The sequence below is a fragment of the Elgaria multicarinata genome, chromosome 13 (assembly GCF_023053635.1).
Source record: "Elgaria multicarinata webbii isolate HBS135686 ecotype San Diego chromosome 13, rElgMul1.1.pri, whole genome shotgun sequence".
Classification (NCBI taxonomy): domain Eukaryota; kingdom Metazoa; phylum Chordata; class Lepidosauria; order Squamata; family Anguidae; genus Elgaria; species Elgaria multicarinata.
Window position 1 is genome coordinate 30,693,429 of NC_086183.1, and position 118,355 is coordinate 30,811,783.

At 48.6% G+C, this 118,355-nt stretch overlaps 3 protein-coding genes across 3 annotated transcripts; 2 read left to right on the forward strand and 1 right to left on the reverse strand.

Annotated features, from left to right (window-relative positions):
• Positions 1-10,118: 10,118 nt before the first annotated feature.
• Positions 10,119-60,260, reverse strand: CATSPERG (cation channel sperm associated auxiliary subunit gamma). Its single transcript, XM_063139753.1, has 29 exons — positions 60,045-60,260; positions 56,754-56,807; positions 56,316-56,460; positions 52,470-52,593; positions 50,180-50,249; positions 49,305-49,460; positions 45,805-45,976; positions 44,460-44,597; positions 42,904-42,969; positions 41,775-41,885; positions 39,689-39,736; positions 38,075-38,204; positions 36,041-36,152; positions 33,156-33,320; positions 31,461-31,579; positions 29,759-29,972; positions 28,626-28,688; positions 27,449-27,632; positions 25,239-25,366; positions 23,097-23,177; positions 22,811-22,867; positions 21,817-21,973; positions 19,833-19,896; positions 17,615-17,713; positions 15,649-15,741; positions 14,585-14,677; positions 14,100-14,199; positions 10,644-10,770; positions 10,119-10,231 (listed from the first exon to the last, which is right to left on the reverse strand). Exons 1-29 carry the CDS (start codon positions 60,258-60,260, stop codon positions 10,119-10,121), a joined length of 3,399 nt encoding a protein of 1,132 aa, XP_062995823.1.
• A 3,042-nt stretch (positions 60,261-63,302) lies between these two features.
• Positions 63,303-76,811, forward strand: PSMD8 (proteasome 26S subunit, non-ATPase 8). Its single transcript, XM_063140164.1, has 7 exons — positions 63,303-63,516; positions 66,276-66,348; positions 68,724-68,826; positions 70,731-70,896; positions 71,646-71,746; positions 74,498-74,606; positions 76,133-76,811. The coding sequence occupies exons 1-7, from the start codon at positions 63,343-63,345 to the stop codon at positions 76,268-76,270; spliced, it is 864 nt and encodes a 287-aa protein (XP_062996234.1). The 5' UTR covers positions 63,303-63,342; the 3' UTR covers positions 76,271-76,811.
• A 14,235-nt stretch (positions 76,812-91,046) lies between these two features.
• On the forward strand, positions 91,047-111,320 carry SPRED3 (sprouty related EVH1 domain containing 3). The gene is made up of 6 exons (XM_063140046.1): positions 91,047-91,110; positions 104,751-104,922; positions 105,790-105,958; positions 108,064-108,140; positions 109,023-109,181; positions 110,616-111,320. The coding sequence occupies exons 2-6, from the start codon at positions 104,755-104,757 to the stop codon at positions 111,318-111,320; spliced, it is 1,278 nt and encodes a 425-aa protein (XP_062996116.1). The 5' UTR covers positions 91,047-91,110; positions 104,751-104,754.
• The last annotated feature ends 7,035 nt before the right edge of the window (positions 111,321-118,355 follow it).

A 118,355-nucleotide genomic window follows, 5' to 3' on the forward strand; every position in this document is an offset into this window, starting at 1 on the left:
CTTGGGATGATTTGGATGAGAAATTAACGGGCTGGTGTTGCCTTCTGCAAAATTTAAATAAATCCTAGCCATTATTTCTGAAATTGTGCATATAGATATAAATCAACATATGCAGAGATTTGCCTCCTCTGAGCCTGGGCCCCAAACTCTTTTTGAGCCCATAGCTCAGCCAACCCACAAGCTTCATACTGCCTGCCAATCACAGGAAACAATGTTGCATATCTAGTGGAGGCTGGTGCCTCCCATGTCAGTGGGATGGTGAATCTGCTCCGGGTTTCAGTCCAAACTCTAAAGGAGCTCTCCAAAGTGCGGATAGCTCCTTTAGAGTTCGGACTGGTTCGGACTGAAACCCGGAGCGGATTACCTGTCCCACTGACATCGAAGTCACGAGCCCCCACTGTGGTTCTCTCTGTTCCCTTCTGTGCCTCAGGAAGGACCATGGCCTTAGATTTCTCCAGCCTCTTCTGAACCTCAGACCATGACGGTTTCTACTTCAAGAATCAGATGCCTCCATCACCACCCACCCCAAACAAGACACCATCTAGGTCCCTGGTCAGCATCTTGCTCTCCAGAGAGCCATTTTACGACAAGGCCGGGCTGCAGGCACCGGGCTGCTCTCTTGCCGATGTACCAAGGCTACAAGTTTCCCAATCAGGACGGATCCAAGATTTTAAGCCGCTTTACTCCAGTTTTACGATTCTGTTTTCCATAAAAATGGGGGGAGCGACGACTTTCAATGGACCTCTTTTGGAATTCCTCTTTTGGACAAGTTTGGGCAAAGCTGCCTCTGCGCTGTCTCTGTGGGATTTCCAAATGGAATCCACGGTTTGCTAGAGACCTCCAGTGGCTCAGCTGAGAAACAGCTGTTGGCTGCAGAGACCCCCCGCTCTTAGTAGACCTGACTTGCTCAAAAGTGTGATTTCTTCTATAAAGAGTGGATGGCCAGGTTTCCATGACGAAGGGGGAGACGTTTCAAGGTGGATGGATGCATGGATGGATGGATGGCCGTGATGTTTGACGGGGTGCAGGAGATGTGCCCACAAAGGACTGCTCCAATGTCACTCCAAAGTGGCCTCTTCTTGCGGCTCTTAACCTCCCGAAGAACATCAGAAGATCCCTGCTGGGTCAGACCAAGGGTCCATCAGGTCCAGCACTCTGTTCACACAGGGGCCCACCAGCTGCCCATGGAAACCCACAAGCACGGCACGAGTAAAGTAGCACCTTCCCCGGTGCTTCTGTTGGCTCCTCTGCCTCTTTCAATTCCTGAGGCCTCTGCTTTGCTAGGGTGACCCTATGAAAAGGAGGACCGGGCTCCTGTATCTTTAACAGTTGCCTAGAAAAGGGAATTTCAGCAGGGGTCATTTGTATATATGGAGAACCTGGTGGAATTCCGTCTTCATCACAGCAGTTAAAGCTGCAGGAGCTATACTAGAGTGACCAGATTTAAAAGAGGGCAGCTTTAACTGTTGCGATGAAGAAGGAATTTCACCAGGTTCCCCATATATACAAATGACACTTGCTGAAATTCCCTTTTCAATACAACGGTTAAAGATACAGGAGCCCTGTCCTCCTTTTCATAGGGTCACCCTAGCTTTGCCCTTTCGTCTGCCTCTCAAAGTTCTGCAGTCCTCTAAACGCTTCTCCTCGGTCTGCCTGCCCAAGGTGACCGGATTGGAGCGTCTTCTTTGGAACATTTTCATTCATTCATTCATTCATTCATTCATTCATTCATTCCCGTTCCTCACTCTCACAAGCGGTAGGGAATCCCGAAGGCATCTTGGCACTCCTTTATAAGGTATTGTTGTCGACTCTGCTAATCTACAGCCCTACAGGATGAGCAAGCGAGAACCAGGTAGCGAGCCCTGAAGCAGCATTAGCAAAACAAAACAAAAACTTCCTCGAAGCAACAGCATCCACTGTTGCCAGTCTGCTTGCCAGCCAACTCCCAAAGGATCAAAATGGTTTCTCCCTGCTCAAATCCAACCCGCCCCAACCTGCAGGAAGGCTCAACCTCAGGTAAGGATGTCAGAGAAAAGCACAACGCAATCAAACGAATTCTTAGAATCATAGAATAGCAGAGTTGGAAGGGGCCTACAAGGCCATCGAGTCCAACCCCCTGCTCTATGCAGGAATCCACCCTAAAGCATCCCTGACAGATGCTTGTCCAGCTGCCTCTTGAAGGCCTCTAGTGTGGGAGAGCCCACAACCTCCCTAGGTAACTGATTCCATTGTCGTACTGCTCTAACAGTCAGGAAGTTTTTCCTGATGTCCAGCTGGAATCTGGCTTTATCTTGAGCCCATTATTCCGTGTCCTGCACTCTGGGGATGGTCAAGAAGAGATCCTGGCCCTCCTCTGTGTGACAACCTTTTAAGTATTTGAAGAGTGCGATCATGTCTCCCCTCAATTTTCTCTTCTCCAGGCTAAACATGCCCAGTTCTTTCAGTCTCTCTTCGTAGGGCTTTGTTTCCAGACCCCTGATCATCCTGGTTGCCCTCCTCTGAACACGCTCCAGCTTGTCTGCGTCCTTCTTGAATTGTGGAGCCCAGAACTACAATATGATAACAGAAATACAATATGATAACATAATATAAAACGACAATGTCCAAAAATATAAAAACAAATTTAAATCATCAACAATCAAAATCCCAGGACACATTAAAAATATTATATGCTGTGAAATGTCTGGGAATAAAGTTGAAACCTCCAGCACAACCAAAAACTCACTGGGGGACCTTGGGCCTGTCTCTCTTTCTCTTTCTTTCTCTCTCGTTCTCTCTCGGCTTAACCTACCTCACAGGGTTGTTGTGAGAATAAAGTGGTTGCAAAAGAAAACCCATGAATGTCACTCTGTTCCTTGTAGGAAAGGCAGAAAATAACAATAACACAACAAGTCCTTTGTACATGGCCCAAGCTCACTGGCCGGTTACCCCATTATGAGTACGGAAGAGCTGATTAAACCATGTTATGAGGTAGTTAATCTGCAATTTGTTGAGATTAGCTGAGATTCTCCTGAGTTTATGAGATGATGCCCCAGAGTCTTGAACGCTAAGCGTGTCTTCGTCTGGCAAACGCAGAAACACATTCACCAACGCCTTGGGTACGGTTATGGGATGGAAGATGATGAACTTGCATCAACACTCAAAGATTGTTCTTGCTTTTTGTTTTAATTTTCTGTTGGGGTTTTGCTTGGAAATCACCCCCCAAGGTCTCTTTCTCGAGCAAATCAAGACCATCTCCAATTAGTCTGGGTTCTTTTTCTCGAGGCAGGAAAGTTTTTTTCCTCCCACTTTGAACCCCTTCAAAGCTGAAACAGGTCTCCATCTCTGCTAATTCCGTTTGACACCCGTGGCCAAAAACCTACCTCCAAAATAGACGATTTCTCCTGCTTTAATTGGGGACACTTCTTCCTTAATTCTCTTTAATTAGACAAATTGGCCGCGGCCTCCAGCGATGGCAGAGAGGCCCTAACGGTGGGAGGCGGGAGGTTAATAGCAGCTAAAAATAGCTTGCCGGTAAGGACCTGGTATAGGGAACGCGGAGCAAAGTACAATCTTCCTTAATTCATAGTGGGGTAGAGGTGGACAGGAATGCCTTTGGAGGGCCGGCGGGGTTTGCGGAGGGCACCGTCTCCCTGAACTCAGCACACACTTATTTTGTTTATCGTCAAGTGAGTGGATCCTCTCCAGGAACGCTTAGCGAACGCCGTATGCACCAAACACAGAGAGCTCCACTTAGGGCTGTCAGAGAATTCTGCAACCGATCCAAATGGATTCTGATTTATTTATTTATTTATTTATTTATTTATTTATTTATTTATTTAGCATATTTATATACCGCTCCCCATTGAAAAATTTCGGAGCCGTGTACAAGGTAAAATGAAAATAAAACCAGAATAAAACTGTTAAAACAAAATTTAAAAAGAAGCAAAAACAGAAATCCAAGGCTGCATGTTAAAGAAAGGCTTCTTGGAATAATGATGTTTTCAGGAGGCGCCAAAAGGAGTTTAAAGTCGGAGCCTGCCTGACCTTCAGAGGCAGGGAGTTCCACAGGAGGGGGGCCACCACGCTGAAGGCTCTTCCCCTGGTGGATTCCAATCGGAGGATGGATCTAGGTGGAACCACCAGGAGCAGGCCCTCGGATGACCTCAGGGACCGGGCAGGTTGGTAGGGGAGAAGGCGCTCTCTCTCTCTCTCAGGTATCCTGGTCCCAAGTTGTTTAGGGCTTTGTGCACAAGTACAAGAACCTTAAACCTGGCCCGGTAGCGAATAGGCAGCCAGTGCAGTTCCCTCAGCAGAGGAGTTACAAGCTGGAAAGGGGCAGCTCCAGACAACAGCCGAGCTGCAGCGTTCTGCACTAGCACCAGCTTCCGGAGCAGCTTCAAGGGCAGCCCCACATAGAGCGCATTGCAGTAATCCAATCTTGAGGTTACCAATGCCTGTACCACCGTGGTCAAGCTATCCCTGTCCAGGAGAGGATTTCTATGAATCCCATCTGCGGATTCTTCAGTGTACAGTCTTTTTCTGAGCCGTAAGGATTCAGCAGACTTATGGACTGTTGTTGTTTTCTACACTGGGGTGTCCGTGTGTGCATGAATTCACATTTGCACACTAGCCCTAATACGAATCTGCTCTGGGTTTCAGTCAAAACCAGTCAGATTTAGTTGATGGTCTCTGGACCGTGGAGAGCTCCTTTAGAGTTCTGATGGACTCCGACTGAAACCCGGGGCGGTTTCGCTGGCCCACTGACGTCGGAGCCACCAGCCTCCCCTGCTTTTAACCCATTTCTGGACTAATTTTAAATACATTTTGCTTATTATCGAACACTCGGTATAAGCGCCTCCTTGGAAATTCTGAAGGAAGCATGAGATACCTTGCAATTTATTATACGAAAGCTGTTGGTTGGAAGGTCTGTTAAGCTGTCTGTTAACGTTTCCTTTGTTGATCCATATTTACAGCAGAACGAGAAACAGTGTTAATGAATAGAGAGGTGGGTTCTTAACTCTAATTAATTGGGAGTTAGTGATTAACGAACTAACCCTCTAGCCTGTTGGTCTTGAGCAGGGAAGAGCTCCTGTGGGCAAGAGGAAAAGAGCGGGTCATAGAATCATAGAATCATAGAATAGCAGAGTTGGGAGGGGCCTACAAGGCCATCTAGTCCAACCCCCTGCTCAATGCAGGAATCCACCCTAAAGCATCCCTGACAGATGGCTGTCCAGCTGCCTCTTGAAGGCCTCTAGTGTGGGAGAGCCCACAACCTCCCTAGGTAACTGATTCCACCGTCGCACTGCTCTAACAGTCAGGAAGTTTTTCCTGATGTCCAGCTGGAATCTGGCTTCCTTTAACTTGAGCCCGTTATTCCGTGTCCTGCACTCTGGGAGGATCGAGAAGAGATCCTGGCCCTCCTCTGTGTGACAACCTTTTAAGTATTTGAAGACTGCTATCATGTCTCCCCTCAATCTCGATTATGAACGAGCCCCAGCTCTGGAAATTCTCCCAACTCTTCCCTGATCTCTTTTTCCAAAGAAGCCCAGCAGCAATGTAAGCAATTCAAACCTAGCTCGAAGCCTTGATATGGCGGACACAGGCCCTAGCGGAGTGGAAAGGGAAAACATGCAATGCGGACGGGATGTTCTTTATCTTTGCTTCCTCTCGCTCTTTCTCCTCCTTCTTCGGGGAGTTCAGACCTTCGTAATTCTCTCTGAAAGGGAGACCAGAAAGGAGCACTCGTAGGAATGGCGAAAAGGCCCTTCCCAGACCCTTTATCTTCCAAAGAACTACTGTGGATTAATACATGGCAGCCAGTGATGAAAAGGAGCTAACCCTTGAAAGAGTTTACTGAATGGCAAAAACGCTCTTGCACTCGCGCCGGGTCCCTGGGGTGGGCCACGTCGCTATCTGCCAGCTAAGATGTGACGCTGCTGCCGACAGATAAAAACCGAGCCCTGCAGAGCAGGAGCGAGTTCTGAGAGATCTTGTCACCGAGTTCCAGGCTTGTTGTTGGATAAAAGAAATAGAAAAACAGCGAGAAGGGTGGACTCAACACCTAGAGGCCTTTATGCTTGGAATGGATCTAAAGTAACGTCGGGCTCTGCACTGGTGCTGAAGTGGTTAGATCTCCTGTACCAGTCTGGATGAGGCCCACACACTGGTGCTGAGCCAGACTTGGGAGCGATGGATCATGAGTCGTATGTGTAGGCAGCAAGCAGAAGACCGCAAGAAATTAAGCAGCCTGAGACACGCAGCAGATATTTCAGGACCCTGGAGAGCTCCCACAGGTCACAGACGTTGTTGCAATGAAAGTCAGAATTCTTAAGCAGCAACGGCTTGTGCTCCAGCTTTGGTGGGTGAACTTCTCTCAACGCAGGGCTTAGAGGAGAATGAGGGATGGTGGGTGAGTGATATTCTAGCAGAGTGGAAGCTTTGGCGTCCTCAATGAGAAGATCCAAGTCGCTGGCCTCAAGGTCAGATTGAAGCATCATGTTTTTAGGCCGGCCTGTGGATAGCTTGCGTTTGCATTTAGCCTCGGGCAGGCCTGAGGAATGCTGGATCTCCATGGCAGGATCTTCCTGACCAAGGTACATCTAAGCCCCTCTTCCTTAGAATCTGAGGTGCTGAATGACTGATTCAGGATATAAGTCAGCTCAATTTCGAACCCAGGAAGGTGGCTGGAAGAAAAGTCGACCCGGGTATCAATTTAAGGCTTAGGTCCATGTCCCAGGGCATGTTGGTCTGTCTTTTTGTTTGTTTTAAGTATTTCTAGACAGGTTTTCTGGAAGTAACCAAGGCGGTGTACAAAACATTCCAAAAGGAAAACAATAATAAAATAAAAGCATGATAAAATAATAAAAAGGGGTTGTAGAGGAGTTGCCTTCCAGAGTCTGGGAGCATCACAGGAGAAAGCTCTTTCTCATTCTTGGTTTCTCCCCAAGTTATTTTTCAGCAAACTCATTTAAGGAGGGGCATGTGAAAGCTTTTTAGTTGTTGCTATTGTTAGACAATTCAGAGTCAGAGCCTTTCTGCATGAGGCTTTTATTATGCACTCGTGATTGCTCACTCACGGCAGTTTGCGGGTCCTTTCCATGACGTTGTCATTCTCCAGGGCCTCTCCCATGCTTTGCAACCATTATTGCAGTTTTTTTTTAGATCAACGAAAGTGCCGTATTTTAAGAAGGCATTATATTTATAGTGTGTCATTGTGCATTTTGCTATACCACAATGGCATCTAGTGGCTATATAATGAAACATATAAAAAGCAGATAAAGGAGAAAAAAACCTGGGGGAAAGTGCAAGGGAGCTGATCTTAATTCCGCAAAGAATCTAGAAGCAGAAGCCCCAGTAAAGGTGCAGGATAAAACCCTCATGTAGAAATACTCTCAGAACCTTTTGCTTATCTATTACAAATCACCAGAGTTCTACTAGAAGATCACAATCTACCTCTGGGGTCTCTCTCCACTGACACCTCCATTGGTGCCAGGCTACCTGCCCCTCCTGGTTATTTTATTTCTTAAGATTTTTAATAACAATTAATTTTTATTTGGGCAACTGGAATACTGTCAAGTGAAATTATGCTTTCCAGCACCATCTTTGGGTTTAAAAGAGTGGTTTTGTTCTGGTATTCAGCCTCTGCCTCTACCTCTACCTCTACCTCATACTTCGGTTCTGGGATGTTACTTTTCTTTCAGGCTCACCAGATTGCCTTCTGGGAAATGAGTATTCTGTGGCGCCATTTTATGAACGGGCAAGCCCTGCACGGCAGCCATTTTCTGGGTGTGCCCACCCACCCAAAATGGTGAGGGACACACACCTGAACCTTCTGCCTACTCTGCCTTAAACTCCTCAGTGATGCCTCACCCACAACTTATGCACATTGTGCATAAACAAACAAGAAATGTTTGACAATAAGCCCAGAAGTTTCCTCTCCAGACCACGAGAGAAAGTACCCCGGTATTTTCTTACCTTTAGGTTTGGAGCAGGGAGTGAGTTGCTTAAACCTTTTCCAGGCCCCAGCGGACCCTGTTCAACCGTGTTGGCAAATTACCCACCCCCAGAGGAGGCTGTCCGTTGCACCTCTCCATGAGTCATGACTCTAGACTTGTCACCTTCTAATCACTCATGCTCTCTCACACGAAGGCCACAATCTTAAGCATTCTAACTTGGGAGGAAAGCCCCTCAAATTCAGCGGTGACTAATTGCCAAGTGTACTGGTTTAAACTTGATTAATGGTTTAATTCGTTTTTAGCTGTGTATATTTATTGTTTTATATTGTATGATTTTACCTGTACGCCACCCTGAGATCCTAGTGATATAGGGCAGGATATAAATGTTTTAAGTAAATAAATAAATAAATAAATAAATGAAGTATTCCTGCACAGACTTGGGCTCTGGAGCTGTTATGTACACACTCACACAGGAGTCTGTTCCTCTGAAATCCGGTGTGTGTTTGTGTGTTCCTGTGAGAATACATACAAAGAACTGGACTTCTGCAGGTGTGTGAATGCAGCATGCTCCCAATTTTAATTCAGGGTGGGTGTGGGATGGGTCTATCAGCTATGAGAAGTTTGGGCAAAGCAATCAGATGCATTTTATCCCCATCACTTTAAGGGAAACTCCTTTACTTTCTGGAACTCCTAGGAGGCATTTCCTATTCTACAGCAGCCTAGGCTGGCATCAAGGGGTTGGGTTCAGCGATGGGTATGTGCTGCCCTCTTGTGGGATACTGCAGTAGCACAAGCCAAAAAGAAATGGAAAACTTGGCTCAAAGGGCTGAGGGGCTGCATTCGGATTTTATCCATTCATACCCTTCTTGTCTAACATATTCACAAAACCAACCCAAATGTCACAAAACAGGGAGCAAAGCTTTCAAGCTCTCCAGAACTCTTCCTCAGGCCCTAATATGGTCCTAATAAAGGCACTGGCCAGCTGTGGATTTCAAATTTGAAATTCCGAAAGGACTTGGGTCAGAACAGAAGCTCATCAGAAGGGGAAAAGCTCTCGGTCTTGGTCTGCTAGCAATGGGATTATCAATAGCTACTCCTAGGTCACATTCGTGCCCGGGGGGCGGTGGGGAGAGAGGACGATTTCCCAGCTCTGCATCCTACAGTTATTAGACGGCAACAGACAGCCCTTATGGCATTAAATTGCACAGTCAATATGTTTAAGGAACAATGCCGTGTTCTGGAACGACTGATAAAAACTAATAACAAAACTAAGAGGGAAGAAGTAAGAGGGAGAAGAAAACTGGGGGAGAAATAACATCCTCCTTATGAAGTACGTTCCAGAAATAAGACGCAAAAGCTTTCCACTATTCACAAACTGCCAATAAGACAGGCATTTGTTAAATCACAACCAGGTGAGGGGGTAGTACATACAGGATCGGAGAGTTGTCCCTTCTGCTTTATAACTGCTCTTTCTTTTTTAACCGTTACCCTTTCAACACTGCTTGGTTTAGTTCTGCAACAGTTTACACAGCATCAGGGGGGTAGAGAGTAACTGGGAAAGGGTCAGAGCAAGGGAATACAATTCACAGACTGTTAAGAGAAGGACACGCATTGCCTTGGGGTGACTGGAAGTGTGTGTGTGGGGGGGGACAGAAAATTAACACATGAAAACAAGGAGGCAGATTTTCATCAGAGTCCTCCTGGTGGGTGGTGAAAAAGACTCGCTTCCACTACATTTTATAAGCTAGCTGCTAGGGTGAGAGAGTTCCAGGATATCTCCTACCAACTGGTCTTAGTCGTTTTACAGGCAACGGGTGGCTTCCGGAACGTTTCTCGTGGCTTATTCACGTGAGTGGGCCAATCAAACAGCCTGCTCATAGATCATTTCAACAAACGCAAACGTATCTGTGGGCGCCTTCCCTGGCAGCATCAACAAGCACGTTGTGTGGTTGGGTCCCCGAGTTCAGGCCGCTTGATCCAGAAGTCATTCGGTGGCTACGAACGGTGATGCCCAAGCTGGCTGCTTCTTAGTGGATTCCGGGGACCTTCTGGGTGTGAAAATGGCAAGCAAAGGGGGAGGCGTGGCTTGACGGGGAGGGCAGAGCCACAGGAGGACGGTGCGTCCAGGTCGAGGACGTGGCTCACAGCGGAAGAGCCTGCAAGGCGAGGAGGGTGCTGCTGTTACTGTGCTCCTCTGGCAGCAACCTGTTGCATGCTGCTGTGGCTGGTTTCAGAGGGCAAATGCTGCAGGGATCCTTGACTGGTGAATGAAGATGAGAAGGTGAGACTGGATTCTACTAAGAAAAAGAGAGAGGGAGGGAGAAGGGGGTAGTCAAAGGGCTCCTGGAAATAGCAGGTTCAAGATGCAACTTTTATTAAAAGGAGAGGTCCAGGGTGTTGGCTGCTGTGAAATATACATCATCCCAGCTTTGGGACCAGCAATCCAGAAAAGTAATGCTTCCCCACCTTGGAGAGCAATTTTGAAGTTCTGCACTGGTTCTGACTGAAACCCGGAGCGGATTCACCGCCCCGCTGGCTCCGGAGCCACCAGGCCCTGCTGCAGGACCCTTCGAAGACTCCATTGCCAACCGGAAGCCGCCCCCCCCCCCCCCCCCCCGAACACCTTGCTCTTCATGCCAGCGAGGTGCTAAGTAGTCTGGGAAGCCCCAAGTCCGTTTTCGCCTCCTCTGCTGGTTGCCAACTCACCAACCCGAAGAGCAAAAGCCTCCTCTAATCTCCGGAACGTTCTGTTGCAGAAGAGCTGGACTTTGGGGCCCATGATGTAAACCGATATGTATAGACAGAGCAAGCCAAATACCACGGCGACTGAAATCTTGGTGCGGGAGGAGAGAGAGAGAGAGAGAGAGAAATGGGAGAGGCCTCATTCCCTGATCATAATTTCCAGCGGATAAGGTTAGTCTGATGTCGGAGAAACAATGAGAGAGATCTGGGGCAAATCTACACAGCGTACTGAAGGCGCTTGCATGCGCCCCCAGTGCGCCCCCGAAGCGATTGTGTAGATCTTGCCCTGGAAGAGACGGAGGAAGAGGCGGAGGAGGAGGCGGCTGGGGAATCCGGCCGCGTCCTTGCCGCCGCCACCCACCTCCCCGCCGGCCGGGTCGGAGAGCTCAGCGGAAGAAGGCGGGGCAGAGAGCGGAAGAAGCTCTCCGACCCGGCTGGCTCTTTCGCAGGCAGCAGGAGGCTAGCGGGGAGGTGGGCGGCGGCGGCGGCAAGGACGCGGCCGGATTCCCCAGCCGCCTCCTCCTCCGCCTCTTCCTCCGTCTCTTCCAGGGCAAGATCTACACAATCGCTTTGGGGGCGCATGCAAGCGCCTTCAGTACGCTGTGTAGATTTACCCCTGGTTTGGACAGCAACGTGTTGTTGTCGTCGTCGTTGAGAGAAGCAGGAGAAAGCGAAGGAGTGACCAGGTTATTGCTGCCCGATCGCTCCCACTGTGGCCGGGTGGAGCTGAACGACTCCGGGACGCCCTGTCTCTGAGCCCAAACTCAGGACTCTGGGTTGTTGGGGGGCAGAGAACCCAGAGTCTTAGCCCAAGCACAAACTCTGGGTCACAACTCTGGGTTGTATCTCCCCAAACAACCCAGAGATCCACATCTGAACATGACGCTGAGCAACCCAGGGTCTGAGATGGAGCTTTTCCCAGCCCTGCCGCTAGAGGCCAGGTGGAGCATGTGCCGTACCTCTGAATCACAGCCCTTCCCGTAGCGTTTGCCCATTGGAATTTAAGAGCAGTCAGAGTGCTTCACAAGCATTACCATGATCATCCACGCAACAACCCTGTTAGGTAGGTTAATATTATTATCCCCAAACTTCAGATTGGGAAGCAAGTGGGGCAAAAAGAACAGGGGCTGAATGCCTAGGCCACCTGGTGAATTGGTGGCTGAGCCAGGATTTGGGCCTTCGGGTTTATTCTGAGCCGCTACAGCGGACTTAGGGTTGCCATATTCGGAATCCACAAAACTGGGACAATTTTATTTGGGGGGGGGGAGTTAGGATTTTTTGAAAAAACTGAACAATATGCCAAGGTCTAGGGAAAGAAAGAACGCTATCTAAGCTTTAGTTATCTAACACTGCAATCCTATGTGTGTCTACCCAGAACAAATCCTATTAAGTTAAATAGGGCTTATTCCCAGGTAAATATGCATAGGATTGCAGCCTAAAGTACTTAAGTCCCTGCAAATAAATAATAGGCAAAGAACAGTTTAAGCAAACAAACAGGAAAAAATGACACTAAATTACATTTCTCCACTAGTTCTCAAAAGGTAGAGGAGACTTCAATACAGAGACTTATACTCCACTGAGCAGGCACAAGGCACCATTTTGGAGGTTGGAATTTCTCCGGACGGCTGGAACAGGCATCCGGGATTCTTGACTGACTGGCCGGGACATTTTGGAAATGCTTGGAAACCGGGACATCCCTGGTTTTCCAGGACGTATGGCAACCCTAACACACTGGCAGGACTCATGAAGACGGGCTGATAGACTCAGTGGTTACATTTCTATACGGCAGCCAAAGATTGAGGGATGGAATGTGATCCTGCTTTAGGGCTTAAGGCAGCCTTCCTCAACCTGGGGTGCTCCAGATGTGTTGGACTACAACTCCCAGAATGCCCCAGCCAGCTGGGAAATGCAGTCCAACACATCTGGAGCGCCCCAGGTTGAGGAAGGCTGGCTTAAGGAAAGAGGCAGCAGCCTGTGTAACCACCCAGAGAGCTTCAGCTATGGGGTGGTATACAAATGTAATGAATAAATTCATCACCCTACTGACATTGGAGCCATCAGCCCCCACTGCTTTGCTCTTCAGTCACCAAAGGCTCCCAAAGCAGGTTACAAAGATCAGGAATGAGCGCTTGCTAGGATGGTTTTCCTGGGCAGCAGGCAGGGAGAACAGTGTCCCGGTGGCCCACCCACCGTCCCCTGGCCCAACGGCAGAAGCCACAACGTACTTCCCTTCCCTTCTGCAGTTTCAAGACTGAGTCTTCCCTCTATTTGATATTGGTTTAAGGGCAATTTTTTTCAAGCTGACATGGGATCTTCTTCTAACCCAAAAGGCGGCTGTGGCGTTACCCACATTTCTATTCCCTTAGGTATGTCTGCGTGAGTATATGTCTAGAAAGTACGGAATGTTGGGCTGAGTGGGTGTGGCTGGTGACGCGGTGGAAAGGGGGGAGGAGTCTATATATGGGGGAGCCGAGTGGTCTGAGGGGTTCAGTTGGTGGTTGGGTTTGGAGGATAGATGTGTTTAGCTGTCTGTGTTCTTGTCAGGAGTTGTGTGAGAAGCGAGTGGAAATAAGATCGTAGGGACGAAGGATTGTTATTATTAGAATTGTTATTACTAGAATTGTTATTACTAGAATTCTTAAGAATAGGCAGGATTTGAATAAAATTTGAAGGAACTATGAACTGTAAACAGCAATATTTTGCTACCGCAAAACCACGTGTCGATTTGGCTGTGTCTCCTGCTCTATTGGTTCAGAAATAAACACATTACATTAAACCTTCAGCCTGCTATATTCACAGAAAAAGCCTTGTCCAAACCTCCTTAGCTTTTCCCTCTGCTATAAGGGAAAGGTTATTATTTTCCTTTTTACCCCTTCCTCAGGAATTTCCGAGAGAGGCTGGGAGTGTGGCAACGAGGGACAGGGCCTTTTCGGTGGTGGCCCCCAGACTGTGGAACGATCTCCCTGACGAGGCTCGCCTGGCACCAACGCTGCTGTCTTTCCGGCGCCAGGGTAAGACTTTCCTCTTTGCCCAGGCACATGGCGGCACATCTTAACCACCCACATGTTTAGTTTTTTTAACGGTTTTTAATGCTTTATGTATGTTCTGCGTTTTAGAGTTTTAAATTTCGTATACTTGTTTTTATCTTAATTTTAGAATTTCTGTAAACCGCCCAGAGAGCCCCGGCTATGGGAGTGGTATATAAGTGCAATAAATAAATAAATAAATAAAGTGGTGGCGCTTAGCCTGAGGGAGGGGTGCACGTCAAAGCCTGGTGAGTGAGTTGGCGTTGTCACAGCAGCAGATAAATGTTTTAAACAAAAGCAAGCGAACAGCTGGTGAGGCGGCTGAGCTGGTGGGGCCGTGCCCAGCCTTAGAGAAGGAGCGAGGGCGAGGACCGAGACACACAGCCACTGTTACCTTCAAAAGGAAGAGGGAGCGCGTGGCGCTGAGGCGTAGGCCATGGACGTGAATGATGAATTCCAAGGCATAGTCGCAGTAAGTGGTTTGATCTACACCCCTGTGGGAACAGAAATCGAAGGATGCCGATAGACTACTGGAGCAGAGCATTTTGCCGTTAAATTTTTCTCTTGCCATCGTGAAGATTCATTCTTTACCCAAGCCCCTTCTGGTTTTCTACATCATTAATCAAGCTCTTAATCCATTGCTGGCTGGGGGATTCTGGGAATTGTAGGCCATCACATCTGGGGGGCACCAGGTTGGGGAAAGCTGATCAGCAGCCCTAAATTTAATTGCTTTCATCGTGAATTGTTTAAAACTTGCGTTCACTGCGAAACAACTTGGGAGTCCTTACACTGAAAGGTCCGCTATAAATATAATTAAGTTATACATTCACTCAATTCATGTTAACATTCAGGAATTTAAAAATTAAAAGTCAAAGTTACCTATTTGATACCTTCACCACGAAGTAGTAATGAGGAGCACTCATGTCTCTGGGAACGATGTCGTAACATGGAGAATTATACTGGCAAACCCACCTAAGGGGGAGGAAGGAGATTTCATCTCAGGCTGGGTCCTGTGACGGTTTGTTTCATGTTTCTGGGTAGGAACCAATAGAACCTTTGAGCAACGCTTTGGATGGCGGCGCCAATGGAATAGAGAATAAGCCACTCCCCACTGAAGGGAAATGAAGCAGAACGTTGAATGTAGGCCTTCAAGGCACCTGGTATTGGGGAGCATTTGGAGATTTGAAGTCAGGAATGGAAAGGGGGGGACTTGCCATGACATTTCAGCCCAGGCTGGTGTGAAGGAGGCATCAGAGTACCTCCGGGTGCCTACTCCGAGAGAGGCTCGGAGTGTGGCAACGAGGGATAGGGCCTTTTTGGTGGTGGCCCCCAGACTGTGGAATGATCTCCCTGATGAGGCTCGCCTGGCGCCAACGCTGCTATCTTTCCGGCGCCAGGTTAAGACTTTCCTCTTTGCCCAGGCATATGGCGGCACATCCTAATTACCCACATGTTTAGTTTTTAATCGGTTTTTAATGCTTTATGTGTGTATGTTCTGTGTTTTAGAGTTTTAAATTTTGTATACTTGTTTTTACCTCAATTTTAGAATTTCTGTAAACCGCCCAGAGAGCCCTGGCTATGGGAGCGGTATATACGTGAAATAAATAAATAAATAAATAAGAGTGGGTTATGTGCCTCTCCCCCCATGGACAAGGAAGGCAGGGATCATGTGACCAAGGTCTTCTGCCTTGGTCATGGTCTCAGTAGTTCCTCCCTTCTAGTTCAATCCCTGCCTTTGCCCAGAACAGACTTTGTGGACCATCCTCTTTCACACACCTCTTCCAGGCCTCTCATACCTTTGTCTTCTTTGATTCTCCTTAGTCCTATGGGGTGGGGGGTGGAGACAGGAATATGACTCCTCTGTTGCCTCCTCACACCAAACAGGGAACTGGCATGCCCACCCAAGGACACAGTGTGTGTTTCCTTCCAGTGTTAAGACTTACACAATTCCAGAGTGGGCTTGAGAGAGGACCTGAAAACCTTCATCGTTCGTTTTGTTTTCCTCAGCTCTCAGCCAGATCAGACTTGATGTTGCACTAGGAAGAGGAAACCAAGCACAGATGAGGGCAGTTGAGCGTCACAAATGAGTCCGCAAGGGACTCGTCCACTAAAATCCTTAGTAGCCCGACCCTCAAAATGCACATGCCTAAGTTAGTCAGTTATGATTCATAAATGGCTTCATTAATGGGAAGAGCAAGAATCAAAGCTCTTCCAGTTTAGAACGGTTTCTCAACTTGATCACCTAGAAGCAGCTCCTACTCGTCACAGGAGATCAGACACGTGAGGACATTCCCAAGTCAGAGCTTGAGGGGCAACCGTTCAGGAGTTGGAGCACCTGCCTTGTATTCAGAAAGTTCCAGGTTCAAGGCCTGGCACCTCCAGCTAAAATAGAACAGGCAGAAGGGCTAGGAGAGGCCCCTGCATGAAACCCTGGAGAGACACTGTTTCACAGAATCATAGAATCATAGAATAGTAGAGTTGGAAGGGGCCTCTAAGGCCATCGAGTCCAACCCCCTGCTCAATGCAGGAATCCACCCTAAAGCATCCCTGACGGATGGCTGTCCAGCTGCCTCTTGAATGTCTCTAGGGTGGGAGAGCCCACAACCTCCCTAGGTAACAGATTCCATTGTCGTACTGCTCTAACAGTCAGGAAGTTTTTCCTGATGTCCAGCCGGAATCTGGCTTCCTGTAACTTCAGCCCGTTATTCTGAGCAGAAACCCTCAGGGTACATTGTATGTACCAGCATTGTAAGCCCAGCATCTGTATTAGGGCTTTCTACATGAGGCTTTTAACCTGCGCATTTACCGAGGCTTCTGCTTCTGGATTCTTTTCGGGATTAAGCTTGGCTCCTTTACACATGCTTTTTCCAGGGGGTTTCTATCTCTGCTTTCTTTATATTTCATCACACAACCACTAGGCGGCACTGTGGTATAGTGGAATTGTGCAATTACAGGAGTCTCATTCTGCCAATTCTGAGTAATAGCACACTTCCCTCAAGCTGAAGAAAAGCTGGGGAAATTGTTGCAAAGAGCAGGAGAGGCCCTGGAGGAGGATGTCGTCATGTAAAAGACCCCACAAAGTACCGTAAGTGAGCTTTTATTATGCACAATAAAAGCCTCATGCAGAAAGGCTGTTAGTGCTGCACTGAATACCCAGGAGGATAAAGCTGGAACCGATCTTCTCCCTGCACCCCCTCTAGTTCATCCACCCAGCTTTGGGTGACTTACAGCAGGGCCTTTGAGCACTGCTAAGGCGTTGCTTTTCCCCTGTCAGCTGGAAACAGAATTAAAACGGATGGCGCCATGGGGCACTTAATAAAAAGGGGGGAAAGTACAAAATGAAAATAGTAATTTAAGTTATTGTAGAGTTGGAAAAGGTGCCAATAAGGACTATCAAAATAATTGCGGGATGGGAGCATTTCCCTAGAACGAAAGGCGAAAGCCTCTGGGCCTTTTTATTTTAGAACAATGACACCTAAAAGTGGGTGGGTGGGAATACATTCAATTCTGCGTGGCATAGCATGCTACGAAGTGAGCATTTCTGACACGTCTCAGCATTGGGAGGATTCAATGATTCAGTCATAGCTGTTAAAGACACAGGATTCCTCAGCCTCATTGACTACCGAGTCAAACGAGGCAGGGCCAGAGCAGTGACTCATGCAGGAATACAGCAGACCACCTCCTCTGAGGCTGGGTACTTTGGGGCTCACAGTAGCCTTTGATGATCTGTTTCATCTCCAGCTCACTACGGACCAGCAACTTTTCTCACACAGCCATGGCCAGCGTGAGGTTTTGGAGTAACTGGCCTCACGTCCTCATCTTTTAAATATTGCATCTGAGTAAGCCGTATTTGCTATAGAGTTGACATCACTCTGCCAGGCATTCTGGGAGCCCGAGCATTGTGGTCACCTGCCATTCACAGTGTTGTAGCGCAAGATCTCCTCTGGGGTGAAATATTTGATGTTCTGTACTGAAAACGGTCCCCCGCCAATGATTGAGAAGATGTAGCTGCCAACAGAACAAGGAAGATGAAGGTGAGTTCACGCAGGCTTTAGCACTCCCACCTCCCCACCAAAAAAACACCCCATACCACCCCTCCATATACAATTCCAAAACCCCAGGGCAAAAGCTCTGCTTCTTTTTCCGTTTTCCTCCACCCCCATACAGCACATGGCAAGGATACTGATATAGGTCAGAGCGCAAAATGAGAAGATGAACACTGCTCAAGGCCACAGATGAAGCCTGTGGGAGAGGAACATGGGACTGATCATGAATGTCTGCCCTCTTGCTTCGTGGGCTGCTTACCCACCAAAGCCGGTTTTGGGAAAAAGCGGAGGAAAAACTGGAAACGCTTCTCTATGCGTTTCCAGGAAGGCTGGCCCCAGGAATCCAGGAAATCTAACAAATCCTGAACGTCTGCTAAAAACGAAAATAGAAGATGAGATACGCGACAGCCCTCTTAGAGCCTGCTGTCTCTAGTGCCTTCTCCTAGGAAAGAGCAGTCAGATCAGATGCTCTACTTCTCCATGCTCCCATGCAGAAGTCTGGCAGGGTTCATAGGAGCCTATGAGATGACCAAGGGTCACCTCTGCGCTTCCCCGGCTCTGCATTTTTGCTAGATGGGTGTTTTTGTCCATCTAGCTGGGGTTCTGTGGAGGGGGTGTGAAAGAGGCTGGGCTGGCTCATATCCCCACTTAGGATCATAGAATAGTAGAGTTGGAAGGGGCCTCTGAGGCCATCGAGTCCAACCCCCTGCTCAATGCAGGAATCCATCCTAATGCATCCCTGACAGATGGTTGTCCAGCTGCCTCTTGAAGGCCTCTAGTGTGGGAGAACCCACCACCTCCCTAAGTCACTGGTTCCATTGTCATACTGCTCTAACAGTCAGGAAATTCTTCCTGATGTCCAGCCAGAATCTGGCTTCCTGTCACTTGAGCCCGTTATTCCGTGTCCTGCACTCTGGGAGGATCGAGAAGAGATCCTGGCCCTCCTCTGTGTGACCACCTTTTAAGTATTTGAAGAGTGCTATCATGTCTCCCCTCCATCTTCTCTTCTCCAGGCTAAACATGGCCAGTTCTTTCACTCTCTCTTCATAGGGCTTTGTTTCCGGACCCCTGCCCTCCTCTGAACCCGCTCCAGCTTGTCTGCATCCTTCTTGAAGTGTAGTGCCCAGAACTGGACGCAATACTCAAGATGAGGCCTAACCAGGGCCGAATAGAGGGGAACCAGCACCTCATGCAATGTGGAAGCTACACTTCTATTAACCCCCACTTCCCCTGTCCTCTCCGTCCACAGAAACACCCCGTTTTCATCATTCTCTCAGAGACTGCTTTTGCGAGCTCAGAGAGGCGGCCGGTGTAGTTCTCTCCAAGCTGGCTGAGGGGGTGGGAGGGTCAGGGAGCTCAGACTCTTGGGTCTGAGAGCTTTCTATGTCCTCCCGAACGCCGTCTATGGGGGCCACAGGGTTTCTCTCTCACTCAGTATTTCTATACCACCTGTCAGGTAAAATATATCCAAGTAGTGTATAGCAATAAAACCATGCTAGAAATATAAATACAAAATGGAACTAAACCACAGCCAGTGGCAATCGTAAAAGAAACCGGGGGAGGGGGGGAATAAAAATGACGGGCATCACAAATAACGTGATGTGGGAAATACCTCTTGCAGGGTTTGTGTGTGTGTGTATGTATATATATGTAGATAGATAGATAGATAGATAGATAGATAGCAGCTGCGGGAAGGGGCAAACACATTGAAACACTAGCATTTGGGCCAAGGGAATTCCTTTTTCTTCCTCTCTGTCAGAGAGCCAAGGAAAATCACCCAGAGAAGCTCTTAGCCCCAGGTGGCCTCTGGGTGTTTTGCCCTGAAGGAGAACTAGCAGTGTGTGTTGTGTATCGGGGTGGGGATTATCTTTGCCAGGATTAAACCATGATCCTGATCCAAAGTCCAGTCCCGACCACTTCCATGGCGGCTAGGACTTTTCCAGATTTTTTTTTTTTAATGCGGGATGTCACATTCATAGATCTCCGCCGGTGTCCTATCTGGCAGAGGTGCCAGTTTTGCTCTGCCCACATCAGATACTGACGTCTGAGGAACCCTATTAGATCCACTCAGCCGTTCTTACCTTCCGTTGAAGCGTCCTGAGTGTCCCGTCACCATGTCTTGGATCAAAAAGAAGGGATAAAAGACTGCGAACGAAGCAAAGCATAGCCGGCCTCAGCCTGGTTTCAAGTTACAAATAACAGGTTCATGAATTGGCAAGACATTGCTGAACGAGAGAGGACTTACTGGACTCCGGATTTTACACCTGGTTTCGCCAGATTTTACACCTGCTTCGCGGCAAAACCAGGTGTAAAATCCAGAGCTTTATCACACCAGCATTATACTGTGCAATCACTGTGAATTGCATGCAAAGGACTCAGAAGTTTTCCACCTTATAATCTGCTTTGATTGTGAAGTACACCCATGCATCCGGCCTTTGTTTGCTGTTTATTCGTTCAGTCGCTTCCGACTCTTCGTGACTTCATGGACCAGCCCACGCCAGAGCTTTCTGTCGGCCGTCGCCACCCCTAGCTCCCCCAAAGTCAAGTCTGTCACCTCCAGAATATCCTCCCTCCATCTTGCCCTTGGTCGGCCCCTCTTCCTTTTGCCTTCCGCTTTCCCTAGCATCAGCCTCTTCTCCAGGGTATCCTGTCTTCTCATTGTGTGGCCAAAGTACTTCAGTTTTGCCTTTAATACCATTCCCTCAAGTGAGCAGTCTGGCTTGATTTCCTGGAGTATGGACTGGTTTGATCTTCTTGCAGTCCAAGGCACTCTCAGAATTTTCCTCCAACACCACAGTTCAAAAGCATCTATCTTCCTTCGCTCAGCTTTCCTTATGGTCCAGCTCTCGCAGCCATAGGTTACTACGGGGAATACCATTGCTTTAGCTATGCGGACCTTTGTTGTCAGTGTGGTGTCTCTGCTCTTAACTATTTTATCGAGATTTGTCATTGCTCTCCTCCCAAGAAGTAAACGTCTTCTGATTTCCTGGCTGCAGTCAGCGTCTGCAGTAATCTTTGCGCCCAGAAATACAAAGTCTGTCACTGCCTCCACGTTTTCTCCCTCTATTTGCCAGTGATCAATCAAGCTGGTTGCCATAATCTTGGTGTTGTTTTTTTGAGGTCTAACTGCAACCCGGCTTTTGCACTTTCTTCTTTCACCTTTTTCATAAGGCTCTTCAGCTCCTCCTCGCTTTCAGCCATCAAAGTGGTGTCATCTGCATATCTGAGATTGTTAATGTTTCTTCCTGCAATTTTGTGCAATACAGCAAAAAGATTTGCTCTATTTAGCCCCTACTTTTTGAGTGTCTCTTCCGAGTGGCCACTGGGGCACAGGAGCAGGATTTTAAAGAAACGCTTACATCTGCATTAGCTTTAAAGATAAAGACACCAAAATTGGCACAGTAATAGATATTAGGGAGAGCTTTAAGCATACCAAATTTGAATTGAATTGGGTCATCCATTGATTTTTTATGATTTTTTACATTTCCCCCCCACACCTTAAACTCGCTTCCTGGTATGCAAAGTATCGCTGTCATGTCGCCAGGTAGCAAAAACAACAACTGCGAAAGCTTAGTGCTACAGGGTTAATCGGAGGGAAGCAGGTACGTGGGATGAAGCTTCCAGAGTCCTGTTAAGTCTTGTCTCGCTCAGCAATTCATTGCCTACTCAGGAACCTGTTTTTTGTAACTTCGCTCTGTTTGGTATACATGTACACTGACGTTGTAGCGATACGACGTTGCGTGTCTCAATTCTGTTACGATTTCTTTCAAATTATCAGTTCTTTTACCCCCACCATCTTGGCTGCCTTCCAGATTGTTGCGCGCTTGTGTGCTGTTTAGCCTTGTTCTGCTGGGATCGTAACTATGACAAAGGCTTGCTGCCTGACGGCTGCCTTTCCTAGCCCTGCGCGCGGGTTTTTATCCCCCTCCTCTGTCAAAAATGGCCCCTGAAGCAGCTTATAATAAACCAGCCAAAAATGCGCTAGGAGGATTCCGCCGTGACGGATGGCTCCAGTCCTCCTGCCCCACAGGGAAATCAAGGGGTCCCTCCCCACCTCAGTCCTACCGTCACTGAAGTAGAAGCACGGCATCTCGGGGTCCGGTACGACGCAGTCAAAGTAGTGCTTGTTCTTCTCAGTGGTATAATTCTTCGTGAAAGTGATGTCAAAAGCCAGCCGCTTGCCCGGGGGGCATCCGATACGAACCTCCACCACAGCGCTACCCTGTGGGGCAGATGAAGAGGGAAACAGAAGCTGCTTTTCGCTTCAGAGCAGCAGCTTTCAAGCTCCCTCTCTCATCAGGGGGGACCCCCCTCCTTTCCGCTCCCCTGCTGTGGAACCCCTGTACAATGCAAAGGACCTTTCGGCCGTGTTCTGGGAGGCCCCCTCAGCGGACGCTGGGCAACGGAGAGGCCTGCAAAACGTGGCCTCGGCCCTGTGTCAGGAGCAAGGAGACCCTTTCAGCTCTTGGGGCCCGCATTCCAGTGGTGGGTGGAGTCAAAGGCAAAAAGGGGCAGGGCCAGAAATAATTTTGAAAATCAGCAAATTTTAGCTTAAAGCCCTTCCTGCCAGGGACTCCGCCTTCAGAGAAGCATTTCAGTGTTTTAGAACCGGGGGGGGGGGGGGAACAAACAACACAAAAGCTGAGAACTATGGGTTATTGGGGGGAAGGGGCGTGGCCACGTGGCAAACCCTGGAGGGCCAGGCTGGGATGCCAGGGATGGGTGGATTTGGCCCCCCAGGGCTGAGGTTGCCCACCCGTGCCCTGGGAGAAGTCCCCTTGGAACGCACTCAAACTGGATTTGCTACTTTTCTGTACCGGCTGCCTCCAAAAAGCAAGAGTTATCAGGAGTTTTGATGAGCAGTTAAATTTCCCGGGCATGGAGGCGATGCGGAAGGGAAATACCGCTGGCTTCATCGCCTCGCGGCAGCCTCCCAATCAACGCTCAGGAGCAGGGCCAGTCAAGCTGGCAACCGTACACCAGAACCTTGCCTGGAGCTGCAGATTGCAAAGGAGGACAGGGCGAGCTCCCCATCAAGGAATCAAAGGCATGCCGTTACCCTCATCCGCGGTCCGCTGCCTGTGTATTCGTAGCAACTCACTCCCGAATGAGCAACCTGGGGAAAGCAAATGCAACCTGAACATCTCTCAAGGAAAAGGCCACGTTCTAGTCGCTTGTACCACAGCAGTGCAACTCGGTGGCCAGGGGCATAAAGCAGGAAGGCCCCGGATGCCAGATTTGGCACGCGCCTGTGTCACAAGATAGCCCCTCCTAGCTCAGGAAGGAACAATGATTTTACTGTGGGAAAGCTGCAGAGTTGGAGGTAACCGAGACGCCTTTCTTACCTTAAAAATAATGGAGCTCTTCAGGAGGTCCTTTCCACTGAGCTGTTGTATCGGATAAATGCCGTTGTCACTGATTTTCACCTGTGTTTTTTTGCAGGGTTTGGGGTTGCAGAGATGGGGTGAGAAAAAGAAATAAGATTGGAAGCAAATGCTGTTTGCTCGCCTGCACATTCTTCTGGCTCGTGAGCCGTTCAAGGCTTCAGAATGGATGGTCCAAAACACTCAGATCCCGTCCGCTCCCATTTTCCAGCACGGTATCAGCCCCGCAAATAATGAATTTGGCTTGCCTCCACTTCCTTCCACAGCAGAACCTGGGGCGGATCTACACAGCGCACTGAAGGCGCACGCATGCGCCTGCAGTGCGCCCCGAAAGCGACTGTGTAGATCCTGCCCTGGAAGAGGCGGAGGAAGAGGCGGAGGAGGAGGAGGCGGCTGGGGAATCCGGCCGCGTCCTTGCCGCCGCCGCCACCCACCTCCCCGCCGGCCTCCTGCTGCCGGCGAAAGAGCCACTCGGTGGAAGAAGGCGGGGCGGAGAGCGCCAGCCGCCTCCTCCTCCGCCTCTTCCTCCGCCTCTTCCAGGGCAGGATCTACACAGTCGCCTTCGGGGCACTGTGTAGATCCGCCCCTGGTGGCAGGTGTATCATCTGCCACTCTAAAGGGCTTCAAATATGGTCGCCAACTAGCCAGAATTTTCTCGGCTGGTTGCCAGCATTGCAAGAAACAGAGCCAGGAAACCAAATCCAGCTGAGCCATCCTGGCACACACATCCTTGTTGTCATCATGCACAACTGCGCACTATGAGATCACTGGCAGGAGAGGGCAGGGGGTGTGGGGGGGGGGGGGGAAGAAGATGGTTGCTTTCTCCTTTAGGGTTGGAAGTTATCCAAGACTGAGTTACTCCTCCCACTCGCTTAGAAGGCAGGGCTGTTCAAATGACTTTGTGCTTCAGTGGAAGAAGAGCCTTCCCCAGGGGCTGTCTATACATTTGAAAAGCCCCGCGGTGGCTGTAGGGTGACGCTGTGTCGGTTATACGACGCAGCTGCTGATTCGCAGCCACCGCGGGGCTTTCCCGCAAAGCTGCGTATTTAAAAAGTCGGGGACTTAACCCAACTTTTTATGCTGGAGCGAGGTCAACTCTTCCACCATCTGACCTCGCTCCGGTGTTTGGATGGGGGCATTCCCAGGACGATGGAGACCCGATTGGTCACCGGAAGCCCAGGCAGGGAGCAGGGGCCGAATGGCCGCTGGGAAGCCCGCGCTGTCTCCTGGGTCAGGATTACCCACTGCCACCCCACAGCAGCGAAAGGGTGGGTTTTCCTGAAAGGGGCAGCAACCCGATGCCATGAAGGCAGCCCCCAAGTTCCAATCTTGATTGCTTTGAAGGAGCAGAGCTTTCACAGAGCTGCGTCCCTGCAAACTTTTGTTCTTCTTCTGCTAGCAGGCAGCCAGATTCAACACTGGTGTGAGAGTTTACCTGAGCCTGACAAGGACAGATAAATGCCTGACATCGCAGCCCAGGCACAGCACTGTCCAAGGAACCACTGCCAACTTAGGCACGTCGGCTTAAGGCCAAATTACAGGTGACATACAGAGGCATGTATGAAAAGCAGCTTCCCATGGGGAGCGGGGGTTGTTGTTTGAAGGGAGAAGCAGGGGGGGATTACCCCTTTCCTAGTTCACCGCTTTCCCACACTGCAACTCCCCACACCACTTCCCTGGTGAAAAATCTCACCCACCTGAAGCAGCTTTTCTCAGGAAAAAACAACAACAGCTATTAGGCCTGAATTACACATATCCGCACGTCAGTGACCTACTTTGCTTGGCAGTAAGGGTGATTCCCGCAGGAAAGGCTACATTTCCTTCAGGGGAAAAGCATTTTACATGTGCCCACAGGCCCTTTCAGTGAGCATTCTTCCCACTTGCAGAAAGGCACTCTGTACATGCTCAGAGGCACTCTGCTCTAGGTTCCAGAAAATGCACGTAAGTAAAGCTTGGCAAACGTAGCTCCAAATGTAACTCAATATAAGGACGGGGCTCAGGATCTTTACATTTCAGACTCCTCATCAGAGCAGGGCTGCATTTCTGACTGTTAACCCATGACCGTCACCTCCTTCCACCTGTTGGCAACAGAGAGGTCCTTACCTGATACAGCACGGAGCCTCTGCTGATGAATTCGTCCCTCTGCAGACTTACATAAACATATTCAGGATGGGATAATATGGTGGTGAGCCAAATGTAATTGAGGGAATTTTCATCCGCTGTCTCCCCCACTGCAGGCAAAAGAGAAGGAACATCAGCCCGTATCTATTTATCAATCTATGGTATGTCCACATTTGTGCACTTCTGGACACCTCATTTCAGAAAGCGGATCCCATGTTTAGGAAAGGGTGGTCAAAATGAATGAGGGACACTTTCTCTTCAGGCGAGGAGTCAACGTCTGTGTACCTAACGCCATCCCAGATTTGGAAGGGATGAGGCAGTTTCAGCAATTGCAAATGTGTGTATGTGCGAGCGTTACAAAAACGACAAGCTATGTCAACGAACCATTTCCTAAAATAACAGAACTATTCAACGATACACAACAAATGATGGGTTGTATGCAACGTTAGTCCTCCACAGAAAAGACCCAATGAAATTAATTTATTTATTTCAGTGGGTCTACTTTAGAAAGGGTTAACATCGGATACTACCCTCTAGCTCACTAAAATATAGCCTAAAGTGCTGCCTTGGTAGCTTAAAGATTCTATTTACAAGGAAAATAACATGTTTTAATTGGCAAAACCATTCCTTTGTACCAACCAATTAGGCTTTGATTAGAAACCAGGTGAACTTAATCAAAATATTTAACACTACTTCACATTTATGTGGCACTTTTGGGGAGTGTTCAGAGCGCATCGTCTGCATTGTCTTAGTGATGCCAGCCTTGTAAAGCAGGACAGGATTATTATTTTTATCCATATTGTTATTTTAGGCTGAGAAATACTGGAATGCCCAAGGCCACCTAAAGAGTTTGCAAGTGAGGCAACATTTGAAATGGGGATTTCCACCCCACCCCCGGACACACAACATAGACCGATTAATCACAAAAACAATATGTAATTATATATTGTGAGATATTTATTTCTAATTACAAATAAATGAAATTTTGTCTTGAAGTATGGTGTAGCATGGGTAACACTCTTAATATAACAACAGTAAACTACATGGCTACATTTTGCGACAGTATGCGTAAAAAGCCAACGTCAGTGCAACGTCTGTCATATACACCTGTATTTGTACAGGGTGTATGTGATAGGGTTGGCGTGATGATGTCATCACGCCGGGCACTCGTATGTGGCCGTATCTGCATGTGGGCGGACCCTCCTGGAGACGGAGAGAGGAGCGGTGTCTCGGTTCCTAAGACCATCGGAAATATGTGTTTTCCGATGGTCTTAGGCGACCCCTGTGAAAGGGTCGTTCGACCCCCAAAGGGGTCGCGACCCACAGGTTGAGAACCGCTGCTTTAGGCAGTACACAGTTTCAGTCTCCTTGCTTGGTGATTTAAACTGTTATTTAAATAGGGGGTTTTCCCCCCTTTATGTCACTCCACAGTTGCTGCCAGTAGCTAAAATGACTCTCCAAACACCAGACGCGGGACTTGTTGGCTCCTGGCTTTTGCAGATTTGCAAGGAGAAAACTCCCATAATAAACACAGACGGCCCCCATCCCCTCTGCTGCCACCATTACCACTTCCACACACAGAGTTTTGTTTTAAGTGACGGACCCAATAACAGCCAGTACCTTGGTTCGCACGATCACCATGGGTTAAATAATCCACACTGGGTTGCGGCATGTGCTGGGTGGCTTCTGTGTTCAAGCCACAGCTGCGTCTTGTCGTGTGTTGTCCAAACCCGGCAGGAGTTAAACAACCCTTGCAAAATCCTAAAACAGGCCGTGGGTTGTATGAAAGCCATTCAACCCTCGCAGAACCCACCCCTGCCAGGTTCAGATGACTTGACAAGCCACCGTTGGGGTTTCAATATTCAAAATGGCTGCCAGCACATGCCATGGTGGGCTGTTTGACTACGCGGATTGATCCAGTGTGGTGTCGTGGTTAGAATGTTGGACTGGGAGTCAGGAGATCCGGGTTCTAGTCCCCACTCGGCCATGGAAGCCCACTTTGGGCCAGTCACAGACTCTCAGTCTAACCTACTTCACAGGGTTGCTGCGAGGATCAAACGGAGAGGATTGTGCAAGCTGCTCTGGGTTTCTTGCAAGAGAGGGGAAAGCGCCATATAAATGTAATTAATAAAATAAATATCCATCCCTTCTTCTTCCTCATTACAGCGGCTCTTGGGATCCCCACTGCTTACTGCTCTGTTTGGTTGTCCTGATACTCAGGTACACGCTGAAGGAGAATTCTGCCTTCTTGTCCAGGTAGATCGTGTCCAGCAGTTTATTGTCAGGTTTCAGGTTGTAGACCTTGACGTAGTTGGCCATGTCAACGTTGATGCCTCCCAAGGATTTCCAGTTACTTGCCACGTAGAAGTAGTATTCCTGGGGTGAGTAGGTGGGTGGGGGGTTGTGAATGTAACCAATTTAGGCTTATAACCCACCCTATCCCATTTTCTCCCCCTCAGGGAATTTCATTTTATTTTGGATTAAGGTTAACAAAATAAAGGCAACAAAAAGAAGAATGTCCGTAACGATTAATCGCAATCACTAAAGAAACAAAGGAATCCGCTAATCTTAGTCTACACAGCTTATTTGCCCCGCGGTGGCTGCATGGTGGCGCTGTGTCGGTTATACGTGGCAGCCGCCAACTCACAGCCACAGTGGGCCTTTTCCCCAAAGCTCCGCATTTACGCAAACAGGGATTTACCCTGACTTTTCCCCTTGAGGCGAGGTCACCATGGTCCTTCCACTGTGTGACCTGGCTTTAGCGTCAAGCAGGGGGACATTCCCGGGCAGATGGTGACCGCTGACAGGCTGCCAGAAGCCGGGCAGGAGGAGGGCCCGACAAGCTCAAGGGCCGCTCAAAAGCCCGCGCTCCCTCCTGCCGTGGAGATTTCCTGCCCCCACCCCGCAGCAGCGAAACCGCGGGGTTTTCTCTAAAGGAGCAGCAAAGCGGCGCCAGAGCGGGGCTGCGAAAGAAACCTCCTGATTGGCCGCTGTGTGAACGGAGTGCTGGACTAGATGGACGCTTGATCTGATCCATCATGGCTGTCCTTAGGGTTAATGAAGGAAAGCTGCACAACGCCTTCTGGCTGTTGACCCTAAGACAAGGCCCCTCTGTCTCGAGGCCCCCTGGCTGTCAGTGGTTACTGGTAAGCAATCAAGCCCTATGAATGATGGTTGCGCCTTCAGCTGACGCGGCACAACACTGTCCCCACCTCCACGTAGTGTGGGGTCACGGCTAACGTCCTCTTTCTTTACTGTTCTTTTACCAAAGAAAGCAACCAAGCGTAAGCCAAGGCTACAATTCATCTTGGGGTGGGGTGGGGGAGCGTTTCTCTCCGAGGACGACGCTTCAAGGCCTTTGATGCTTACCGCGTCTTGTTTCTTGTTCTTCCACCAGCGCCATGTGGGGTCATGGACAGGGTCAGCATAAGACTAGGGAGGCAGAAAGACTGGTTAAGGTCTTTGGAAACACAGAGAGAGAAACGAGACTCGGCGGCTTTCGAAACCTGCCTAAAACGCAGCGAGGAATCGCAATTGAGTTTCGCACGAAGCTCAATAGGTGCTCGAACCCCAGAGAGCCAAGCAAAGCGGGGATAACGATCCAGAGGGAGGGGCGGGGGCGGCAGGCAGCGGCTCTTGCGATCCAGAGGGAGGGGCGGGGGTGGCAGGCAGCGGCTCTTGCGATCCAGAGGGAGGGGCGGGGGCGGCAGGCAGCGGCTCTTGCGATCCAGAGGGAGGGGCGGGGGCGGCAGGCAGCGGCTCTTGCGATCCGGCTCCTCGGAAGCCTCGCCTTTTACATTTCGCAGAAGAAACGAGGGCAAGGAGCATCTTCTATTTTCAAACTGAAAATCGAGGTGCTCGGCGTTCAAATGGGTGTCACAAACTATGAGCCAGAAGAAGCAGGCTGAACCGGGAAGAGACGAGAGGCAGAGCAGGGCCACTCTACCAACCCTTCTGAAAGGATATTTCCCCCCCCTCTTTTCCTCTTCCCCCCACCCTCCAATTCCCTTTTCCTTGTGTGCCGTGACTTTTCAGGCTGTAAGCCTGTGGGCAGGGACTCTCTCGTTTCATTGATTACATGTAAGTCTCTGGGAGGCTTTTTGGCGAAGAAGCAGCGTAAAGATACTACTACTGCTAAGCAGATTGTGGCAGCATTGAGGCTACCCACTTTTCATACACCCCTTGCGTTCCCTTTGGGGGCCTGCAAGCCAGCAGTGGGCAAGGCTGAAGCAAGCAGCGGGTGGGCTCAGAAACCCAAAGTGGGCAGGGTCTTCCCTTCGCTCTCTGCCTTTTCCCGCCACCCCCTTCTCTCTCATTCACCCTCTTTCCCCTCACCCAATGGGCTGCTGGGGGGGGGGGGCAGGGGCAAAGAGAGATCACTCTCGCCAGAGGTACGAACCGAGGGCTTGCAGAGGGCCTTTGAAATTAGACCGAGGGCCGGACGCACCCCGAGGGCCGCAAGTTGCCGACGCCCGACCCGGAGGAGCAAAAGGTGTTCTCACTCGGTGGTAAGATGAATGTAACTGGAGCAGCTGGTAGACCAGTCCCTGGTACACAGTCAGTGACTTTTTGTCATGGAAGCCCGTTTTCTCCATGATGTCGGGCGGCTTGGCACGGTAATGCTCCATCCGGTTGAAGCGCTGGGGTAACGGCAGGTTCACCAGGCGTATGACGGCAAACGGGCAACGGTGGGTGAACCGGATGTAGTTTAATCCGCTAGGAACAAAGGAGCAAACCAATAACTCAGTCCACAAGGCCAATGGGTCCTGCTCAGCAGGAATCTCACCTAGACCCGGACCGGAGCACCACGCCTGTTACGTTTCCCAAGGGAAGAAAGAAGGGTTACATTTTCCAAGCCGGCTGGTAAAAAAATGCTCGCGCAATGTGCACCATTGCCAAACACTGTCTAGCAGAGTTGCGTGTTTAATGTCGGAGCGCTTCGGGGAAAGCACCGTCCCCCATCAGTTTGTGGCAAGAGGACAGCCGGGGCAGCTCCGCTCACCGTTTCCTTTACCTGCCTCCTTTTCCGGCCAGTGCCACAGCGCGTGAGGGCCAGTCTGTCAGTGCGGAAAAACCACACAGTTCTTGGACTAAATCAGGCTAGGGGGAAGGGAGCCGTGATTGAATGTTCTTCCATCGCAAAGGAAAGTCTCCCTGACATGCAAACCGGGCTACCGAGACGCGTCGCGACGCTTATTATCGGCCTCCCTTAAACTTCCTTGTATGCTTGGACGAGGAACCTCCAGATTCATTCTGGGTCTTGGGCCGGATCTACACTACTGCTTTAAAGTGCTTTATAACTGTTTTATAGCGCTTTAAAGCAGTTAAAGCGCTATATAACTGTTATAAAGTGCTTTAAAGCAGTAGTGTAGATCCTGCCTTGCTTTCAATGAGGGTGTCGAACCCCAGGCCCTCTGGGATTTACCAGGTGGCCACGCCCCTTCCCGTGGCTCCACCCCCTTCCCCAGCCAACAATTGTTCAGTGGCTTCCTGCCTTCCCTGCGGTTTCCTCGGAGTCTGGAAGTTTGAAATGCCACCGCTACGGCTTCCTTGCTGGCAGCAGGAACTTTACGCTACATAGGCCGGCCTCTTTTGTCTTTGGCCCCTCCAACTACTGAAAAGCGCCCCACCAGAGCTTCCTTCCCCCACCCTCTTGTTCTTCCTTTTCCCTCCTTCAACCGGACACTCTGGTATGAGAGGGAGGGAACCGTTTCGGTTGGAACTCTGTGCTCTTTCTCTCTACGCAGGGAGTTGAGGCAAGGGGTTCTTTTCCTTTGAGGTAGCTTGTAACCGGCTTAAAGCTGAAGTGGTACCTCAGGGAAAAGGTTTATCACTTGATCCTGCTGCATGTGTATACATTGGCTCTTGCGGCAACTATATGAAGCGACAGGCCACCAGAGGGGGTTTAGCACAATCCAAGGAAAGGCCCCACGCGTGGCCAGCTCTCAAGCGACGTGGGAGCAGCCCACTGTCTGCTGTTGCCAAAAACAGAAAGGATAGACGTGAGATTCAAAAGACGGAGGAAGCCAAGAACCGCGCAAAGGTAAGGGTGCGAAGTCCAAGGCTCTGGAGAGACACTTCCAGTCAGGGCGATCGATAGAGGGCAGCCGATGCTGGCAACAGCTAGGAAAACAAACTCTGCCCTGCCAGGTGTTTGAGACAAGTTCAGAATCTATGACGCCACACTTTGTGTCTTCTACTTACTAGAAGGTCATATCTTTGACAGGGGTGTTGATAATCTCTTTGTAGGTCATGACATAATCCAGAGGAAACGGTCTTTTGACTAACTTTCCGTCGCCTCCTGGTTCCTCTATATAAACCAGCTGAAAGACAAGGAGCCCAAATCAACAGACCTAAGCTGGAGCACCCAGGCAGTGTCGGCTTCAAGTTTTGGAAGCCCCCCGAGCAACACCCCCTCAATGGGGCCCTCTCCTTCGAGGAGCCCCCCTTCTCGCCAGCGCTGTCACCAGCTGCTCCTCCTCCTCTTTCTCATCATCGCTACCGCTTGCTCGCTTGCTGAGCAGAAAGCCAGGGAGCGAGTCAGCAGCGACATCTGCTGTTGTTGCTCCTCCTCCTCCCCACCTTGGCTGACTGGGCCGGAGCGAGAAGTGGCCGAACGTGCAGGTTGCAATGAGGAAGAAGAGACGCAACTCCAGGGGGCCCTTGCCGGCGGCCCTGTGCCGGGGTGGGGGCCCTCGGCAGGAGCCCGACCGGAAAGCTGGCTTTGAAATCAGGTGCCCGAAACACGGGTCTCAATCTCGCCCTCTGTAACGTTCACTCTGGCCGGCGAGATCACATCACGCCAGTCCTTTTACAACTTCATTGGCTGCCAGTCCAGGTCCGGGCCCAATTCAAAGTGCTGGTATTGACATTTAAAGCCCTAAACGGTTTGGGGCCAGGTGATTTGAAGGAACGCCTCCTCCCATATGTACCTGCCCGGACCTTAAGATCATCTACAGGGGCCCTTCTCCGTGAGCCCCTGCCAAAGGAAGTGAGGCAGGTGGCTACTAGGAGCAGGGCCTTCTCCGCTGTGGCACCCCGGTTGTGGAATGAGCTCTCCAGAGCAGTCCGCTTGGCGCCTACACTGTACTCCTTTTGTCGCCAGCTGAAGACCTTTTTATTCTCTCAGTATTTTAACACTTAACTATAACTTAAATTTAAATTTTACTGTTCTGACTCTGTATTTTAATCTTATATCAATTTTGCTGCGTGGTTTTATCCTGGTTGTGCTTTTTATGCTGTATTTTGTATTTGTGCTTTTAACCTGTTGGTTGTTTTATGATGGTTTTAATTTTTGTGAATCACCCAGAGAGCTTCGGCTATTGGGCGGTATAAAAAATGTAATAAATAAATAAATACATACATACATACACACACTTGGGGACATTTACTTACGCTTCAACTAGGCCTTCAACCTTTTCCGACCCAGGGCTCACTTCTAACTGCAACCAGCACTATTTATTTATGTATGGAACCCACGTCTAACAGGTCTAACCTTCACTCTCTTCTTCTACTAAAAGTAAAGCGGCTTGCAACGTTTAAAGCGAGAAACGCTTACAGCTTGCAGAAAAATACAATCCGGATAGCAGGGATGGCAACAGATTCCGAGCACCAGGGGCCCAAAGCACAAAGGCCTCCCCACGCATTCTGCTCAGTTCCTAGGTCTGGGCGACTCTTTTAGCTTGACAGCTCCCACCCATGCCGCCGACATGTGCCCGGACCTGCCAGAAAGCTCCTCTGCCTTGCAAACCAGATGGGAATCTAAGCAACCCTGCAAGAACAGGGCAATGTTTCCGGCAGTGTGCAAGTTCCGGCTTTATTTTCAAGTAAAGTAACAGGCTGTTGGTCTCCCTTTCTCACTAGCCACCTCCTGGTAGGACCCCCGCCGGAGGCACCCACCTCTTGCAACCCATCGCCGTCAAAGAAAATGGAGACGATGGCCCGTTTCAAGTCCAGGCCATAATTCGGGGTGCCTTCCATCTCCTGCAGGGCATTGTACATATTCCAGGCTTTAGATGGATACACTCTTTTGATTTCGGTGCTACCCTCTTTGGTAACCCAGACCTAGAATGAGAAGGATAAAAAAGAGTAAAGCTCAAAAAGAATCTTTATTAGACACAGACGCACACGCGCACGTAGAAAGCACTGGGACTTTCTTTTGAATGATTTCCTAGGAATGGGCGAACTTCTCCACATGCTGTTCACGTTATGCTCGCTGGACTCCCACCATGCAGGACGAACCGCCAGATGGTCCGCAGACACCTGGCGAGATCGTGCTTTTTCTTTTATTCTTTTTCTTTTTTGTCCGTGAGCCATTACTTGTGCAAAATTGCAGCTGGGAATATTTATAGAAATCAGGATTTGCACAAAATTGCAGCTGTAAACAGCACAGTTTGTGTAAAATTGCAGGCGTAAAGGACCACTTATACTTGCCGTTTTGTGCAAATTATGCTATTTACAGCTGCGGTTTTGCACAAATCTCAATTCCCATAAATATTCCCAGCCCTGCTTTTGCACAAATCCCAATTTGCAGACACACACACACACACACAAAAGGGAAACAGCGAGCTTGCCCAACTTGGTCCATGCCGAGTTGAGCCAGCTCACGGATCTGCGAGCTGGTGTCCGTCAAGCTTGCAAAAACTCGCCAAGCTCAATCCTCAAACGGGATTCCATCGAGATTCCTACATCGTCCTGTGGTTCAGTGGCCCTAGACAGAAACAAGGTTCTTTCAACACACGTGAAATGTCCTTGCTTAAATGCTTTAAAAGGTTCCTTCTGACAGAACGAGCCTCGTGTGGCACAGAGCGGTAAAGCAGCAGTTTCTGCAGCTGAAACTCTTCCCCACGGCCTGAGTTCGATCCCAGCGGAAGCTGGTTTCAGGCAGCCAGCTCAGGTCGACTCAGCCTTCCATCCTCCCGAGGTCGGTAAAATGAGGACCCAGTTAGCTGGGGGAAAGGTAATCACGGCCGGGGAAGGCAACGGCAAACCACCCCGCTATAAGGCCTGCCAAGAAAACGTCAGCGAAAGCTGGCGTCCCTCCAAGAGTCAGTAATGACTCAGTGCTTGCACGAGAGGTTCCTTTCCTTTCCTTTTTCTGACAGAACACGGACAGGGTCAGAGTACGTACTAGGATGCACCCAATTCCTATCTCACCTCTAATATATGTTGTATGAAGGGCCATTGAGCCCCAGGGGGGCGTGGGAGAAATTGGGGGCCACATAGAATAATGGATTATATTAATTAACTGCCTCATATTTATTAATTGCATTATAAATGCCACTAATAAAAAAATAAATACAGCCATAGCGGGTAGGTAATGTTGAGTTGTTACCATCTGAAGCTCTGGTTGCTTGGGTTGGGATCCACTGACAAACTGGAGCACTATTCTAACCAAAGCAGGAGGCACACAAAGACACAGGGAATATTTCCACTGGAGCTGGAAAGGTGGGTGTGGGCAGGCCAGATGTTGCTGGAGCACCACCCAACAGCTGTGCCCGACTGGCCGCTCTCCTCATTGGTCCTATCCTTGGGAAAGTCGGTGGGGTGGGGTGGGCCTTTTCTTGGGGAGGCGCTACGTAGAAATGGCAAGGGGCTAGATTAAATTGGGCAGGTGGGGTGGAGGGGGCCTGCAAGTATTATTATTATTATTATTATTATTATTATTATTATTATTATTATTATTATTTACAATATTTATATACTGTTTAATTATCTAACACAGATTCCAGAGCAGTGAACATAGTAAAAGAAAGAAGATTTAAAAAGAAAAGTAAAATTTTTAAAAGAGGCAGCCGGACAGCCATCTGTCAGGGATGCTTTAGGGTGGATTCCTGCATTGAGCAGGGGGTTGGACTCGGCGGCCTTGTAGGCCCCTTCCAACTCTGCTATTCTATGATTCTATGATTCTATGTTCAAATTAAAAACAAAGGAACCAGGAAAAAAAGTGGCTAGTCAGTTGAGGAAGGCTTCTCAAAACAGAGTGGTTTTCAGGAGGCGCCGGAAGCAGCCTAGTCCTCCAGGGGCAGGGAGTTCCGCAGAGAAGGGGCCACGACACTAAAGGCTCTTCTCCTGGTGGATTCCAATCAGGCCAAAGGTCCACGTGGAACCACCAGGAAGAGCATGCCCTCCAACAACCTCAGTGATTGGGTAGGGTGGTAAAGGAGGAGGCGCTCTCTCAGGTCTCTCAGGTCCTGAGTTGTTTAGGTAGGGTGACCCTATGAAAAGGAGGACAGGGCTCCTGTATCTTTAACAGTTGTATCGAAAAGGGAATTTCAGCAGCTGTCATTTGTATATATGGGGAACCTGGCGAAATTCCCTCTTCATCACAACAGTTAAAGCTGCAGGTGCCCTGCCCTCTTTTGTATCTGGTCACTCTAGTATAGCTCCTGCAGCTTTAATGTTGTGATGAAGAGGGGATTTGGAGCCCTGTCCTCCTTTTCATGTGGTCACCCTAGTTTAGGGCTTTATACACTAGTACCAAAACCTTAAAACTAGCCTGGCAGCCAATAGGCGGCCCGTGCAATTCCCTTAGCAAAAAGGCGCCTGAAAAGAGGCAGCTCCTGACACCAGCCAAGCTGCTGTGTTCTGCATCAGCTCCAGCTTCTAGAGCAGTCTAAAGGGCAGCCCCACAGAGAGCGCATTGCAGTAATCCAGCCGTGAGGTTATTAATGCCCATACCATTGTGTCCCTCCACAATACCCCCCCCCTTCCCGCAGCACTATTAACCTCCATTCTCTAAAACAACCAACTACTGGATCCATAAGGAAGATAAGCAGACATACCTCCTCTACATCCGTCACAAAGGCGATCTGCCCAGTAAATGATAGAACAAAATATTTGATGGAGGAAACACCCGGGAATTCGGAGAGGTATATGTAATTCACCATGTCGTTGCTGTCAAGACAAGCAATAGGGAGAAAGTTTGGCAGGGTGGGGTGCACAGCTTCGGTGAACAATTTCATCCATCAGTGAAATCTAAAAAGCAAGGTTTTTTCCCCCGTGCATGATTTACAGATTCTGTGCTGTGTTTTTTCCAGTGATGCTCCCCAAGGTTATTTCAATACATTATGGATCTTTTTCAGTCCGTTTGAGCCCTCCGGTACCCTAATTGGACAAAACGTGTCAAACTTATAGCCTCAAACAAACATTATGTATTATTTTGGGCTATTTTTGATTCAACAAAGGTGGGGGGGGGGTGTTTCAGTGAAAGCTAACGATGGCATTAACGATGGCAATTATGGTTAATAATTTTACAAGTGTGGTAGGCTATCAAAAACAGGCTACCTCGTTCATTCACCACCCTTTCTGGCCCAAGTTCAACTTTTTTTTTAGGGTTTTAATTTTTGTGAACAGCCCAGAGTGTTTTGGCTATTGAGCGATACAGAAAGGTAGTAAATACATACATATACAATTGAGATAGTGTATTGAAGAGCACTTCCAAACAGGCCCCGCTCCTCTACAGGCATCATGTCTGACTTCATTCTAGCTAAGGTTCTGGAGGAGGTCCTCAACCATTGTACAGGGCTGAAAACGGAGGTGAGGAGCCGGCCAGCCCTCCTACTCACAGATTCTAAGAGCATCTCTAAGCCAGTGATCTATGGCACCTCATGACTGGCCACTCACGGAAGTTTCCGGTAGGGCTGTGAACCCCCTCCCAGAACCGCTACAGATCCTGATCCAGTTTGGGTCGATTTGGACCTCCCCGATCCACTCCAGGACTGGATCCAGAGCGAGATCCGGAGGTCCGGATCGATATTCGGCCCCCATTTTGCCCCTCCTTCCCCACTTACTTGTTTTCACGGCAGGCAGCAGAGGCAGGTAAGTGGGGACAAAATGTGGGCCGAATAAGTCCCCCTCCCCCCTTACCTGTCTCCGCTGTCGCACGGACCGCAGCGACAGCGGGCTGTGGAGCCAGGTAAGCCCCCCTCCCCCACTTACCTGCCGCTGCCATATGGACTGCGGCGGTGGCACCAGGTAAGCCCCCCTCCCCCCCACTTACCTGGGTCCACAGCTTCAGAACAATCCGAATCATTTCAGATTGTTCCAAACTGCTTCAATCCGATCCGGACCTCCCCTGATCCGTTCCGGAACCGGGCTTCGGAAGTACGGATCAGACCGCTCCGCTTCGGATCTGGGATCCGTAATGGAGCGGAGCACACCCCTAGTTTCCAGGTCCTTTAGATGACATCGTCAATTTCCTGCGTGTCTCCCATGCCTTCCCTGGGTTATCCTGCTTTTTAAAAAACCCTGGATATCCCAGTTCTTCTGAAATATTGCAGGATTTCTTAATGTGTGCAGCTGAAGTTGCACGATGCAGCACCCACTAAAGGGCACTGTTCCATACAAGTATATGAGCATCGAGAAAAGGAGAAGTTTTAAATTACAGGCCACACAGTCAGCGATTCAAACCATGTGGTTGCTCCTCTCTGACCATGCATTGCAGCCCATTACAATCGCGCAAAAGAAGCAGGAAGCACAAAGCCCTGGTAAGGCAAAGCAATTTCCCTTAACACAGAGACGCAGGACCACTATAAAAATAAAGAATAAAAAATTAAGAAGTGGGTCCCCAGATATAGGTTTGGCCACACAAGTCGAAGACCCTGACCTATAGGCCGTTTGCTATCCCCCATTCCAAGCATTACAGAAACAACGCAAGGAGAAAACTGAAGATAAAGGATAAGAGAACACAAACGCAATACATCACAGGAGAGCTCACCACCACTAGTGTGCAGGCACAAGCTTGCAGACTTTGCTTTCTGGACAGCAGAGTTTTTAACTTCTAAAGACGAACACAGGTTTTTGGTAGGGGGTCTTACCTTTGCAAGATAGCATTCCCCCAGACGTAGAACATCCTACTGGCAGGGCTGAATGATAAACCCCTTGGGATGAGAGTTGTATTGGTATACTCCTCTAGACCCAGCAGCATCACAAACCCCTTATCAGAGGCTGCAAAGGGAAAAAGAAGGGGAGGGAAGAGAATCACCAAATAGGGGTAGGAACTCCCCCCAAAAGGGGATCCGTTGGAAGGAACCCTCTCTCGACCCCCACCTCCTCCCTCTTTTTAGGTTTTATGACTCCGAGCCCAATTTTATGTTTCCGAGCCCAATTCAAGGTGCTGGTTTTGACCTATAAAGCCTTACACAGCTTGGGACCACAATACCTGACGGAACGCCTCTCCCGACGTGAACATACCCGGTCACTACCTTCAACATCTAAAGTCCTCCTCCAGGTGCCTACTCCGAGAGAGGCTCAGAGTGTGGCAACGAGGGACAGGGCCTTTTCGGTGGTGGCCCCCAGACTATGGAACAATCTCCCTGACGAGGCTCGCCTGGCGCCAACGCTGCTATCTTTCCGGCGCCAGGTTAAGACTTTCCTCTTTGCCCAGGCATATGGCAGCACATCTTAATCACCCACATGTTTAGTGTTTTTTTTAACGGTTTTTAATGCTTTATGTGTGTATGTTCTATGTTCTAAAAATTTAAATTTTGTATACTCATTTTTATCTTAATTTTAGAATTTCTGTAAACCGCCCAGAGAGCTCTGGCTATGATAAACCCCTTGGGATGAGGGTTGTATTGGTATACTCCTCTAGACCCAGCAGCATCACAAACCCCTTGAACACTTCCTGCTTAAGGGACAAACCGCACATGCTTGTAAATGCGTGTCAGGATTTAAAATGGGTGATTCCCCCCACCCCTTTTTCAGTATCTGTCCTGGCCATCCTATGCACACTCCTGTTCCAAAAACTCAGATGTAGGGGGGATCTACACATCGTCGTGAAGGCGCTTGCGTGCGCCTGCAGTGCGCCCCGAAACTCATCGTGTAGATCCTGCTATCCTGGCCAGAAGAGGAGGAGGAGGAGGCGGGGCAACAGCTTCTTTTGCCGAGCTCTCCGCACATTACAAGCATGTGCGGTTTGTTCCTTAAGCGGGAAGATTTCAAGTCCCCTGCCAAACACCCTTCCCGGGATGTTTTGTGAAGAGCAATGACAGACTGATATTAAACTGTATTGATTTGCAGTGTAGACATACCCCCATGCGTCCATGAATTTCCATATACCAAGTCTGAATACGCTGTAATGCAGAACTTTGGCGTTTTCGCAAAGAAAACCAAGCAGCATACCCGTTCAAGGTCTCTTCAAATTGATTGCTGTTTAACTATCTTCATTTACCCACCATTTACTCATTTATTTCTAATACAATTCTATGCTGCCTTCCTGCCATGGGGTGATTTCAAAGTGGTTTCAAGAGTTGTGATTTTTCTCCACTCTTTTAATGCATGCAAATGGGTGAAGGGGCAGCGGTGACGTGCATTAGCAGGTCCAGACTCCTGGGGTCTAATTTTTTCTGGCTTCGTAAATGAAGAGGGCACAGGTGGGGTCTTCTGAACGCAGCGACAAATTCTGCCGTCAGAGATGCTGGGGTTCTTACCAACGGGTAGGAATTGAGGGATGTCATAAACCATCTCAAAATACTCTTCTGCTGCAGATTGAGCAGAGAAAACAGCCAAATGTTAAAATGTGAAATAAAGGACAAATCATTCACACGAATAAATGCGAAGCTCATCATTCAACCAGCTGCTTCTTACGGTAATCGGCTCCTACACCCAACCGCATGTCTTCAGCCTATTATTTGAAAGCCTCTGATCTGGTTCGCACAATCAATCTAAGCCATGGTGGCTTGCAGCACATGCCAGGCATTTGTGGGCACCCGTCCCATAACCCAGCCCCTGCACATGGGTTGTTGTGTCCTCCAAACCCAATGAAGACAGGATGTTGGCTCTTTAACAAACCAACCACAACCCTAAAACATCCCATGGGTGCTTGGTGGTTTGTTAACGATGCCAACAATCCACCCTTGCCAGGTTTGGACAACACTATACCACTGGTCTTGATGGCAATGTGCTACCTCCAGTATTAGAGACAGTGTGCCTGTGTACATCGGTTACTGTGGAACATGGGCGGGAGGGTGCGCTTGTGTCCTGTTTGTAGGTTTCCCGTGGGTAGCTGGCTGTGAGAACAGAATGCTGGACTAGAGGGACCCTTGGTCTGATCCAGCAGGGCCCTTCTGATGTTCTTGTCACGATAACCTATGATCAGAGGCTGGGTTACAGAACGGACACCCACACTAGAGGCCTTCAAGAGGCAGCTGGACAACCCTCTGTCAGGGATGCTTTAGGGTGGATTCCTGCATTGAGCAGGGGGTTGGACCCGATGGCCTCATAGGCCCCTTCCAACTCTGCTATTCTATGATTCTATGATTCTATAAGCACCCAGCATATGCCGCAAGCCAGCATGGCTCATTTAAGTCACCTTGGGCCTTGCTAGACCTACCTGATAATCCGTGTAGGAGGAGGGGCCAGGCCGCGCTAGAAGTAGCACGGCCTGTAGGCCCCGTCCACACATAAGACGCGACGGGGCCGAGGGAAGCCCCGTCGCGTCCTCCATTTTTTTTCCTTAAAGGGCCATGTGCGCAGGAGCGCACCAACAGAACAGTAAGTGTTTTTGTTTTAAAAAATAAAGGGTTCCACGCTCCCCCTGCCCGCTCGCTCGTCCTCCCCCCACTCGCCATGCCCGTCCCCCGTCCGCCATGCCCATCTCCTGTCCCCGCTCGCCATGCCCGTCCCCCGTCCGCCATGTCTGATGCCCCCCCTGCCCACTCGCCATGCCCACCCGATCACCCACCTGCCATGTCCGATGCACCCCCCCCCCCCGTCCGTGATCTCCCCACCCTGGCTCCGCTCTTCCCCCCCCCATCTCTCCTGCCGGGTCCGCTCTTCCCCCGGCCCCCATCTCCTCCCCCCGTGATTTCCCCTCCCCCGGCCCGATGGGCAGAGCGCTCCTATGGAATGCTATGCCCAGTGCGTGGCTTCTCGCGGTTACTCGCGAGTAAGCGAGCAGCCGGGAAAAGCCACAGAAGTCGCTAGACCTTCCGCAGCCCCGGCCTCAGCCCGGGGTTGCGGAAAAGCCGGGCCATAAGCGGATCCGCTTATCCCGGGTCAAGGGAGGACTTAGCCCGGCCTGACCCCGGGATCCCCTGTGCGTCATCTGGATGCACAGCAGGGAACCTGGGCCTCACACCGGGCTAACTCCTCGTCTAGCAACGGCCCTTGTCTCATTTGATTATGCACACCCAGGCATGGAGTACTTCTGATAATCAACCCCAAGCTCCCCTTCAGTGACCTGGTTTGCATGATCATGGCTTCTCGTGAACCACAGCACGTGCCAAACCACAGCTTGTTGTGTCGTCCAAACCCAGGCAGTGTGGCTTGCTGGAGGGTTAAATAACCCCTTAAATAACCCATGGTGGCTTGTTTTGATTGTGCAAACCGGCCTAATCACTCCGATTCGCCATTCCTTGAATAAGACGCAGAGCAAGTGACCTGGCTGGTAAAATGAAATGCCACATTAATCAGCCCCCACATATGAAGCTGCCTTATACTATGGGCTTTTCTACATGAGGCTTTTAAATCACACCTACAACAACAGCAGCAAATTTTTAAGGGTGTCAGACTAACCTCGGTAGTAGGCCACAATATAGTAATAGTTTTCGTCCAGGTCGGTCACCAGCAAATAGAATTTGTTCTCATTCATAGAGAAGAGGACCCACTCAATAGTGCACTTTGCAACTGGAGGGGAGAAAATGTCACTCAAGATTGCAGTGAGAGTGGAAAGAGGAGCTGTCTGTGTGCACATCCAGAAAATTTATGTATTGTGTATTTAATCACATTTCACCCACTGAGGGAACCTCATTGCCTTGCAAATGTTGTGGCTCTCTTCAAACCAAAATATTGGCTTTATAACCACTTTACTTTCTTGGCTCCCCCCCCCCAAACAATCTTGGGGATTATAGAAGTTTTCACTTTGAGGTTTCATGAGTGGTGTCTCCAAGGAATTATAATGCCTAGGGTTCCCCTGGGAGGAGGGAATGGCTGTGAAAAACAGCTCAACCAACTTCCGGATATGCCAAGGATGGTTTAAAATAGTGATTCAACACCTAGGGCTTCGTCCACACGGGCGCTTTGCCCCTGGATTGCTTCGGAGTAGTGGCAGGTGATCTACATGACGCAGCCACCACTCCGAATCAATCCAGGGGCAAAGCCCCGAAGCTCCGCACTAAAAAAGTCGGGGACTTACCCCGACGTTTTTAGATTGGAGGAAAGCTCCATGCCTCTGTGGAGCCTTGTTAAGGGGGGAAAAAATTAAAAGGGGTGGTGGTGGAAATCCCTCCACGGAGGGAGCACACCATTCCTCCCCCCTTAGCTGTAAATGCGATCCTTTGCATTGACAGGTAAACAAAATAAAAACAACACGTCAGCCCCATTTTCCCATTAAAAACCCCACTTACCAGAGCAGAGGGGGCGCGGATGCTCACAGGCGCCTCGCGAGTGCTCAGATGGGTGGGTGGGCGGGAGCAGAGGTGGGAAACCCTTTACTGCGCTCCTTCCCATGTAGACGCTGGGAAGGGGCGTCAATGTGACTGCACCATGGCTCGCACCGCCGGGTGCAACATTAACGAACTCTTATACACGAGGGCCAAGGCTGCAGTGGCTTTCATCACCCCTCACCGAAACTCATCAGAGTAGCATGGAAGCTACGTGAGAGCGGGGGTGGGGGAGGCGGATTTCGAAAACAAAAAGGACCTACTTCTCATAAAGCCGCACACCGTCTTCTTCTCGGACCTCAGTGAGCCAGAGACCTTCACAATTCCATCTGTAAAGCAAATTGATGGGGTTACACAGCTGGGTTGGAAGAAGGAACAAAGGCCTCAGCTAGACCAGGGTTTTTTATAGCAACAATCTTGCAATTTCATAATCGCGAGATTGTCGCCCTGGTCTACACGCGGTGCGCAACATCGCGCCCGCCATTCTGGGTTTTTTTTTTTGTTGTTGTTAAAGCAGATGGAGCGCACGAGCACTCGTGGGAAAAATGGTGAGTGGTGAGGTTTTTTTTAAAAAAAATACTTTCCCCGCTCCACCCACGCCACCTCCGATGGGCACAGAACTCCTGAGGAGCTCTGCGCCCCATGCACGGTTCCCGGCTCCTTGCGGTTACTTACGAGGAGCCGGGACAAACCATGACGCCCGCCCACACATTCTGCGGTCTCAAGATCAGTCCGAGACTGCAGAAAAAGCGGCCTAGAAGTGTAGGGCGAGATCCCGGGGAAAGGGAGGGATCATTCCTCCCTGCTCCCAGGATCCCCTGTGCACGGGGATGATCCTGGGGCGATCCCCGGGATATCGCTCCGTCTAGCTATGGCCAAAGCCTCCAGTTGCCAGCAGGTTTGTACCCTGGGGGCATGCTCTGCCACATCCTGACCAGCTGCATCGGTTTATTTATTTATTTATTACATTTTTATACTGTCCAATAGCTGAAGCTCTCTGGACAGTCCACAAAAATTAAAATCATGAAGAGCATGGAAACAGCCAACAATCTAAAAACACAAATACAAAATACAATATAAAAAGCACAACCAGGATAAAACCACGCAGCAGAAATGGATATAGGTTAAAATATGGAATTAAAACAGCAAAATTTAAAATTTAAGTTAATAGGTGTTAAAATACTGAGAAAATAAAAAGGTCTTCAGCTGACGACGGAAGGAATACAGTGTAGGCGCCAGGTGGGCCTCTCTGGGGAGCTCGTTCCACAGCCGGGGTGCCACAGCAGAGAAGGCCCTCCTCCTAGTAGCCACCTTCCTCACTTCCTTCAGCAGGGGCTCACGGAGAAGGACCCCTGTGGATGATCTTAAGGTCCGGGCAGGCACATATGGGAGGAGGCGTTCCTTCCAATTTATATATAAATTGCCTATTAAGAAAAATTATCCTTGCGATATACAAGTAATGGAAACACAGTTACAGGAAGACAACTATGAACTGATTAGTCACTTCACTAATAGTACCCAAGGAGAGGCATAATATAAAAAAAATAAAACTACAATCGCACTTAAAACAGTGAAAGTCATCAAAAGTATCATCAAGCCTAGGGCCACGCTCAAGGATATCCTGGTCTCCACCCGTAGAAACAACGGCTACCTGCTGATTGGTGCCAGGTTATTCCTCATCCATCTGAACCCTGTCAAAGCCTTCCTTTGCACCCCATAAGCTTCCCCCCCCCAAGCTCATGGGGCAGGAGAGAAACGCTTGCTGAGCTGGGCCCCGTCCATTCTGCCCCACAGTCTGCATGGCAGAAGAGAAAAATACCTTTGACAGTAATAAGAAAGAATTCTCCTTGCTGCCAGCCGCCACCAACAGCGACCACGTATTCGGTGTCGTTTTTAGAGAAGAACACTGGATTTAACTTCTTCACGCAGACGTTGTTCAAGATGCGGGTCCACAGTTCTAAAGGGGGCAACAGAAAAGAGGGAGAGAGATTGTGGAGGGACATGGTAGCCATAGCTGGCTGCTAAACGCAGTCGATCCACGGAGCAGGTGTTTTTTTTTAAAGAGTCTTCTGCCTTTACGGGTAAGCGTGCCACCCCCAAAAATTTTGTAACTTCTCCTGCCCCCTGAAAACAAGCTGATTTTCTTCTTCAACTTTAGCCCACCCCCAATGACTGAATTTGGCAAACAAGTTTCAAATAAAGGCTTTAGAGCAGCTCTATCATCGTCGTCGTCATCATCTCTCTTTTCTTGCATGTGGCAGTCCTTCTAGATCAGCCTTCCTCAACCTGGGGCGCTCCAGATGTGTTGGACTGCAACTCCCAGAATGCCCCAGCCAGCTGGCTGGGGCATTCTGGGAGATGCAGTTCAACACATCTGGAGCGCCCCAGGTTGAGGAAGGCTGTTCTAGATGAACATGATGGGCTTTGCCCAGTCATGCCGTCTTTTACTGATTCAGGGTTAGGATTAGGGTTAGGAAGAAGGCGGGAAGAACGCGGAAGAAGGCGGAGCGGCGGCTTCTTCCGCCGAGCTCTCTGACCCGGGTGGCTCTTTCGCCGGCAGCAGGAGGCCGGCGGAGAGGTGGGGGCCAGCGGCGGCAAGGACTCCCCAGCGAAGCCGCCGAGCCCGGGAACTTTTCGCCCCGTCCCCGTGAGGGGCGATACAGGGCCGCCGCCACCGCCGCCTCCTCCTCCGCTTCTTCTGGCCAGGTAGGCAGGATCTACACGATGAGTTTCGGGGCGCACTGGAGGCGCACGCAAGCGCCTTCAGGACGCTGTGTAGATCCACCCCCAATAAAGACTAAAAGCTCCATCACACCGGGGGCTAACCCACGTTTTCGTTCCTCGGTTACTTCCTCTTTTCAAGAGAGGAAATACAGAACAAGCACGAGGCCCATTGAGTCGGCTGCTCTAATGGTGCTGCTTTTCCTGCACCCCGGAGGAAAGAGCAGCGATTCTCAGTTTAAAAAAACATTGGACTTCACGAGGGGTTTTTTTTGTCGCGCAAGGAAGGCCAGAAGGGGCGGAAGGCACGCGGGAGGCAGACGACGTCATGAGAGGGACCGGAGCAAACTCTGTGAGCGCCCAGGAACGAGCGTGCAATAAAACGCTTGTCGGGTGGAGCTTCTATAGCGTAGAAACGCTCTCAGCTTTTCAGGCTCACATACCGGAACCGGAGGTGTTCAGGTGCAAGATCGGGTAATGTCCTGTGAAGAAATAGACCAGCTGGTTCTGTCGGATGAAGAGGGTGCTCTCGGTAGCGATGGCGTCAACAATGGTGGAGGAGAACGTAGCCTGCGGGCATGAGATGGAGCCAATCCAGCAGCTGTCGATACCCAACTAGAGCAGAAAAGGAGACGGAAAGAGACAAGCCTCAAGCACGGACAAGGCCGGTGCCAGACTATTTTGTGCCCTAGGCAAGGTGAGCTACTTTCACCCCGCCCCGCCCCCCCCCAAAAAATGCCAACTTTGATTTTTAAGAACAGATGTTTCCTGGGAAAAATAAGAAGCACAAAACTTGAAACTGCTAAATTTATTTTAAAGTGCAAGAAAGACATCATGCCAATTATAGCAAACAAATTGGAAAGGAACGTCTATGGGTCTAAAATGCATTATTTAATAGGAATATCACCTCCAAATCATCCCCAACTCACACAAACACGCACACACACACACTCAGCATCACTCACTCCAAACAAACACACGCATGAACACATGCATTCACTCAAAGACACCCTGCACCCCATGCACCCATACATTCTCTCTCTCTCTCTCTCTCTCTCTTCCGGGAGCGTTCCGGAAGTCCGAATGTGGAGCCGCCCCACCCCCACCCCAGCGTCCCTGGCTTCGCTTCAGCTGGGCAGGCGTGGGGCGCCATCTAGCCCGCCCAGGTCCAGGTGAATCCTCAGACCGGGCCGGCTCACAGCCAATGCGCGTGAGTGCTGCGCTGTGCCCGGCGCCCCTCTTAGCTTGGCGCTCTAGGCGGCCGCCTGAGTGGCCTCTATGGTAGCACCGGCCCTGAGCACGGAGAGACGCGAGCAGCTCCTAATGGGCTAAGAGCGGCAGGGGAGGGTCTTCGGGGTGTCGCTTTGCCACTCCTTCAGAGTAAAACCCCGTGGTATCGCTGCTGCGGTGTGGAGGGCGGGAAATCCCCACAGCGGCAGCAGCCACTCTGCCCTCCGCCCCTCTTCTGGTGACCTATCAGCGGTCACCATCCACCCCGGAACACCCCTGACTTGACACCGAAGCAAGATCATATGGTGGAAGGACACGGGTGACCTCACTTGGGAGGAAAAAGGTCAGTATAACCGATGCAGCACCACGGTGCAGCCATCGCGGGGCAAATAAGTTGTATAGACAGCCCCAGGGAAAACTGAATTCCACCCTGACTGTTGGCCATGTTGGTTGGGGCCGATGGGAGATGGAGTTCAACGACGTCCACAGAGCCACAGAATCCCCGCTCTTGCTCTATGATTAAAGGTCGTAACAGCCATCGGAGACCCTGGGAATAGTCGCTTAGCAGGGGGCTGCATATTCTCTACCAGCCCTACTCACAGGACTAGAGTTCCCAGTTCTCCTTGGAAACAGACAGACAGAGAGAGAGAGAGAGAACATTTCCAGTCCTATGCCCTGGCCCTCTTTAAGAGAGAATATTTTTAAAAATATATACATGGCCATAGACTCTGCGCCACATGAAAAGGCTCAGGGGCAGGAGGGGCATGTGTGTGTTTCCTCTCAATACATGAGGATGATGTGCTTCACACCAGAGAGCACATGATGTGCTTCACATGTGCTCTCCACCGCTGTTGAGGACAGCTTGAAAAACTATGAGCGCTGCTTCCTAAGATCTAACCTACAGACAAAAGGGCCCGATCCAATCAGTTACCTCGTGCAACTGCCCTGAAATTAACAAAACAAAGAACTTACACACACACACAGAGGAAATTCTGTCCATCCACTAAGTTTCTAAATGGAATACGTGAACATAATAAGCTATCCTATGCTGAGGCAGGCCTGGGGTTTACCTAGTATTCTGTGGCCCTTTCTACACCTAAGGGTTATCCCAGGAAAAATGAGGGGTCGTCCCTGCCTGCTCCCGGGATCCCGTGTGTCATTTGGATGCACAGGAACGATCCAGGGACGATCCAGGGGGAAAAGGCAGGTGTAGAAATGGCCCATGAGTAAATTGGGGGTTTCTGTCTGGCCTCGGATCACCACCTGTCCTTTGGCTACTTCCGCCTAGGCCTCCCCCTGCACCATGTGAACAAAGGCTTTGTATTTTTAGACTGTTGGGAAGGGGCCTGTCTAAACTCTGTAAGGTACTATGTACACTGACGGGATTGGCTAGATTATAAATAACTATAATATCATGGCTCTCCCTCTGCATTCTTAAGACAATTCAGCTGCCAATTGCTGCATATGAGCCATGACCCGGGCAAATTGGAATGAGAAGCTGAGGTCATAATAAGGGGACGGTTCTGCGGAGGCCTCTGATGGCACGGAACCCTCTGCCTACGGCTCAGGAGTGACTTAACGGGCAAGCTCAAGCCCTGCAGCAAGCCTTCTGTTGAAACACGCCCCTGTGTCCAAGAGTCCGTTGGCAAGCCGGTATATCCATGCTGACTGGCAAAGGTCTCTCCTACCTCCTTTTAGCCAGAGAGGCTGGGCTCTTGGCCTAGGACTTCTGGCATGCAAAGCATGGGCTCTGCCCAAGTACTGGCCCACCGCCCTCACCCTGCTTTGTAGCTTCATCCCACCTGCTACATGGCCTGCTGTACGAAAGACTCCCATGACGGCCACTGTATAGTCTGCTATAGAGATGAAGGACTCGAACGACGTCGCCCATGTCCTGCCCTGATTGCACTTTTTCCAGCCAAAGGAGCGCCCCCAGAAGAACCACCTAAAGTCCGGTTCTCTGGGGACTCCAAGCGGCCACTGGGGGCGCAGGGCTTTCAGAGCCGGCAGAGGCGCGCCCCGCGAGGCAAGGACTGACAGGCTCTGGCTCACATTGTAAGCCCTCCCCCCCCCCCAGTGACGCAAGGACTGACAAGCTCCAGCTTGGCCCCTCCACGGCAGAGCGCTCCACCTCGGCAGCACACAAGCCCGCCCCTCGCGAAGCTGAAGAGGAAGCGGGGGTGGGAGAGCGCGAGTGGGCGCGCTCCTCCTGCAGCCGCTTCTGCCATCTCTCGGTTTAACCGGCCCGAGCGGCTCTGGCGGCAGTGGCGGGGGGGGGGGGTTGGAAGTTTGGCTGGCAGCTCTGACTCTCCTCAGGCAGCCCGCGAGAATCGCTGCCGCCTGGACCCCCGTCTGAGGAGGTGAGCAGCTGCCATGGACGTGAGAGGGCGGCTGCTGTGGGCACTCCAAGAACCGACTCAGGGAGCTCGACACATTTGTTTTCTATCTAGTGCGGTCCCGGCCTCCGACGACAACAACAACAACAACAACAGTTTTCATACGCTAAAGGAACGAAATGGGATAATTCGAGGGGAAATGGATAGGTGTGATGAGGGCTTTAATCAGACCTAGCGCTGGCAGTTTCGTGTACCATCACCAGGCTTGCATGAGCCACTGAGGAAGCCCCTGATGCGGGCGGCTAACAGAGACACCGTTGTCAGAGACGCGTCATGTCGGAGATTCTTACCCCCCACCCCCACCCCCACCCCCTTACCTCTATCGGATAGGAATATTCAAATTCTGAGTCCGACAATAAGACAATCTTCTTTTGGGTGACTCCACCGAGGATGCTCACGGGGGTCTGTTGGTATGAATTCCACAAGGGGCGCGATGGATCGCTCAGAGAGAGGACGTGCTTCAAACTGGTCAACTGTACTTGGCCAGAAGGGAACAGAGAGGGAAAAGGCGAGGACATGGTTTGGGAGGTGCATATTTCAACGCGGCACCGTGACAAAGCTCCGCGCACAAAGAAGAGCAGCACGGCAAGGAGAAAGCTAGGCTGAACCTTTGTCCCTGACATGCTACCTTTCTACTTGGCAAGGAGTGCTTTTTTTGGTATGGCAGCATTCAGTTATGCCAGCCTCCAACTGGAAAGCTTTGCCACTGGGCACAGCTATGTGTATCAACCGGGCCTGAGATGACAGAAGGGGCAGGGAGATTCCCTTAGGCTTGGCAGTCCTAAAGGCTCAGCCAGCAGCAAGGACTTGTCCCTTCACTCGCTCTAGGCCCACCTGCCCCACACCTCCCCATGTTTGTGAATTTGACATATTGCAGACGTGCTTGAATTCAACATCCACACACCCACCCGCCCCAAACCAGAGAACAAGTCCTTAGGTCTCCATGGGGGAGAGGTGGGTCGTGCCCCAAGGAACCACAATTGAGAAGTACCTGCTGCAGGCTCGCTAACCTCTGTGGGAGCACATCGCAGCCCTCAACATGTTTACTCAGAAGTCCCATCGATTTCAACAGGATCTGTCTCCTAGCTGCTATGCAATCTGCACACTTTAAGACCGCAGACGGACCCTATCAGCACCGTACGGCCACACGGGGAAACACCCCACCCCCCCACACACAACCCCAGTGTTTCACCTTCTTTCCAATCTTGAACACAATTCCATTCGGAACTTTTTCCACGTAGCCATTGATATTGATGGAGAACCTAGGAATAAGGCAAAAGAACGCGTGTATGTGTGCATGAACGTCTCTGTCTATTTCCTACGTTGATTTGCCACTTGGACCTCAAAGCCATCACACTGCTTTACATTTCAAAACGACGGCTTGGAGTCTGAGGACACGATACAAAAGGCAAAGGCAACGGGAGGGAAGAGGGGCAGGTGAGCAAGTTCAAATCACCAACACTTGCATGCTATGACAGAAAAGTTGCATTATGGCCAGGTCACTGGAAGAGGCAGTTCTGAGCCAAGTGGCAATGAGTCCCAGCTAAACAGACAGAGAAAGCTTCATGGGATGACCCCAAAATACTAGGACCCAATGGGAACATCCCATGAAGCTGATGTGTGGGAGATTCAGGACAAATAAAAGGAAGGACTTCTTCACACAGCGTATAATTAAACTATGGGATTCGCTAACACAGGGGGGCATGTCTACATGACTTGTTATCCCGGGGATCGCCCAGGGGTCATCCCTGTGCGTCCACATGATGCACAGGGGATCCCGGAGGGCAGGGAAGGATGCTCGCTCCCTTTCCCCGGGACAACCATGCCGGCTTTAATCCCGACTTTTTCCGCGGTCTCGGGATCGTGTGGGCAGCCATCCCGGTTTAGTCCCGGCTCCTCACGAGTAAACGCAAGGAGCCAGGTACCAGACATGGGACACAGAGCTCTTCAGGAGCTCTGTGCCCATCGGGGGTGGAGGGGGAGTGGGGTCTTTTTTAAAAAAACAACTAACCTTTTCGATGGAGCGCTCATGCAACCAAGGTGCTGGTTTTGACCTATAAAGCCTTACACGGCTTCAGACAATACCTGACAGAACGCCTCTCCCAACGTGAATATACCCTTGTCACTACGTTCAACATCTAAGGTCCTCCTCCGGGTGCCTACTCCGAGGGAAGCTCGGAGTGTGGCAATGAGGGACAGGGACTTTTCGGTGGTGGCCCCCAGACTATGGAACGATCTCCCTGACGAGGCTCACCTGGCACCAATGCTGCTATCTTTCCAGCGCCGGGTTAAGACTTTCCTCTTTGCCCAGGCATATGGCAGCACATCTTAATCACCTTCATGTTTAGTTTTTGTAATGGTTTTTAATGCTTTATATGTGTATGTTCTGCGTTTTATAATTTTAAGTTTTGTCTACTCGTTTTTATCTCAATTTTAGAATTTCTGTAAACCGCCCAGATTGCTCTGGCTATGGGGCCGGTATATAAGTGTAATAAACAATAATAATAATCTTCAAGAAGAAGGAAAAAAACCAAAACGGCGGGCGCAACGTCCTCTTCCTTCTCGGACGTCGTGCAGCGGCGTGTGGACTGAGGGGGAGGATCTCACGATCATAAAATCGTGTGATCCTCCCGTTGGAAAAGAGCCCAGCTCTGAACCAGAGAAACCTACAGTAGTTGCCATGCTTAGTTGCTAAAGAAATGTTGCAAAATGTCTAAGGGAAGCCATTCCTAGATATCCAAAATCAAGTGAATGTTCTCTTAAAGAACAGTGAGTACCTATCTCTTTTAGTAAATGCTTGCCAAAGGAACAGAAACTATCTTTCCGTGTACTTTCTTTCCACAGCTAGAAATTTCCTGTTAGAAGGCTGCCTACGTATGCAGCGCCTGAGAAGATAATGTATAAATACCCAGCTACTTCCCTTGCGAGGTAGGCATCTGCTTTGCAGCAATTAGCTCCAGTGCCTCTTTATTCTGCAGAATGAACGTTGTTTGACTCATACTTCATCTCCTCCCCTCCTTGTGTACTGAATTGGACTTGGTACACCAGGGAACGCACTATTTTTGCAACAATTCTGGCGAGCCAGCCAGGAGACCTGAGTGACCCGGGAAACCCTGGAGGAGATAAATTCCTGGAGGAGAAGGCTATCCATGGCTACTAGCCCTGATGGCTGTGTGCTATCTCCAATATTTGAGGCAGTAAACCTGTATACATCAGTTGCTGAGGAACATGGCTGGGAGGGTGCTGTTGCACTCATGACCTGATTGTAGGTTCCTGGTCAACAGCTGGTTGGCCACTGCATTAACAAAGTGCTGGACTAGATGGACCCTTGGTCTGATCCATAAGGGTGCTTCTTATGTTCTTATGCTATCAATTTTGCCTTTGTTACAACAGGTCCTCAAGAGATACGTAGGCCAAGCAAGATGAAAACGTTTTTGCGGAGTCTGAAAATTTTGCGGCACAAACCCAATCATCTCCCTCACCTCTTCATTTCCACAGGTAGACCAAGGCCATTATTGTCCACCGACACGATCATCACAACGCTGCCATTCATGAAGGGCATCGGTGTGTACCAACACATATTGCAAACCTCCTCACTGTCACAACCTTGGGGAGACATGGAAACAAAACATGTCGCACGGACTTGTAAACAGCCACTTGTCTGGTCACCTGTGGTAAGCAGGAATCTCCTCCGGGTGACAAGACAGGTAAAGGGGTGTGTGTGTGTGTGTGTGTGTGTGTGTGTGTGTGTGTGTTTTAAAAACTCTTTTCTTTCTCTTTACTTTCAAGGCCATTTATGTGCCACAACAACTAACACAAGTATGTGTTGACATACTGAGTAGTATCAATTGTAATGGGCTTGTAACTTCGTGGACCGCTTTGCTAGAGCTGATGCCACTTCCCAAAAGTATACGCTGTTTGCTACATTGTCTGGTTTCTTAGGAATTTGGCATAATTTCTCACTCCATTTTCAGGAAGATATCAGATGACATTGCTGCTAAACAACTTCATACCAGTGTTTTCTGTACATTCTCACATGTATTTTTTTTTTAGACCTAGTGGGGGTTTTCTCACGTAAAAAGCAAGTGCACCACCAGCCTGTCCCACTGTTTTCAGGCGTGCTGTTCTTGAATTAGTAGCTTCCATCTATACTTTTTCTTTTAAAGCTGCTGGTGCATGCAGCTTTAAATCCATGGTGTGACCACACTTAGAATACTGTGTACAGTTCTGGTCACCACACCTAAAAAAGGACATTATAGAGCTGGGAAAACGGCAGAAAAGGGCAGCTAAAAAGATTAGGGGGCTGGAGCATCTCCCCTACGACGGAAGGTTACATCAACTGAGATTGTTTAGCTTGGAAAAAAAGAGACTAAGGGGAGACATGATAGAGGTGGACAAAATGATGCAAGGTGTAGAGAATGTGGAGAGGGAGACATTTTTCTCCCTCTCTCAAAATACTAGAACCAGGGGTCATCCCATGAAGCTGATGGGTAGGAGATCCAGGACAAAAAAAAAGGAAGGACTTCTTCACACAGCGCAGAGTTAATTTATGGAACTCACTACCACAAGTTGTAGCGATGGCCACCAATCTGGATGGCTGTAAAAGGGGGTTGGATAAATTCTTGGAGACAAAGGTTATCAATGGCTACTAACCCTGATAGTTGTGCGCTATCTCCCGTATTCGAGGCAGTAAGCCTGTGTGCACCAGTTGCTGGGGAACATGGGTGGGAGGGTTCTTTTGCACCATGTCCTGCTTGTTCATCCCTGGCCGATGGCTGGTTGGCCACTGTGTGAACAGAGTGCTGGACTGGATGGACCCTGGGTCTGATCCAGCATCAGGGCTCTTATGCTTTTGTAATAAGCTACTTCCTATCCTCTTGCATAGCCAGCTTCTCTAAATTGGCCCTTTCCTGAGTACTTGGCGATTTCCTGAGTATGTAATGACAGATTTCTTCCTCACAGGCAGAATAGTGCATTATTTCTTTTCACTATGATTTTTAAATTTGAATTTGAATTTAATTTCTTCGTTATCAGAACAGCAAACTTGCACTCATAAAAAATAAAACACAATGGCAAAGAGGCGTGAGACCTTCATTGTGTAAAAATTAGAGAAAGGTCTTGGCTTGGAGGAGGGGATCACCAGGTAATATAGCACCACGTTAAGTGTGATGTGTCATCGCCAGTTTAATTCCGCTTTGAAACGGTGGTGGGAAAGCCACGCCACACCACAGCAGCGCTAAAGGGTGCTTGTATGGAATCAGCCACTGCGTCCTGACCAATGTGACAGTGTTGAGGAAAACAGTCTTGGAGGCGACGACCTTTTCTTTTTTTAAAAAGTCAAAGGAGCACTGAAGCTGAGAGAGGGTTACGACACCTGAGCACATGTTTGCTCCAGCCAATGCTGGAGGCAGAGCTTTCAAAAAATGTGTTAGCAAGAGGAGGAAGACTGCAAGGGACCATCCCTCTAAATTACGGCTCACCCACAGACCAGGGGGGGATCTACACTACTGCTTTAAAGCGCTTTATAACAGTTTTGACAACTGTTGAGGCCCAGGACACACTGCATATACAGGTTTCAAAACGTTTTCAAAGCGCTTTAAAAGCAGTAGCGTAGATCCCCCCCCCCAGACGTCTGGATGGCAGTCCTCGTTCTGACCCCTGCTGGCCAACACACACTACGAGGGGGGAACAAGCTATTCTCACCTAGGAGAGTCAGCGACAGAAGGTCCGAACAGCATGCCCCCTTCTGCTAATACTGCTAATTCACCAACAGCATAAGAACATCAGAAGTGCCCTGACGCTGGATCAGACCAAGGGTCCATCCAGTCCAGCACTCTGTTCACACAGTGGCCAACCAGCCATCGGCCAGGGATGAACAAGCAGGACAACACCCTCTCACCCATGTTCCCCAGCAACTGGTGCACACAGGTTTACTGCCCCGAATACTGGAGATAGCACACAACCCTCAGGGCTAGTAGCCCTGGATAGCCTTCGCCTCCAGGAATTTATCCAACCCCCTTTTACAGCCATCCAAATTGCTGGCCATCACTATATCTTGTGGTAGTATGTCCCATAATTTAACTCTGCGCTGTGTGAAGAAGGACTTCCTTTTATTTGTCCTGGATCTCCCACCCATCAGCTTCATAGGATGACCCCGGGTTCTAGTATTTTGAGAGAGGGAGAGAAATGTCTCCCTGTCCACATGCCTTTCTCTGTTGTGGCACCCTGGCTGTGGAATGCCCTCCCCTTGGAGGCCCGACTGGCACCAGCGCTGTCTTTATTTCAGCGCCAAGTGAAGACATGTTTTTTGAACAAAGCCTTTGAGGGCTAAATTCGCCAAGCTTGCACATGGTTTTGATTGGTTTTAACTTTTTTGAAACTCTGTACTGGTTTTAGCTTGATTAACGGTTCAATTTGTTTTTAGCTGTGTATATTTATGGTTTTATATTGTTTGTATGCTTTTATCTGTACACTGCCCTGAGATCCTAGTAATATAGAGAGGGATACAGATGTTTTAATAAATAAGTATCTGCGGGCAGCGCGGAAGTTCTCTGATAAAGGTTGAGCAGGAGAACATGCTGGTGGGTTGTGCCAAACTGGGCCAGGTGGGTCTGTCTGCCACTCAGGCCATTAATGACACCCCAGATCTGCTGCCCGAGGCTGTTACACTGTTAGCTTTATCACACCAGCGTAATACTGTGCAATCACTGCAAATTGCGTGCAAAGGACTCGTGAAGTTTTCCAGTTTATAATCTGCTTTGACTGTGAAGCACTCCCATGCATCCGGCTTGAATTGTGCTATAAAGCCAAAAGACCCGACCTATTCTGGAACTACTTTTGGAGCGGATCATTTGTTGTTTTCCGAGCGGCCACTGGGGGGCGCAGGAGCAGGATTTGATATGTTTAAAGTACAAATTAAACAAATGCTTACGTCTGCGTAAGTTTTAAAGATAACAATATCAGAATTGGCACAGTAATAGATATGAAGGAGAGCTTTAAGCATACCAAATTTGAATCGAATTGGGTCATCCGTTGATTTTTTATGATTTTTTTTTTTTTACATTTCCCTGCTTAAACCCTTTTCCTGGTATGCAAAGGATCTTAGGAGCGCTGCTGCCCAGGGTGTGATTTAGCTAGCAACAACAACAACGACAGCTAAACACTGTAGGAGATAATTCGAGAGAAACAGGTCCGTGGGATGAAGCTATGTGTAACAGGAGCTGCAAAGTGCCTAAAGAAGAAGCACCTCTTGAATGAGGTCTTTCCCAGCGGGCGTCCTGCTGCCTCTCAGGATGACATACTGATGCAGCCCAACAGTCACAAGGTACCTGTAAACCTGTACGGGGCACCCGTCATTTCAATCTGCAACTGCTCTTGCTTCTGACGTACAGGGTGGACGGGTTCTTCAAAAAGGACCGTCACAATCGGTCTCAAGCCACTGTAGTGAGCTCTCCGAATAGACAGTTCTGAGTCCTGGAAGGGAAAGTCAGTCGGTCTCACAAAAGGTGGCGAGCCCTCCTGGCAAAATGTCCCTGCAGCACTTGTCTGCGCTGGCATCTCATTGCAGACAGAGGTCTGTTCCGTATGATACTCCTGTGCCATCTTACCAGTGAACAAGTCACAGCTGAAACCCCATTTCTGTTTGCATGGCAGAAACGACGTTGCTGGAGCGGCAGAGGAGCGTCAAGAAGTGCCCCTGAAACTAGAATCCGTCTCCCACTAACGACCTGGCAGGGCCCTCCTAAAATATGCCGCTCTTGCCTTACCTGGGTTTTGCAGGTCAGATTAATTTTCAGGTAATACGGAAATCCCAGGTAACGCTGTAAAAGAAAAAAAAGACAGTTAAGAGCTTTTCCCGCTTTGAGGACATTGCATGTGGTCATCACAACTCTTGTAAGATCATACAAATACGTGGTTGGCTTGACTTCCACAGACACCATGCCTTATCCCGGGATTGTCCCAGGATCATCCCTGTGCAATGACGCACAGGGATCCCGGGGGCAGGGAGGGAAGTTCCCTCCATTTCCCCGGGATAACCAGGACGGCTTTTAGCCCAATTTTTCTCATGGTCTCGGGATCGTCCTGAGACTGCGGGAGGCGTGGGCGGCCATCCCAGTTTCATCCCGGCTCCTCGCAAGTAAATGTGAGGAGCCAGGAACAGGGCACGGAGCTCTTCAGGAGCTCCGGGCCCATCAGGGGTGGGGTGGGGGGAGCAGGTGTTTTCTCCACCACCATCTTTGGCGGAGGAGTGCGCTCCTCTCCTGGTTTTTAAAAAAAATGGCAGCCGCGACGTCCTTCTAGGACATCGTGCGACCGTCTGGACAACCAGGGAGTATCGTGGAAGCCGGTAAGTCCGTGATCCTCCCCCTATACCCTTGTGGTGTAGACATGCCCAGAGTAAACAATGAAAGCTTTGATAAACCCATTTCAGTCTAGGTTCAGGCCTGGATTTGGGACTGAATCGGCCTTGGTCGCCGGATAGATTCACCTCGCACCTATGGTATATTCTTTTCGACGCCAGGTGACAACCTTTTTATTTTCCCCAATATTTTATTTATTATTTATTTGTTTATTAAATTTATATACCGCCCCATAGCCGAAGCTCTCTGGGCGGTTTACAAAAGTTAAACAGTTTATCAGTTTAAACAACAGTTTAACAATTTAAACAAAAGTTTAACAGTTTATCATCTTAATCTTTTAACTTTGCTGTTTGAAATCTGTATTTTAAATCTGCATAAATCTCTGCATTGCTGCTCAGTTTTATCCTGGTTGTGTTTTTATACTGTTATTTGTTTTATACTTTGAATTGTACTTCATGGTTTTAATTTTTGTGAACCGCCCAGACAGCTTCAGCTATTGGGCTGAATAGAAATGCAATAAATAAATAAATAAATAAATCAGCCAGCTACGGCTAGTTCGTCATTCTTGCATGGAGACAGCTTGGCCACGGTGATTCAGGCACTAATGACTCTCGAAGTTGGATAACTGTAAGGTACTTTACATGGGGCTGCCCCTTAAGACTGGTCCGGAAGCTGCAGCTAGCACAGAATGCTTTGGCCAGGATGCTGAGTGGGGTGACCTAAGGGCAGAATATTATACTTGTGCTGACGAATCTGCACTGCCTGCCTGAATTGCTTCCAAGCCAGATTTAAGGTTCTGTTGTTAGTATATAAGAACTTGGGACCTGGGTCCTTGCTGTTCAGCCTTCTCCCTTACAGATCCTTGAGGTCATCTGGTGGGGCCTCCCTGACAGTGCCACATATGCCTGAGGTTTGCTCCACAATCGTTCAGAGCAGGGCATTTAATGGCATGGTGGCACCCACTGGGTAGAACCATCTTCCTCCTGACATAAGATATGTGCCAAGCCTTTTTATTTTTAGGCGAATGCCTAAAACCCATCTGTGCAAGACCTCCCTGTATACAGTAGCCTTCCATTTTATGTAGATACGGTGTATTTAATGTATTGTCTTTCCTTTTTATGCTTTTGCTTTTATGTACACTGCTCTGAAATCTTTAGATGTAAGAGGTTTGTAAATGCCCGCAAATAAGTAAGTAAATGAATTGATGAACTAGTTAAGCCAACTGCAGCCTGGAATACAATAGCTCATTAAAAAATAAAATAAACAAGTATGGGAACGACCGGGATTGGAAATAAAATGAGAATTTCCAGATATGTGCACTGCTGCCCCCTTGTGGTGAGCAGCTTACAGTTGCAGTCTGAGCAGTTTCTACCACTATGAATGACATCCGAAGACATCCTGAGTGACTACACCAATCTACGCAGCCCATTTGAAGACTAGCCTCTTCCCGCAGGCCTACCCAGACAATGTAAAATCAAGAGTTTTTTAAGATGTGTTGATTCCTTTTCTTCTGTTGCCCCTGGATTATGGAACGGCCTGCCGGAGGAGATTCGTAATATTAACTCCCTCTGTGATTTTAAGGCAGCTTTGAAGACTAGCCTTTTCCAGCACTTCTACCCAGATTAATGTAAAATAAAGAATTTTAAAGATGTGTTGATTCCTGCACTAATGTTGCTCCCCACCTCAATCCAAAGGAAGAGGTGGGTAAGAAATTATTATTATTATTATTATTATTATTATTATTATTATTATTATTATTATTATTGGCTCCCTCACTGGAAAAGCTATAAAAGCTTCCAGGCTACCCTCAGCCCTTTAGCCTTGTCTGCTGGCCTGTTTTTTGAGCATGGCTGATTCACATCAGCTAGGGTGACCCTAGGAAAAGGAGGACAGGGCTCCTGTATCTTTAACAGTTGTATTGAAAAGGGAAGTTCAGCAGGTGTCATTTGTAGATATGGGGAACCTGGTGAAATTCTCTCTTCATCACAACAGTTAAAGCTGCAGGTGCCCTGCCCTCTTTTAAATCTGCAGTATAGCTCCTGCAGCTTTAACTGTTGTGATGAAGAAGGAATTTCCCCAGGTTCTCCATATATACAAATGACACCTGCTGAAATTCCCTTTTCTATGCAACTGTTAAAGATACAGCAGCCCTGTCCTCCTTTTCATATGGTCACCCTACATCAGCCCAAGCCTAGTTCACAGGCACACCACCAGGCCTCTAAGTGGCCTACAGCTGAGCTTCACCACAGTTCCAGTTCATGCCCCTTTTGTGCAAGGAAACAAAGGACTTTTGCCTTTCAAAAATCTCACGGAAGATTCTGCTGCCCCTTACGCCTGGAACGCTCTTCCAGAACATTTGAGAACTACAAGTTCAATCGCAGCTTTTAAAGCTCAACTAAAAACTTTTCTTTTTCCTAAAGCTTTTAAAACTTGATGTTGTGCGGACTTTCTACTGTTAGTTTTACCCTACCCTGTGCCTGCTTACCCTACCCTGTGCCTGTTTGCATTCTCTTCCCCTCCTTATTGTTTTACTATGATTTTATTAGATTGTAAGCCTATGCAGCAGGGTCTTGCTATTTACTGTTTTACTCTGTACAGCATCATGTACATTGATGGTGCTATATAAATAAATAAATAATTATAATAATAATAATAATAATAATAATAATAATAATAATAATAATAAGTGGCACTCACGGCATCTTTGTCATTGGGGTCTGTGGCCGAATCCACCAGCTGCTTGAAGACCTCAGTCACACTGCGAATTTCATACTGCTCGAAGTACATATAATGTGGACCCCCGAGGTTGTCAAAGCTGTTGACCACAGCTACCCATGTGCAATCTGTTGCTGACAGGTAACCTTTCGCATGGAGGAGGAGAAGGAGCAGGTTGGGCACAAAAGATCGCTGCATCACAGATGTTTGTTGCAAAGGGACCTGCCCAAAAAAATAAATCTGGAACTCAGATTCTTATTTTAATGACCCCTTTTATGTGTGCGTGTGAGCACACACACACACACACACAATTCCCAACTCTCTACTCCCCGTGACCAACATTCGAACCAAAGAGGCGACTTTGCAGAGACGGGCTGGCTCAATACTCAATGATGGTTCAGTGGAATTGGGAAGCAAATTTAAGTTCCATATGAATTCTGTCCCCTAAGTGTACATCTTTACTATCTCTTATGTTATTGAATGGTTGTCATTGGCCTTCACTTACTGGGATCCTGCAGAAGAGGAAACATATCAGGTAATCCTTTGTGTTTGTTGGCTTTTGCCAAAACCTCTAGTGTGAGGTACTGGTTAATTGCTTGAGAGATATCTGGATTGTTTCAATACATGAGTGAGCAACTTTTGGCCCTCCAGATGTTTTGGCCTACAACTTCTATCAGCCTTAACCGTTTAGGGTGGCCATATGAAAATAAGGACAGGGCTCCTGTATCTTTAACAGTTGTATTGAAAAGGGAATTTCAGCAGGTGTAATTTGTATATATGGAGAACCTGGTGAAATTTCCTCTCCATCACAACAGTTAAAACTGCAGGTGCCCTGCCCTCTTTTAAATCTGCAGTATAGCTCCTGCAGCTTTAACTGTTGTGATGAAGAGGGAATTTCACCAGGTGCGACATGCATACAAATGACACCTGCTGAAATTCTCTTTTATATGCAACTGTTAAAGATACAGGGCCCTGTCCTCATTTTCATATGGTCACCCTACTTAACCAGCATATTCAATGATTGGGGATGATAGGAATTCTAGGCTGAAACAACTGGAGGCCACAAGTTCCCCACTGATGTTATAATTAAGCAGACAACTGTCCATGGGAATCCTTGTTTGCTGTTATTCGCTGCATGTGGGAACTTCATAAATCTTCTAGTACAGGATTCTGTGGCCAACTGGCAGCACATACTACCATGTTACTCTACTTCTGAAATCTCTTCACTGGCTTCCAATTCACTTCAGAATCCAATATAAACTTCTCCTGTTGACCTTCAAAGCTTTTCACGGTCTAGCTCCTTCCTATCTCTCCTCTCTCATCTCACACTATTGCCCCGCTCGTGCTTTTCGCTCCTCTGATGCCATGTTTCTCGCCTGCCCAAGGGCCTCTACTTCCCTTGCTCGGCTTCGTCCATTTTCTTCTGCTGCCCCTTACGCCTGGAACGCTCTTCCAGAACATTTGAGATCTACAAGTTCAATCGCAGCTTTTAAAGCTCAACTAAAAACTTTTCTCTTTCCTAAAGCTTTTAAAACTTGATGTTGTTTGGACTTTATACTGTTAGTTTTACCCTACCCTGTGCCTGTTTACCCTACCCTATGCCTGTTTGCATTCTCTTCCCCTCCTTATTGTTTTACCATGATTTAATTAGAACGTAAGCCTAAGCGGCAGGGGCTTGCTATTTACTGTTTTACTCTGTACAGCACCATGTACATTGATGGTGCTATATAAATAATAATAATAATAATAATGGCCTAGATTCAGCTCCCGAAGTAAATGTATCAGGTCTGTGTTTTCAAATTGCAAGAAACAGAGAGACATTCCATGCTTGTAACACTAATTTCTATTTTGAATTTTTGTAACATGCATATGACTAGGTAAATATTTGTATATGGTAATGCTCTGCCTAAACACATTTGGTTCATAACTGTTCTATACCTACTGTTGATAGAAGCAGCATTGTGGAAGGGCCATTTGTTTGGAGAACAGACACTAACCAAGAGTACAGAATTTGGTCTTCTGGACTGGATAATCCAGCCTTCCTCAAACTAGTGACCTCTAGATGTTTTGGATTACCACTCCTGTTAGCCCTAGTCAGTGTGGGCAACAGTCAGGAATTATTCTTATTTTAAGAATAAAATACTCTCCAGATGTCATCCAAAACATCTGGAGAGTACCAGGGTGAGGAAAGATGAGATAACCCAACCATTCCCAAGGCAGCAGAATGACAGGGCAGCCAGCCAGAACACAGATGATAGAAAGACTGCAGTGGACTTCAGCTGCCCTACAGATAACCATCACTCCAGCCGGCCCCACAAAATGATCCAGCGTTTGTCCTGGTGAATGACACCATGGTTGCCAGAAAGAGCGTGACGCCTTTCTGGGTGAACTTGGTGTGGATACTGAAGTCCTTCCGTACAACCTATTTGGGAGATTCTTACACCTCGATCTTAGCAATGTGTCAGGGCCTATTTCAGCATGCTGCATGACAGGCATGATCAGTTTTGTTTGTATGCATATCTTTATATGTGTGCATGTGTTTAACAGCAAGCTTATTGATAGGTAATGGAAGGCGTGATTTTAATTTGCATAGTTCCAAATGAACGTATCCAAGTATGGAATCCAGTTGGCGGGGTTATGCCAGCCAGCCTTCCCCAACCAGGAGCCCTCCAAGGCCATTCTGACTGGGGATGATGGGTCTTGTAGTCCGACATATGTAACGGGTTCTAAGATGGGGGAGGTTGCCATGCTCTCTTCGGATGATGGGCTTTGCAGTCCAATACATCTGGACGGCCTTAGCAACGCCCCACGCCTAGGCCCTTGCCTCGTGACGTCACCGGTTTCCACACAGCAGCCGCCCTACTAGTGACGTCATCACCGTGGCGCCCTATAATGTCACAGCTATTCACGGCACCATACTTCCCAGGTATCCCCTTCCCATGCCCTCTTCATGCCCTCTTCCCGCTGCCCCCCAACCCCTTAGCTCAACCCCCTTACAGCTTCAGCCCCCCTCAAATTCCGTCGCTCGCTTCGCTCCACGCCTCAAAACTAGCCATTTCCCTTCCGCGCATGCGCTTAAAAACCTAGGACCAATCAGGGGCGGAGCCGTTGGCGCGTCACTGAAGGGCGCGCGCGGCAGTGGGCGGGGGGGGCCCGCCCGCCTCTGGCCTCGAGGCGGTTCCCATGGAGACTGAGCGAGCGACGAGGGCCGCGGCCGTAAAGCGAGGCCGGTCGCGCTCAGCCTTGCGACTGCCGCAGCTGCTCCGCCGGGTGCCGATTCATGGCAGCGGTGGCGACGATGATGGCCGCGTCCGGAGGGCCGGTGTTGAACGGGGCGGACGCGGGCGCCGCCGGGCTGAAGGAGGCGGCGGGCATGTACGAGCAGCTGCGGGCCGAGTGGAACCGCAAGAACCTCAACCTGAGCAAGTGCGGCGACTTGCTGGGCCGCCTCAAGGTAAAACGGGGAGGGGAGGGGAAGGGAAGGGGGGGTCTTGAAACCGACGCGGGACCCTAGAAACCGGCTAACGGGGTGGGACGCGGGGAGCCTGGAAACTGACGGCTGGCCTTTCAGGGCGGGGTGGAGGCACTAGAAACCGGCACGTTGGGAAGAAAGGGCGCTGGAGGAGGGTCGCCAAGGAGCACGAAGGGTGGAGGGGCCTGGAATATGGGAGGGGGATGCTAGAAGCGGGGATTAAGGGTGGAGAGGAGATGGGGGTCAGGAAGTTGGGGCAGGGGAGGGGAGCCCGGAAACTGACATTCAAGGATTGACTCTTGGGAACTGTCACACGCAGTAGGGGAAGGATGGCGGGCATGGGCACAGCAGCAGGAAGCGAGGGAGAAGCGCCGGCCAACAAGCCAGAAGTGGGCGACTGGTGGCCCTCCAAATATTTTGGCCTGCAGCTCCCGTTAGCCAGTGGTGAAGCATCATGGGAGTTGTAGGTCAAAACATCTGGGCAGGGCCACAAGTTGCCCACATATCAGGGCCCTCACAAGGACAGAACTTCTGGTAATAGGTGGTGGAGGAGAAGCCGTGGAAAGGGAGGGGTGGTCAACGTCTGGCCTACTGTTTTGGCCTACAACTCCCATCGCCACTGGTTATGCTGGCTAGGGCTGATGGGAATTGTAGGTCAAAACATCTGGGCAGGGCCACGGGGTGCCTGCCCTTGGTTTAAGGGTAGCCCAGGCTGCCTGGATGCTCAGCTCTGGAGAAAAAGGAAACTAGCATCTTGCATAGAAAAGCCGGGGTGGGGGCAGAAACTAGGGTTAGGGGTCTGTGTGCCTGGAAGAGGAAGGGTTGGAGTGGGGGGACAAAGAGAGGATTTTTTTTAATGTGGTGAGGGAGACAGGGCTAGTAGTGGGATGGTAGAATCGGAAACCCCGGAGTGGATCCTGGAAGTCCGGCGGTGGCTCTGGAGGGGGTGGTATTGATGTCAGCTCTCCCCCCTCCCAATCCCAGAGACGGCCTCTTGTTCCCGGGAGGCTGCCGGAAGGAAGGTGAATGACTCAGCTGGGCTGTTTTTGCCGGAGCACAAACCTGTTTATGAACCTCTCAACTGAGTTAGGTTGCTGAGAATTGTCACCGCAGAGGCAGACCAAAACTTCATCCGGCCCAGTGTATTGCCTCCGACAGTGGCCAGCCAGCTCTCAAATAAGGCCAGGTGCCAGAACCATCTGCAACATTTTGTTAAGGGTGTACTGCCTCTGAAGATGGAGGCTCCTTTCTTTTTCTCTTGGCTGAGAGCCATCAGTGGTTCTAGTCTCCATGAATTTCTTTTCTTGATTTCTTTTCTTGATTTCTTTTCTTTTTTAAAAACCGCTTAGGCTTAGCATCGCAGTTTTCAAAAGTGGCCCATTTAGAGCTGATACAGTTCTAAACTTCATACGGCAATATCTGGCCGCAGTTATGCGTCCTCCCTGGAGTAATTCTACACTAGACTGTTGGAGAGGATGCCCTAGCAGCTGAGCTCTGTAGAAGTGGTAGGAAGTTTGCATTGCTAAAAAGAACAGCCGCTCACGACCTGGGGAAGGCATACTTGAATGGCTGCTATTCACAAAGATTGAGGGGTCAGGGTGAAGGCATGCTTCTTCTTTCTCTTTCTGCTTCCACGACACTTTTAGCTTGCTGAGGCTGTAATAGCTAGGCCTGTATACTACATGCATCCTGGAAGTGGAGAAGGAAAATGTCACAGTCAGGGATGTTTTTCAGTATAGCACTGCTTTTAGATCTGCCTTCTGGAGGATCTGTCTTGGGAAGCTTCCCTGAAAGGCAGCTTGCATACCTCAAATGACTTTACACTGCTGCAGGCATGTACCAGGATGCGCTCTCAGATCACACAAGGCAAACAGTAAGGCCCCACAGGTACCCCGTCCATATCATTGGTGTGCACCCTGAAACATGTTCCAGGATCTTCTACCTCAGGGGTGGGCAGAAAGTAAGATCTCCAGACGTTTTGGACTCCAACTCCCAGAAGCCTCTACCAGAATGGCCAATGGTCAGGAATCCTGAGAGTTGAAGTCTAAAATATCTGGAGTTCCATTTTCTGCTCATCTCTGTTCTACTTTAGGAATAGGCTCCCTAGTGCCCTCCAGATTTTTTGTAACTACAACTCCCATAATCCCTGACCATTGGCCATGTTGGCTGGGATGGGGGGTTGTGGTCCAAAGCATCTGGAAGATACCGGGTTGCCCATCCCTGCTCTACAATGTATTGGGGAGTGGGGGGAGAGACATTGGCAGACACGTCTGTGGGAAGAGGTCCCCAGAATTAGAAAGTGTGGGATATGATGCTGTTTGCTCTTCCTTCGGAAGCTATCTGCCACTAAAAGGCTCTGTTCTTTTAAGATTTGGGGCGGGGAGAGAGGCAACTTGTAGCCCTCCAAATGTTTTGGCCCACAGCTTCCCCCATCATTGGCTGTGCTGGCTAGATGGGAATTGTAGACCAAGAACCGGGGCGGGGGGGCTGAAGTTTCCCACCCCTGAATTAAGAGCATAAGGGTAGTAGTGAGTAGTGAGAGCACTGAAATTGGTCTCCTGGTTGGGGTGATTGGCTTCCAGTTGCCTGTCAATGGATGATGCTTATCTGCTTATGTGTTGTGGGCCTTTGAGATGAGAAACGGTCTTGCATCAGTATAGTCCTGTCATTTATCAAGTCTTGGTTGCCAATGGTGCAGCTTGCCTGTAACTGCTCTCTCTTCTTCTTCTCCTCCATTCCAGCTGGCTCTGCTAGAACTCAACTTTCTGCCCACCACAGGCACAAAACTGACTAAACAGCAGCTCATTTTGGCAAGTGAGTACAACCCATTAATCCCCAGGGCCTAGGGTTGATGAGGACCTCCTAAGGTAGAAAGAGCCCTAGGAGACCAACTTCCAAAACCTTCCTGCTTAGCCCCTGATTCCAAGAATAGCCATTTGCCTCTCCCATGATGCATCTGGTTCCTCTCTATTTGGCCCTGGTTAGGCCTCATCTAGAGTATTGCGTCCAGTTCTGGGCTCCACAATTCAAGAAGGACGCAGACAAGCTGGAGCATGTTCAGAGGAGGGCAACCAGGATGATCAGGGGTCTGGAAACAAAGCCCTATGAAGAGAGACTGAAAGAACTGGGCATGTTTAGCCAGGAGAAGAGAAGATTGAGGGGAGACAGGATAGCACTCTTCAAATACTTAAAAGGTTGTCACGCAGAGGAGGGCCAGGATCTCTTCTCGATCCTCCCAGAGCGCAGGACACGGAATAACGGGCTGAAGTTAAAGGAAGCCCAATTCCAGCTGGACATCAGGAAAAACTTCCTGACTGTTAGAGCAGTACGACAATGGAATCAGTTACCTAGGGAGGTTGTGGGCTCTCCCACCCTAGAGGCCTTCAAGAGGCAGCTGGACAAGCATCTGTCAGGGATGCTTTAGGGTGGATTCCTGCGTTGAGCAGGGGGTTGGATTTGATGGCCTTGTAGGCCCCTTCCAACTCTGCTATTCTATGATTCTATGATCTTGGCCCCTTTCTCCCAAGCTGAGATGGAAACCAAAGCTCCCCCTCCCCTAGTTTGAACTTCAGAAAAGACACACGCAGCCTTATCTGTTTTCTGCTGAGCATTTTCTTGTTAAATTTAAACCTTGTCTGTCTTTGTGGAACTTGAAACCACTGACAAAGGGTCCTCAGGTAATCTCACATCCAGGTACCGGCTAGATGCAGACCTGCATAACTTTAGCAAAATTGGTGCATTGTAAGGTTCATATTGCACCTGGAATTTAGCTTCTAGGTCAGTGTTCCCCAACCTGGTGCCCTTCAGATGTGTTGAGCTGCAACTCCCAGCATGCCCCAGCCATAAGAAGAGCCCTACTGGATCAGACCAATGTTCTATGCAGTCCAGCGCTCTGTTCACACAGTAGCCAACCAGTTGTTGACCAGGAAACCACAAGCAGAGGACAGATGCAACAGCACCCTCCCACCCATGTTCCCCAACAACTAGGGTATACAGGCTTATTGCTACTGATAGTGGAAGTTGCACTTAGCCGGCAGGACTACTAGCCTTCTCCTCCAGGAATTTATCCAGCCCCCCTTTTAAAGCCGTCCAAATTGGGGGCCATCACCACATCTTGTGGTAGTGAGTTCCAAAGTTTAACTATGCGCTGTGCCATGACTTCATGGCAGAGGCGCGATACAAACCAGGTGCTTCCTGATTTGTAGTTCAGTCTCTTTGACTGCAATCCTATATCTGCATTCCTGGGAGTATTTATTTATTTATTACATTTTTATGCCGCCCAATAGCCGAAGCTCTCTGGGCGGTTCACAAAAATTAAAACCACAATAAAACAACCAACAAGTTAAAAGCACAATTACAAAATACAGTATAAAAAGCACAACCAGGATAAAACCATGCAGCAAAACTGATATAAGATTAAAATACAGAGTTAAAACAGTAAAATTTAAATTTAAGTTAAAATTAAGTGTTAAAATACTGAGAGAATAAAAAGGTCTTCAGCTGGCGACGAAAGCAGTACAGTGTAGGTGCCAAGCAGACCTCTCTGGGGAGCTCATTCCACAACCGGGGTGCCACAGCGGAGAAAGCCCTCCTCCTAGTGGCCACCTGCCTCACTTCCTTTGGCAGGGTATCCCATCCAACTCAACGGGGCTCACTTCTGAGTGGATGTGCCTCGGATTGCAAGGTCAAACAAAACTAGGAAATGCCCAAGATTACACAGTGAAAAAGAGAGACAAAGTCCCAAGAAGTAAAAAAAAAAAATTGTTCCTCATCGTAGCGCAGTGCTCTTTGTCCCTGTACCAATTTTTTCAGGGCCTTCTTCATTTTTAAATGTCGCCTGCAGAGATCTCTGAAGAAGTATTTCTCCAAGAATAAATCCTGCGACTGATCAGAGATCTTTGCAGGATACATTTTTTTTAAAAAACGCCCAGAAATATATGGTACAGGGCGGTAACGCATTGAGCCGCTGCAAGGAATAAAAGTTCCTTTGCTGCCACAGCCTGACAGTCCGTTAAATAATTTTGTTTGCCATTTTTTCCTCTTCTTGGCGTTGCACGCTCTGAACTGAGCTTTACAAATTGGAGACAAGGTACTGGGTTGGTTAGCTTGCTCTGCCCTAATATTGCCGCTCCTTTGCTGTTGCTTTTTGTTCATGCTCTGTCCTCCCATTTCTTTTCCTGCCATCCAAGGAGACATCCTAGAAATTGGGGCCCAGTGGAGTATCCTGAAGAAAGACATCCCGTCCTTCGAGAGATACATGGCCCAGCTCAAGTGCTACTACTTTGATTACAAGTAAGCGTTCCTGCTTCGGGGGCATAACAAGGAATTGCTTTGCTCATTTTATCCCAAAAGGCTTGGGGCAGATCGTGACCCTAAAACAAAAAGCAGAAAAATAAGCTCTAAAAAAGACAGAAGAGCAAAATCTCCCGCTCCCCACTCCGGTAAGGTAAAAATCTGGAAGATGGTTTGCAAATCCGAAGCAGAAAAACCTTCGTTGGTGTCATGTCTAATCCTACTGCCCCTGTTTTGGGAGAAGATGTTTCAGGTAATCAGTCAGAATCAGGTTCAGGATTAGAAGACGCAGCGCCAGACACCAGCCAGTCTGGACCAGTGGGGGAGGAAGCTCTCAAGGGAGAGGCCCCAGCTGGGAGTCAGCCCTCTCCAGAGCTTATCTCCTCAAGGCCAAATCCTACACACTCGGTGCGAAGTGGGCCTTCTTCCTGAGGTGAGCATCCCGACAAGCTAGCTGATGCTAGGATCCGCCGGAAGCTCAAACGCACGGCGCGGAAGGAAGGCGTGAGAAAGGCTGGTTCGATTACGCCAGAACCAGCCTCAGGCACCAGGGCTCTGAAGCTACAGGCGTTTGAGACAATTGTCTTCTTGAACAGACAGTTGTCTGGCTTAGTTGGCATAGTTTTGCCTAGGGGGACGTTTCCAAGAGGTTAGACTCTCTTCAGGTAGAAGAGACGTTTGTTGCTTAATAAAAGCTTTGTGGATTACTTCGCAAGCCTCCTCATTTGCCTCCCAGCGAAAGCAGGAGTGTTCTGAGAAACACGATGGCTGGGTTTGGAAGCTCGAACCCTGACCCCATCCCCCTGCCATCTCTGGGACAAGACGCAAGGGCAGCCCTGTCTCCTTGGAACCTTCTGGCCCAGGAGTCATTTATGTCGGCCGTTTGGGAAGGTTAGAAACCACAACGAAGTCTCCCGCTTCCAACATTCTCTAAAGCCATGCAGGGTTGGATCCCTCCACGTTCTCTGCGATGGATACAGAACTTTTGAGGCGTAGACGGGGGGGGGGGGCACTCTCTCTATGCTGGGTGCCCAGGGAAAGTGCTCACTGGGGTCACCAGAATTCAGTTCATCCCGCTGCTGGCAACTGTGTTTGTGAAGTGCTGAATTTTATCCATGACCTCAGTGACACGGAGTGCCTTCTACAAACTCCGGTTGGTGGCCCAGCTACGCCCCTATCTAGACAGGGATAACCTGGCTTCAGTTGTCCATGCTCTGGTAACCTCCAAGTTAGATTACTGCAATGCACTCTACGTAGGGCTGCCTTTGAAGACGGTTCGGAAGCTGCAGCTCGTGTAAAATGCAGCGGCCAGATTGATTTCGGGAACCAGACGGTTTGACCATATAACACCTGCTCTGGCCCGCTTGCACTGGCTGCCTGTATGTTTCCGAGCCCAATTCAAGGTGCTGGTTTTGACCTATAAAGCCTTACACGGCTTGGGACCACAATACCTGACGGAACGCCTCTCCCGACGTGAACATACCCGGTCACTACGTTCAACATCTAAGGTCCTCCTCCGGGTGCCTACTCCGAGAGAGGCTCGGAGTGTGGCAAAGAGAGACAGGGCCTTTTCGGTGGTGGCCCCCAGACTATGGAACGATCTCCCTGACGAGGCTCGCCTGGCGCCAACGCTGCTATCTTTCCGGCGCCAGGTTAAGACTTTCCTCTTTGCCCAGGCATATGGCAGCACATCCTAATCACCCACATGTTTAGTTTTTTTAACGGTTTTTAATGCTTTATGTGTGTATGTTATTTGTTTTAGAGTTTTAAATTTTGTATACTTGTTTTTATCTCAATTTTAGAATTTCTGTAAACCGCCCAGAGAGCCCTGGCTATGGGAGCGGTATATAAGTACAATAAATAAATAAATATCCAGTATGTGAATTTCCCCCTTCCTGCCATAGAGACGAGTTGCCAGAGTCGGCTTATAAGCACCAGCTGCTGGGCTTGAACCTTCTCTTCCTGCTGTCCCAGAACCGCGTTGCAGAGTTCCACACTGAGCTCGAAAGGCTGCCGGCGAAGGAAATTCAGACCAACGTCTACATCAAGCACCCTGTGTCTCTGGAGCAGGTAGCTTCTTCTTCCCGTGCCACCCGCTGTTAAATCTAAGGCTGTTCCTCAGAAACGCAGAATAAGTCCTGGACTGAGAAAGTCCCCCTCCTTAGTGGGGAAGGGGATATATTTCCACAGTTCTCTTTTGCTGCTACTCAAGTAAGCGATAACATAGAATCGTTTTGGAAATGAATGCACGCGATACAAATGCAGGAACAAAAGCGTCTTCCAGTTAAATATGAAATTCCTGCTTGTCTCTGAAACGAGACAAAGGGAGGGTACAAACCGTCCTCAAGAAAGCCGTGTCTGAAAAGGCTCTGCTCTCTGTAGCAGTTAATGGCGTCTGAAAAAAATCACACTCCCATCAGTGGACTTTAAAAACAAGCTCAGGGGGAGGTTCTTGTATAGGAAAAGGCATTTCCTGAGACTTTTGGGGCCTAGGCCATACATACCAGAGGGGGGGGTGTGACTGTGTGTACACCTGCCTGCTCCTAAAAAAGGATATTGTAGGGTTGGGGAAAGTGCAGAAAATGGCAACTGCAGTGATCAAGGGGCTGAAGCTAAGAGGAAAAGTTACCCTTCAAGTGTTCTGTGCAGCAGTTCCAAGCATAAGGGGGCCATGATGGCGCTTTTGGGGGGAGGGAGTGGCGTGGAATGTCTTTTTTTCGTCGCTGCATTGTCAGTTGTGTGTGTTCTCGGCAGGTTTCCCTGGGAAGCTGACTAATGCATGTGTGGTTTTCCTCCTCCCTCTCCCTCCCCACCCTCAGTACCTGATGGAAGGCAGCTACAACAAAGTCTTCCTGGCAAAAGGCAACATCCCTGCAGAGAGCTACGCTTTCTTCATCGACATCTTATTGGATACAGTCAGGTTAGTTGTGTTCTCTGAGCCTCATTGCTGCAGGTGGTTGAAGGCGACGGAGAAGCAAAGGGTCAGCTCCTTGCCAGGCCTCAGGCGTACCGACAGGAGCGTGCATGGAAACACGTTGTGGGGCGGCTCTTCTCCAAGGGCTAACAGGCGTGGGGGGGGGGGCATAAGGACACACAAGTTGTGTCACTGGATTGGGCCGGGTCCATTGCTCTAATCCAGCCTTCCTCAACCTGGGGCGCTCCTGATGTGTTGGACTGCATCTCCCAGAATGCCCCAGCCAGTTGGCTGGGGCATTCTGGGAGTTGTAGTCCAACACATCTGGAGCGCCCCAGGTTGAGGAAGGCTGTGTCTAATCCATGGCGGTTCAGGCCCTCCGTGGGTGAACCGCTAAGAGATTTTACGATATTCCGCGATATATAAATGCCACAAGTAAACAAATAAAATAAATGAATTATCCTTGGAGGAGGAGCCTAGGAAGCTGTTTTATAGTAAGTCAGACCCTTGGTCTCTCTAGCTCAGTACTTTTGACATTGGCCCACTTCAGACAACACTTTTCTCTACTCGGTGGGAAAACTCCACTCAACAGTGGAGTTTGTAGTGGGGGATACTCACCACACAACATGTTGTGTGGGTGTGGCCTCTTGTGGAGTGGAGTACAAGTCAAGTCGTGTTTGACCGTTCCTCCACCCTCTCTCCTCCCCCAGTCCTCCCAATGGTATCCCATCAGCCATTGCGGAAGAAAAAAAAAACCCAATCCCAGTGGCTCTCCAAGAGGGGCACTCCCTCCTTTTGCCACTCTTGCCTGGGAACCCTATGGCCACTGGGAAACTCCATAGAATCATAGAATAGCAGAGTTGGAAGGGGCCTACAAGGCCATCGAGTCCAACCCCCTGCTCAATGCAGGAATCCACCCTAAAGCATCCCTGACAGATGCTTGTCCAGCTGCCTCTTGAAGGCCTCTAGTGTGGGAGAGCCCACAACCTCCCTAGGTAACTGATTCCATTGTCATACTGCTCTAACAGTCAGGAAGTTTTTCCTGATGTCCAGCCGGAATCCGGCTTCCTTTAACTTGAGCCCGGTATTCCGTGTCCTGCACTCTGGGAGGATCGAGAAGAGATCCTGGCCCTCCTCTGTGTGACAACCTTTTAAGTATTTGAAGAGTGCTATCATGTCTCCCCTCAATAAATAAAGAGGTGGTCACAACCAACTCAGGGTCTTCCGGACACCAGTTTTTCCCTGTGCCAGAGATGTCCAGCCAGTAGCCTGCAGAAGAAATTCAGCATAGAATCATAGAATAGCAGAGTTGGAAGGGGCCTACAAGGCCATCGAGTCCAACCCCCTGCTCAATGCAGGAATCCACCCTAAAGCATCCCTGACAGATGATTGTCCAGCTGCCTCTTGAAGGCCTCTAGTGTGGGAGAGCCCACCACCTCCCTAGGTAACTGATTCCATTGTCGTACTGCTCTAACAGTCAGGAAGTTTTTCCTGATGTCCAGCCGGAATCTGGCTTCCTGTCACTTGAGCCTGTTATTCCGTGTCCTGCACTCTGGGAGGATCGAGAAGAGATCCTGGCCCTCCTCTGTTGTGTTTCACTCAACAGGAAACTCCACAAAGCCCTCCAGACAACACGCAACACAACCGTTGTGTAGGAACTCTCCTCTGCACAGCGTGGATACTCAGGGTGGGGCGTTTTTCAAAAAAACCCACACAAACCCTCCACCATGGGGTGGAGCTTTCCCTCCAGACAACGCTTTTCTCGATGGCGGTGTAACAACTCCCCAGCGTTGTATGAACTGAGCCATTGACTGGCAGTGGCTCTCCAGGGTTTCAGGCAGGTGTTTTTTTCCTGCCCTTCCTGGAGATGCCGGGAATCAAACCTGGGGCTTCTACATGCAAAGCAGGTGCTCTATCACACTGAGCTACGCCCCCTATCCACTGCCTTCCTGCATGTTTTGCTGCTTTCGTTTGTGGATTTCCAAAGAGTAGGCACACCCAGAACAGCGGTTCATTTGAAAACACAGGGTCACTGTGCTCTTCCAAGGGTGGGTGACATTTACTCTTACACTCTTCTCAATCCTCCCAGAGTGCAGGACACGGAATAACGGGCTCAAGTTAAAGGAAGACAGATTCCAGCTGGACATCAGGAAAAACTTCCTGACTGTTAGAGCAGTGCGACAATGGAATCAGTTACCTAGGGAGGTTGTGGGCTCTCCCACACTAGAGGCATTCAAGAGGCAGCTGGACAACCCTCTGTCAGGGATGCTTTAGGGTGGATTCCTGCATTGAGCAGGGGGTTGGACTCAATGGCCTTGTAGGCCCCTTCCAACTCTGCTATTCTATGATTCTATGATATACTAAACCATTTAAGAGCAAGGTATACCTCTAATTTGAATTCCGAGGGAAAGTTCCTCGTCTATCTGAAGTTTTCATTTGGTTGCCTCTGTACCAGCCACCCACAATTTCTCTTTGCAGTGTAATAATAAGGCTGCCCTACACTACAGAGTTGTTGTAAGGGTTCCTGAGAGAATGTACGTGACGCACCTTGAACCCTATAGAACTGCTCAGTTAGGAAGGGCACAGCAGGCGCTCTGAGGTCCCGTCCGTTTCCACGGAGGAGAGTTCCACACCTGTTCACTCGCCCGTTGATACCAGTGGGGCTTACGAAGACTCAGCAGGGGGCTGGATGGTGCCCTGACCCTCCAACTTGGGCAAACGGCTCGGCCATGCTTGCTTTTCCTTCTCCCACCCCAGGGACGAAATCGCCAGCTGCATTGAGAAGGCCTACGAGAAGATCCTGCTTAACGAAGCCACGCGCATGCTCTTCTTCACCCCCAAGAAGATGACCGACTATGCCAAGAAGGTGAGGCTGCCGGCACTGGGCCACGCTTGGCTTGCAGTGGCCTGACTGCTCCCTCTATTTCAGAGGTGCAGAACCTCCCGTCCGGGGGCCCAATCCAGCCCTCCTGGTGTCCCAGACCGGCGCTCCAGGTTTCCCCAAACAGCCGTGCCCCTATTTCTCCTGGCCTAGCCTCCTTTCCCCAAAATTGTTCATAGTCTCCCTCTTTCCCCGCCCTGTTCTGGAAGGTTGAAAACCCCTCTCATAAGGCTTTGTTACTGGCAGTAAGACTAAGATGACCCTATGAAAAGGAAGACAGGGCTCTTGTATCTTTAACAGTTGTATTGAAAAGGGAAGTTCAGCAGGTGTCATTTGTATATACGGAGAACCTGATGAAATTCCCTCTTCATCACAACAATTAAAGCTGCAGGTGCCCTGCCCTCTTTTAAATCTGGTCACAGTATAGCTGCAGTATAGCTCCTGCAGCCTTTACTGTTGTGATGAAGAGGAAGTTACACCAGGTGCGACATGCATACAAATGACACCTGCTGAAATTCTCTTTTCTATGCAACTGTTAAAAATACAGGAGCCCTGTCCTCCTTTTCATAGGGTCACCCTAAGTAAGACTTTTAAGCTTAAAACATGCTGATTTGGGGGGCGTTCAGGTCTTCTCTCCTGCGCACTACTACAATGTGGCCCCCAAGAGCTTCCCTCGAATGGAATCCAGCCCCTGGGGCTGAAAGAAGGCCAAATTTCACCCCCTGGATCACTGAGCAGCAAATAATACTGCAAGGGTATCTTGATCTGTCCTTGGTGTCCTCCGGTGGATAATTCCTTCTCTGACACACCCTCCAAGCTCGGGTCTCATAAGTGCCATGGCCAGCTGAAGTTAGGCCAGTGTCCACAAAGGCTTTCTCTGCCACGGCAGGCCACGTTTTTAGGAAGGCCCTGCTCCCCACGGTCCTTCAGGGGCCTGCGAAGAGCATCTCTGTTCCAAATGCTTTTGGCTGAGCAGCCGTTTCGGTTCACTGGCAGTCGATTTTGGAACATTTTCTCCCTTGGTAAATGTCCCCTGTTACAGGGGAAGGAGTTCTGCTATACCAAAACGCCCCCCAAATAAGCAGAAAATCGGGAGGAGTTACTTGCTTTGCTGGGGATCTGGTGGTGGTTGTTTTCATGAAATGGAGGATGGTTCTGTTTTCAGGATCTGTTATGTTTTAGATCAGTGGTTCTCAACCTGGGGCACTCCAGATGTGTTGGACTGCATCTCCCAGAATGCCCCAGCCAGCAGAGCTGGCTGGGGCATTCTGGGAGTTGTAGTCCAACACATCTGGAGCGCCCCAGGTTGAGAAAGGCTGTTTTTAGAATGAGGAGTGACACTTCAGGAGCTAAGGCTTTGACACACTTGCTCAGGGGGAACCCATTTGTAATTTATCTCTCAAACCCCTGTGTGCTTTGTGGAGTTTGTAACTTGATTGATTGATTGATTGGGCGGGGGGGAACTACCAGTTACTCACTCCTCTTACCTACCTTCTTTTTGCCCCTTTCAGCGTGGTTGGATTCTAGGCTCGAACAACCACTACTGTTTCACAGGCCAGCAGCAGAAGCCAGAAGACGCCACCATCCCCTCGACGGAGCTAGCCAAACAAGTGATCGAATACGCTCAGCAGCTGGAGATGATCGTCTAGCGGGCCGGGACTGTAGGCAGCTGCTTTCCCTCATTTTCGTCTTTTTACTCCAGTTTCCATCCAGCTGGTAGTCTTTTTACTTATATGAAAAGGGTGGGAGTCTGTTCTTTTGTCTATTTCTCCTGGGTTGCCAGAGTAAACACTGTAAGGTGGACCCTATCCCCGTGTCGTTAACAGTTACGTTCTTTGTTAGTCCCAGGTGGAAAGCCGTTCTGGATCCAGAAGGGAGACTGGTTGATCTTGAGCTTCTCTGGCCTCAAAAGTGGTGGGAACTCCCTTTTATAGGGGAGTCCGTAGGTGTCATGCACCGGCCTAACTTCGTTAACGTTCAGAAATAATTGCAGGAGCTTCTGGTTTCACTGGAAACAGATTCTCTCTGCTTCCTGGTCAGCACAGGCTTAAACAGGCCTGCCAGAGTTACGATCAGACATTTTGGGGTTGTTTTTTTTATTGTTATTATTTGGTTCCTTGCTGTCCTCTTTTTGTGCAAGCCACTTAAAGGGATGGATGTAGGTAAAATAAACACAATTTCTTCTACAAATGCCGTTTTCTGTCATAAGTTAATCCCAAAGTTTCTAGAACAGGAGAAGGCTCAGCTAGTAAGACCTGATTTGGTCGCATCCCCACTCGAAATCACGGCCGTTGGGAAATTGGAAGCGTCCACTTCCGTTTTGAATGGAGCACAGTTCAGTCTTGATCAAACCGGGACAAACTGTGCTTCGTTCACCATGGAAACAGTTGCTTACGGTTGCATTACCACAGCTGGAAGAGGGAGGGGAGGCAGGAGCACGCTTGTGCGTATGACACACAACTATGACGTCGGGTTCTGTCTATCCTGGGTCTGTTTAACTACCAGCCATGGTAGTGAAGAAAGACACCTCCCTATACTTCTGAGTGCCAGATGCTAGAGGCCAATGGGGGATAGCTAGGAAATGTCCTGGTCTACTGAATTGCTGCTTTGAGCTGATGTCATAGAATCATAGAATAGCAGAGTTGGAAGGGGCCTACAAGGCCATCGAGTCCAACCCCCTGCTCAATGCAGGAATCCACCCTAAGGCATCCCTGACAGATGGCTGTCCAGCTGCCTCTTGAAGGCCTCTAGTGTGGGAGAGCCCACAACCTCACCAGGGAACTGATTCCATTGTCGTACTGCTCTAACAGTCAGGAAGTTTTTCCTGATGTCCAGCTGGAATCTGGCTTCCCGTAACTTGAGCCCGTTATTCCGTGTCCTGCACTCTGGGAGGATCGAGAAGAGATCCTTGACAACCAGTTATGGTTGTCAAGCAGGAGAGAGAGAAAAAAAATCCAAAGCCTGCACTTCACTTAAATCCACACATGTACACTTAGACAACAGGTAATTCAGATCAGTCCCAGAATGCTATTCCATATGCAGCTGACCTAGATTACAGCACATATGTCGTTCTTCGGTACCCACCTGTCTCTTCTAGTAACACAACAAAGATCCTCCTAGCCTGAAGTCTGTCCGCCCTAATAAAACGACACACACATTCCTCCTGCTTATGCAGATCAGCGGTTCCTTCCTATGCGTGAGCCAAGACATGGGCAGATGGGAGTGAGTAGCTGAAGTGTGTAACGGCGGGATTCCTGCCACAGCCTCTGCGGCTAAAAGAGTGCCTTGTCCGTGTCTCGCTCAGAAGGGCGGAAGGAGAGCCAATGCGACTGGGCCTTCAGCCCTTGCTGGGACAAAAACGAGTCGCCAACCAACACCACCCAGCATCCACCTTCTACAGCTTAGGTGTCACTCCCAATGACTGCAGGGGACCTCGGCGCATGAATGAAGCTACAAGGCCAAGCTGATGGTGTACAAGGTTTACTGAGGAGGAGGCTTGGGGAAAGGGGATTCAGTCCTCATTATCAGTGTGCTGCTGTTCGTAAGAGTCCAGGCAGAACTTGGTCCCAGCAACCAGCGAGACAGCCAGCATGGCTGTGGCAACCCAGGGTGGTTCTGCCAGGTGGTTGGTGGAGGGGTTCAGCCTGCAAGGAAGGGGTGAAAAGAAAAGAAAAGAGGCGTGGATGAGCAGTGGAGCTTCTGCACGCAGGTCCTCCTTTGTAGTGGCTTCATTCAAGTGCAACTGCGAACGAGGCTGGCTGGGGGATGCTGAGAGTTGTAGGACTTAGTTCTATCTAAACATGCATAGGATCACACCCCAAATTTGCCTACATTTACATATGAGAGTAAAATCAAACTTGGGTAAATTGTATTATTACATTTAAATCTTCCCAATTAATAGCGGGCAGCTTGGTTTTTAGTCACTCTAACCCAGCCTTCCTCAACCTGGGGCGCTCCAGATGTGTTGGACTACAACTCCCAGAATGCCCCAGCCAGCTGGCTGGGGCATTCTGGGAGATGCAGTCCAACACATCTGGAGCGCCCCAGGTTGAGGAAGGCTGCTCTTAACCGATTCATGGGTGAGATGCTGCAGCCTTTCCTGCAAAGGCAACATACAGCGGTTCAACACGATGGTAAGCCAAGATTCTTGGAAGCGCAGCTCACTGTGACTGGACAGAAATGGTTGGTTTAGCATGTCATCCAAGCTGGAGATCCTGGCTTATCGCTCCCAAATTACCCAAGATTTGTAAGGCAAGAAGAACCGTTGTTTATGACACTGCCTTGTGAAGGATGTAACAAGCCAAAATCCTTGGTTTGGACAACAGACAGAACAATGTCTACTTTGTTTAGCTGTTGATGAAAATGGGCTCTACATGCACCAGCATACAGCTTGTTCACAGGAAGCCAGGATTCCCTCAAATTCCGGTTTACATTCTGTGCAAACGTAGCCACAGGCTTAATTCCCATAACAACTGGAGATCGCTTCCACAGAAGCTGCCTTGAGTACAGGTCCCCAAAGCCTTGACAATGAGATATTCTGAATTGAATTGCTATACATTTCATCATTTTCTTGCCAAATACGTTAGGGTGCTGAACGTTTTAAGCACTCTGGTTCTTCCCCACGGACCTTATATGTGTGCTCGTATCTACGAGGGATCAAACAATTCTCAGCATTTCTCCTCAAACGACAATTCCCAAGATTCTTCAGGGGAAGTCATGACACTTAAGTTGGTATAGAACATTTGTTGTGCCGACGCCACCCCTATTCGTTTTGTGCCTGGCTGTTCAGGATTTGCACTCGAGGCCTCCATCCACTCACCAAGCCATGACGTTCCTTGGCAACTTCCTCTGAGCCTGGTGTTTGCAGTAGCACTTCCTGGGACAAGAATCCGCTACCTGGAAAGCCGGCCACTGGCGGGCAGGTGATCGGTCGGCCTCTCGGTCTTGCTCAGGGCTGACCTGGGTGGACCTTGCATCCTCGTTCAGGCCAGCTGGTTTCTCCAGAGAAAGGGACGTCTCCTGGACATACAGTTATCTGTTTACTCAAGACATTGATACACTGCTTTGCCTATGCTCAAGGCAGCTTACAGAGACCAGGTCACTTTTACTTTTCACATCCTGCTTTTCTATTAAAATAATAACCAAGGTGGCTTACAATAAAAAAGGGAAATATGATCTAATACACTATAAAATAAAACTATACAGCAGAGGTTCTCAAACGGGGGGGGGGGGGCTGTCCGCTCCATTCAGGTGGCCGACAGAAATGTTGAGCAGCAGTCAGGAATGTCGGCACTTTGCTCAACACTTCATTTATTGTTTCTAATGACAGAGATCTAGGCTGTTTTGCTTATCGGACAGTCCAAGAAGGACCTGGCTTAAGGCCTGGTGTTTTCATAATGCTGCACTGGTGCTGCCTACTCATTTTCCCCTTAAAAATTACTAATTAAACAGATCGTTCTCAGTGGCTGAGCCTAGGGACAATCATTTTCATAATATTTATTTTATTTATTGCATTTATATCCCGCCTTTTTTCCTCCAAGGAACCAAAAGCAGCATACCTAATCTTCCTCTTCTCCGTTTAACCTCACAATAACAACCCTGCGAGGTAGGTTGGGCTGAGAGTCTGTGACTGGCCCAAAGTCACCCAGTGAGCTTCCATGGCCAAGTGTGGACTAGAAACCAGATCCCCAGACTCCCAGTCCAACACTTTAGCCACTGCACCACACTGGCTCAATAGTTCTGATTATTTCAGAACTAAAGGTTTTTTTACATTTTAAAACACGAGTGAAGCCTTGTTTTGTAGAACCAAATGTGCTTATTAAGTGATCTGCTGAGACCCCCAGCAATCATCAAGTGAGTGCAAAAACTGAGAACCCTTTTTATACAATGTTAAATGAAAACAATAAAACATCTATAATAAAATAGGGGCAAGAATGCTAAAACTTCATCCAGAAAATCACAAAAATGGCAGGTTAGTGGTTAAAGAAAACCCAAATAATTCTAAAAACGATTTTGCCAACTGTGGAAAAAAAACAGGGCAGAGAGAGCTTGGTTACACTCAGCATGGAGTTCCACAGATGCAGCAGCACCATGAAGAAGAACCTGTCTGTTGTCTCCTGTCCACCTGATTGCATGTTTGGACCTCCCAGGCCAATCTCATGGACTGGGCAGAGTCATAGGGTTGCAGGCATAGCCCACTCCCAAGCTATTTAGACAGCCTACAGACAACCGTAGGATTTTTCAGGTTTGGGGAACTGAGGTTGGAACTAGGGCTCTGACCTCGGAGCCCAGAAGCCATGTTCTTCGCCCCTTCCTAGCCATTGCAGTTTGTCTCCACGTTGGTGACATTTTGTGCTCAGAAACAGTGCGTAGACATGGAGAAAAGGGGGCAGCCCCGGGGGAGGGAAGAAGACCTCAGAAACCGCTTCTTTACACGGCTGCCTTTGGGGATCCCGGCCTTCTTCCTTACCTCTTTCTCAAGCTGCAGCTAAACAGGCTAAATTGCCCATCTAGCCAAAAATGCAGGGCACCGGAGTACGGAGGCGAGGATTGCCTCCATGCTTTGGGCGCACCCTGCATTGGACAGGGAAGGCTGTCTACTATCTGCACAGCATTGCACCCTTAAAGGCCAATACCAGCACTTTAAACCGAGCCCAGAAATAAACAGGCCGCCAATGAAGATGAAATAAGGTCAGCCTTACGCACTCTGAAATTTGGAAGCCAAATAAGCCTTTACCCACATCAATTCCTGAACTGATTTTCAAGCACTGGTTCGTCAACTCCAGAGTTTCCCTGGGATCAGGAGACAGGAATGAAAGGGAAGAGTTGGGCCGTAGCTCCGTGGTGAAGCCCCTACTTTGCAGGCAGAAGTTCCTGGGTTCAGTCCCCAGCTTCTCTAGCAAACCATCCCGCCCGAAACCCTGAAGAGCAGCTGCCAGTCAGTGTCGGCGGTACTGGGCTAGCTGGACCAAGGGTCTGGCTCAGTATAAGCCAGGTTCCTAGGACTTCTCCCACCAGCTTCATATAGATGTTAAATAGCATGGAAGCCGGAGTGGAGACTTGTGACACCCACCAAGCCAGCCTTCCTCAACCTGGGGCACTCCAGATGTGTTGGACTACAACTCCCAGAATGCCCCATGCCTCTGGCTGGGGCATTCTGGGAGATGCAGTCCAACACATCTGGAGCGCCCCAGGTTGAGGAAGGCTGCACCAAGCCAATGGCCACAGGGTGGATCGGTGGTCTCCTGGCACTGCCCATTTCGGATCAACCCAAAAGAAGTAGTGGAATTACTGCAAAAAGTCCCCCCCCAATCCCATCAAGGCATCATGGCCACAGAAAGATCCAGGAGGATTCAAAGAGTCTTGCTAACCCCGTCAGCCTCCCACCGTACGTCACGCAACAGGTTGACCTATGCTGTTCCTGGAACCAGGTCTGAAACCAGACTGAAAATAATCCCTCGCAAAAGAACAAGTCAAAAGCATTGGGTAGTAGTAGTAGCAGCAATAATCAACAAAATAAACTAAACGCAGCCAAACGAACAAGACTCACCAAAGGCTCGCCAAAATAAAAAGGCCTCGCCACCTTTTCGAAAGGCGGGAAGAGAGAAACACCCTCTAACCTCAGTGGGGAGGTCATTCCATAACCCCGGGGCCATTGCTTCTGCCCCTTGCCTTTGGGCGCTTTCACTTTGGGCTGCCCCGAAGCTTTGAGTTTCTCTTTCGACTTGGGCGCAGCAGGGCCTTGCTTCCGCACCTTTGGCCTCGTTTGAGCCATAGCCGGCACCTTCTGGTCTACAACCATCCCCGTAGGAGCACACAGCGAGACAGAGAAGGCAGGTCTGGCCACCTGTGGCTTCTCCCTGGGCGAATGTGGAACGGGGCCTAGCAGTGGTTCCGGAGGTTGCTCTTCCTTTGGGAGAGACTGGGCACTGGCCGGTGGCGAGAGGTTGCCCTGAGCGGCACTGGATGGAACGGACTTAACGGGAGTCGTTGCTTTTGCACCCTCTTCAAGGCCCTGCGGCCTCCTTCTCGGACTCTGGGGAGACTCATCAGCTTCCGTTGCCGTCTCCTGCTCCATCAAGAGGGTCCCGGTGGGTTGAGTGGATCCCCCTGCTTCGGGCTCTTCATCATCAGCCCTGGGTGGGTCAACGGGGTCCTTGTCCCCTTCCTCAGCCGCCACGGTGGCCTCGTTCAGGGGCATCTGACTCTCGTCGTGTACAAACCAATCGCATTTCGGGTCGTTCCCCAAGAAGGCGACGACTTGGGACGCGGCACTCCCAAACTTGGGTAACTTTCGGCCCTGCCCTTTGCGGCGCTGAGGGTACGGGGTGGGAGGCCGAGGCCTTTGCCACTCGGGCCGTTTCGTGTTGCCGGTGGACAGCTCCTCGAAGAAAGTGACCACTTGCTGACCGGCCGTGTGGGGGGCAAGCTCTTTCTTGGGGGGGACTTTCTTGAAGTGCTCCAGAAACAACTGGCTGAGGGAAGAGAGCTCCTCCGGGTTGCTCCTCTCCAGCCCTTTGAACGACGACGGGAGCTTCTTGCCCGCCGCGGTGAGATGATGCAGGGCTTTGGGTAGCACCGGGGCACTGGCGGGGGGCTTCTTCTGAGGGCACTGCTTCAAGACGTCGGCGTAGGAGACGCCTGAGGAAATGACACTGGGCTTTTGCTTTACGGCCTTGATGCTGGGCGGCCACTGCCCCGGCTGGATGGTCACTTTGTACAGGAAGTTGAGGCCTTTCTCCAGCAGGTCCTGCATCATCTCTGAACTGACGGCCTCAGCTCCCAGGGCCTCGCTCTTGCCTCCGGTCATCACGTCGCTCCCTGAGATTTGAGGCTTTTCCACGGGGCCAGTTGAGGCCCCCACACATTCCCCAGGCAGCTGGGAAGTGACGGCCGGGCCCTTGGAGTCGCCGTCACTCCCGGGCACGCTGTCCCGTTGGCCGCATCGCTCTTTCTCCCTCTGACCACCTGCCCACGACACCAGGGCCTTCTTCATGTCCGGCGGAGCCACGCAGTTGCAGAGGGCCGGCCTGCTGGCGTTTCCCTCACTCGGAGGCAGAGGGCCTGCCAAGGCGGCCTCGGTCATCTTGGGAGGCTCGGTGCTGTGTGCCAAACTCGCTGCCTGTTTCTTGGCGGGAGGCAGAGATTCCGGCAGCCCCCCCTCGTGGTCTGAAGAGCCCTTAGCGCTCGCTTTGATGTGCTGGGTCCAACACACCTCCGTTTCCGCCACGTCCTTGAGGGCCTCTGTCCCTGGGACCGGTTCCACCAATTTCTCTGGCTGCAGCAGTGGCCCACCCGCGTTCTTGGCAGGGTGCACATTCTCTGGCTTGCCCTTCCCGTTAGTTGATACTCTTTTGGCGCTCAAGTCTCTGGGGTCATGGGCGGCCGCCTGGGGAGACCTCAGAGCCACCTTCAGCCCTCTGGGCTCCTCGTGGAGAACAGGTCCAGCGCTCTGGAGGTCAGCCCTGCTCAGACAAGCCAGTCCCCGTTTTTCTGCCCCTGGGTCCTTATCGCACAGGCTGGCCTCCTTCATCCCACCACTGGCCGAGTTCTGGGCCCACATGGTGGACAGGTTGAGTTTGGATTTTTTGGAATGGTTTTTCCCCATCTCTACGGCTCCTGCCTGCCTGTCCCCTCCTCCTGGCTCGCCGCTCAGAGGCTGACTGGCGCCTCTTTGGTCAGGGTCCTGAGGACCGGGGGGCCGGCTCCCCAGTTCATGTTTAGCACCACTCGGGCCCCGATCCGGCTTGCTCTTGTCCGGGTTGGCTTTCGCCTCCTCGTTTTTGGCAGTCTCTGATTCTTGTGTTGATTCTGATTGGACATTGCCCATTATATACAGTCATCCTAGGCATAAAAGGATGGAGCGTGAGGAGAATAGAAGCAGGAAAGCGTTACAGCCGGGAAGATACACGGGCAGGTAAATGTGGGCGCAGAAAGCAGCACCAACTGGCCAGAGAATTCATCTTGCTCGGAGAAGGCCGTGGGCTACTTGTACCAGCCACCGTCAACTCTACATCTAAAACACGGGTTGAAAGGGCAGGTTCCTGGGTTCAAATCCAAAACCCATGGAGAAGGTGGGGGACTAGCATGTTGGCGTGTGGGCAGGGCTGGGCAGGGCGGGGGGCAGTGGGGGCAGTTGGCATGGGCCTATGATTTTGAGGGGGCCTACTCTGAGTCCCCCTGGGCAAAGTTGCTTGATTTTTCTGTAGTTGATGATGAATTTGCCCAAAGAAAAGCACATAAAGCATTTCTGAACGTGAAGAAATGATGTCTTATATACATCTTGAATAAAAATGCTTGCCATTACCTTTTTTATAAATCGTTCTTGTTCATATGTATTTAGAACTGATTAAAAAATACTTAATGAGCCGTTTGAAATGGGGCCTACATTTCCCATCCGGCCCGGGCCTATTCCCAGCTTTCTCTGGCCCTGCGTGTGGGTACAGCTGGGAGGTCAAAACTCCTCCTTTCTCTTCACAGCTTTGGAGGGGGAATGGAAGCTAACAGTGACCGCTCTTCGGAAGAGTTGGCCAATGCGTGGCGTGTGCTTTCATTGGCCCCGCTCCTGTGCTCTTAACAGTAGCTGGATACTCCCTACACGTCTGCATTTCAGCCCGCTGTGAAAGCGCGGGAACAGGGAGGCCAAATAATCCTACCCTTTGCCGGCCTCACAGAAAACAAGAATGGTCTCCGGAAGGTTGAATTGGAACCACTTCTTCCCTATTTCCTCTGTGCAGGCAAGCAGTAAGGCTTAATAGTTACAGTGGATGACGCTAGGGATGGGGGTCAGGGGGAGGTAACTCGATAGGTAAGAGCCAAGATACTTGAGTTCTCTGTGTGTACAGTGGCGGAGCCTTGGGGGGGGTGGCACCCTTTTTAATGTCACTTCTCAGTGAACAAGTTGTCTCCCTCACACTCACACACTGAACTTTTCCCCATACTATCCCACTTTATGGGGTTTTGTTTTTTAAAAGTGCTCCCCCCCACACCCCGCTTGCAAACAGTGGCTGAGTTCAGACGACATGCCTTCCTGGATCCTATCCTACTCACTGAGTTAAAAATAATAATAATCACACACACACCTCTTTGGATCCAACCGAGTTTAAAAAATTGGGGGCATTTCTCCTTTCTGAATCCCTCCTAACTGGATCTTAATGAGATTTCTTTTCATGCTGGTCCCCTTTTGATCTTTCCTTGGCTGGATCTTGCCGACTATAAACAACAAAAAAGTGCCTCTTTGGGTCCCTCCCCATTGGAGCCTATTAAAAATACAAACATAAGAACATCAGAAGAGCCCTGCTGGATCAGACCAAGGGTCCGTCTAGTCCAGTTCACACAGTGGCCAACCTGCCATCGGCCAGGGATGAACAAGCAGGACATGGTGCAACAGCACCCTCCTACCCATGTTCCCCAGCAACTGGTGCACACAGGCTTATTGCCTCGAATACTGGAGATAGCACACAACTATCAGGGCTAGTAGCCATGGATAGCCTTTGCCTCCAGGAATTTATCCAACCCCCTTTTAAAGCCATCCGAGTTTGTGGCCATCACTACATCCTGTGGTAGTGAGTTCCATAATTTAACTCTGCGCTGTGTGAAGAAGTCCTTCCTTTTATTTGTCCACTAATCAATTTCATGGGATGACCCCATTGGGTTCTAGTATTTTGAGAGAAGGAGAAAAATGTCTCCCTGTCTACATTCTCCAGCCCAGGCATAATTTTGTCCACCTCTATCATGTGTCCCCTCAGCCTCCTTTTTTCCAAGCTAAACAATCCCATTTTCCTCCTCCCTCCCAATCCCCTTTCCTTTTATGTCATGTCTTTTAGATTATAAGCCTGTGGGTAGGGATTGTCAAGAAATACTTTTGTAAGCCGCCGTGAGAGCCTTTTTTGGCTGAATGGCGGCATAAAAATCCTTAAATAAATAAATTAATATAAATAAATGTAACATTCCCTCGTAGGGGAGATGCTCCAGCCCCTTCATCATTTTAGTTTCCCTTTTCTGCACTTTTTTCCAGCTCTATAATGTCCTTTTTTTTAGGTGTGGTGACCAGAACTGTACACGGTACTCTAAGTATGGTCGCACCATAGATTTGTATAAGGGCAGTATGATGCCGGCTGTTTTATTCTCAATTCCTTTTCTTATAATGCCTAAACATAGCCTTTGCCTTCTTTACAGGGGCCGCACCCTGGGTAGACATTTCCATCGACCTGTCCATCACAATCCCAAGATCTCTCTCTTGCTTTAATATCCCTCTTGCTTTACTCCTTCCTCTCTGGATCCTACTCACTAAGTTTTAAAAAAAAAGAAAGAAGAGGAAGTTCCTCTCCCCACCTGACCTACACACCTTTCCCAGGTGTGCCCCTCCCCCCAGGACTGGGCTCCTCCCCCTTGCTCCTTTCGGCACCGCCTCCTCCTCCTCCTCCAAATTGCGTTCCCTCCCACTCACCGCCTGGCTATGCGGCTACTCCCGGACGGAGCTTGGGGAGGGGAACGAGTGGGCGGAGCCGCAACGGATATAACGGACGCCCCGCCCACTTCAACCCCCCCCCCGCCCCGCGTTGGCCGTGGAGGGGGCTGGCCCTGTCCGGGGAGGGTTGACCCACGAGCCTAGCTAGACACGGTAGCTCCCAAGTCCGTGTGCTGCAGCTCTTGGAAGGGGGCGCAAAAAGGGGGACACCTATATTTTGGGGCGGGGGTGTTTGTGTATGATGAACAATTAGGGATTTAAACAAACAACTTCTTAGGTTATCAATTGTAGCCTATCCTGATGCGCTCCAGACGTGTTGGACTACAATTCCCATGATCCACCTGGGAGATTGTTTTGTTTATTTATTGCATTTCTATTTATTTATTGCATTTGTAGCTTTGGCTCTTGGGCGGCATAAAAATGTAATAAATAAATCCCAGCGGTGGCCAGGAGTGCATTTGCACAGTTAAAAGCTAGTGCGCCAGCTGCGCCTGTTCCTAGAGATGTCGGACCTGGCCACGGTGACACGTGCCTTAGTTACATCCCAATTGGATCACTGTAACGCGCTCTACGTGGGGCTGCCTTTGAAGAGTGTTCGGAAACTCCAGCTGGTTCAAAGAGCTTCAGCCAGATTGTTGACCAGGGCTGGTTACAGGGAGCAGAGAACCCCCCTGTTAAAACAGCTCCACTGGCTTCCAGTCTGTTTCCAGGCACAATTCAAAGTGTTGGTTATGACCTATAAAGCCCTATATGGCTCAGGTCCAGGTTATCTGAAAGCCCATATTCTCCCTTATGAGCCTGCCCGTGCTTTGAGATCTTCTGGAGAAGCCCTTCTTTCAGTCCCACCATCTTCACAGGCGTGCTTGGTGGGAACATGGGAGAGGGCCTTCTCGGTGGCTGCTCCGGTGCTCTGGAACTCTCTTCCCGGGGAAGCTAGACTGGCTCCCTTCTTGATGGGCTTTCGGAAGCAGGCTAAAACTTTTTTGTTCCAACAGGCCTTTGGAGAGTAATTTGGTCCTCCATCTATGTTAATGTCTTATAATTTTGTTGTGTATTTTAAACGTTTATGGTTTTGTTCCCCCCATCCCAATGTATGTTCTAAACTTTGTAAGGCCGCCTTGAGGCCCAGCATTGGGCAAAAGGCGGGATACAAATAAATATAATGATTTTTTTTTCCCCCTTCAAGGAACCCAAGGCGGCGTACGTAATCCTCCTCCTCCTCTCCATGTTATCCTCACAACAACCCAGTGAGGTAGGTTGGGCTGAGAGTCTGTGACTGGCCCAAAGTCACCCAGTGGATGGGAGTTGCATTATTTATTTATTATTTGATACATTGATTGATTGATTGATTGATACATTTATATCACAACTTTCCTCCAAGGAAGGCCAAGGTGGTGGACATGATCCTCCTCTTCTCCAGTTTATTCTCACAGCAACCCTCGGTATGTAAAACAGTTTCTGCTATTTATTTCTGTTGTTGTTGTTGTTATTATTATTATTATTATTATTATTATTATTATTATTATTATATCCTGGCCTTTTCCTTCTTCTAAGGAGGCTCACATAGCCTCTTCCTCTCCGTTTTATCCTCCCAACAACCCTGTGATGTAGGCCCAGTCGCCCAATGAACTTCACAGTCGCATGGGGAATTGAACCCGGATCTCTCAGTCCAGCACTCCACACTACTGTGTAACCCAGTCTTCTTCAACCTGATGCCCTCCAGCATTCCTGACCATGCTGGCTGGGGCTCATGGGAGTTGAAGTCCAAAGCATCTGAAGGAGGCTGGCCTAGTCAATCAAACCAATGGTTAAACTTAAATGCATTGGTTAAAACTGATTTAAGCTTTCCTCAGTGGTGGGAAGGCCACAGGAGTATACGAATGCAATAGGACAGATGTTGGAACCCGTGCTGTTTCTGGACTCCCAAGAGTTCTCCTGAGCATCTCCCGTAGATCATTCACCTGTGGAACTCCTTGCCCCAAGATGTTGCGAACGCTGTGATGAAAGGGAATTGCCGTGCTGGGCAAGACCAAGGGTTCATCTAGTCCTGGGGCGGAGAATCTCTGTCAGTCAGACCAAGGGCCAAATTCAATTCCAGAGAAGTTCTTATAGCCCAAATACCAGAATATTGTAGTTTAAAACTCTTGTGGTTTAAAACTAAGCCGAAATCTTCTTTCCTAGCAACCGCCTCGTTTTAACATTCCTGCTCAAGTCTAGGCCAAATCCAGGGTTTCCCAGAAAGCCATGCCCCGTTCACCCAGCCACCAACAGCTTGGAAGTTTCTCAGCTTTAGTCCAGTTTTTCCTCATTCTAAAGCAGAATTTTCCTCATTTGCAAAGCATTCAGCCCTATGAAAGCTGAATTGAAGGTCTGATTGTTGTTATTATTATTATTTATTATTATTATTATTATTATTATTATTATTATTATTATTATTATTATTTAAATTTCCTGCCATTTCCCCAGTAAGGGCAACCTTGTTTGATATGTGTATGTGTGTGTGCGCCCGATCCTTTGACCTCTTTAGCTTTTGCATGTCACACCTGTTGAACCCAAAGACAGGTGTGCCTGACCCTGAAGTCCTGACTGGTGGTGCCTGCCTTATTTCAGCATATGACGACCCACGAGGCAGTGCTGGCTTCGGGGGGGGGGATTTGGGGGGGAGTGGTTGCTTGGACAACATGCGGGACCCCCCGTCTGAATTGGCCCTGTCCTCTTCACGGGTATCACCACTGCCCTTTGCTTACACACTCCCTTGGGGGCCAGCCACCCAAAGTGGAAGCAGGCAGGGTGATGTGGACGTTGCTGCACTTCCTCCCGTGGTTGTCACTGCTCACTTCTTCAGAGCGGTCAGGGAAACAGGCAGTGAGAGAAAAAGGCAGAGGAGCAGCCAGGCCAGGGCACTGTCAGCGGTTGGCGGTGGGCCCCCTGTTGAGGTGTGGCCATCGGCAGCTGCCCAGTGATGCCGACCTCTGCTGTGGGCCCTGTTTTTGGTGGCAAAGTGAGCTTCCGGGTCTCTCGGCCACCCTCTGAAGACCAGAGTAACCCCCTTCCCCCCCACCCCAGGAAAAGAAAAGTTGGTCCATCCGTGTCCTGCGGTATGAGATACGTGCTGTTTCCACTTGTTCGGTTAGCCCCCTTAACTTGTTTTAACCGTCCTTCTGTGTTCCAGTTTGATCAGCTCAGGAAAAAGGTTTGGCTTGACATACACACCCTGACTTCCAGCCGCACGGATCCTTTCTTTCGGTCCAAACCATTTCGTAGAGCTGGGGAAAAAGCGCCAGGACCTGACTTCAAATGGTATTGGCAAGGGAGAGTTGAATTTGAATCAGGGACGCTGTTTACACACCAATACACCTTCAAGGCTGCTGCTCTGGTCTTTTGCTGGCTCCAGCTGGCTTCTCCCTTGAAGCCATTGGCAGATGAATTACCATTTCTTTCTGGTCTGCATCTTTCCTTCTCCCCCCCTTCCTTCTCCCCCCTCCTCCTTTTGATCTCTTTTGAGATTCTTCCAGGGCATTAGGACCAGGTGGAAACCTCTCTCTCTCTCTCTCTCTCTCTCTCTCTCTCATCTTTGGATTCGCTTTTTTCCCCCTCTTCCCCCCCCTCCCCCAGCTTCTGGCCCTGCACCATCAGTGTAAGCGACCCAGTCCTTGATTCCTGTTTTTGGTTAGTATAAACCTTGGGGTAGGCAATTCAGAACAGGTGCAAGGAAGTAAGACGGGTGGGGGTGGGGGTGGGGGGTGGAGGGAGAGAGACGACTCCAGGCAGAGGTGGGCAGAGGGGGTGGGGATTGGCGGGGGGGCGAGGGGGGGTTAGAAACAATGCTAATTTGTACTCGCTGGAAAAATGGCTGCTAGTTTGTCATCACCTTTATGAAGCTGAATGGCAACCTATGCAGAGTTAGGGATTCGTACCAGATATGCATATGAAATTCTAATTGATGGGGAAAGGGGGGGGGATCCCTTCAACATGAATATGGAAGTCTAACGTGCAAGCTGTAACGGCCATCGATTCACAGTGAGTCATTCTTTTTTCTATATGGGGGGGGGGCTTTTAAAGATTCCCTCTCTTGCATGCATATATATATATATATATATATATATATTATATATACACACATACATATATATATATAAAAAAATTAAAAAGGCTGTTGTTGTTATTTCTCCCACCTTTTTCTTCAACATGTAATAAGAGATAGGAAAGGGGGAGAGAGAGAAAAAATCTCCATTCATAAAAATCTGCCTGTTTTTAAAAGCCTTTCAGCACGTTTTTATTTTATTCTTTTTGACTGTTTTGTTATAGCGCCTATGTCTGTCAGCTCTAGCTGCATTTTTTTCTTCTTTTTAAAACAATATTTATATCCCATATACATGTACGTATCTAGGTGTATGGTGTGTGTGGATTTTTTCCCCCCCTTCTTCAATGAAGCGTTCTTTTTCTTGAAAGGATGAAGGTGGGTCTTTTTTTATGAATGAAATTCGATCCCACCAAAAAAAAAAAAAGGGTGGGGGTCTATTTGTTTGTGAATCAAAGCCATTTGCATCTGGATTCATTCATAAAAAAGGAAGTGTTTAGTTGCTCTATAAGATTCATCATGGTAGGCTACATTTTCTCTTTTCTTGCCTGTCAGTTTTGGACTCGGGGTAGGGGGCTACGGTGGGGGGGGGCTGTTAAGCTGGCTGTGTCATAGTGGAAGGATGTAAGATTGTTTCAGGTTTTGTGTGTTTTAAACCCCTGGGGGTGGGGGGAGAGGGAAAAATGAGATCTTCCAACGTATATACATATAAATTCCCCCTTATTACAGCCTGAGCGCTATTATAGATATATAATACACGTATTAATTCCCCCACCCCACCCCCGTTCACCTGTTGTTTATTCAAGAAACAGGGACAAAGAACCTAGTCTAGGTCATGTGACCCTCCATTCACAAAAATCCAGCCCAGGATTTCCATTGAGATGGGCTGAAGGAATAAGGCAGCTGGGCCATAGAGAAACCTACCTTTTCCAAGGCTATTACATAGCACTGGCAAAAGGGGAGATAGTGGTGGGGTGGGAGGGGAAAAGAGGGGAGGGGGTGGATGGGTAGGTAGGTAGGTGGGCTTGCAGTTTTCAAGAAGAGGTTGTTGACAACCTGCATCAGACATCCGACTTAGGGGGGGAAAGGGGTGCGAAGGGGGCGCGGATACATATTTTTCATCTATTTATTTTTCCCCATAAATATTGGCACTCCAGCAGACCATACTTCTGCAACAAGGTTTGGAACTGCAAAACTGTATTTAAATATGAACTAATTTATATAACCTTTCTTGCACGTTTGAGAAAATCTGTAGATGGATAGATATGTGTGTGTATTTAATCTGAAAAGGGGAAACTACAATGTACGTAAATGTTCTTGAAGATATAGTCCTAGATGGGGGGCTTTGATTCATTCAGAGTGGTCTGCAGGATGTTAACGTTAATATATATTGTGGTTGCAGCGGAAGGGGGATGAGGTGGGAATTGATTTCAGACCCTCTGCCTACTGGTACTCAATTCTTGCCTACGCCAAGGCCAAAAAGAGGGGAGAGAGTGTGTGTGTGTGTGTGTGTGTGTGTGTGTGTGTGTGTTTGCATCAAATTTCTTTCCTGGTGTGCTGTGTATCTCAGATTTTTTTGGTTTTGATGGAAAAGGTGTGTGTGTGTGTGTGTTGGGGCAGTGGGGGGGAAGAGCTTTTAATGTATATAGATCGTAGTTCTCTTTTTCTCCCTTTCATCATAATGGTGGCAGGGTGTTTTGTGTAGTTTTTTGGGTTTTTTTCTGAATTTGTGCTTATGCCAAATAGGGTTTTTTTTAAATCATGTTTTTCTTCCTTTTTGGTAACAACAAAAAAAAAAGGTGGTTTGAGAATATAACATCTTGTGAGGAAGATCAGAAAATGGGGTTTTTGCTTTAGTGTGGAGCATTCTCGTGAAAAGAGCATTGCTTAGATTTGAGCAAAAAATATCCCCTTTTAACAATAAAATCAAGAAAAAATGACAATTCCTCTGTTTCCCCCCCCTCATTTTCTTCCCCTTGCCACCAAAACGAGGGATACGTTTCTCCACTTTACTTCCAACATCTTTGATCTTGTAATACATAATGTCGTTTTCCATGGCAACGCGTTGTGATGTCACCTGTATGTTGAAAACACTCTGTGTGCGATATATATATATATATATATATATATATATATTGAGTGAGGGTCTGATGTTTCTGCTTTTTTTTTTGACTTTCTAACAATTATCTTTCCTCCCCTTTTTGTTAGAAAACATAAATCTCTGTTCTTATCCTGGACCGTTGGGCGCTGCCACAAATTCTTAATGGTTGGAATGGGGGCTCATCCTGTATTATATTGTGTTGTGTGGTTATATATTTCCTCCTCTTCTCTTATTCCCCCAGCCATACCCCTTCCTTGCAGTATCAACCCTCTTTGTTCCATTAAAACAGGAAAAAATATCTGGAAAGTGAAAGCCAAGAATTAAGGGTTTCTTCTTCCAAATTTCCAGTTTTTCCATTAAGAAGTTGGTGGGTTTCCTAGGATCAGAATGCAGCTTCTTTTTCAGCAAAGCATTATTTTTAAGGGGCATGTTAAAGCGACGATCTTATTAGGAAAGGAGATTTCTTGAGTTGGCTTCTAAAGTAAGAGAGGAATATAGTTCAGTGGTTAGAGCCGAGACAGGGTTCAGAGACTAAATCAGCCCTGTTTCCTCCAGTCTTTGACTAGTGTTGGCACAGGGCAGATCTACACCGCAGACTTAAAACTGGTTTGTTGGTCATCCTTTTGCCAAAGGATTTAAGAACTGCCATTCTATGAATTTGGGGCGAGGGATTTCTCAACAGAAAACTCCCAACACCCTCATCGGATGATAATTCCCAAGATCCTTTGCAGGGAAGCCATGATGTTTAAAATGGTTCCGAACCGAATATATGTTTGCAGTGTAGATGCGACCCCAGCGTTTGCACTGCTGACTCATTGTGTAACCTTGCCCAGTGCTTCCTTCCCACTGACTTGGGCTGCAGTGTTTGCCAATTAATCGGCTAGATAAGTTGATTAAGAAATATTTAATCGATTCTAAAGATGTCCTGGATTTAATCATGCATCATATTTTTGATTGCTGTTTTATTTTATTTTTAAAGTTTATAAAAAGTACTCTGGAAAACCGTGGATGGCTGGTGCTGTCGTAGAAATACTTTTCTCCTCCTCGTCTTCCTTCACACAGGATGGGATGCCTCTTTTAAGATGCTGCGACATGAGCAGGCATTTTTTTTAAATGATTTTTTTTAAAGCTCTGTTTTATTTATATACAGATCCATGCATATTTAATTCATTAATTGGTTAAAATTCACCCAACAAATTGGCTAGGATCTATTTCGTTAGGCAAATGCCCTTCCTTTTATTCTGTGAAATGGGTATAGTGAAGCTTCCATAACGCAAGATCAAATCAGTTCTAATTCGTAGAATACAAAATCTCTTATTTTAAATGGCTCCATCAAGAGGCTCTGATTCAGCGTGGAGAATTGCCCTTTCAATACTAAAACTCTGTCTTTTGGTACAAGAGACGCAGTCCTTGGGGGCCTACTTCTTTTGTAAGCCATGACCCAGGCAGAGCTTACTTCAAGTGCCAAAGACCACACTGGCTGGGGATGATGATAGTTGTAGTACAACACATCTGGTAGGTGTGAAGTTGGTGAAGGCTGGCCAAGGAGCATAGGCAGCCCTCTGGTAAGGCAAGACAAGAACCCCTGCTGGATTTGACCAAACACCCACCTTTTAGCATGCTCCACCATCTTGGCCTCAGAAGCAGAGTATGAAAGTGAGGGGGCTATCCCCTCTTATTTCATCCCAGTATCTGGTATTCAGAGGTAGACTCTCTCTGAACATGGAGGTGCAATTTAAGCACGGGGCAGGATCCTCAGAAAACATGCAAGGCAACCTGGGCTTGGAAATGGGCTCACTGACTTTGGTAGCTCTCATCCTTGATCTCAGATTTTCGAGGGGTGTCATGAGTTTGAGCTGAGAAGGGGGCTGGGAGGAGTCCCCCCCCCTTGCTTCTGAGGCATCTGGAGGGCGCAGAAAGGCGTCATGGGAAGTGGGGGACCTGAGAAGCATGGAACGACTGGGGGGGGTGAGTGACACCCCTCTGGCTCCTCAGCTCCAAGACGCGGAAGTTGCTTGGGGCTCATCCAGCTCTCCTGAGGAGAGTGGCACCCCCCATGAGATTGCAGAGGACCCACATGTCATGTGGCTTGCCCCACAGGTGTGTCCCTGTTGCAAACAGTGAGGAACAATGGGAAATAAAAGCATTTTACAAATCCTGAGTCAGCGCCTCGATGGATGTAGCTCAGGGGTGTGTGTGCAACTTGTGTCCCTCCAGATGTTTTGGTCTACGATTCCCATCAGGTCTAGCCAGCATAGCCAATAGTGTGGGACCATGGGAGTTGTAGGCCAAAACATCTGAAGGGCCACGCTGTTAAACGTCATACCTAAACAGGTTTAACGGTCGTTCTTTCCCTCTCCAGACAGTTCTGCAAGGGGGTGAGTGCCTTAAACAAAAGGCCAGGATTGGCACCAAGGCTCAGCATGGTCAGGCACTTGCTAAGGGCCCATGCCTCATAGAGTCATAGAATAGTAGAGTTGGAAGGGGCCTATAAGGCCATCGAGTCCAACCCCCCGCTCAATGCAGGAATCCACCCTAAAGCATCCCTGACAGATGACTGTCCAGCTGCCTCATGAATGCCTCCAGTGTGGGAGAGCCCACCACCTCCCTAGGTCATGGGTTCCACTGTCGTACTGCTCTAACAATCAGGACGTTTTTCCTGATGTCCAGCTGGAATCTGGCTTCCTGTCACTTGAGCCCGTTATTCCGTGTCCTGCCCTCTGGGAGGATCGAGAAGAGATCCTGGCCCTCCTCTGTGTGACAACCTTTCAAGTCTTTGAAGAGTGCTATCATGTCCCCCCTCAGTCCTCTCTTCTCCAGGCTAAACATGCCCAGTTGTTTCAGTCTCTCTTCACAGGGCTTTGTCTCCAGACCCCTGATTGTCCTGGTTGCAGGGGACTGACCTCTCTCCCCTGGACTGGACCTCCTCCTCCTCTTCACCATTGCCACCTGCTTATTCCTGGTCCTTTCGCTTTGACCCATGCAACGGTGGCGAGGTGGAGCAGGAGTTGCCACTGCCGGCTTGCTCCCCGGCTCGCTCCTGTCACACAAGCAAGTGGCAGCCATGATGAGAAAAGGGGTTGAGGAACAAGAGCAGCCGGTGAAAATGGCGGTGAAGACGTAGCCTCACTGAGGGAGGGGGTGCCCCATTGCCGGCGTCTTGTCCAAGGGCCCTGCAAAACCTGGAACCAGCACTGCAAGACACTTTCACCGAGCTAGAATTATTTAAGGGGGTGGTGAGGGGAGCCGTGAAATGCAGGGCTTACTCTTTTTTCATCCCATTGCTTTCCCCAGAACCGCTCTGGGGTGCCCGTATCTACGGACAGCCTAAAACACACTCTGGAAGAAGCTTCTGCTTTAGAGAACCAGCCTTGTGTGTTTCGTCGGTTTTTTAAAATCGGGTTTGAAGTTGAAAGGAGGAAATTGAGCCGAGGCCTTCCCAGGGATCGAGACCGCCTCTCAGCCGCGCTCTTAAAACACCCTTCTCCCACCTGGGGCCCTTTAGACGGCGTGAGTCTGCAAGTCCTCTCATTCCCATTGGTCGTGCTGTCTGGGGATGATGGGAGTTGCAGCAGGTTGGGAAAAGCCTGCTTAAATATCTAAGGCTGGGGGAAATCTTTAGGAGACAGCGCAGCAATAGTCCTAATACTGCAGCTGGAATAAATGGTGTAAATTGGTCACGTTTGCACGCTGTGTCTTCATCCGCAAGCTGTACGTCCTTCTTAAATTATTTGTCGGCATTCACCTTGGTCATTTGCTCGGATCGAAAGGTTTGGTAAAGAGGGCAGGAGTAGCATGGGGGGGGCGGCAACAAGCAGAAGTAAAGATGAGGGCCTGGATGCTGAGTATGGAAACACCCCCCCACCCCAATCTCAAAATCTCTCAAAATCCTCTCCTCCGTGTGCATGTGTGATCGTCATGTGTAACACTATTTTTCATGCTTCCCCCCCCCACACACTCATTTGCTACATTTCTGTGACTGAAATGGCTGTAAATTTTTGGCAGAAACTACTCTTGTTGGAGGGTTGTTGTTTTTAGAAGCTTTTACTTGGAGCCCATGAGGACTAGAACCTTGCTTTTCCCCCGTTTTGAAACCAATGTCTGAGAACTAAGATGCTCCACACCTAACTCACGTTACTGCATTTTATTTTAGAGGCCATGTTCCGTGCTGCTTTGTGGCATTGCCACGAAGGCCATTTAGCCTGTTACCTGCCTTTTCTTATCGCCTTTTAATATGTGCTGCCCCCCCCCCCTTGCTCACGGTGCTATGTTGACGCAGTACGTCGGCTTCATGTTACCCTCTTTCTCGTCACTCCTTCGCATGCTGTTTCTTAAAGCATTGTTCCTTGATGCTGCATGTTTTGCAGGCTCTGTGCGCATGTATGTTTAACCTGTTTACCATACATGCAAGCTTCCACTTTCAGTAAGCTGGGCCGTTCTTTTCACCCACCCCCTGTCCCTTAGTATTTTTCAAAAGCACGCCAATTGCTGCAAGAAATGCACCCCTTTTTAAATTTGGCTAGAAACATAGTAGGGTACAGAAATTGGGGTGTGGCAGAGAGAGGAGTCAGGAATTGCTGAAGTCCAGCCTGTGCAAGGAAATTGTGTAATGGGGCTTCGATGAGCAAAATGTAGGGGAAAGATGTCGAAAAGAGCAAACCGGGAGCGAAGACTGTTGGGCATGCAGAGGTAGACCGATTTAATTTTAAAAAAATATTAATTGAAAATTGTGTTGCTGTAAATAGGAATGAAAATTTAGAATGTTATGGATGAGCTTTCTTATGATGAGTGATAGCTTTTGCTTATTTATTTATTTATTTATTTATTTTATTTTATTATTTATTTTTTTCATTTCTATACCGCCCAATAGCCGGAGCTCTCTGGGCTTATATTCTCTCTCTCTCTCTCTCTCTCTCATTTCCATCAGTATTTTTTTTAAAAGGCAGTTTTTATTGAGGTTTGGCTAATATGTAGATTTCTTTAACCAATTAAATAATAAACAGTTAATCAGTTGACATTGCGAGGTTTTTCTTTGTCTTTAAAAAAAACAAACCCACCAAATCTATGAGTAATCCACAAACGAGGACATGTCACAATATTCTGTGTGGACTGTGCAACCGCCTAGGACAAATTGTGTATTTGTGGATCGGTGCAGCAATAATCCCGAAAACGCTCCAGATTGGGTGCAGATTTCAGAACAGCAATTGCACCAGGAATTTGTCGGCCGTCTGGATCCTACAGCTGATTTGCAGCAACAATGCGATCAACCTGTGACATAAAGTATGCCCTTTCTCCGTTACCGGATTTGCAAATATTGCAGATTATGCCATTAGGGGGTGGGAAATAGCGATTGCCCAAACAGGTAAGGGACATTTGTGCACGATGACTTTTTTTTTATCCTGAAGGCATCTGAACACAGGGATTTCCTGACTCGCGCTGGCAACAAAAAACACCTTTGCTTTCGACATTTTCACCCTAGACTGAGGTTTACTCAGGGACATTTAAAGCCCTAAACGGTTTGGGGCCAGGTTATTTGAAGGAACGCCTCCTCCCATATGTACCTGCCTGGACCTTAAGATCATTTCCGGGGCCCTTCTCCGTGAGACCCTGCCAAAGGAAGTGAGGCAGGTGGCTACTAGGTGGAGGGCCTTCTCTGCTGTGGCACCCCGGCTGTGGAATGAGCTCCCCAGAGAGGTCCGCCTGGCGCCTACACTGTACTCCTTTTGTCGCCAGCTGAAGACCTTTTTATTCTCCCAGTATTTTAACACTTAATTTTAACTTAAATTTAAATTTTACTGTTTTAACTCTGTATTTTAATTTTATATCAATTTTGCTGCGTGGTTTTTATTCTGGTTGTGCTTTTTATATTGTATTGTGTATTTGTGCTTTTAACCTGTTGATTGTTTTATTATGGTTTTAATTTTTGTGAACCGCCCAGAGAGCTTCGGCTATTGGGCGGTATAGAAATGTAATAAATAAATAAATAAATAAATAAATAAATGGTTTTGTGAAACGAGCCCGTGACATTTCTGAGGAATGTTAACTTCTGGCTGGATCTATTCTGGGGAGCTTCCTGTGATGTTACTTTTTTAATTGATCAAACTCCGGTACCTTAATATTTATTTATTTATTTTGTTTTATGTGGAGTGTTTTTGTGGTTCCCGGAGTGGCTTACATATAATTAATTAAGCAAGAAAGTCCCTGCCTGTGGGTTTGTTATCCAAAAAGACACAAAACAGGCCCTAATTGTGGAAGACGTTTTTGTACAGGAGGCTGAATTTGGTGGAAAGGATGGAAGACATTGCCTTGCTGGTCTGTCCAACCCAGTGTTCTGTTCCCAGTGTTGGCCAGGCAGATGTTCCTGGAGAGCTCAAACATGGGGGAAAGTTTGCTACCAGATACACTGTCTCTAGTTTTTGTTTTCATTGTTACTTAAACCAATCTGCATGGCAAATATAACAATGGTTTTGGTTTGGTTGTATTTTGGTTTGGTTGTATATGGGACACTCCTCTCAGCTCTGTACCTCACTGACTGCATTCACATGTGTGCATAACTCATGTGCTAGGTGCTTGAAGTGTGTTGTGTGAAAACTGCCTGAATGTTCTGAAGACTGTGTCTGGGCATATGGCCTGGAGGCCACTGAGAGGTTCTGCAGGAGCTAAGCTGGCCAAGAACAAGGAGTTGGGGGCAGATGAAAAAGCAGTTTGGCCTGCTCTTCAGTGTGGTGCCAGGCCAAGGTCAGCTGCTTACTAGAGCCACGTTGGCACCCTATTGGCTCCTTGTATCACCTGATCCGTGTTGGGCTGGAAGCTGCAGTATCGCTCTCCAGCCATCTGCAGTGATGGCGCTGCAGAGCAACTATGACGGGGCCAACACCCTGTAGGTCCTGGCGCCTGCAGGTTGCCACAGAGGCATGGGAAAACAACGAATCGGGGCCCTGTTGCAAGATTCTCTAACTTGACCCCCTGGGCGCTTTGCGTTGCGTCATGTTGCTGGCAGATTGACCTCCTGCTTTGTCGTCCTAATTTGGGGCCTGATCCACGAGGGCGCTCTTCTCAGCATGCAGCTGCCCAAGATCACTACTACCCTCTTGTGCAACCCCCTGTGCTGTGTTTGGGTTATATTCATCTTAGTGCTTGGTCCTGATACTCTCAAAATGTACTTTTTTTTTTTTTTATTGGTTGCATCCGGGCAAAGCAGGATGGCTGTAGTCCTTTGGTCTTGGCGTTGGCTATTGTCGCTAATTTGGGGGGGTGTTTTTAGATTAGATTAGTATTGTAATGTTTTAAATGTCTTTACTGTGTTAGGAGGATTTTATAGGTTTATGGGTCGCTGTTTTCTACTGATACTTGTTTAATCAATATTGTAAGCAGCTCTGTGCTCTTTCTAGAGGAAAGGCAGGGTATACAAATTTTAAATAAGTAACCTTGCATGAAATATCTCTTTTGCTTTGTGGGATCTTCTGGTGTGTAAGGGTAGATTGTTTTAACCCAAATGGCCAGTTATTTACAGGATTTGCGGGAGAGGATCTTCTGTTTTTAGTTGTGGCGGCTGGGTGGCCGGTGTCTCTTCTAATCTTGGTTGACATTGAATTTGTGGTACGCTGAAAAACTCCTAAAAGTGGGGGAGGCCGCATTTAAAGACCTGTTTAAGAACTTTCTTAACCCGTGTTTGCGGATCCGGTTCCTGCTTTTCCAGCACATGAGGAAAGGGCTGTAGGAGAGAATTGCCTCAAGCCTTTCTTTGCCCCAGTTCACAATAGTTTGCATGTTCATTCTCCCCCTACATTATTATTATTATTATTATTGCTCACTTTTTCACATCAAGGTCATCTATAGCTGTGCCTTAAGGACTGCATACAAAGACCTCCGTTGTCGCCCTTCGTAAGATGAAATCCCAGCATCCTCTGCCTCCCCCTTCTTCAAACCAACACTTTCCGGACCCCCACCCCCGCTAAACAGTTTAATGATTAACTTTGTAAGCAAGGTTCTGAAAAGCATCTGCTTGCTATAAGAATCAGATTAGGCCAGGGTTTGCGTAATACTCTGCATTTGAGGCGACGGTGCAAGGGGATGGAAGAACCGTTGATAGGGGACTGGGGAGATTGGAAGGTGGAGGTTAAAGGCACGGCTAAATCCAGTTGCATTTTGCTAGCGGGGATACAGATTTGGCCAGGATCACAGCTCGAGGGTAGAGCACCTGATTTGCGGACAGAATGTCCCAGGTCCCAATTTCCGGCTTCTGTAGTATATGTTGTTGTTTTAAGGCTTGGGTAGCAGGTGATGTGAAAAGCTTCTGATGGAGATCAGCTGTCTGTCAGAGCTGGCAATATCGACGTGGGATATAATAGCTTCCCAGATTACTAAAGACCCCAGAACCTGGTTATCTAAGGGGCCACATATCTTCCTATGAGCCAGCTCTCACACGCTTGGCCTTTTAGAAAGGGTTTAAAGTCCCATCTTTCAACTTCCGTTTTTACAACGTGTACGCGTACTGGTTTTAATGTTCTTGTCTTTATTGTTGCAAGTTTTTATTGTTTTAAATTGTTCACCACCTTTAGCAGAGAAGGCGATACATAAATAAATATACATTTAAAGCAGTATACTTAAATTAATAAACGTGGATATATGAAGCCAGAAAATACTCCTAACCAGCCTTTTGCACTCCCAGCATGGGTGGTTTAAGAAGTAATAACAATATTTAATGTAGACATCAGACTTCCCTGCTCTGGTGTCCTCCTGGTGTTTCAGGCTATAATTCCCAGGTTGTTCCACTGTTTTGGTGCCATTACAGAAAAGGCCCCGTCGCTTATACCCACCACGGGCTGTGTTTCAGATAGTGTCAGGCAGCCTTCCCCAACCTGGTACCCTCCAGATAATTTGGAATGCAGCTCACAGCGATCCTGACTATCAGCTGGCTGGGGCTGATGGGAGTTGCAGTCCAAACATTTGGAGGGCACCATGTTGGGGAAGTCTAGTCTACAGGATGCTTTTTCTCCAAAGTGCTTACAACCTAGCAACAACCTCACAAGGTAGGCAGTATATTTATTCCCATGATGCAGGTGGAAGGTGGTGGAGAGGATAGTGAAGCTGAAAGGATCCTGTAGCCAGGCAGTTGACCGGAGCCAGTTACAAGGAGCGCGTGACTCCCTTGTTGCAAAAGATTCACAAGCTACTGGTCTGTTTCCAGGCACAAATCAAAGTGCTGGTTATGACCTTTATAGTCTTATACAACTTGGGACCAGGTTACCTGAAAGACCACCACCTCCCGTATGAGCCTGCCTGAGTCTTAAGATCTTTGGGAGAGGCTCCTCCTTCAAGACTGCTGCTTTCAGAGGCATGTTTGGTGGTGAGGTGAAAGAGGGCCTTCTCGGTGGCTGCTCCCAGGCTCTGAAACTCCCTGACGAGGTTTCTAGGAACCTGGGGTGGGGGGTGTCTCATATTTAGAACCAAGTTAACAAATATAGAGCTTGATTGTGAGGCAGTTGGGTTAAATATGAGAAAGTCTGAACAGGGATTTATTATTTATTTATTCATTTATTTGAAATATTTCTATCCTGCCCTATTATCACTAAGATCTCAGGGCGGCGTACAGATAAAAACATACAGTATAAAACAATCAATATTCACAGTTAAAAACAAATGCTGGTATTAACATTCAAAGCCCTAAACGGCTTGGGGCCAGGCTATCTGATGGAACGCCTCCTCCCATATGTACCTGCCCGGACCCTAAGGTCATCCTCAGGGGTCCTTCTCCGCGAGCCCCTGCCAAAGGAAGTGAGGCAGGTGGCTACTAGGAGGAGGGCCTTCTCTGCTGTGGCACCCCGGCTGTGGAATGAGCTCCCTAAGGAGGTTCGCTTGACACCTACATTATATGCTTTTAGACGCCAGGTGAAGACCTTTTTATTCTCCCAACATTTTAATAATCTATAAATACATTTTAACATGGTGTTTTAAATTTGTAATTTTGCATTGCTGCTGTTTTTATCTGGTTGAGCTTTTATATTGTATTTTGTACTATGGTTTTATACTGTTGTTTTATACTTTGAATGTTTTTAATTTTTGTGAACCGCCCAGAGAGCTCCGGCTATTGGGCGGTATAGAAATGTAATAAATAAATAATAATAAAATTATGTGAATCCATGTCGCCTTGCTTCTAACCCAAGACTTTCAAGCAATAGACCAAGCTGGCTTATTAATGTTTCTTGCCAGATGATCATATATAAGGCAGTGGAGGTGGTAGAAAGAGCAAATGTTTAGTTTGCCTAGAGTACTAAAAACCCTAGGGGCAGCTCAGCACCAACCCATGGCCTGTCCCTGCTCCAAGGGGGAGCAATGAGTTTTTAATGGAGGAAGTTCTGCAAGAGGAACTTTTTTTTTTTTTGCTGAGGACTGGCTGGAAAGGAACAGAACAGAGAAAACCGAGTGGATTTTTGTCGTGCAGGAAATGAACAGTATAGAATTCTAGTGAAGGCGGTAGGATTGGGCTTTAAAAACGCTATTTCCTTGGTGGGAAAGCAGGATAAAAAATAAATCCCAGGCATTTTTGTTTTACTATGTTTAAATTCTTTACACTGCTGCTAGGTATTGTTTTGGTCTTGGCTTCTATTTTATATTGTAGTTTTAAACTGTTCTATTTTAGCATATTCTATTTTATTTTATGATTTAAATTGTTGCGAACACTCCAGCGAGTTTCGGCTATTGGGCAGTGTAGAGATGTAATTTAATTAATTAATTAGGTGAAGATGCTCAACCTGTATGGGAACCTTGTTTATCTGTCCTGGAAACCTTTCCGCACCCTCTTAATTCTACTTGTCTGCAGGCACGTACCAGATGCTCAGTAATGAGGGAATGGCACTCTGCATGTGCGCAGAAACACTTTATTAAATTGCGGCGAATTATTAAAAACGGTTAATGAACATAACAACCCTGCTGGATATGACCAAGAGTCCATCTCGTTCAGCATTCTGTTCTGGGCTCCTTTGGAGGAAAAGCGGGATATAAATGTAACTCAGAAATAAATTTACTAGGTGCCTTGGCCTCATTCTGCTTGCATATGCCAAGTTCCTGGATCCTTCCCTTCAGGCGATCCTGATGCCTCTGAGGTGGGCCAGCGTGTCCTCCCTGACCGCTCCGCTTTGAGCTCATTATTATTATTGTTGATTATTATTATAATTGAGCCCGTTATTCCGTGTCCAGAGTGCAGGACATGGAATAATGGGCTCAAGTTAAAGGAAGCCAGATTCCGGCTGGACATCAGGAAAAACTTCCTGACTGTTAGAGCAGTGCGACAATGGAATCAGTTGCCTAGGGAGGTTGTGGGCTCTCCCACACTAGAGGCCTTCAAGAGGCAGCTGGACAAGCATCTGTCGGGGATGCTTTAGTGTGGATTCCTGCATTGAGCAGGGGGTTGGACTAGATGGCCTTGTAGGACCCTTCCAACTCTGCTATTCTATGATTCCTTTGTTTCCCCCTCAGTTACATGGTTCGGGTGCGGGCTGTGGTGATGACCCGAGACGACTCGAGCGGAGGTTGGGTGCCCATGGGCGGCGGCGGCCTGAGCCACGTGATGATCTGTAAAGTCCGACGCCCAGAGGAAGGCCGGCGGAGCCAGTACCTGATCAGCGGGGAGCGCCTGCGAGACCAGACGGTGAGATAAGTGAGGAGCAGAGGGGAGAGGGGGCACTGTTGTGCGGTGGAGGTTTCCAGCTGAAGGAACAATAATTAAACAAAACCTTCTCCGGTTTCAAAATGGCTTCCGTGGTGGCGGCGCCGGCCGTGGTAGGAGGACAGAGAGGTTCCCCCGTCCCGTCTCTGGGGACTTGTATGCGTTTGAGATACTCAGGGGGGCGGGTGGAGGTTTCTTTTAACGGTGCATGAGCTTCCACCTTGGGGGCAGGGCCTACACCAGAGGTAGGCAGCCTTTTGGGGCCGTGGTCACATGTGGCGATATGACAAGCCGCTCTGGGCACTTCCACAAAATGGCTGCCGTTGGAGGCGGGGCGACAGGCAAGAAACCTGCCCCAAAGTCTACATACGAGACAGGTGTGGTGTCCGAGCCCACTAAACAACAACTTTGAAGCCACAGTTTTCAGCACCAAGAGATAACTATTTCACAGCATTGCCAGTTAAAAGACATGTTTTTGCTTTCTTGTGGTTTTTTTTTAAAGTAGGAATAATAGGGCACCTTGGTAGACACCAAAAATGTTTCTGGGGAACGGTTCTAGTCCCTTCTCGGCCATGGAAGCTCACTGGGTGACTTTGGGCCAGTCATAGACTTTCAGCCCAGCCTACCTCACAGGGTTGTTGTTGCGAGGATAAAATGGAGAGGAGGAGGATTATGCACGCCGTCTAGGTTTCCTTGGAGGAAAAAAGCAGGATATAAATGTAATAAATAAATATATATCTAGGCGTGAAGCCAGGTTCCTCCAGCGTTTGGCCCGGGGAAATATCTGTGGACCTCAGGCCTAGATTCTCCAGCAGTCCTTCCCATGACCACCTTCTTTCCCTACCACAGACCATCTTGGAGTGCACCCTGAAAAGAGACCTTGTCTACAACAAGGTGAACCCCATTTTCCACCACTGGAAAGTGGGGGACAACAAGTTTGGCCTCACTTTCCAGAGCCCTGCGGATGCCGTGGCCTTCGAGAAGGGGGTGCAAGCAGCCCTGGAGGAGATCACTGAAGGTGAGGGGGCAGCAACAAAGTAGAACACCGCTGTGGGGGGGGACGGTGCACTGTGTCTCTCGGGGGGCACAGTGACTCTTGGGGGGCAAGGGTACCATCAAGAACAAAGATGCCAACAATATTTTCTGAGACTGCTGCAGAGGTTTTTCATACTCCGGAAACTTCAACTGGTACAAAACAGGGCAGCACGGTTACTAACAGGGACTGGCCAACGAGACCACATCATGCCAGTCTTTTTCCAGCTTCACTGGCTGCCAGTCCAGGTCCGGGCCTGATTCAAAGTGCTGGTATTAACATGTAAAGCCTTAAACGGCTTGAGGCCAGGCTATCTGAAGGAACGCCTCCTCCCGTATGTACCTGCCCGGACCCTAAGGTCATCCTCAGGGATCCTTCTCCATGAGCCCCTGTCAAAGGAAGTGAGGCAGGTGGCTACCAGGAGCAGGGCCTTCTCTGCTGTGGCACCCCGGCTATGGAATGAGCTCCCTAAGGAGGTTCGCCTGGCACCTACACTACATTCTTTCAGACGCCAGGTGAAGACCTTTTTATTCTCTCAGCATTTTAGCAGTCTATCAATTTAATTTTAACTGGGCTGTTAAATTTGCATTTTAAATTTGTATTTCTGCACCGCTGCTGATTTTATCCCGGTTGTGCTTTGATATTGTATCTTACACCATGTTTTTTATACTGTTTGTTTTATACTTTGAATGGTTTTAATTTTTGTGAACCGCTCAGAGAGCTTCGGCTATTGGGTGGTGCCACGACGCGGGCTCTGAGCAACAGACCCGGCCACGGCTACTCCCTGCTCAAGCCAAGCACCACCGCTTGATACGCCTGAGGCAAGGGATAAAACCCACCTTCCTCCAAACTATGTGGAGAAAGGGGTTAAAATGGAGAAGGATTTCAATATATATAATAATGCGCTGTGAGTTATATCTGCTGAGGTGAATGATTGTCAGAGTGGGTGCTAAATGTGTAAACTTCAGATGATTAATGCCAAACAGACACGTGGGATTTTTGTGGTAGTTAAAACAAAATGATTAAAATTCATTTTAAAAGTTCACAAGCTTTGTTTCAAATTAAACATTTAAAAAACTTTTTGAAACCTTTCATCCAATCCTTTCACCCATTCACACAGCGCTTTCCTTTCTCTCACACAATCACTCTTGAGCTTTCTTTATTATCAGTATTAGGGTGAACATATGAAAAGGAGGACAGGGCTCCTGTATCTTTAACAGTTATATTGAAAAGGGAATTTCAGCAGGTGTCATTTGTATATATGGGGAACCTGGTGAAATTTCCTCTTCATCACAACAGTTAAAGCTGCAGGAGCTATACTAGAGTGACCAGATTTAAAAGAGGGCAGGGCACCTGCAGCTTTCACTGCTGTGATGAAGAGGGAATTTCACCAGGTTCTCCATATATACAAATGACAGCTTCTGAAATTCCCTTTTCTATGAAACTGTTAAAGATACAGGAGCCCTGTCCTCCTTTTTCATAGGGTCACCCTAATATGCATCAACTATGTGCACACCACACTCCAAAGACACCACTCTCTACACTGAACCTCAAATTCTCCAGACCTAAGTACTCAAAACACCAAGAGCTAACACAGAGAGAGCACTAAAGACTCTAAGAGTACCTAAAAAGTCTCCCTCAATCCCCTCCGTCCTTCCATTATATATCACTCTTCCCCGTCCCCATACATTCTAACTCCACCCACTCAGGCCCACATTCTAAAAACCACAGACTTAAACACTGCAGACATACATTTGGGAACTGACTTGTGGGGTGTAACGCCACTGGCGGTATAAAAATGCAATAAATAAATAATAAATAAGTGTTTGGCCACATGGGCTGTGGAAAATAGGGCTTATGAGAGCCGGCTGTGAACTAGGAAGTCCGTGGTTCAAATCTCACCTCAACTACAAATTCACTAGGTGGCCATAGGCAAAGTATTGTTCCCTCAGCTTCTTCTCTGCAGCCGGATAATGAGAGTACTGGCGTGCCTTATAAGGTGTCTTTAAGCATTACTGTCATCATCACCATCGAAAGAATAAGAGCTATATACATTTGTGTTTATTTATTCCCCTGTTTCCTTCTCTCAGGTTCGCTCTCGCCTTCCTCCATCTCCTCCTCCTCCTCCTCTCAGGATGAAGCTGATAGGAGGGATGAAGCTCTTGTAGTAAGTCTGTTTTCGCATTAGGTGCTTCTGAGCATGTGTAGAGTGTCTTTCCGCTCTGACGGGTAGCAGCTCTAAAAAGTCACTGTGAACCAAGCTCAGAATTTGGTACTGGCTGTGGCGTTCTCTGTGCTGAAAGAGCTTGCAGGTGTTATTTCAGAACCACTGTCTGTAATCTTTGAGAACACCTGGAGAACAGGTGAGGTGCTGGAAGACTGGAGACAGGCAAATGTCATCCTCATCTTCAAGTAGAGAATGAAGGTAGATCCAGGAGGTACAGGCCAGTCAGCCTAACATCAATACCAGGCAAAATAATTGAACAGACGATTAGTTTGTGAGCATCTAGAAAATAATGCTTTGATTACCGGGAGTCAACATGGGTTTGTCAGGCTTAAGTGTTACCAGAAGGGACTGAGGGCAGGTGAGTTGGGTCTGATATCCCGTGGCCAAGCGGCAAGTATTTGGGAGCCGTCCATCACTCCTTGCTCTTCCTCACAGGTAGCCTTTTGTGTATCCAGGGGCCACAGTTTTCTTAACTTCCAAATCTCACCTCTTGCTCGAGCCACGGTTTTATTATTCATTTATTTACAATATCTGCATGCCGCCCTTTATTATCAAACCACAGGGCGCTGTACAAAATGCATTAAAGTAACAAAATGAAATACAGAAGATAAGAAATAAATGAAATGTCTGCTAAGCTAGGTATGAAAATCAGCACATTCCTGGGTAAACCATTTTGGTGCATGTTGATTTCCGCCCTTGTTTGGCCACCTCCGTGCCAGTAGGGGGCGCTATGCTGCAGGCAACTAGGTGGAGGAGCCAGTAGTGAGGGACACACACCCCTCTGAAAGTAGCATCTAAGTGCCGTCGCTTCTCTCTCGCTAGGTGCACACGGACAGCGAGTCCTCATCAAACAGCCGGAAGGAAATGCTCCCCAAACCCATCACCATCGTCACCAGTGAGTCCTCCAGCTGCTACATCCGTTTACCTGCTTCTGAAGAGTTCTCCTATAGCACGGCGCAGGGGGCAGTGTCAACTGGACCGGTACGTGTCTGGATGGTGGAGCAGCTATTTCAGTGGTTTCTGAGTTAAGGGATGTGTTTGGGGGATGCCCCTTGCTACTTTGGAGGAATCCCCCAAACCGATGCTACAAAGTTTTGGGCTCAGTTCCTATTCCTGCAGGCTTGCAATTTAGCTGATCGCCTATGGTGGGTAAAAAAATGGCTCCAGGCGACTCACCATTCTCTCTTCTAGACGAAAAGAATAGATGGGTAGCTTTGTACATGGCCTTCATGCATCACATCTCCCCGCTTCCTTCCAAAGTTCTTTCCAACAGTTCCAACCTTCCAGGAAAATAGAGAATACATGGCTGTTTTTAGTGGCAGAATACACTGTAGAAGCATTACTCCCTTTATTCTTGGAGTGTGAGGCAGGGAGCAGGGGATTGTGGGTAACCACAATGGGATGTTGAAACTGTAGGGCAGTTGAAACTGGTTGTACATGTGTGTGTAGGAGCTATGGAAGGAGAACAAAGGAGACCTTCAGACACATAACACAGAGGGTGTGTCGCCATCTCCAAGAACCTTTATGCACAAGTTCCTGTTCCTTCTGCTTTGGCCCACAATACAGAAAACCATCAGGAAGTAAATTCATCCATGCCACAAAAAAGAAGAGTGTCTGTATTCCACTTGCCCTCCAAGGGACCTGTGGATGTCATGAATGGGTTTCTCTCATTTTATCTTCACAACAATCCTGCGAAGTAGGTTAGGCTCAGCCCTGCCATTGTCCTCTGGTTCTGTGGATGAGTCTCTGTGAGAACATCGAGGGCTCTCCAAGGAGAGGGAATAACTATTAAAGGCTAAAAGTTTAGATATTCCCTAGTGTGTCCCATTCTGTGGTCCCTTGAGGCATGCAGGGGAAGCTGGAAGCATCCAACAGCAAACAGAACAAGGCAAGAACCTTGGATAGTTCCAGGTGGGCCTTGCTGGCTGGAACTCTCTCATACTATAACAATAGGAGGATGTTGTCTCAGCAGAGAGCTAAAGCCAACTGAATCCTTATGCAGGATGACAAGACCTGTAGTGTGGTCAGCTCCACCCTTCCTGGAGGAGATGACTGGACTGCTAAACAGCTGTTTCTGTTAGCCAGAGATTTCTGCAAGTCTGGGGAGATGGAGGTTCTTCCAGGGAGTCATCCTCTGAGCCAGAGGAAATTGGCAGGGCTCTGTGCTCTGTCTAGGAAGGTTCCGAATAAGACCCTGATAGGCATGGCCCTGAGGAAGTGGTCTGTGCCTCCTATCACAACCTGCTGCTGCACAGTAGAATGGCTGGGGGTCCCCAACCCTTGGGTAGCTTAATACCTGATGCTCTTGGCTAGGATTCTCAGGACCCGGGTTCAAGTTCTGCTTCTGCTGTGAGAACACACACGTGTCATTTCTGCTCTCTCTCCTTCCCCCCCCCCCCCACCCCCATTTGGCAGGTCCAACCCCAGCCTTTGCAGCAGCTGACCCTCCCGGAAGAAGAGGACCTGGAGAGCATCACCCCTTGCAGGGAGCTCTGGGTCACCAAGGGCTATGAGGACTACCGCCGGGCCGTGGTTCAGAAGCGCCAGCCTGACCCCGACAAGATTGACATGTGCGTGCACTTTGAGAAGGGCGGCGGCAGCAAGTCCCCGCGAGAGAAGGAGTACTGCTTTCCGCCCGGGGCCGAAGGGCGGCTGAAGGACCCCAAGGCCTCTCCCTCCTGCCATATCCACGGTGCCCCCTCGCCCCCCAAACACAAACCCCTGAAAGAGCAGCAGCAGCAGCAGCCCCCGCCCGGGGGCGTGGAGGAGGACACGGTGCCCTCCCGCTGCGTCTACTGCCGGGACGTCTTTAACCACGAGGAGAACGGGCGCGGGCAGTGCCAGGACGCCCCCGACCCCATCGGCCGCTGCATCTACCAGTTCACCTGCATGTGGTGCGCCGAGAGCATGCTCTACCACTGTATGTCGGACTCCGAAGGAGAGTACTCGGACCCTTGCTCCTGCGACACGGGCCACCCGCACTTCTGCATCCGTTGGATGGCCTTGGTCATGCTTTCTCTCGTGGTCCCTTGCATGTGCTGCTACCTGCCCCTCCACGCCTGCCACTGGTGCGGGGAGCACTGCGGCTGCTGTGGCGGCAAGCACAAGGCTGTGCGGTGAAGCCGGAAGGGATCCGACGCGGGGCGCTCAGTTTTAGCCGCCGGGGCAGCAGGCAGGCGCCAGAGCGGCTTTTCCACAAAGCCGGAGGTTTTCCGGTGTGGGTGTGTGTCCGAACCGTCCCTCCCCCTGTTTTCTCTCGCGCGCCCCCTCCCCCTTATGCCACTTTTGGGAAAAGGGCATTGTGTTCTGAAGCTGGTCGGTAGAATTCTTGGGGAGGGGGGACGGGGGGGGTTGTTTTCCCGTTTGAAAACTGGGGGCCTTTTTATAACAAAATGGAAAGGCAGACCGACAGACCAAGGAAATACGGTTGTCTGTTTATTGTCGGCTCGGTTGTCAGACGTTGCGATAAGGAAGGTAACAAGTTAATACCTCCGTCCGGTTTTATTTTTAAAAAATGAAAAAAAAAAGTATTAATTAGTGAGAATGAAGGAGATGAGTATGCAGTAAGGTAGAGAGCCGATGTTTACCTGGGAATTTGTAGAACAACCCACATTTTATTGAGTGAACGATACCTGTACTATCCATGAAATCTGTCCCTGTTCTCAAAACCGCTGTCAAATTTGGGTCAGGCTTAGGCAGGGCTGTGCCATCTGGATTCCACCAAGCTGGACGCACGCAACCTATAAGCTTTGTATCGATGGGGTGCTACCAACCAACCAACCCCCCCTTGCAAGCAGGCCCAAAAACCTGACACAGGAGTCCTCTCAAGCCTTTGACTGGCCACCGTACAGCGAGTGAGCCTGCGTTTAGCTTAGTGGGTAACAAGTTGTGTCCCCCAGCCTCCCCCCCCCCCACAAGAACATTCCCCATCACACAGTGTGGATTACAAAAAATAATAATTCTGCCATCGTGGGTCGTTTGCCCCATGATGTTTTATCCCCTGCTAAACCCACACCTGTCTTCTGAGGTTATTATTATTGTTATTTATTACATTTATATACTGCCCCATAGCCGAAGCTCTCTGGGCGGTTACCCTGCTGGGCCCAACTTACCGTGAAGTAACAAGAGGAAAGTTGCTTTAGGCAGCTGATTCCAGATGTGGCATCACTTTCCTGCCAGCTTATTTATGTATTTATTTATTTATTCAAACCTTTGTAACCCATCCGACAGCTCTCAGGGCGGGGTACACGAATGAAAACAATTCGGCATAAAACCACAACAAAATTAAATCGGTATTCCTAATCCAAGCAACCAAATGAAAACCAAGCTACCGTTAATAAAGGCCCAAAGATGCGGGGAAATAGCCCCGTCTTAACTTAGCGTGTTGAAATGAAGCCAGCATTGTTGGCACCAGCCAGGTCTCCGGGAGGATGGCGTTCCGTAACCGGGGTGCCACAGCCAAAAAGGCCCCGCAGTGCAAATCTGGTGCAGTGCCTGCATCAAACGGTCAGGATGGACCACTCCAGAGAGGGGACAAATGTCCCAAGTCAAACTCAAGAAGGGCAGAGCAGCATGCATTAAGCTCTTACTTGGGTGCCCTTCTCACCGTTACCCCAGAGATGTTTTCTCCTTCTCTGTTTACCACCTATGGAGATCCAGGTGCAATGCAGTCTGGCTGGCATCAAACTGACCATGGGGATGACAAATTCCTAGGATCAAAGGCTTGCACTCTTGGGATGCAGGGGCCTTTCCCAACCCACCTACCCAAAAAGTCCTCAAGACCCACCTGGTTTTCTGGGCTTTGCATTCAGGTGTTTTTTTTTAGGAATGCCAAGAAAAACATGGAACCAGGTGAACTTGCTGCATGGAACAGGAGCTGCCAGGAGAAAGCCACCCTGGGCCGGATCTACACTACTGCTTTAAAGTGCTTTATAACAGTTATAAAGCGCTTTACCTGCTTTAAAGCACTATAAAACTGTTATAAAGCGCTTTAAAGCAATAGCGTAGATCCGGCCCAGGGCTTTCCAGAGCTCCCAAGTGTGGGAGCTGCATTTCTCCCTACCAAGATCTCCATCACTTCCTCGTTGTCTCTGAGTGTCCATTCCCGCCCCCACCCCTCCTCCCGCTCTCCCAGTCCTCGCCAAAAAGATTCACGTGGAATTCTTGAACAGCCCAAAGCTTTGAAATTGTAGGAATTATGCAAAACTAACCCATGATATGCAAACTGTTGTGATTTGCATCATTTATTCACAGTGTAGGAAAGTGGATTTCCTTGGTGCAAAACTGGATGGAGGTGGTTATTTTTGGACGTTTGGCCCGCAGGTATATCGTTCTGTGTTTTAAAGTCCAGGCATAAGGCTTGCACACACAGGCCCTTTTTGAAAATGGGTTTTCAGAAACTGGATTTACTCAAAATTTAGACTGTGAGAGCTGGTGGAATTTCCCCCTTGGCATTGGTGATTTTTTTTTTTAAAAAAATGTATTTGGAATGACTGCAGACTTCAAAATGGTTGATTTTCAGCTGGAGGTTTAAAGGGGGAGGTGTGGCTGTTACTTTTGTGTTTGTTTTTAAGGATTTTGCTCCTCCAATGTTACGTTTTTACCCAAAGAGATAGTCCAAAAAGAATGTATCATGGGGTCTGTCTATAGGAAAGGATGGGAAATGAGTCAAACATAGTCAAGAGCATTAAAGTCATTCATCTTTTTCTTTACATCTTGCACATGCGGAATAGCAACAAGACATCACACACAGGCTTAAAGATTCCCTGGGATTAAGACGGTCTCTGCAACACCTTTGAAGCTTTAAGAAATGTGAAAAAGAAATCAGTGGATTTGTCGGTTCGGTTGAAGTGGTCATTGTCGGGGTGTATTATGGGATATGTAATCCATTGAGGAGAAGGGGCAAATGGGATGGGAACGTATTCCCAGCGTGTCCTCGTGTTGACGCATCACCCTTAACGTATACAGAGCTTTGCGGGTGATTTCTTCATGCCAGGAAGTTCACCTAGGATAAATTTGGTTTGATACAGGATATAGAAATGCTCTTTTAGTTAGGCAGACAGGGTTCGGTTTACAGGGTATGCTTGTCCTCCTCGTTGTATTTCTTTTGTTTGTACATGGGTACACACAGTTTTATGTGGTTTTAATTGCGAGGCTGAGCTGGAGAAAATGGGACTTTATGGTAGAGATGGGTACTCGGCTGGGGCGGGGGGGGGGGGCGGGGTCCGCATTGTTATATTTTCTTGAATTTCTTGTAATCCGATTGCACAGCCTTTCCCAAGTGCCATAGCAGATAACTGTAATACAGTGCAATCCTATGCATGTCGACTCAGAAGTAAGTTCCATTAGGTTCAGTGGAACCGACCATGGTAGTAAGGGTGTATGTATAGCAGGAGTGGGGACCCTCAGATCTTCCCTAATCATGGAGTGTCTTAGTTCCTGCCACTAAAAGCTTTCATTTAAAATACGTTGGGGTCTTTGGGATTTTACCTGCTCTATTTGCCTTTCGGTCTTGCCCACTTCGGGAATGCAGCCCTGCAAAATTTCTCCGCCTTGAGATATAGAATTAACTGGGAGAGGCCTAATTTGTCCAAGTCCTCCATTTCAGCTAAATCTCCTAAACGCGCACATGCATGTTCGTTCGTGATGACATTGAGCATAATTTCTGAACACGAGGCTGTTACTACAGCCCCAACATTTAATTTATATTCCGGTCATTTTGGTGGCAATTACTGCTGTTCATGTTTTATTAACTGAGGAACCGGCCAAGGCAGGGCCACTGAGGGTTCATCTACACCAAGCAGGATATCGCACCATGAAAGCGGTATATAAAAGGCAGGAGCCGAAGTTGTATTAAAATTGTTTGTAGAATTGTTTTAATATTGAAAATCAATATAAAAAAAAGTTCGTCGATAACAGGAGGGTAGATTGTGGTTGAATGTTAGGAAAAACATCTTGATGGTAAGACCAGTTGGACAATAGAAGCAACGGCCTAATAGAAGGGTGGTGGGCTCTCCCTCACTGGAGGTCTTCAGGTAGAAGCTGGACAGCCAATCCTTTGGGGATTCGCTAGCTCTGGATTTCCTGCATCAAGCGGGGGGTGGGGGGGAATAAAATAAAAGGCAGGAGCCCCACTACTGCTTTATAGCGGTATTGAAGTGTACTGCTGGATCTATATTACTGCTTTATAGCGGTACTGAAGTGCAATGACAACTGTTGGGGCCCATGACACATCTACACCAAGCAGGATATAACACTATGAAAGTGGTATGAAAGCAGTATATGGTACGTGTCAATGGGCTCCAACAGTTGTCAGTGCACTTCAATACCGCTACAAGGCAGTGATGTGGCTCCTGCCTCTTATATACCACTTTCATACCACTTTTATAGTGGAATATCCTGCTTGGTGTAGATGAGCCCTGGGCAGGTATTTAAAGCATCAGTAAGAAAGAGGTGGCATTGGGGAGGTTTATTTCACGTGGCAAACCACTTTAATGGAGATTTCTAATTTAAAATAAAACAACTCTCTTTGAGCCCTTTGCCCAGCCTCCAAGCAAAGGAATACTACACCCCCAATCCCAATCCTCTTTCCCAGGGAGGAACCTTCAGACTTAAACCAGAGGCATAAATCTTGCAAAGGGTAACTTTAAAGGGGCCCGAAGTGGTTGTACCAATTTCATGCAACCAAATTTCTCTCTCCTTGCTTGTCAAATGCATGTGTGAATAGTTGACGCAGGATAGAAAAAACAGGAGATCCGTCCTTATGGTTGATTCACTCCCCATCCAACACAGAGGTCAATTTTCTGCAGCTGTTTATTCTTATGAATCATTGCCCCGTTCCATTTGCATGTTAATATGTTTAATGCTTCTTCCTGTGTACTTAATGGCAGGCTTTCGAGGCACGGTTTCCCTGGAAGCAAGCCTCACTAAAACAACGGGACTTGCTTTGGTGTAGATTTGTTTTAGATCAGGACAGGGTTAGCCCAATGCATTTTGGGGACTGGGGCAGGAAACCTGGATGGCCCAGGGCCAGCTCCAGAGGAAGGAAAGGCTGGGCATTTTCTGGGGCTACACTTCTCTCTTTGCACACACCCCACCTCTACGGTGCTTTGCGGAGAAACGCCAAGGTGGGCAGGCCTAGGGATGCGCGAATCAGCAACCCGTCAGCTCACCAGAATTCTCCAAATGCCATCTCAAAGCTCATTCTGACTCGGGACTGCCTCAGATTGCGAGCTTCGGCGTTTTCCTTTTCACGTGGAAATCCTTGTTTATTTCCCCAATTGTAAGCACCAATTGTGCACTTTTTTGAAAGGCACGCTTTCTTCTCCCATCGATCAAAGCGTATTTGTGTGCTGCTTCCCCCCCCCCACAAAAAGTGCACATTTTTTTCATGTATATTATTCAAATTTATGCATGCTGTTGAACGCATTCTTTTCTTTTTTTTGTCTGTGAATTACAATGCAAGCTTGGAAATGTATAGACTTCGAATACAGATTGCGTCCAGTCCAGAAAGTGCAAATTGGATAAAATCCTGATCAAAAAAAAGAACTGAAACCCTTTTGCCCTGAGGAGCTTACACAAGCTAACTCAAGGGCCAGACAAAACTGAAGAGCATCCAAAATAACCCTATGGGAAAAAAGGACAAAGTCTGAGGATGTTGAAAAACTATATATAGTGGTGCACCTCCTCAAAGTAGTCCAATGCGTTTTGGCCCTGTGCGGTATATTTTGGCTTTTTTTTTTTAGGAGTTAAGCTTTTTAAAAATTGCCTGCAGAGATCTCTGAAAATATGCCTCCGAGATGAATCCTGCTATGCTGCTAAAGGACCAAAATGAGTTGGGCTACTAAAAGGAAGGAATAAATAATTTTCCAACATGTTCAGCCACGTTAAGACAAGTCAAGGGGATTGAGTTTCCCTTCTCTCCCCCCCCCCCCCATGCCTCCCACTAATTAACCTGCTTTTGGGCACCTCCTGGTCATTTCAGGGAGAGAACTTGTGCAGGAGAACCTCCTAATGGATGCACACACACGCACACACACACACACACGAGTCAGATCTGCCTGACACCCAGTCTGCCATCTTTGCGGCACTCAAAATCTATCATCCACTTGCCTCGTGTTCAGGCTGGTAAAGGGGACTCAGAAAGCATAGGACTCCCATAGCTCTGTCTCTCTGTTTTCTGTTTTGTTTGTTTCTAAAATAAATAAATAAAATCATGCTTAAGTCCAGAGCCAGATCGTAAGTGTGGGTATTGCACTTTGCACTAGGAACACACCAGTCGCGGAAGCTGCACAGCAGGGACACAAACCACGAAAATGGGGAGAAGTCAGGGGGTCTGATATATTGTCGCCCGAGATGGTTTTTCATTCTGTTTTATATATTTAAAAGAAAAGGTTCATGAACCAAAACCAGAAGGCGAGGGAAAGGAGGTTGATATGACAAGCATAATGATCACTTCTTTTTTGTGGTTGCCTAACTTATTTTATTTCCTGTTTTAAGTATTTTATCAGATTTGTATATTCAATATTGTAATTTCTGTGTATTTTAAAAAAGATTTTTAAAAGAGCGGTACAGAGGACATTGGTAGAGGATGCTCTATTTAAAAATGTACGTTGTAAATTAAAAACACACACAGAGAGAAATAGCTTGGTATTTTGTTCATTTTGCGTTGGATGAAAAGAGGAGTGTTTTCTTGATCCTAATTTTTTTAAAAAACTGATTCATAAGGTTCGTCATGAAGAAAAATCCCACGAAATAGGTATCCTTCAGACACATAATGCGTTAGTATAACATAAGCTGCATCTCGTTTCCAACTGACTCCTAAAAACTTCAGGTTTCTTCCTCACCCCTTGTTAAAATTCAGAATTACAAATCTCTCTCCTTAAGGCTCTGCGCTGCTTTTAAAAGCTGGACAAATGGTCTGTAACACCCACTGCATTGGCACAGAATAAGCAATAGCCATCAAAGGCCATTAAACACCTTCAGCCAGCCTCACAAATGCATCCCAAAAAGTTACTAGTCCACAAGAGTGCAGTTGTTGCTTAAAAAAACAACACCCCACCAAGAATCTTGTGGCACCTTAAAGCTTATGAAAACACTATTCTGGCATAAACTTTCGTGGCCACAATCCACTGCATCAGATGCACAAAGTTTTAA

Bases quoted from the DNA above. Each gene is read 5' to 3' on its own strand.
- PSMD8 (XM_063140164.1), top strand. From the start codon at position 63,343: ATGGCAGCGGTGGCGACGATGATGGCCGCGTCCGGAGGGCCGGTGTTG. The intron at 66,349-68,723 runs GTGAGTACAACC...CTGCCATCCAAG, and splicing joins ACAGCAGCTCATTTTGGCAA to GAGACATCCTAGAAATTGGG. The intron at 71,747-74,497 runs GTTAGTTGTGTT...CTCCCACCCCAG, and splicing joins ATCTTATTGGATACAGTCAG to GGACGAAATCGCCAGCTGCA.
- SPRED3 (XM_063140046.1), top strand. From the start codon at position 104,755: ATGGTTCGGGTGCGGGCTGTGGTGATGACCCGAGACGACTCGAGCGGA. The intron at 105,959-108,063 runs GTGAGGGGGCAG...TCCTTCTCTCAG, and splicing joins CCTGGAGGAGATCACTGAAG to GTTCGCTCTCGCCTTCCTCC. The intron at 108,141-109,022 runs GTAAGTCTGTTT...CTCTCTCGCTAG, and splicing joins GGAGGGATGAAGCTCTTGTA to GTGCACACGGACAGCGAGTC.
- CATSPERG (XM_063139753.1), bottom strand. From the start codon at position 60,260: ATGCAGCGATCTTTTGTGCCCAACCTGCTCCTTCTCCTCCTCCATGCG. The intron at 45,977-49,304 runs GTAAGGGGGTGG...TTTCTGCTCTAG, and splicing joins AATATTCCTATCCGATAGAG to TTGGGTATCGACAGCTGCTG. The intron at 31,580-33,155 runs GTGGGTGCCTCC...CTTGTCTTTCAG, and splicing joins ACGGCGATGGGTTGCAAGAG to CTGGTTTATATAGAGGAACC.